Here is a 144,179-nt window from a genome sequence, read left to right as displayed (position 1 = left end):
TGCTCATGGTTTCTTAACAGTCTTGCTGAGCTGTCTATGTTCTTTTCAAGTTGAAATACTTTGTCTTCATTGTCTGATGTTCTACCTTGTAAGTGTTCTACTCTGCTGGTAGTATTCTCAATTGAGTTTTTAAGTTGGTTTATTGCTTCCTGCATTTCTAGGATTTCTGTTTGTTTGTTTTTTATAACCTCTATCTCCCTGTATAGTTGATATTTTGCTTCCTGGATTTGTTTGTGTCATTCATTGTCGAAGTGATCTTTCATTGTCTGATTTTGCCGTCTAATGTCTTCCTTGAGACTCCAGATCATCTGAAGCATGTATATCCTGAATTCTTTATCTGACATTTCATCTGCTGCAGCTGTTTCCTCTTCTAAAGTTGAGTTGACCTGCATTGCTTGTGGTCCTTTCTTTCCTTGTCTTTTATACTGCTTGCGTTTCTTTCTGCTTGGTGAAACTGTTGTGTTTTTGAAAATTTTTCCCCCTATATATTTATATTGCTCTTGTATAGTTGAAAAGTCTCTCTTGCAGGGTCGGGCGGCGGTCTGCCTACCTTGCAGGCGCGGGCGGCGGCTCTGCTCTGCCCCTCCTCCAATTGGTGTGACGTGTCTACCACGCCCGTGGACCCCTGGGCCTGTTCTGCCGGTCGGTCACAGGTCTGCCTACCTTGCAGGCGCGGGCGGCAGCTCTGCTCTGCCCTTACTCCAATTGGGGTGATGTGTCTACCACGCCGGCGGGTCACTGGGCTTATTCCGGGCGCGGGAGGCGGCTCTGCTCTGCCCCTACTCCAATTGGGGTGACGTGACTACCGCGCTGGCGGGCCGCCGGGCCTGATCCGCCGGTCGGCACTTGACCACTGAGCCACATCCTCAGCCCTATTTTGTGTTTTATTTAGAGACAGGGTCTCAATGAGTTGCTTAGCACCTCACAGTTACTGAGGCTGGCTTTGAACTCATGAACCTCCTGCCTCAGCCTCCCGAGCTGCTGGGATTACAGGCATGAGCCACCATGCCCAGCTTTGGCAGAACTTTTTCTTATTCATTTAATTTTTTTAATTTTTAGATATACATGAGAGTAGAATGTATTTTGACATATTATATATACATGGAGTATTGATCTCATTCTTATGGTTGTACATAATGTGGAGTTTCACTGTCGTGTATACATATATAAACATAGGAAATTTTATGTCGGTCGGTTGCAGGTCTGCCTACCTTGCAGGCGCGGGCGGCGGCTCTGCTCTGCCCCTCCTCCAATTGGTGTGACTTGTCTACCACACCCGCGGACCTCTGGGCCTGTTCCGGGCGCGGGCGAAGGCTCTGCTCTGCTCCTACTCCAATTGGGGTGACGTGCCTACCACCCCGGCCGGCCGCTGGGCCTGTTCCACCGGTCGGTCGCAGGTCTGCCTACCTTGCGGGCACGGGCGGCGGCTCTGCTCTGCCCCTACTCCAATTGGGGTGTCGTGACTACCACGCCAGCAGGTCGCTGGGCCTGTTCCAGGCGCGGGCGGCGGCTCTGCTCTGCCCCTACTCCAATTGGGGTGACGTGTGTACCACGCTGGCAGGCCGAGAAATGCAAATTAAAACTACACTGAGGTTTCATCTCACTCCAGTCAGAATGGCAATTATCAAGAGTACAAGCAACAATAAATGTTCACAGATATGGGGGAAAAGGTACACTCAAACATTGCTAGTGGGACTGGAAATTGGTATAACCACTCTGGAAAGCAGTATAGAGATTCCTCATAAAACTTGGAATGGAACCACCATTTGACCCAGTTATCCCATTCCCTGGTATATACCCAAAGGATTAAAATCAGCATACTACAAAGATGCAGTCACATTAATGTTTATAGAAGCTCAATTCACAATAGCCAAGCTATAAAACCAACCTAGGTCCCTTTCAACAACGAATGGATAGATATTGTGGCATACATACACCACAATGGAATATTATTCAGCTATAAAGAAGAATGAAATTATGGCATTTGCTGGTAAATGGATGGAACTGGAGACTATCATATTAAGTGAAATAAGCCAATCTCCCCAAACTAAAGGCCAAATGTTCTCTATGATATACAGATGCTAACACACAACAAGGCTGGGGGAGAACAGAAGTTCATTGGATTAGACAAAGGGGAATTAAGGGAAGGGATGGGGATGGGAATAGAAAGGACAGTGGAATGAATTGAACATAAATTTCCTATGTTTATATATGTATACACGACAGTGAAACTCCACATTATGTACAACCATAAGAATGAAATCAATACTCCATGTATATATAATATGTCAAAATACATTCTACTCTCATTATTAAAATTAAAAAAATTAAATGAATAAGAAAAAGTTCTGCCAAAGCTGGGCATGGTGGCTCATGCCTGTAATCCCAGCAGCTCGGGAGGCTGAGGCAGGAGGTTCATGAGTTCAAAGCCAGCCTCAGTAACTGTGAGGTGCTAAGCAACTCAATCCCCAGTAACAACAAAACAAAAAGTTTTGCTAGAAATCATACCCACCAACTCTAATCAAAAACAAGGGAAGGATGTTGAGGAAGGAAAGAAAACTCAGCAAGGAAAGTCTGACCATCAACAGTAGGGATATGAAATAGGAAGCACACAGCTAAGTTTAAAGGGCTGGGGTTGTGCTCAGTGGTAGAGCACTTGCCTAACACATGTGAGGTACTGGGTTTGATCCCTAGCAACACATTAAAAAACTAAATAAACAAAATAAAGATATTGTGTCCATCTACAACTAAAAATATTTTTTAAAACAACTAACTCAATTTCTTTTAGGCCCTGGCTCAACCCACTTTTTCCCCCCAATATTTTTTAGTTGTAGATGGACACAATATCTTTATTTATTTTTTTATGTGGTGCTGAGGATCGAACCCAGTGCCTGGTGCACATGCGAGACAAGCGCTCTACCACTGAGCTACAACCCCAGCCCCTCAACCTACTTTTAAAGTTTAGAATAGGAAGAAGAAGAACTTTCCTCACTCATTGTTCTAAACTAAAATTAAGCTTCTGGATCTATCTCAGTAAGCCAACAAGCCCAGCATAAGAGAGGAGGTACAACACATTAAACCCTGAAACAAAAGTGCTGGGGACAACTTTGGGTTGGCACTCTTCCCAGAAGAGGAAAGACTTCTTGCCTATTTTTACTATAACCAGTTGAAAGCTCTACCTTTCAGAGTATCTACTTACTGAGATGACAGGGGCCCCATGACTGCTTGTTGCAAATGACAAAACTATGTCTTTAAAAACATTTCTTTCAAAAGCAGGTCACATTACCAGTGCAGGTTTGAAAACTTATATACACACAGAAATATTTTTCTTGGGATAGGGATTGGATGAAAATGTCAAAGTTTTCAACCCCAAAAGAAAGCAGTGAGGAAGCCTGACTAGTGGTTAGGGGGCCATCCAAGGGCCTTGGCCTGGGCCCTGTATACAAGCTTGCCCCTTACTCCACAGCTGGAAGCCAGTTCTGTTTGGAGGAAAGAGTCAGAGAAGCCCTTACATCTCTGACCCAGAAGGCCTCTTCTGAGCATTGCCCAATGCTCCTGTTATACAACATGCAAAATAAATAATCAACCTTAAAAGTCAGGCAGCCAAAGCTGTACTCAAATAATAAGCCCTTTTACACACTGCTTATCATCTGCCAAAATCAGCTACAGAGGAACACCAGGAACTCTAAATTCTATTGTTCTCATTAACTACTTGGGGGAACTACACAAGCTTCAATGGCTTTATTGGTTTTCTGAGAGACAGAAGACATAAAGGTTTTCCTCTACCCACACCCTGTCCTTGAGCTCAATAATTTAAATATAGCTCTAGCTCCACCATTTCTGAGAGCCCCTATTAAAAGCATGAACTAGAAAAGGGCCCTGGACTTTTCTTGGAAAACATGCCACTCTCTACTTCCCTCCTGCCTGATTGTTGGAGTAAGGATAGGAAGAATCTAAATGTCAATGTTTTTAGAAAATTTATTGAGAGGAAGGAGTGGGCAGGATAGAGACATTTGAAATGGAGTCTTCTGCCTGTGAGGCTTCTCTGGTTAACTACAAAAGGAAATAGGAGCTTTGCCCAATGAAAACTATTTGAAACCATGTTTGCAACACTTAGGAAGGCCTGAAAGTGGGATGTTGGTTCAGAACAGCTTCTCTGGGTTTCAAAACACAGGATGAGGCCTCTTGTTAAGTGGTTTTGTTAAGGAAATCTGATGGGATAAATCTACTATAAAACTTATTGCTCATAAACCACAAAAGGGATTTTAATATTTACTCAATATTACATCCCAGAGCTGCCAACACATAGACACGAAGCTGAGAAACTCCCTCCTGTATAAAATCTTACTACTCTCTCCTATAAATTCAGTCTCTTCATATGATAAATTCTATACATACCAACTTAGTTATACTTGTTTCCTTCACTAGCTTATGAGTTTTCTCTCAGCAGAGACTATGCTCATTCATCTCTGCATGTCTATTGCTTAGCAAAGTCTTGGGAACATCGTAGGTGTTCATTAAGTCATTTAATTAATGATAGGATTGATAATAATTATTGTTAATATTCAAGAATTCAGCAACTCCATGCTGAACTTCCTAAATCTGTCCTAATTTTCCAGGTGAGGAAGCTGAGGCACTAAGAAATTAAATATCCTGCCTACTCTGATCCAACTAATAAGTGGTAAAGCCAGTATACAAAGTAGACAATTGGGCTCTAGAACTTTCATTCTTAACCATTAGAGAGTGGTATGCAATAATGAATGAATAATCTCATAAGAGGCCACACATATATGAAACCATTAAACACAGACTTAAGTTGGTTTGGTTTAGAAACCTGTTTTTTTTTTTTTTCTCAAAGAAATTGAGTAAGCACCTAGTACTCTGTGTCAAGTCTAGTGCTAAGCATTAGTGGTACAAAGATAAAAATGTGGTCTTATTCCACAAGAAGAAGATAGATAGACAAATAATAAAAGCTTATTGAGCAATTACTCTGTGCTGGGCACTTTTCTAAATATTTGACATGTATTAATTTCTATCATCTTTATACATCTCCATTACAAAACTCCTTCAATGTTATTATTATTAAACTGAGATGAGACATGAAAAACCAAGGTACAGGGAGGTTAGAAACTTGCAAGAGCCACTGTTTGAACACAGAAGCTACATTAGTCAGTTTTCTAGCACTATGACAAAATATCTGAGATAATCAACTTAAAAGGATGAAAGTTTTATTTTGGCTCACAGTTTCAGAGGTTTCAGTCCATGATCAATTGGCCCCATTGTGTTGGGCTTGTGGTAGGGCAGTACATTGTGGCAGGAAGTACAAGATGGAGGAGGCTGCTCAATTAATGAAGGTAAGCAAAGAAAGAAGGAGTCAAAGTCCCAATTTCCCCTTAGAGGGCATGTTCCTTTCTATGAGCTAACTCCCTGCAATCAAGCCCTGTCTCCTAAAGTTTCTACCTTCTTCAGCATTGGAGGGACATCTAAGATCTGAACCATAACAGCAGCCTAACTCCAGAACCCATGCTCTTACCCATTACACTGTACTGCCTCTTCAGTTCTCATCCACACACAACTCTAACACAATATGATATTTTCTAGGGAAAAAAATGATATGGAAATGCAGGGAGGAAACTGTTTATTTTGCTTGAAAGGGGACTTTAAAAGATGGTTCTGCACAGCAGGTGACAGACACATAAGCTGGACCTTCAAAGCATGGGAATAGAAAAAAAAGTCATACAAAAACGCTACATGAAAAACAGGAAAAATCATTTATTTTCAAAGCCATCACTACTAAAACATAGAGCTAAAATATCTAATCTGGAATTACACTCTCTTCTACTGCTGAGGCCACTTCTTACCAAGGAATGGAAATAATTAGCAGAACTAGGACCTAAGTTTTTATGCCAGTTTTCCCACTTGGTTCACATGCTAGCTGGGATTTAGTCATCCTCACAGTGTCTATACAATTTTTTTTCCATTTTCCATACACCGATAATGTTTCTAGAAAGAGTACCTTCTTTAATGTAATTGAGGCCAGAGGCAAAGGGGCTAGAATCTTTGTGGATGAGGATTACAGCTTCACCTCACTACTCCAATTTCTTAGCATGTGAAGATACTCTCTCTTGCTAAGTGCAGAGGTTCTGAGTTCAGTTTTATTAAAGGGTATCCATGGGTTTCCTTAGGGTCCATTCTACTCAAACCTGTTGATAATATCTCCTCCAGTTTCCAAGTTTTAGTTCTTGGTCCTCTACCCCAAAAACTGTATATGAATAAGGACAAGTGAACTCCAACTCCCCATGAGGACTCCTGGGGCAAACTTGTGATTGCCTCTCACATTCTAAAGGCCCCTCTTCATCCACATACCTGCCACTCAATTATTGACTTCTTTCTTTGCTTCTACTTACAGTAACATTCTTCAGAAGATTTGTGTAAACTAAGAAGATGTGACCAGAAGATTAAAAGAAAACCAGAAAAATGGTATCCTAAGCCAAATGAAGAAGTTGCTTGAAGGAGGAGGGAATGATCAACTGTGAAGAATACTTATGGGGGCTAGGGGTGTAGTTCCTTGGTAAGGCACTTATCTATCATGTGCGAGGCCCTGGATTCCATCCCTACCACTGCAAACTACAAAAAAGCAATCCTCCTAAATTATGATTGGCCAAGCAAAATGAGGGCTAATAATTATTGATAGAATTGGCAACATAGAGATCATCAGTTATCTTGATAAAAGCTGTTTCAATGGATAAAAGTTTGATTGGAATATTTCAAGAGGAAAAGAGAGGAGATAAATTGTGGACAGAGAATTCTTAGCCCTCATCTTGTTTGGCCAATCAGAAGTTTGGGAGGATTGTTTTTTTGTTTTGTTTTGTTTTTTTGTTTGTTTTTTTTTAGTTTGCAGTGGTGGGGACGGAATCCAGGGCCTCACACATAATAGATAAGTGCCTTACCAAGGAACTACACCCCCCAGCCCCCGGAAGCATTCCCTCCTCCTTCAAGCAACTTCTTCATTTGGCTTCTAGGATACCATTTTTTTATGGTTTTCTTTCTATCTTCTGGCCAAATCTTCTTAGTTTCTTTCATTTGTTCCTCCTTATCTTCCTACCTCTAACTGTTGGAGTGTCCCAGGATTTGGTCCTTGGTCCCCCTACTCTTCTCTAACTACAGTCATTGCCCTGATTTCATGCATATAATACTTTAAATACTGTCTAGATACCAATTACTCAGAAAGTTTTATCTCCAGCCCAGGCCACTCCTTTAAATACCAGGCTTATATATCCCATGAATTATTCAACATCTCCACTCAGATGTCTAATGGTGGAATCATCTTGGACAGAGATGCTGTGTTACACAATTTCAAGGGGCACCAGTCACATTTTCATCAATATGACTGGTGATGTACAATATAGTGGCCCTGCTTTTCTTGATTTCTCTCATGTCCCATTTCTGATTTGTTCATATATTCAGTTGACTTGTACCTTTGAAAAAAATCCCAAAATTCACTAAATTCTCCCCAATTCCACTTATACAACCTGGCCCAAGCCAGTATTTACTTTCTACAAAATAATCCTGAAATATAAGTCAGATCACATCATTCCTTTACTCAAAATTCCCCAATGCTTTCCATCTCACTCTAAGTGAAAGTTAGACGTTCTTACACTGGCCTACAAGGTTCAGTATTTTTTTTTATGTTTCACGTTTATCCCTATCTAATAAGACTACGTGTTTTGCTTATATATCTTACTTATTGACTATTATCTAAAAATGAGTATCAGTGTCATGATTTCAGGAAGCTAGCCTGTTTCATACACAGATAAAGCCTTAGCATCTACAAAAATACCTGACACTATGCACTCAATAGATAGATAGACAGGCATAAATATATAGATATATTTGTAGATGAAATGAATGGAGTAGTTTAGGAGGGGGAAAATCTTGACACACAGGCCAGAAGCACACCAAAAACAATATAAATGAAATAGCATTTGAATAAACAGCTAATGCTGAGGTCAAGTCAAGCTATAGGAGAGATGATCGGTTCCTACTTTTCTACTCTTTATTTTCCCCTTGCTTTCAACATCCTCTCTGGGGAAGTTATCCTTTCTTTTACTTTCTAAAGTGATAAATCTATATGTAGTAAGGAGCTCCCTCTAGTGGAAGAAACTCCACCAAATCAATGGAACACAAAGGAATAGGCAGTTGCTTAAAGTTACAAAGGAGATCACTGGAGACAAAGGAAGTGACCACAACATTTCATAGGAAAAGTCCCCAGTAAAAACAAGGCAAAGTAAAGATTTAATTTGAAGCACATGGGGGAGAATTTATAAACTTATTTTACTGTGGAATCTCTTTGGCATGTGATGTCAGGAAAAAAAACGTCATTTAAAATGTAACATGTATGTGTACCTACCCTCAAAGAATTTAAATCTGGTAGAAAATAAAAGTCATGAATATAAATAAGTTCAAAGCAATGAGTAGGACTGTAAATGGATTAATGTAGGCCAAATAAGAGAAATAAACTAAGAGGCATGACTTACCCAGGAAGGATGGATTACTTTAGGAAGAGTAAATCCGGGAAGGTGTCTTGGAGTGGGGTAGTTCTTGAGCTGAGCCTTAAAAGACAGAAAATATTTTAATTAGAGTGTATTCTAGGTAAATATTTAAATGTAGGAAAGGGCATATCACATGGAAAAAGAAGGAGACCAGAGGGTTTTGTGAAGTATTGGGAGCCGCTCTGAACAGGAGCTATGTATGTGGCAAACCAGCTATGGGCTGTGTGTATGAGCTGTGAGCATCTTGAGCACACAAAACAGACTGGACTGACAATGCTGCTCTGTCTGGCTGTGCACATATGTATCCCTTTTGCTTGCTTTGCCTTTGATCATCACACAGCACATGAGATAGGCGTGGCCTTCCAAGACATCTGTCAACCTGCTGACCTGCATGACATCCTGAATCTAGACTTAACCCCCTGAAACCTGACTCCTTGCCTCATTTGAATGGCTTCTCCCCAATAAAACCTGGGTTCAAGATGTGCTCTTTCTCTTTTCTTGCCTGCCTTGCCTCCTTTGTCAGAGGGTCTGTCACAGAACCTAAAGAAAAAGGTATTTCTCTGTCTGTAAGCCATTATTTCGTGTCACCCCAGTTCTCCTGGAGTGACTCTGACCAGTTTAGTTGTGTGTCACGACAAAAGATGGCCCATACAGGGACTCCAGGGTGAATTTTAGAAACTTAGTGAGTCTGAAATTTCTTTCCAAAAGTTAAGCGTGCTTAGCTTTTCAGAGTATTGTGGTGAATTGTAGAAAGTAACTGAATTAGAAGAAAAGTTTGTGACGTTCAACTTACAGCATCTGGGAATTTTTTGTCTTTAGAAAGACCAAAAAATTTCATTTTTTGATATTCTAGAGACCTTAATTAAATATAGAGAATCCTCTCCCATGGGAAAAGCGCTTTGATGGATCTTTTTTGGATTCCTTTTGTTAATTTTTGTATTTTGAAAAATTAGGTAAAGATTTTTGGGGGTTATATGCTAGGAATCCGTGCTTGGAGTGTGAGAGAGCAAAGGCAAAGATTTTTTATGGTGAAATTTGATATGGAGGATTTTTTCTACTTCTAGAGAGACATTTTTTTTCTGCTGTTCTGGGACAGATGCAAGGCTCTAACCTGCCCCAGCAGTACTTTTCACCCTTAGGCAACCTAATCTATAACGCGACTACCTTAAGATTTGGTAACAGCATGGGTGTTGACCGCTAAAGCCACTTCTGGGGTTACCAGCATGCTTTGAGAGGGCCATAAGCGCAACTGCTCAGCACCACCTGCCAGGAACACGGGGAGGCAAACCAAAGCCGCAATGGTGCCAGCCACACCCACTGGCTCCTCTCTGCCTCCTGCTGACTGGGTGGGCGGAGAACCCTGGGACACAGAAGTTGCCAAGCACAAGCCCTGCCCCAGCAGGACAGACACAGGTGGGAGAAATGGCCAAGCGCTGTGTCAGCCGGACCAGGGACTTTCACCTGGGAACCAGGTGCCCTTGCTGGGCAGGCAAAGATGCAAACAACCAAAGGGGGCCTCCTGGCTTCCCTGGTTGCTAAGGCAACTGCTCGCGGAAAAGCAAAGTGAATGATGCAAGGCTTAGGCACATGCCACCTGGTGCTGCAAGATACAACCAGGACTGCTGTGATCAGAACAAGCAATGCACGAGATAAAAATCCCAAAATGTCAGGCAAAACCTTGGACTACAGAGAACCCAAAAGGATTCTCTAGCCACATGGCCAGGACGACAAGGCAGATAAATTCCACCTCCCACATTTTTGCAGGTTTCCTATCGGTCCTTCATCTGTCACTCAAACGAGCTTCTGGGCACTCCTTCCAATTACTAACCCCTACCTTCTGCCTCACCTAGGCTGGCAACTGGAATTATGAAACCTGTGCCCAACTGTTAAAAAAAATTCTTCATGATTTTAATACATTCTCATAAAAAGACATCTTTTTCAGGCAAAATCGGGTTTTACAGGTTTCTATGTTGCTGCCCCGATCCTGCCATATTCTCAAAGCTAAGTAAATCTGATTTTTATCCCTCAACAGGTTCCCTTGGAAATTTTCTATGGCTATATTATTAAGAAAAATTGCAGAGGTAATATAACAATTATAAGAGCTACATATGCTTGCTTGTATTTTATTTTTAGAGATTATAAGAGTACATTCGATCATCATGAGATTAAAAAAAAGCCAGCAATCTGAGATAGTTTTCTCTCAACCTTTCATGACAATCAAATATCCTTATTCTTCTTGGTCTCTATGTAAATACAGAATATAGACAGATATATGCACAGAAATTTTGTGATGTCACCTAGAGAAAAGAGTGCACTGCTAGTTAAAAATAAGTTAAAATAGATTCAAATATTTTAACAACCATATGGTTTCATAAGATAATTATAAGCTATACCTTATTATTAATGCATATTTTTCCAGGTATTTAAATAATCTATAATCCATAATTCATAAAATAATTAACATATATATGTCTATTTGCTTCTAATTGTTTTTCCTCAACAGGAAGCACAAATTTATACTTTTACATATACATTTATCTAATGCTCTGCCTTTTATAGTTTTAAATATTTAAGAAAATGTAATTTACTATAAAATACCTATATAATTTTATAAACAGAGATGTCCAAAAGGCATTTCATTTAAAGTACCTCTTCTAATTAAAAAATAACAATTAGGGCTGGGGTTGTGGCTCAGCGGTAGAGCACTCACCTGGCACGTGTGAGGCCCTGGGTTTGTGGTGCTGGGGAGCACCACATAAAAATAAATAAATTAAATAAAGGTATGGTGTCCATGTACAACAAAAAAAATTTAAAAACAATTATTAAAATTCTAATATTTACAGGAATTATCCCAAATATATCCCAGGAAGAATTCTAAAAGGAGAAGAAAATACTTCAACAGAGAGGAAACACACTTTGGAAAGTCATAAGAAAAAGAAGAAATCATCTTTGGGTAAAAGAAAAGGATCATTATATGTTTAAGACTTTTACGGTAAAAAAGATTTTCCTTAATAAAGAAATCTTTATATGATTATCTAGACAATGAGGTAAAAGGCCAAAGTAATTAAAAGACAGATTTATATGTAGCTGGATTGACTATAAATATATAAATGATCAGTTTTAAAGATGTTTCATGCTTTTTCCCCTGATTTTATTATACTGATACAAACCAAGATTTTATCCATATTTTGACATGATAAAAATCTATTGAAACATTATTTTCATTAAGTAAGGTCGTTATCTTTTAATTTTTTTTTGGTTGTAGATGAACAAAATAACTTTATCTTATGTATTTGTTTATTTTGTGTGGTGCTGAGGATTGAACCCAGTACCTCACACATGCCAGGCAAGCACTCTACCACTGAACTACAATGTCATCCCATAAGGTCATTATTTGCCTAGTGATTCTTAATGTTTAAGACAAGGGCCAATTTTTAGTGAATCCAATTCACACACATCTTTGATTAAACAATAATTATCTTTGAATACTACCTTGAGTTCCAATTTTGAAACTTCTCTCTAAAAATTAAAACTGACTAATTAAAAAATTTAATGATTATAATAATTTACTAATTCTTACATATTAATTTTATGTTTACTAGATATATGGGTTTGGGGATATAAAATTTAAGAAAACTTTGTGTTAGAATCAAAGTACTCAAAACTAAAGTTATATATCAAATTCTGATCTATAAAGATTGCAAGGTTTGGGCTGGGATTGTGGCTCAGTGGTAGAGCACTCATCTAGCACGTGTGAGGCCCTGGGTTCAATCTTCAGCACCACAAAACAATAATTAACAAAATTAAGGTATTCTATCCAACTACTTCTAAAAAAACAAATTTAAAAAAAGATTGCAAGGTTTATTAAAAATTCATTTATATAATTTGGGATTCTCTGACTGAACCTATTATAAGACTTGTATGTCACTCCCTACACTGGGAAATAACCTTAATCATATTTTTTTAAAAGGACAATTAAGAGACACCTATTTAAGGGATAATATTCTAAAATACAGGGGTATTTTGAGGCCTTCTCTCAGGAAGGGATAAGTTCCTTAAATTTGTCCATTCACATATAATATCAAGATAAATCAGCTAGTCTATATACTAAAAAATTACAATGATTAATAAAAGATGTCTCAATTTTATATCTATCCTCAATTACTATCATCAAAGAAGGCCTTAAAAATTGCCCACTGGAAAGAAAGATCAAAGGGAACCTCTCAGACTTGATATAGACAAAAACAAATTCAGAGAAATTTTTTTAAAAGTCCAAATACATGTATTGTAGTGTTTAAAAATTTATGTCAAATGTCTGACCTCACCTAAAAAGATATTATGCTATTACTTAGCTAAACTTTAAGAGATCACCAAAAAAAACAATTTTTGGGAAATTTATTTTAACCATGTCCCAATAACACAGAATAAGGACAAGCCTTATAGTCTGTCTGGAGCACAAACAACTCCTCAAAACAGATATCCAACAGGTAAACAGAATGCCTAAAAATAATTTTAGTAAGCCTTTACAAAAATCCTATTGTTTTCATAGAGAGACTCAAAAAGACAGTACAACATCCTGGATTTATAGGGGGCCACCCATTTTCAAAAGATGAGTTTATCATCCAGTTAGCCCTAGACATTCCAAGGGATTTACAAAGGTTAACATAGTCCTAGCCAAGTTTGAATGTTACACCATAGTCAAATGCAGACCAAATGAAGAAAAGGAAAGACAAACATACAGGCAGAAAGAGATTAAAATGCTAATCTTACCCCAAGAAAAATAAGCTTCCTGGTTAAAAATTTTACTCCTCTTCTAAGTTATAAACAGATTTTGGAAGCTCTAAACATTGAAACAGGGCCTTACTTCGAGCCCCTGTCAACACTAAACTGTTTTCTCAGTGATAAATCACTGAGAAAAATGACTCTGGAAATAGTTATCCCTAAAATATTAGACAGACATCCATAAATAAAGCAGCTCAACAGCTGATAGCTTATTTCAATAAGAAATTTAACATGATAGACTTTTCCTCAACTTTAATAATATGAGACAATACCTACATACATTGATATTTTTTAAATTAGTAAAGTTATGGATTATGCATGGGTTTTAGAGCTAATTTTGCTACATTGAGTGAAGTTGTTAAGTTTGTTCATGCAGCTGTTTCTTTATATGCAAAGATTGTTTTGACACAGATCCCTCAAAATGTCATTACTAGCTCAATGTCATATAAAATTCTAAATTAGATCACTATCTTAAACCACACTGTTGACGTGTTTTTATTCATTAATATTTGAGATACAAACTCCCCCTACTTAGGTCAACACTAAGTTTGATAACAATAATAACAGTTTTTCATTGTTTGGTAAATAAAAAACTATTCATTTTTCTATTTCATCTTTTATTACTGGTAAAAAACAAAACATCTTCTCTAGGCTTATTTAACATATTTACTTCCTATTTTGGAAAGATGTATATATTTCTCATGCCCCTAGTAAAGGCCACAACTCCTAAATTAAAAATTCTATCTCTAGCCTCATCCCAAATTAAGATAATTATTTAATATTATTTAAAATTATTTTATATTTCAAAATATAAAATATAAACTTTCTTATTATTTAAATACTTGTACTATTATCTATAATTTTAAACTAATGATATTATGACTTATACCAGTCTTTTAATCAATTTATTAAATAAAGAAAGGGGGGAAATAGGACCCTATATGCACACAGTAGATCTTACAAATATTTCAAAAATTTTCTTAAATTGTACCATTAAGAGTCTTACTGCTGCTGAACATAATTCAGTAAGTTAAACCAGATTTCAAAGAAGAGTTTAAACCTGTAATTGTGAAAATGACTGAAAAATATGGCACAGGAAGGTAAATTTTCAGCTACAGAGTTTACAGCCATGTAGCTTCACAAGCTTGACAGGTAAGGAAAAATTATGAAGAGACTTCTGTGGACCCATCTCTCAAGTCCATCTTTAATGTGCATTGCTGTGTGGACTAGAAAGTCCACCAATGTAACTAGATTAATTGTACTGACTGTAATGGCTATCTGGGAGTATCTTTTGAGAAAAAGATAGCATATGAGAAACTTAAACCAGCCAATCATGCTGGTCCTTAGAAATTAAGACTATATATCTGGACAGTTGTCAAAATAGAAAAATTGTTGAAATAAAGTTTTCCTATACAGGACAGTTATTTACAGACTGGCTTCCTAGAGTTGAAAACAATTACATGAGGGTGCCATAACTCCTAGAAGCTTTCAACCTCAGTGAAATGGCACTCAGAAAGATGTTTGACTTCTGCCTCCAGAATTTTTACATTACTGACAGACCTAAAATACACTTAAATGTGAGAATTGAGAGAAAGAATAAATACCCTGTAACCTATAAAAAATGCAACTTGCCTAACTTCATCACTAGTTATAATAGAGAAAAAGGACACTGATCCTTCATCAGTGTTCCTTTGTCCTATTGCCAGCTAGCATGCTGAAGTTAACATTCAGGCTTTGAAACAGGTGCATGTCACTTAACAGACCTAGGCAAGCTCTCGATCTCATAATCCTTGAAGTGACTACATTAAAATTATTCGTTGTCTCTACAATTACAGCCTTTATGGCTGTCTTAAAACTTACAACATGTGAATTTTATTAATAATTTGATTTTAATTACTTCCAACTCCATAGTCAGACAAGTGCTGATGGAAGGATTGGAATGAAGTTGAACACTCTAGAAGCCACTATAATGTGTAATGCAAATGAGCCCTCTGCTCTATGGTTTTAGGAAAGGTTTGGATGTCATGCTGACTATAAATATGTCTTTGTCACTGTGGCCAAACACAATGCTTCCGAATAAAATTGGGAAAAGATTAAAAAATTTCTGTTGAGTAATAATAATAACCTGGACCTTTTGAAGTTAATTAAATGACCTTAATCCTAAAAATATGTTGAAACATTATGTATGATATTTTATTGGAATAAAACGTTTTCTACTAATTCCTTTTCTGTCTCAATAGTAAGTCATGACTACCTGTGATCAAGAATCCAGTGACTGGAAGATATAATTCCCCAATTACCTTTTTATATTAAGAAAGGGGGAATATGTCAAGAGCTGCTCTGGACAGGAGCTACGTATGTGATGAATCAGCTATGGGCTGTTTGTGTGAGCTGTGAGCATCTTGAGCTCACAAAGCAGACTAGACTAAGGATGCTGCTCTGTCTGGGCTGTGCACATATGTGTCCCTTTTGCTTGCTTTGCCTTTGATCATCACATGAATGATCAACACATGAGATGGGCATGGCCTTCCAAAACATCAGTCAACCTGATGACCTGCAAGACATCCTGAAGCTAGATTCAACTCCCTGAAACCTGACTCCTTGCCTCATTTGAATGGGTTCTCCTCAGTGTGCTCCTTCTCTTTTCTTGCCTGCCTTGCCTCCATTGTAGGAGCTGGATCAGAGGGGCCATCACAGAACCCAAAGAAAAAGGTATTTCTCTGTACGTGTGTCATTATTTCATGTCAGCCCAGTTGTGCTGGAATGACCCTGACCGGTTTAGTTGTGTGTTGAGACAGTAAAGGTCACTATTTAGATGACAACACAGAACTCAACCCCCTCCTTGAAGAGAACAGAGGTGTATTAGCAAGAGAAGGTCCAAAGCAAAAGTAAATACAAGGGCTGGGGTTGTGGCTCAGTGGCAGAGCACTTGCCTAGCATGTGTGAGGCACTAGATTCGATCCTCAGCACCACATCGAAATAAATAAATTAAATAAAGGTTCATCAACATCTAAAAAATATATTTTTTAAAAAAGTAAATATAGGAGGAAACCAAAGAAAGTCTCTTTCCTTGTCTTACCCTGGATGAGAAAACACTACTAAAACTCTGAGGGGAAAAAAATAAAGAAAAGCCCAGTTGTAAACAGTCTAGCTTATATAATAGAGGATTCTGAATCCACAAATATCTAGCCATGTAGAATCTACTCTGTTCCATGTTTTATCAGAAAATAATTCATAGAGAACCAGCTTTCAAATAATTCTATTTTCCTTTCCATTCCTTCTGATATAATACCCTTCCTGAGGAAATGTCAAAATGCATCCTGAATCTATCTAACCCTCTCCATCTCCACTACCATCATTCCTATAGGTCAAGCCACCATCATCTGTCCCCTGGTGCAGTGAAATAGTCTTCTGACTGGTCTTCCAACTTATATTCTGGCCCTTTGCAACATTTCACAGAGAAATCAGATCAACCAGGTATGCTTTGTGGGGAGGTAAATAATTCACATTTTCTTTTCAATTTTTCATTTTGAAATAATTAGAGACTCACCAAAAATTTGCAAAAGTAGTGCAAGGGATCCTCATCCATGATTCATCCAGATTCCCCAAATGCTAACATCCTCCATAAGCACAGTATGGCATTGTAAGCCAAGAAATTAATATTCAAGCTATAATGTAACCTAGTCTACAGATCACATACTATTTTCTCCAATCTCACCACCAATGTCTTTTTTCTGGCCCAGGATCATACATGCCTCTTTAGGTTATTTAAACCTAGAGCAGTTCCTCAGTCTTTTCTTCCTTCCTTCCTTCCTTCCTTCCTTCCTTCCTTCCTTCCTTCCTTCCTTCCTTCTCTCTCTCTCTCTCTCTCTCTCTCTCTCTCTCTCTCTCTCTCTCATTGCTATAACATTTTTTAAAAAATATTCACCAATTTGAATTTTGGATCTGTCTAATGGTTCTTCATAACTAAATTCAGGTTATGTGTTCTGGTAAGAATACTACAGATATGTGACAGGGTGTCTGCAATGCATCATATCAAAATGCACATGATGTCGGTTTGTTCCATTGCTAGTGATGTTTACTTTGATCACTTGATTAAGGTGGTATCGGCCAGCTTTCTCCAGAGTTACTATTTTCCCCTTTGTAATTAATATGCAGGGGCTGGGGATTTAGCTCAATTGGTAGAGTGCTTGCCTTGCATACACAAGGCCTTGGGTTCAATCCTTAGCACCACACAAAAAAAGAGGAATTAATACACATTATATGGGGAGATACTCTGAAATTATATAAATATTTGTTTCTTAATATACTTTTGTCCATTAATTTTAGCATCCATTGATTTTTTTTTTGTATCAGGAATTGAATGCAGGGGTGCTTAAGCACTGGGCCAAATCCCCACTCCTTTTTTTTTTTTTTTTTGAGACAGGTCACACTAAATTGCTTAGGGCCTCGCTAAGTTGCTGAGGCTGGCTTTGAACTTATGATCCTCCTGCCTTAGCCTCCCAAGCTGCTGGGATTACAGGCATGCACCACCATGCCTGGCCATTGATGATTTGTGCCTAAAACAATTATTACTATGGTAATTGCAAAATGATAAATTTTTATTTCCATTATTTTTCTACATTAAATGGAATTCTCCCATAAAACCCTGCTTTCCCTTCTTCCCCATTTATTTATTCAGCTATTTCTTTATATTAGTATGGACTCATGGATTCTTATTTTATTCTGTGGTTTACAATTCATTACTATTATTTATTTTGTTATTTAAATTGTTTCATATTTCACCATCAGAAATCCTTTCAAGTTGACTTCTGTGTCTTTTTGATAGGTCTCCATTATTCCTTCAGCACTTTCTTACTTTCCAGCAGAAGATATTCCAAGTTCATCTTATACTGTCCCTCCCCCAGGCCTGGGATCAGACATTTCTCCAAGGAGCCCCAGTTACATTTATTTGGAGAATGGTATTTTAAATCCAATATCGTGGGGGATGTAGCTCAGTGGTCAAGTGGTCAGTGCTCAGCACACATGAGGCCCAGGTTTCAATCCCAATAATGCAAAAAAATACAATAATAATGTATCTGGCATTTATATAGCAGACATGAGACTCTGGGTTCAATCCCCAGCACTATAAATAAAATAAAAATAATTAAATAATTAATTTTTAAAATTAAAACCCAAGATCTGAGCACTAGGTATGCTCATTGGTATTGGGATATCCTTGCTTCTAGACTTTCTCCACAAAATTAGGAAATATATGTATATACAGAAATGTATGTTTCTATTTCTGTATCTATCTCCATGAGAGTGTGGGAGAGAGTGGTATGTGTGTGCACATAAAACAATGTATTCATAGTCATACCTCTGATGACACAAGGTTTGTATCTACTCTTCTGTCTTACTTATAACTCCTTCCTCTGACAGAGTAAAACCTGGCTCTCATTATTTGTAATATATTTACTTATTAGCTAAATATTAGAATATATGTAGATTCAGATTTGCTAACCCATACCCCCATGGAGAACAACCCTGTTAGTTGTAGTATGTAATTGATCCAGAGTCTAGACATATAGAAATAAAAATATACATTTGTTTATAGACATAAGTTTACTAATTCTGTCTGCCGAGAAAGCCTAGAAGTAAGAATATCCCAATACTAATTACAGTAGGTAATTAGGCTTTAATTCTGAAGTGTGGACCCAGACCAGCAGCATTAGTATCACTTGGGAACAAGTTAGAAATGCAAGTTTTTGGACCCCAACCCAGTCCTATGAAATCAGAAATTCTGGGAGCAGGAGCTAGAAATCTGTGTTCTAACAAGCCCTCTATATGACTCTTATGCATACCTTGGTTTAAGTACCACTATCTAATAGTTTATAGTCAAAACATTGTTCACCAAAATTACTTAGTATATTAGTCAGCCAGGGCTGCCATAATAAAATATCACATATGTTGGCTTAAACAACACAAATTTGCCAGGTGTAGTGGTGCATGCCTGTAATCCCAACAGCTTGGAATGCTGAGGCAGGAGGGTCAAAAGTTCAAGGCCAGCCTCAGCATCTTAGGGAGGCCCTCACCAACTTAGCAAGACCCTGTTCAAAATAAAAAATAAAAAGTTCTGGGGATGTGGCTCAATGGATAAGCACCCCTGGGTTCAATCCCTGGTACCAAAAACAAAAACAAAAGGCAGAAATTTATTTCTCACTGTTGGGACAGGCCCCAAATGGGTGTAGTTAGGCTCCCTCATCAAGATGTCCAGTGGGTTATGTTTTATTTTATGCTATTACTATGTGGCCAAGGCCATGTATTGGCTCTCATATGGTTAGTGTGTAGTCTAAGTCAGAAACACTATGATTCTGTGTACACGCTCAAGGTCATAAACATTTGCTTATGAGCATGCATCCACTAATATAACCTGTTGGGACTGTACATTCTTTGTTGTATAAAAAGGGCCTATGGTAAAGAATCAGGGCCTAAATGGGGGTAAAAATAAAACTGGCTGGGGGCTAAAGCTGAAACGGGATTCTGGAGGCCATTGTCACCACTGAATAAATCATGTGTACTATCCTAACTGTGTCTTATATCTTCTTCCATCTGCCAACCCCTGAACTTTGTTTCCCAGGTCTGAGTCCCCAAACAACAGTTGGCATAGCCAGCAGGATCTTCCACAGGTGAAAGATGCCTCAACCCCAGTGGATGGGAGAGACCTGTGGTCACCAAGCAGCATGTAGCACTTGGTTGCCAAGGTCCTATTAACATAGACTCCTGTGTAGAGTTGGGGTGTAGTGGATGGGTTCCCTGTGAGCATACAGAAGTCTTCTGATTGTCCTATGGGGAACATGGGCCTAGTAGAGCAAACTGAATTGAGCCACAGAGCCCAGTTGCCAGCCCACAGCCAAGGACAAAGATGATAATGGCAATGCAGATGAGATTAAAAAACAAAAAACAGCCTGATTAGCTACGTGCAGAGCCACTGGGCTGTGGGATGAATATTACTTTCAGCTTTGAGAGCAAAAACTGATGCAGCTTTACCAGAGATTGCCAAGATGAGGGAGTTGCAAGATAAGTAAGAGGCCTTGAAAGCCAGAGTACCCGTCACTGGAGGAGGACCTCTGTATCTTGAAAATACAGCTTGGCCTGCCCCCATAGAGCTCGTGGCATCCCAGGAAGAGGAAGATTATCGCTTGTAAGCCCAGTCAGTGGTAATGCAAAAAAAAAAAAAAAAAAAGAAAAAAGAAAAAAAGAAACAGCAGTAGCTGATGGCTCCAATGAGTAATTGCTGGTAGGGTTAGCCCAGATGACCAAGTTCACCACAATCTACCAATAAAGCAGAGTTGGTGACTTGGGAAAATAATTTGGACAGAAGCCAAGAGAGCTCTAGCTGCTTTGTTGTTATGCCTGTGAGATTTAGGGGTTCTGGGAGCCAACAGTGGCAAAATACCCCATCTTCTACATGTTATTGATCCTGCACAACCTTGTGACTTAAGTGTGCCAGGAGCCAGCAGGAGCCAAGAGAGCCCAAGTGTGCTAGAGGCCAGCAGAGACAAGAGACTTCGGAAGGTGCTAGGGCCTGTTACCTATGTATGTGAACCAGAAACAAGCCCATACCTTGAAGGTAAATCACCTATACTGCTCAGTGTTTGATACACTGATGACTCCAGTTGTGGATAACTATCTGTTGGATGGCAATGGCTGTGGAGTCAGAAACAAACACTGGTTTGGGACCAGTTTAAGACAAAATAGCCATTGGCTGAGCTGAATGGTGATAGCAAAATGAAGCATCACCCATAGTGATATGGGTGTAGTACACCCCTAGTGTACTACAGTATACAGTAGTGCTGTGTACTGGGGACAAGTTCTGTGCAAAGAGCTCTAGGAGCTGGGCCACCAAGAACAGGTGACTATCAGACATGTTACTGGCCATGGCCCCCTGACTAGCCCAGGGAATGATGAAGTAAATGCTTTGGCTAGGGTGTGGTGGTTAGAGCGGGTGTCTTCCACTTGGTGGCTTGGCTAAATCGCTGCCTACTGCATGCAAGTGTGAAAACTATGTGAAATGTAGTCAAACAAGGGAGTCTGCCTTTAACAATAGAATGTCCTGGTAGGGACCTAAATCAGAAAGTACCATATTTGCCTTGATGGCCATGGATATAATTATAGGCTTTTTGTTTGCCTAGTCCAGTGGTCAAGCAAATCAGCATACTATGATTCACACCATGACAGTGCCCATGACCTTGTACAGCCAGCCTATCACAATAGAGAGTGACCAAGGTACTCATTTTACAGGTCAGTATGTGCAGTGATGGGCAACTCAGTTACAGATTCAATGGAAGCTACACATTCCGTACCACCCACAGGCTGCAGGCTGTGGAATGAATGGTACTTTCAGCTTTGGCCTGCTTAAGCACTGATTTAGTGTGGAAGATTTCAGATGTATAGATTATATGGCAAGGAATCCTAAAGGGGTGGATCATTTGGACAGGTCCAAAATGACTATGGTTAGGATCCCTCACCGAGACTTCCAATGGGCTATATTATGTTTAATGTTATGTTTTTAGTATGTAGCCAAGGCCATGAATTTGCTCTGTTATAGTTAGTGTGTAGTCAAAATCAGAAATACTGATTCAGTGTAAGTTCTGGAGGTTACAAACATTTGCTTGTGAGCATGTACCCACTGATGTAACCTGTTGGGAATGTACCTTCTTTGTTTGGCCTGCATATAAAAGGGACCTGGAAAAGACTCAGGGTCTAAGTGGGGGCAAAATGGAACTGGTTGGGGGATGAAGGCCACTGCCACCTCTGAATAAATTCTACTATCCTAACTGTGTCTTGCATCTTCTTCCACCTGCCAAACCCCAAACTTTGTTTCCTGGGTCTGAGCACCCCCACATGACACCATTCTAGAGGCTAGAGGTCTAAAGATCAAGATGTCAGCAAAGCTTGTTTCTGGTGAGGCCTCCCTCCTGGGCTTGCAGATGGCTACCTTCATGCTGTATCCTCACAATGTCTTTTTCTGGATGTATGCACCCCTCCTGTTTCCTCTTCTTCTTGTAAGGACCTTATGACGTCATTTAATTTTAATTACCTCCTTAGAGGTGCTATCTCCAAATACAGTCACACCGGGGATTAAGGCTTTAAGGAATTTCAAGGAAACACAATTTAGTCCATAATGCCTTGATTATTTTCTACTACTCTTTCATTGTGGTTGTTATTCATGTCCATTATAGTTAAGTGACTTTGTTTCTGTTTGTGTTCTGTTTGTTTCTGTGTTTGCCCATATTGTTAGCAGATGAAATAAACATGATTTTAAAAATCAGTACTATACACTAAAAAAAAGTCCCTTCTCACACCCTTACTATTCCCTTATCCTTTTACCCTGTTCCCATCAACCCCAGTATTACTCTCATCAGTTTTTTATTTATCTCTCTCTCCCTGTAAATACTTGTCACAAAGTTAATGGCTTAAAATATTGTAGAATTATCATATTGCAATTCTAATGGTCAGAGGTCTGAAATGGGTCTTGCAGGTCCAAAGTCAAGATGTCAGCAAGGCTTTATTCACTCCCGAGGCTCTGGGGAAGACTGTTTCTGTACCTCTCTCAGCATCTAAAGACCACCTATATTCCTTAGCTTATGTCCTCTCCCTCCCCTTCTAGCATCTTCCATCCAGCATAGCATCTGCAAATTTGTATAATCCCTGCTTCCATCATCCCATCTCCGTCCACTGACTTTGACTCTTGTGCTGTCTTCCTCTTATAAGAATCTTTGTCATTATATTGTACCCACCCAGATAATTCAGAACAATTTCCTTGTCCCAAGATCCTTAACTTAATCACATCTCCAAAATTCATTTTTTGTCATATAAGGTAACATATTAACAAATTCTGGGGGATTAGGACATGAACATCTTTGGAGGCCCCTTATTCTATCTACCAGGTTTCTTTAAAATTTTTATTTTTAGGTGAAGATGGATACAACACAATGCCTTTATTTTTATGTGGTCCTGAGAATCGAACCCAGGTCCCACTCATGCTAGGCAAGCACTATACTGCTGAGCCACAATCCCAGCCCTCTACCAGTTTTTTTTAATTGACATTTTTTTAAATTTTAAAAAACAGTGACAGATCACGTCAGATCATGTCACTCCCTTAAAACAGTTAAATGGGGGCTGGGGTGATAGCTCAGAGGTAGAGCGCTCGCCTAGCACGTGTGAGACAATGGGTTCGATCCTCAGCACTACATATAAATAAATAAATAAATAAATAAATAAATAAATAAATAAATATGTCCATCTAAAACTAAAAAAAAAAAATTAAAAGCCTGTTAAATAGCCTCCCTCTACTTCTAGAATGAGTCCAATTTGTTTACCCTTCTAGCTTCCCTGGCTGCTTCTGTTCCTGGACACACCACATCTTTTTTAACTTTGGGGCCTTTCCACTTACTATCTTTGTCTAGAATACTTTCCCCCAGATCTTTTCATGTTTGGTTCATTTTTCTACTCTCACCTTAATTCTAACCTCTTCAAAGAAGCTCACTTGTCACTAGTTATAAAACAATCTTCCTCAATTAGTCTAATTTAGCCTATTTGTTTTCTTTATCATTTATCACAATCTGTCACACATTATTATTTGCCAGTTTACTTGTTTATTAACCTGTCTTTTCCACCAGAATGAAAACACCAAGAGGGCAGAGATTGTGTATATCCTGTTGTGTCTGCCATCCCAAAGGTATTCGATAAGTGTTGACAGAAACCAGGCACAGTGGCATACACCTATAATCCCAGCAATTCTCTGGCTGAGGCAAGAAGATCACAAGTTGAAGGTCAACCTCAGCAACTTAGTAAGTTCCTAAGCAACTTTAAAAGACCATGTCTCAAAATAAAAATTAAAAAGGACTGGGTATGTAACTCAGTGGTAAAGCACCCTTGGGCTCAATCCCCAATACCAGGAAAAGAAAGAAAGAAAGAATAGTATGTGTTGACAAAACAAATGAAATAGGAGCTAGGGGTGTAGCTCAGTGGTACAGCATGTGCTTAGAATACACAAGACCCTGGGAGGAGGAGAAATAATGAATGATGCTCTAGTCTGGGTGGGAAATGAAAGAAAAGTATATTTCCAATCTAAAAAGGACAAACAAAACTACTGCACATTACTTTTGGTACTGCTGATGCAGATTTTCACAATTCCCAATACAATCCAACTTCCTATATGTAAGTCATTCACTCATTCAACAATTGTTTACTGAATAGCTAACTAATATAGTCTTATTTAATTCTCACCAAAACAGTATGAGGGCTACTACTATTATCATTCCCATTTCACACATGAGAAAACTGAGGTTCAGAGAAATGACATGGCCAAGGATATACAGCTAGTAAGCTACTGTATGTGAGGCTTAGAGAGACATACTAAGGAACAAGTGAATATGGCCCTTGCTTCTTCAGTGGAAAGAAAGAAAGAATCTGTTACCAAGCATCATATTCAGTGTTATTATGATAGAGAGTCTGCAAGGGATGCAGACAGTGAAATCAGGATAAGGAATCAGAGGAGGCTTCATGACAGGAGGTGGCACTTGAACTAAATTAGAAGGATAATCAGATCTTAGATGAATAGAACATCAGCTAACTAGCTATTGATAAGGCTCACAGGGGAGCAGTTACCTTAATGAATTTTTTCTGATGTGTCATGGTCTGGCATCACCTCAACTTTCAGAATAAGAAACGCAACCTGTATTCACCTGAAATTAAGAATACTGACACATGCTAATAAAGTGAATGAGGGTTATAAATCAGAACACCGATTTTTAAAATATAATCATTAGTGGGCATTCTCTTCCCACAGAAATGCCTACTGAGACAGTTTTCTGCTGAGCTAGAACAAGGATCTGCAAACATTTTCTTTAAAGGACCAGCGAGTAATTATTTTCAGCTTTGTGGGTTATATACAGTCTCTGACACAACTATTAAACTCTGCCATTGCAGGGAAAACACAGTAATAGAAAATACACAAACAAGTAAGTGTGGCTGGGTCCCAGTAAACTTGGTTTATAAAGTTTTGTTTGTCCTTTTTAGATTGGAAATACACTTTTCTTACATTTCCCACCCAGACTAGAGCATCATTCATTATTTCTCCTCCTCCCAGGGTCTTGTGCATTCTAAGCACATGCTGTACCACTGAGCTACACCCCTAGATTTGGTCCACAGGCTATAGTTTGCAGACCCTTGCCTACAATAAAAATAAAAGGAGTAGTTGCATGATTCAAATAATTAATTGCACCAGGTTTTGGTGGCCTGATGTGTTCATTGGCGCAACAAAGATACATTTATCTCCAGCTGAATTAGTTCAGGCCGTTCTCAGGCAGGGGCCTCTTTCCGGAACAGTGCTTAGATGGACACTTTCAAGGATTGCCTCTAAAGTCCTTCTATTTAAACTGCTGGCCATCCTATAAACTCCCACCCCATTTGAAAGTCTTGGATACAAGAAAGATTACCAGGAACAGTCCAAGGAATTGCCAGCAGTGTCAAGTTAACATTCTGCAACTGTTTCGCAGCAGATCCTTGATCATTCATTACTGGCAGTATAATTCTTGAGAAGAGAGAGAGAGAGAGAGAATTTTAATATTTATTTTTTAGTTTTCAGTGGACACAACATCTTTGTTTGTATGTGGTGCTGAGGATGGAACCCGGGCCGCACACATGCCAGGCGAGTGCGCTAACGCTTGAGCCACATCCCTAGCCCACTGGCAGTATAATTCTTATATGCATTCCCCAGAAAATTGACAGATTTAACGATATTAATACCTACAAGAGGCAAACATGTAAAACTCCTTGAACAGATATTATTTTTTAAATTGCAAATCATTTATTTTTCTTACAAAAAGCAGCATATGCTCATTGTAGAAAATTAGAAAATAAAAAAGTCAACTGAAATATTGGAGTCTCACCACACAGAAATCACCACCATTCACAGCTTGGTATATGTCCTTCCACATTTTTTCCAGTACTAGAAATTAAACCCACAGGTTCTTTACCACCAAGCTACATCCTCAGCCCCTGTTACTTTGAGACACAATCTTGCTAAATTGCTAAGGCTGCCTCCAACTTGTAAGCTGCCTGCCTTAGCCTCCTGAGTTTTGGGGATTATAGGTATTCACCACCCATGTGTGTGTGTGTGTGTGTGTGTGTGTGTGTGTCACTGGAGATTGAACCCGGGGCCTTGTGCATGCAAAGAAAGCACTCTACCAACTGAGCTATATCCCCAGCCCTGGACCAGATCTTTTTCTAAGAATATATAATACTCATGTGCATTTTCTCCCAAATGAGATAATATTTTGCAAATACTTCCAAGTTAATGACCTTTAACATCCCATTTTAGGTAAGTTTTCATCTCATCTAATAACCATCCATATTAAAATTTCCCTAGTTTTCCCAAAAATGTTCTATAAACCTAGCTTTTTCAAAGTCAGGATCCAATATTAGACCACATGTTGCATTTAAGTCTCTTTTCATTTAGACTAGTATTCCTTTTTTCAGGACAGGAATTTTGTTTCCTGCTTTATTCCCAAAGACTATAACAGTTCTGGCATATAATAGTACCTCAAGAAATATTTGTATAATTAATTATTCAAAAATTTAGGGGATTGCATCTAGTGTTTATCTCATTGGTATATCACCCTTTATCTCCACTTTATAATGAAAATAAAAACCACAGAAGTGAAGCGGCTTCCCAAGGTCACACAGTAAGAATGTGGCAATTGCTTTCTGTTCTTTTGTTCTATTAAATTAGGAGTTGGTAAACATTTCTGTGAAGGCCAGATTGTTAATATTTTAGGGGGAAAATCAAGGGCATTACATAGGCATTTATATTATAAGAAAAATATATTTCCACAATTTTTATTAATAAAATTTAAAACATAACAATATTGACAAGGTTTTTAAATACAGGCCTATTGATGAAAGGAATGTAATGCGAGAATAATACTTCACTTACTGGGGTTGAAAGCTAGTGTTACCAATCAGCAAAACTATTGTAAATGTTCATCTGCAAAAAAAAAGAAAAAGAAAGAAAAAAAAATCCATTCTTAGCCCACAGGTCATAGTTTGCCAATCGCTGGACTATATCATGCTGCTTGTTTTTCACTTTGCTTTTGTTTTAAGGGTTTGAATGAAGTCAGGTATGGTGGCACATGCCTGTAATCCTAGTGACTCAGGAGGCTGAGACAGGAGGATGGCAAGTTTGAGGCCAGTTCAGCAACTTAGTGAGACCCTGTCTTAAAAAAAAAAAAAAAAAAAAAAAAAAACTTTAAAAAGGGCTGGGAATTTTCAGTGGTAGAGCACCCCTGGGTTCAATCCCCAGTACCATCACCCCCTCCCAAAAAAGTATGAATGAAAATAAAAACCCTCTTAGTTGACAGTTGCATATGGGTGCTGGATTATTGAAACTACATGATACTAAGGTACCAAGAATGAAAACAACTCCTCAGCCACTCCTTTAAAATGTGTACATTGTCTTGCTTCAGCTAGTGCCTAATTGCCAAGCATACCTGTCTTCTTTTCACTTAGATTGACAGAAGGTAGGTTTCATTGTGAAGTGATTTTCATAATTAACCAAGCGTTAATATTTACCAATTTAAAAAATCAGTGCATGTGAGAATGGTGACTGGCTTATTTCAGGGTTGATTTTTTTTTGTCTCAAATAAAAATATAGTCTTTAAACATATAGAGGTAAATAACCAAAAAAGCTAAAAGAATAGAAAGTGTTTGCTTTTGGGGCACAGAAAATAGGGAGTAAATCAAAAGATTCCTTTAATTTAAAAAAAATCTTGTAAAAGTATTTGACTTTTTATAACTATGTGCATGTATAATATTTATAAAAAAATAAATGAAAGAGGGGCTGGGTTGTGGCTCAGGGGTAAAGCGCTTGCCTCACTCGTGTGAGGCCCTGGGTTCGATCCTCAGCACCACATAAAAAATAAATAAATAAGTGAAATAAAGGTATTGTGTCCAACTACAACTAAAAAATAAGTATTTTTTTAAAAAAATAAATGAAAGAAAAACAGGCACATTAAAACTCCGTCTAGAAAGGGCTTCTTTAATCCATTCCAGCATCTCCTGCCCAACTATATCTGAGCACTTAACACACTCCACTCTAATAATCTGTTTCTCTGTCTCTCTGAAAAAACCAAAAGCTCCAAATTTTTACAACATTAAAAAGGCATTCATTAAGGTGAAGTAAAACCAGATAAACCAAATACAACCAACACCCTCATTCTGGGCAAATTAACATCACAATGAGATGCGATTAAAAAGACAAAAAAGTATCAGTGTTGTTGGGAAGAAATTAGGACCCTTGACACAATTACCAGTGGGAATACAAGGTGGTGCCACTACTTTGGAAAATAATCTTTAAAAAGTTAAACATACTATTACCCTATGATCCAGCTATTCCACTCCTAGGTATACAACCGAGATCTCTGAAAACATATTTTTCACACAAAAACTTATACAGGAATGTTCACAAGATTATCCATAATAACTGAAAAAAATGAATACAACTCAATCTTCTGACAACTGATTAATGGAAAAACAAAATGTAGTACATCCATTATATGGAATATTATTCAGCTAGAAAAAGGAATGGAGTACAATGAACATTGGAAATATCAAGTTGAGAGAAGCCAGTCACATATTGTATTATTTCACATGAAATATCCAGAAAAAGCAACTATATAGAGACAAAAGGCAAATAAGTGGTTGCTTAGGGCTAAAGGTGAAAGAAAAGATTGCCTGCAAATAGACGTAAGGGACTTGGGGAGGGGAATTAATAGAGATCCTCTAAACCTGGATTGTGGTTATGGCTTCACAACTTCAAAGATTTACTAAAAACAAATAACTGTATCCTTTAAATGAGTGCATTTTATGGTATGTAAAACATAAGGCTGGGGAGGGGGGTTTGGAAAGCCCTCAATTTATGACATTATTCAGTTTTTTTCTAAAGTAACATTTGCACCCAGATAGGTGACCCCTACAAAGAACTGTGATGAATGAAGTTTGAAGCTTTTTTTGTTGGGTGAGGCTTATGGTTGTGTCCACAAAATCATCAAAGTCTGCATCTCTGAAATTTTAAGTTGACTTGAGCTTCCATTTGGGTTCTCTTCATACTCTCTGGCCTGCCGGTTTAGGTCTTTGTGTGCCTGAAGTCCCCTACTCCCAGCAAAAAAAAAAAAAAAAAAAAAAACTATATGGCATATCAGGGAAAGTGTTGATTGGCTTGGGGTGTGTGCCTATTGAACAAGGATGTGCCTTTTGAACAAGAATGTCCTGGCAGATCAGCCGAGATGTACAGAATACACCCGCGTCCCCCTCCACCCCGCCCAGGCTCCCACCGAGTCCTCCAGGGAAAGCTCATGTCTCCAAGGGCCGTGGGAAGGTGCAACCAGACATAGGGCAACTCTCGGAGTTAGGAGAAAGGCTGTGGCAAAGTCACTCATTCATTCATTATCTCGCGGGAAGGACAAAATGCGCCACGCGTCAGGGTGAAGTGTCTCCTCCTGTGCCTCCGGTGCCTCCGAGTGCCAGGGAAACACACATGGAGGCTCCGCTGCAGCCCCAACCTCTGGCCCCGACAGAGCTATGAGGACCGGTGGTGAAGGAAACCAGCCTGAACGGGCAGGGCCTCGCCAAGTCACTTACATCCTTACAGCGATAGGGGTCTTCCCCCGCAGGCCTCTCGGCCCCCAACCCTGTGCGTGATAACAGAGGGCGTGGCAAGAGCCCCGCCCTCGATACGCCATTGCGCGGTAGCGCCCCCTGGTGGCCGAAAGCGGGCAAAGCTGGCGCCGCGGAAGCACGCAGAGCGCGAGCGGGGAGCGCCCCTGAGTGGATGGGAGACATGACCTCTGCCTCTGTGAAAGAAATGGCCACGAGGCTGGCGGGGTGGAATTAGGGCTGGCACCACAAGGCCCAGGGAAGCAGCCCCAAGCCCGAACTGGAGGCCCAATGTGTCCATCCTTTCCCTTCTTCTTCCCAGAGGGACGAAGACCACCCACGATGACAGAACTTCCATATAAGTATCTTGAACCAGGATCTCAGCTCCCTTGTGCCAAGAAAAAAAAAATCACTACGGAAGAGATTAGGGACGTTTTGTGTTTTGTTGTTATTGTTGATGTTTCTGAAAACATGTATTTCTAGCTGAGATGACGTAAGCTGATTATTACTTCTCTGAGCCTCAATATCCAAAATATAGATAATAATAGTGCCTACTTCACAAGGTGATTATGGGGAGTAAATAAAATAACCCAAGGGTTTAACAGACTGATCAAAGGTAGATGTTTGATTTGTTTCTCAGGGCTTAGCAAACATCTAAGAATAGGTATCCTTCCTCAGGAATCAGGAAAATGAAAGTATTTTGACACCATAAAATACATACTTAAATCTATGTATATGAGAATTAAAACCATCTCTCCCCACATTCAGCCTAGACACTGAGAAACAAAACCACACCATAGTATTCACATACACAGAACTTTGCTAGTCCACTGTCCTCCTTTTCATTACTTTTTTCAGGACTTCACTGTTCAGGTAAATAGTTCCTTCATTACAGAACCCCCATCCCAAGCACATCGACTTTTCAATGAAAAAACATCAAGAATTTGCACCCGAAATTTCTTTGAATGCCTCTCCTTAAAATCTTCCTGTCTCTTTTTATCAGTAGTAGGCTGTTAGTGTCATGATCTTTGATTTAAAAGACACAAATCCCTGCTTTTAAAAGACCCACTACCTTAAACTAAACTGTCATTTCTCAATAAATTCTTTCCCTTCCTCCCCGAATCACTGTCAAGGCTTTCTGAAGTAGTGTTCTCGCTTACTGAGATTAGCAATGAACTCAGCTTTGTCATAGCAATAGGTGCATTGACAAGACTCAGAAGCCAGCAGGACAGTTCTGAAAGCCCCACAGAAATCTAGTGGAGGCATAGACTTCATTTACTACCTTGGCTCAAGACCATCAATTTGGAAATGATGTGCTTGCTTTTCTCCAGTCGCTTGAACCCCCAGCTTGAGGCTCTCTGCCACAATTGTAGGATATGTAAGTTTCACATTGGTTGGAGCTCTGATGGCTTTCCTTGAGCTCCCACTTGCTAAGGATAATAATGGGCCTGCAGCCCACATATCATCTATGAGAAGCCATTCATGATTCCCTGGATTATAGGGCTCTCCTCTGTGTTTCAACTGTTCCCTGGCTCACCCTTTCATAGTTCTCACCACACTTGATTCATTCTCAATGAATCACTGCACATAACAAGTCTAGTAGGGTAAGGGTCCCTTGTATTGAAACTGTGAGGTGGGCCAGCAGTATGGATGGTGCCCAGGTCATTCAAATCTTCAAATAGTGCAGTCAGAAGAGATTTTATTGTTTTCTTCTGTCATTCAGATTTTATATTGTCTCTCATTATTTTATTTTCAGATGTTGTCATTAGTTCTCTTGCTTTTTTTTTTAGGAAAATAATCATACAATTTATGATTGGTACTTTTCAACTTAATAACAACAGTGTTTATTTCTTGTATTTTTATTGGTATTACCCACTTAGTTCTCTTTTTGCCAAATAATCTTTGTTATTTGTTCTCAGAATTGTTATACTTATTGCTGAGTGTGATGATACATGCCTATACTCCCAGGCTGAGGCAGGAGAACAGCAAGTTCAAGGCCAGACTCAGCAACTGAGCAAGACCTTGTGTCAAAATACAAAATAAAAACAGGTGAGATGTAGCTCAGTGGTGGAGTGTCCCTGAGCTCAATCTCCAGTACTGGAAAAGAAACAAATTATTACACTTATCATTAGAAAATGAACAAAACTTTTTAAATGTTTTGCCATATGTAAAATTATATAGAGAATACAATCTCAAAAAAGTAAAGTATGCATGTACCTACACTCACGGTTAGAAAAAAGCTTTAAAAGAAATAAGCCAAAATGTTCAGTGTTCACTTGTGGTTTTCTTTTCCCTTTCTGTATACCTTTATGACTGTTTAACTATTAACCATATATAATCTTTTACAAAGTTTTATGATATTGTAAATATTCTATGGTATAACAACCCTACAATTATTTAACAAATAATTTAACAAAATATTCTAGCTGGGTGCGGTGGCACATGCCTGTAATCCCAGCACCTTGAGAGACTAAGGTAAGAGAATTGTGAGTTCAAAGCCAGCCTCAGCAACTTACAAGGCCCTAAGCAACTCAGTGAGACCTGTCTCTGAATAAAAATAAGAAAAAGGGCTGGGGATGTGGTTCAGTGCTTAAGTGCCCCTGAATTAAATCCCAGGTACAAAAAATATATATATTCATATATAAGTATGTATATATATACATATATATATATATATATATATGCGCACGCACACACACACACATATCTATATCTATATATCTATATCTATCTCTCTCTCTCTCTCTCTCTCTCTCTCTATATATATATATATATATATATATATATATATATATATATATTCTAGCATACATAGAAAAGTTATTTTGTAGGTTTTTGTGGTATTGGGTATGAAACCTCTGGGCTACATTCCCTGACTTATTTATTTATTTATTTATTTACTGGGGTACTGTGGTTTGAATGCAGGTATACTCCGCGATTGACCTATTTTCCAGCCCTTCTTATTATTATTTTGTTGTTTTTATTGTTGTTATTAGTTTTTTTGAGACAGGATCTCACTAAGTTGCAGAGGCTGGCCTCAAACTTATAATTCTGTCTCAGCCTCTGGAATTTTTGGGATCAAAGGTGTGGGCCACTGCCCCCAGCTTTTGTTTTATTTTTGAGACTGTCTCACTAAGTTGCCCAGGCTAGCCTTGAACTTCTGAACTAACTGCATCCTCAGCCCTTCTGGTAGCTAGGACTTATAGGCACACATCACACCCCCCAGCTACAAGGGAAAGGTGTATTTATCATTCCATGAGTTTCAAATATCAATGTTATATAACAGTTTATTTTCAAATATGTTTTCCTGGGCCAAAATTAGGTCTTGGTCCATCCAGAGCATTTAAAATCAACCTCCATCATGTTCCCACTAGTAAAATTTAATTTCCTTTACTCATAAGTTTTCAGATAGCTTTATTTTGTTCTTAATGAACAGGAAATTGGTCAAGTATTCGTATCTACCCATTACCCCTGCCCCAATAATGATCTTCCACTATGATTCAGTTTTTCTCAGCAACACCAATATTTTTACTTGAAATATAGGATAATTTACAGAATTTGAAGTCCAATTTATCTACGTCTTCCTGGTTATATAACCTTAGTACTGTTAATATATCTTACTAAGACTCATTTCCCTCCTTTAAAATGGGATTAAGAATTCTTAGTATATTGTTGATATGTTTAATACATACCAATAGAAAAATCATATTACTACTCTTGATTATTTCTTAATAAAAGGAAAATAATAGAGTACCCTAAATATTCATTTTTTTCAGGGCAATTATTTTTAATATTTACAAATGCATATGAGATGACTAGGAATTTCAAATAATTAAATTTCGATGATATGACATATAAACCTCTCTCCCACTTTCTGTATGGCAAGAATGAATGGCCCAACTAATAAGTAACAGGCTGGGGGAGAGAGATGCAAACAATTAATCTAGAGAATCTCCAAGGTTTCTGATCTCAACAAGTAGGTTCAGCGATGGCCACTGTTCTCTCATTGTCTTCTCCTCTCTAGCAGCACCATTTCCAGGTGGGCAGCAGTGACAAAGGCGGCCATTCAGTGAGCAACTACTGTGTGTCAGGCACTTCATTCATTCCAGCCACAAACATATGAACCAGCTATTTTCCAGGCAGTGTTTTATGAGATGAAGGTGCTCCAGCAAACTAAGCAGACTAGGATGTCTGCCTTTGTTGAGTTTATATTCTTGTGGGGAAAGACAGCAATATATAATATAATAAGTCAATAAATTATGTAGTACAGTATAGTAGAAGAGATGCATGAAATGGGAAAACAGAGAAGGGGGAAAGAGAAGGAAGGGAAATGAGAAGACCAGTGCCAGATATGCAGGGTTTTGGTTTTGGTTTATATTTTGTTTAGAGACAGGGTCTTGCTAAGTTGCTTAGCACCTCACTTTTGCTGAGGCTGGCTTTGAACTCATGATCCTCCTGCCTCAGCTTCTCAATCTGCTGGGATTATAGGCATGTGCCCCCATGCCCTGCCCCAGTCCTTTTTTAAATTTTATTTTTTAAATTTTGAGACATGGTCTCACTAAGTTGTTGAGGATCTCACTAAATTGCTTAGCTGGACTCAAACTTGGAATCCTACTGCTGCTACCTTCTGAGCCACTGGGATTACAGGTAGGCACCACCATGCTGGGCCAGATATGTAATTTTAAATGGAGCAAGCCTCACTGAGAAGATTTGAGCAAATACTGGAATATCAATGAGGAATCAAGTCACAGAGCTATATGAAGGAGCAGTGAGAACAGCTGGCACACACATGTGAGGTGGGTGCATGAAGTATGTGTCAAGATACCCCAACAATACTGTGCTGGGCATGGGTAGTATGAATCCAGTGGGGAAGGCAGACGATTATATAAGCAATTGTAACAAAATTAAAATACTACCTATAGTATAGGGAAAGAGTTTTAGCAGAGTCAGGGAAAGTTGGCCCACAGGACTGCCAGGTAAAATGACAATTGAAGTTTGATGAGGGTTTTGCCATGTGAATGGGAGTGTTCAGAATGATGGTGCAGAACACTGAGGGTCAAAGAGAGCACAAGTGGCCTGGCAGAGTAGTGGTCTTGTAAGTCCTTTCCTAGAGAAGCCACACATCATTTTTCCAGTGAGACCCAATGATCTGAAGGCACACCCAGAGTTTTTAATGTGAAGCATTCCATTGCAAGCATGGAGCCAAATCTTACTCATGTTCTTTTAAGTTGTTTCCAATTTTCCACTGTTCCAAAAAAGAAAAGGCTAGGATAAATATTTTTGTTCATAAAATCTTTTACATGTGTCCAGCTATTTTCTCAGCATCAATTTCAGGAAGTTAGACTGCTGGATCTTGGGATTTTCATAATTCAACCTTTGAAATGTTTCCCAGTTGGCCTATCCGTAAAAATGTGTCAATCCTCAGTCTTACCAGCAGTGTAGGAGAAAGACTATTTGCCTACATCTTCACCAACAGTTTGTCATTTTTATTATCATATCCCATGTATATGAGAAAAAAGATGGTTCCAGACACTGAAAAGGAACTTGACTAAACTGATTGTTTTTTCAGTCTTAATTAATAAAACAAACGTGACTGAGGCCATGCTACTGTACTGACCTGGCAATTATATAAGGTACCAGGATGTAGCCAGTAGAATGATCAAATATTTGTACCCATTACATTAGGAAAATCTTTATAGCACAACAGTAATGACTTCTGGCTCCTCTGGGAAGAAGCAGATCTGAAGTTCAAATTACAGCTTTAGCCCATAGTAGCTGTGTGATCTTAGACAAGTGCCTATACTGTGTGTGCCTTGATGTGCTTGTCTGTAAAGTGGGGATAGTGAACATGGTAGATATCTGAGGTTGCAATCCTGAGGGGCCACACTAAGTTGTCAGCTCTTTTCTGAGATGACCAGATGAACTGCTATAGCTGGGGATTCATGAATCCTGTTAGGATGAGAACACAAAAACCAGCCCTGCTAGGATAAATGTCTTTGTTCATAAAATCTTCTTTGTTCAGAAAATAGCTGATCAACACTCTACTTTTTAATATTTATTTTTTAGTTGTACACAATACTTTTATTTTTATTTATTTATTTTTATGTGGTGCTGAGGATCGAACCCAGGGCCTCGCATGTGCTAGACGAGCGCTCTACCGTTGAGCCACAACCCCCGCCCCACTCCACTTTTGATAATATAAAAGTTACAGTTTTATTTCTTTTGTATCAGTATAAAACATCACAGAAATTTTTTTATCAAAATAGGAAATAAGAACAATGACATTACTATAATTATCTTATATACTTTAACTGATAATGATTTCTTTCCTTTTTTTTTTTTTTTTTTTTTTGGACTGGGGTATAAACCCAGGGGCACTTTACAACACCGAGCTACATTCCTAGCCCTTTTCATTTTTTGTATTTTGATACAGTGTCTCCCTATGTTGCTTAAACTGGCCTCAAACTTGTGATCCTACTGCCTCGGCTTTTCAAGTCTCTGAGATTATAGATGTGTGGCACCATCCCCAGCTACAATGACATTTTAATTGGCACCATCTTTCCTAGATGGACGTTAACCCTGACTTTAGGCCTGAGTTAATGAATTCATATGCTCACATACCTTTCACAATATTTACAAAACTATTTTCTTCCTCTGTTTTATTCCTTCTTGCTTCCTTAGTTAATGCCTAAACACAGAGAGTTCTTTCTGTACCACATCAAGTCATGTGAGCCTCCAAAATATTTTGGTCACACTATGCCTAGGCTAGCTAGGACTCTGTGCCTTTTTATCCTATCCAGGACATATCTAATAATGGCAGAATTATAAGGTTACCTGCATTTTAAAGGATTCCTCAGACCTCAATCATGCCTTTTCCCATGATGCACAGAGGCCTGTTACACCGAGATCAGCTTCCCTCACCCCTGTTACTAAGAGAAATGGTTTGGCTCGTCTTGGGCTATCTGAAAGGATAGGGGTGCCTTTAACATGTAGGGGAAAGACAAATTCTCTGGGGACAAACAAACCATGCATAGGGGCTGGCATTAGGGCTAGGGTCATTTGTGCCCACAGGCTACACTGTGGCATTCAACATGTGTTCCCTTATCAGCTGAACATCATCATTAAACTTTCAGGCCTTTTAAAATCCACCCTTATGCCTGTCAGAAGCCACGCTCAGTGTAGCTCAAGGAGGCAGACTGTCACATCCTCAGATTAATGTTAAATAAGCACTGTATGCATGGTACAGACAGCATTGTTTTTTCCTTTCCTTCCTTCTGTAGCAGAACATTGCAGTCTAGCCTAGTACCTGCCATTTCTTTTTTTATTTTTATTTTTTAATTTGTTCTTTTTAGTTATACATGACAGTAGAGTATATTTTGACAGATTTATACAAACACGTAGTACATCTTATTTTAATTAGGACCCCAGTCTTGTTGAGATTCACTGTGGTGCATTCATATATGTACATAGGAAAACTACATCAGATTCATTCCACTATCTTTCCTTTTCCTATCCCCTGCCCTTCCTTACATTCACCTTTGTCTAATCACTGAACTTCTATCCTTCCCCTGCTCCCTTGTTGTGTGTTAGTATCCACATATCAGAACATTCAACCTTTGCTTTTTGAGGATTGGCTAATTTTACATAGCATGATAATCTCCAAATCCATCCATTCACCAGTGAGTGTCTTAAGTCATTCTTCTTTATGGTTTAATAATATTCCATTGTGTGTGTACAATTTCTTTATCTATTCATCTGTTGATGGCCATCTAGGTCAGTTCCATAGCTTAGCTATTGTGGATTGTGCTGCCATTTCTTGAGAGCCTGCAGTGGAATTCCCTGTGCTAATCACTCATACATAGGATACATACACCTGCAAAAGGCAGGCCTTATTCTATATTTACAAACATCAGTTTCCTTGCACGTCATATGTGAAGAGTAGCACTGCATGATAGGGTTCCATGAACACATGAGAACTAAGACATAGAAGGAGTATAAAGGCTCTGGAGTCATCCACCCACTAACTAGCTGCACAACCTTAACATGAGTCTCTTCTTTTTCAGTCCATTTCCTCATCTGAAATATATGATAATAGTAATGCCTACCTTATGGGGCTGAAATGAGGATTAAAGGTGTTAATGTGTTTAAAGGGCTTGATACAGGGTGCTTGGCACACAAGCTCTTAAGGATAACAGTCGTGATGATTTGTATTTTTATTACAATGATGCAAAGATCAGAAAGTGGGAGAAAATACAGCAACGGAGGCTGAGAAGTAAGAATCAAAAATGACATGGAGGGGGGAACCCTGAGAGAAGGGTGTCATGGAAACCAAAGGAAAAGAATCCAGAAAGGAGGAAGTAATGCAAAAGGGCACTCAGAAGCCAATTTCCTCTGACGAATGATTTTCATCCCTTAGTGACCAATGAGAATGGAGCAATAAGGAAGAAAATAAGCTCAGAGCCTGAAATGAAAGATATCAGACATAAAATTTTCTAGAAGCTGCCTTTTGGCTAATCCAATTAGTCTGATCTGTATATCTAGGTACCTGATTAGAGAAAATACATATTTCTTCAGTAAAGGAAAAGCCACTGTCATACAAAATTAAGTAAAAAAGAAATGTCAGTTCACATCAGGTTAGTGAAATAAAATTTTTGATAATTTCAAATGTACACAACAGAGAAGGAGGACGTAGAGGAAACATCACAGAACATGTTTTCCAAGTAGTAGTCAATACTGATCACCCCAGCAAACCCCAGTGAAAAGGAGGTGGTGGTATGAACAGGATTTATTTATTTTTCCATTCTCTTTTCTTATCTACCTGGTGCCAGAAAGAAATGATGGCAGCATAATCTATGTTTTTTGGGTAAAATACTCAACAAGCATTTATAGAGTGGAATCAAGAAAAGGTGAGTTTGAAATAGAATAATTTTCTAACCTGGGCTAAATATGGGGGTAGATACCCACCAAGAGTAGATTTGAGGAGGGGTAGGGAGGAATTAATGGTTAGAACCTATGCAAGCTGGGGGGAAATGTTGGTGGCTCCTGGGGCTCTGGGAGCCTGAGAAGAGCTGCCTTCTTCCTGGGGTTCTGACATGTGTCGCCATTGGCTCAAGAGTCCCAACCAGGGACTCAAAGGTGCCCTGGAGGAATGCAAGGAGTGGTCCTCTTGAGTCTTTGTGTCTGACCCAGTTCTTGGCTAAAGGGTCGGGGCACAGGAGTCTCCCAGTTTCTTTATGACCCTGAGGGTTTAGGAGACTGAGGCTTAAAGTAAACATTGAATGCTGGGGGAGGAAGGGCTAGAAGGCACAGAGTACAGGAAGCTAAATCTTCACACCTGTCACCAAAAGGTGTGGCTCCAGGGGATGGGATGGGGATGGGGAAGATTGTAAGATCAGATTGTAGGGACATGCATAGAGCAGGAGCAAGGAGCCAAGGAAGCGCTGAGGGCGTGTTCTGTAAAGAAACACTCCCAAGTTCAAGGCAGGTTCTGGGTGTGACAACCCAGGGAAGGCTTCACTTCCAGTAGCCTGTCTCCCATTCCTACCTCATGGCCTCAGTGTGTGCCCCATTTGTCCTTACTGAGCATGTCATTGGCTGCTAACATAATTAGAACCCTAATCACTTTTCTTGAGACCCCCAAACTGTGCCATACCTAATACAACACAAACCAGGGTTCTGCACAAAAACCCCACAGTCTCTTGATTCCTACCTGTCTCCTTGTCCCTGTCAATCTCCATGTAAGCCTCCCTGGTTAGAATGCCCTCACACCTCCTCCCTGACCCATGCGGCTCTATCCTTCTCCCCTGACACACCAGCCCCATGGCTGCACACTGTGTCCCTGTTCTGTGGAGCCTGTCTCCTCCATGAAAAATCCCCTCGGGGCCTCAGATGTGAGCCTGCAATTTGCTCTCTACCTTACACAGGATCATCTTCACCCCCACTACCAAGCCTGTCCAGCTTGCAAAAATGGGAACATAAGGACTCTCAGGTCTGAGATCACACATGTCCTCTTTTATCACCCTTCAATTTGAGGCCAGATGGGACAGCTCCTGAGAGGCAAGTTCCTGGAGAGCTCCCTTTTTAATCTCTCCCATGAATGTCCTCCACTCTGCTAAAATGGTGTGTAGGGCTTAGTGGCTTTCTGATTGCCACGTTCTATTGTGTGCCCTGGTGACTTGATTGCTGCTCATCCCTCTCTACAAAGGGGTGGGAGTGGAGGTGAGCAGGAGTTGGAATGGGGTTAGTTTTGGAGTCCTTGGGCTACCTGTGCTCTACAGCTGTAGCATGAGCTTACAGAATGAGGTTTGGGTGCTGAGCTCCCAAGAGTAGCTGCTCTCTCCTTTCCTTAATCAGGGAGTGGGCACAGGCACAGGGAGTTTAGGTCACAGAAGAGAGTCCTTGTTATGACCAGAATGTTGTCTGGAAGCAGCAACAGCAACTTAAGGAATCCACCCAGGAAGGAATACTGCCCCTCTCCAAAATGAACAGGGATGGAGCCCCTGGAGTCCTCATGTTGGGCTGTAACCTCAGCATACATTAGAGAAGAAAGCATTGTGATGTTGTCAAATAATACAGGCTAAAATTGGCTCAATGAGGTAGGAGACAGTTCCGTTGTGATCAAACGACCCTTTACCTTTGAGCAATATTTCAGCCCTTCTTCCCTTTTCCTCCTCTGCAAAATAAGGACGATAAAAACACAACCTCAAAATGACTCCCCCACTTTATACTTTTTCACTACATTTTATTTTTTCCCTTTACTTCTTAAAATACCACAGAGATATTAAAGTAGATGCTGATATATTTATTGACATAGAAGCTCACAACATATATTGTTTGGTGAAAAAATACAGCATATAGAACAGCACTTATATTTGGTCACTTTTATCTATACATATATCTATCTGGGTTCATAGGTACAGGAAAATATCCAGAAAGACATTCACCACAAGGGCTGACAATGGTTAAATAAGGGTGGTGAGTTCGGGGGTAACATACTTTACTTTTTGAACTTTTATCATTTAAAGATTTAGCAATGAATTATACAACTTTCACAAAGAGCATAAAGCCATCAAAGAAATGGGCACACACAGAAAATAGACTCTTAGGCAGTGGGAAAAGGAAGCAAGCCTAAAGGTCAGGACATCCCCTTCCACTATACTGGTAATATGAGATCCCTTCTCCTCCGTGACAAAAGAAAGCCGCTTTGTAGATTAACTCATGCAATTAGAACTCCCCCTCTCCTAATTTTCCCATCATCAAACTCTGAATATGGGAAAAGGTTCATTTAAGGATTGGGGGGGGGCTAGCACCTTACTGTGGCTCAGAGGAATCACTGGATTCACCACGGGCCTCTCTTGACCCCTCCTCCTCTGTATGTGTCAACTCCTGCAGGGTGATGATCAGATTCTCAAAAACCTGGGTCTTGTTGCTCTCATTATCACAGGTTTCTTTTGAGTGTCCTTCCTCCCCACAAAAGGAACAGCGAGTTGTGTGTTTTCGCTTCCTGGCTCTGCGCATATCCCTAGGACCATTAATCTTATGTCCAGAACCACTGCTGGTGGAAGGAGCCTCGGTTCCAAAATTACTGGGGGGATCAATGACCAACACTTGGTCCTGAGATCTGGCCCTGCCCCTGAAGGGAGGAGCACCTGAGGATGACAGTGGAGGGTCCCCAGACTCCACTAGGATCACATCCTCATCTGAGTCATCAAGGGTATCATCTATTTCTATCACACTGCAGTCGTCACTGCCAATTGCTACAGGCAGGGAGCCCTGAAATGCTCCGGGGCTGTCTGCCCCCTCCACCACTGACTCAGATCTCTTGGGCCGCTTCCGTTTAATAAAAGTGTCATCCCAATCCTCTTCCTCCCTTATCATCCTGATTAACTCCAGGAAATTGGGAAGCTGCTCCTGCTCATTTGCATACATCCTGAGAAGACCCTGAAGCCTGAAGCGCAGATTTCTATTCAGCTCAGCTCCTATGAGGAGCTGGTGCAGGCGAGTCTGGTTGGCATCCTTCTCAGCTAAGATGCCTGCCTGAATAGCATTCTGGAGCTGCACCTCCAAACGGATCACGTAAAGGGAGGCTTTCTCCCCTTGGGCCTGCAAGGTGTTAAAAAAATTACCATGCGCGGTCACACTGCTCTCAGATTCCCCAAACACCAGTTTCATTGCTCGCAAAAAATCTGCCACACTTAGGTTGGGGTTGGCAGCTTGGAGCAAACGCATGACCTCTCGAGCAGGGCCCCTAAGGGTTTTCATCAAGCGCTTCAGCTTTTCCTCCTCAGACATATTCCAGTCTGGCAGGACCCCATTAACTTGGGTCAGCCAGTTTTCAAAGGTTTCTTCCCCCTGTGCTGGCACCGCCCTCCCTGAGAAAAACTTCATATTTCTGTCTGCCATGCTGGCCATCAAAGGCCCAAGACTCCTGCCCAGGGACCTCAGCATGGAATGGGCCCAAGGCGGCAACGGCGCATTCTGCCGACGGCTACCCACACGTGCAATAATACTAGCCATGCCTAGCAATGATAGGGTATCTGAATATACGATGCTCAGGCTTTTTAGAAATAAAAGCCTAATCTGCAGATGTTGCGGTGCTCTTCCTTCTTCCGATTTCAGTGGAGGCTGTAAAAAAGGAAAAGGGGGGATTAAACAGAGAGCAGGCTGCAGCTATAGACTCTCCCTACCTCAGTAGCGTGCATTACAGTTTATATCTATCCACTACCCTAAAAACATCCTGCAGGAGACTGGCAATTACAGGTTCTCAGGGCTAGCTGGTGTCCCCTCGCTACCAGGGTGCTTTCTGCAGCCACACAGACCTCCTCCCGCCAAGTTCTTCGAGAGGAACTGCAACTTGCTTCGAATTCCAGGTTTTACAGCATAATGCAGCTGATGCTGGGCTCTCAACAGAGCACAGTGCTTACGGATTTGTGGAAATAAAATAAGATCTAATTAACTTCATGATCTAGCCTCAACCACCCGCCCTTCTCAAAATCCTCCCCCCTCTCTCATTTTTTTTGATTCTTACAGGGGCTCAGAAAATAATGCTCACCTTTTTTCAGGTTCAAGCTCTGCAACCGGTGCCCTCTATGAGAAAGCTCACCTCCGGGTTTGTAGAACCCTGTGCTTAGGGCGTCAAGACTGCGCCACAGCAGAGGGAAGGTAAGGGTCAGAAGCAGCCTCAGCCTCAATCTCATCCCGCCACTCCCCGCCCCCACTCCCCGCCCCCACTCCCCACACCACGCCGCTTCTCCCACCTTCTGAATACAAGCCAAAATGCACCCCTGTAACCCCCCGGGAGACCACTGACCTACCAGCTTATCAGTCAACTGCGCAGAATTAAAGTTCAGGTTTTCGTCTTTGATGAGCTGCTATGGAGAAAAAAAAAACAGGAGTTGGACACACCCACCCACGTATTCCTCCCCAGGAAGAGGTGAGGATATGCAAAGAGGGTTCGGAGCGAACACTATTCTTTATCCCTCGTCCTGCGCATACCACCCCCCACTCCCCTCTCCCCAGTCCAGGCAAATCCTACCCAGTCGGAAGCATCCAGGTTGAGCCCTACCTCCTTCCTCCGCGTGGCCGGGCCTTGGGTGCTCCTTCCCCTGCCTCGAAGTTACCAATTCTCCACACTGGGAGCCGCCCAGTACTGGGGACGATGTCCCCCACCCCTCTTCGAACGAGGGAATTGTGCCCCCATGTATTTTACCTGCAACCCGCTGCTAACGGTGTGCTCCGACGTCCACAGCTATGGATTCCGCCTTCTAATCTCCGCAGCCCTGTAAAGGAAAAAGACGAGCGCCTCTTCCGCAGCTAAGCGGCACAGAGATGCCCGATGGAACTGCCTCGCACGGCCACCCAACGAGGGGAGCCGAGACGCGGCAGCGCAGTTCCCGAGGCAGCTGCGGCTGCTTTTATCCTCTGCGGGCTGAGACAAAAGAGCGTGAGGAGCGAGCCGACGCAGCCAATCAGTGGAGCGCGGGGGCGGGTGCCGGCGCGGAGTCGGCCGGGAGAACCTGTGTCCCAGGGGCAGGTCCGTAGGGCGTCACGTGCAGCTCCGCAGGTCTCAGAGACCGGTTTGCGTTTTACCCGTGAGTCGGCTTCTTTCTCCCTCCGCTCTTTCTTTCCTCACCCCTGGCTCAATTCCACGTCTTCAGGGCAGGTGTATTATAAACCTGAGGCAGGACCAAAATCAAAACAATAGAGGCTCGTCACTTTGTGTTAGGGGAATGGGAGGAAGCATTAGTGCTTCCTTTGTGGAAAACAGTTTCCTTCAGACGTTTCCTCTTTTATTGTGAAGGAGGTGGCAGTATGTCCACTTAATGGAAGATTTGGAGCACCATAGCTCCCTAACCAACACTCAAGTATAGGTTCAAAGTGGACTGCATGAGAATCATTTTTTTAAAATATTTTAGTTGTTGATAGATCTTTTTTAATTTATTTATCGTGGTGCTGAGAATCGAACCCAGTGCCTCACACATGCCAGACAAGTGTGTCTACCACTGAGCCACAGCCACAGCCCCGTATGAGAATCATTTTGAGGAGCTTGTTGGGAATGCAGATTTCTGGACCCCAGCTCTAGGGGATTCTGGTTTACTAGAGTAGGGGTTTGCAGTATAGTTTTGTATTTTTAACCAACGATGTTAGTTGATTTTGTGGTGTAGAGAGGTTTGTGAATAGGTAAATGGGCCTGACTCCTATGTTACCTATGCATAGCATATTGGCGGTGAACTGCAACTCCAGGGCATGTTCCTGTTCCTGCCTGGGGGACATGATCTTCCTGAAACTGTATGCAAAAATCTGGGACTATGAAGAAGGCTGAGTAATGGCCACCCCAATATATCAAGCCCTAATCCCTAGAATCTGTAAATATTACCTCATGAAGTAAAATGGTCTTTTGCAGATGCGATTTAAGGATATCGACTTGGGAAGATTAGCCAGATGGGCCCTAAATCCAATTGTAAGTGTCCTTATAAGAGAGAGGCAAAGGGAAAGTTTATGCACACGAAAGAGGACAAGAAGATGAGAATACAGAGCAGAGACTGCAGCAGAGCAATGGGGCCACAAGCAGAGGAAAGCGAGTAGCTACCAGAAACTGGAAGAGGCATGAAAAATATCTGGCTTCCAGGGCTATGAGAAAATGCATTTCTTTTGTTTTAAGGCACACATTTTGAGGTAGTATGTTATGGCAACATATTAGTTTGTTCAGGCTGTTCTAAAAAATGCCACAGACTGGTTTTTAAACAATAGAAATTGATTTATCATAGACCCTGGAGGCTAGAAATTACAAGATCAAGGTGCTGGCAGATTCTGTATCTGTTGAAGACCTGTTTCCTGGTTTATAGATGGCACCTTCTTACTATGTCCTCATGTGGTGGAAGGGACAAGCTAACTGTCCAGCTTCTCTTATGTTAGTATATTAATCCTAATCATGATTGCTTTTCCCTTGTGACCAAATCAAAGGTCTCACTACCTAATGTGAGAAAGAAAAGTCTAGTTGTCCATTTTCAGAATATAGTATTCAGCTTTAATTGGATCAAATTGGATCCATTTTAATTATAGCTCTTCCCCTTGCCTGCCCCAATTTTAAAATTAGCCAATCCCATAGATCATTAGGCCAAGTTCCTCCAATCAGGGTGGTGAACCCACTTTCCCGCTAGTGTTTGATTTCTTATGGCACCTCAGTAATACCATCACTTTGGGGATTGGAATTTCAACATATGAATGGGGGTGGCGTACACAAACATTTAGACCATAGCAGACAGCCACAGAAAACTAATACAAACTGTGTATTTTTCTAAAATCCACAGCTTTGTAGATTTTTAAATGGGTCCTTGGGCCAGTAATGATTAAAAACTACTCCCCTTCAACTTTTCTTCATTAATATCTTCCCACCCTCACTGGTACTTGAGGAAGTACATGAAATGAAACTCAGTATGAACTAAACCCCTTGATGACAGCTCTCTGCCACTGATACAGACAGTACTTCCATTTCTTGGCTTGAGGACAGGTTGCTAGGTTGCTCTTCCTAGAGCTCTGGAGGGGACTTCTCTTTTGCTGGATTTGGCATCGCTGGCCCCAGAGAATAAGCTACTTGCTGGTGAAGGTTGGTGGAAGTACAGAGAAGAGACAGGTTGCTCACAGTCAGGGATGAGGCTGGCAATGGTTTATGGACTTTCTTCAGACTTTTGATTCTGCTCCCCAGTACTAGGATATCTGATCCTGACTTCTAAACATTTAAATTGACTTCATCACCAAATCCCATAATCTGCAGTGGGACCTAGTGGCATAAAAAAAAAAAAAAAAAGACAAAGACTTAATCCCAGTGACTTGGGCTGAAGCAGGAGGATGTTGCATTCAAGGCCAGCCTTAGCAACTTAGTGAGACTCCATCTCAAAAAATAAAAAGAACTGGGGATGTAACTCAGTGTTAGAGTGTTCCTGGGTTCAATCCTCAGTGGTGGGGGTGGGGGTAGAGACAAGGACTAAATCTTAGAACTCTGACAAAAAGTTCAATTATGTAAGCCCAGTGCTGGGTTGAATCATCAGAACAAAATCAAGGTCTATTTATGTAGGGCTAAGAGGCATATTTGCTAAACTGCCTCACGTTGGATAAAGTGTATATTATCTCTGGCCTCATGTTGTAGGGAAAGGATTGGGGGTGAAAGAGTATCTAATTTCAAGAATTCCAGCACTGATGGCTCTAAAGAGGCCATATTTTATTTTTCAAATGTAAAAATTAAACCTTAAAATCCTGAAGGTTAAGAGCTAAAGCTTCCAGTTGAAACATTAACTACCTTTGACTGCTTTCCTCTTCTATGTCAGTTTTCCATACCTTACCCCATTTAAGGATCCCAGCAACCCTAGTGAGGTAGGCATTGTTATCCCACCAAAGGAACTGAATATAAAGGGGCACTTCACACTAGGAGTTTCACCCATCCAAAGTGAAAGCCTGGATGGGGATGCTTATAGTAGCCCTGCTTATGTTAATTTGACATATCCAAAAAGAGAGTAAAGCCCTGTGCAGTGCCCCACACCTATAATTCCAGTGGTTTAGGAGGCTGAGGCAGGAGGATCTTAGCCCAAAGCCAGCCTCAGCAACTAAGCCAAGCCTTAAGCACTTTAGCAAGACCCTGTCTCAAAATAAAAAAATAACAAAAATATATTTTTAGCTGAACAATTATGAAAATGCTCATATCATAACTTGTGAGATACAGCTAAAGCAGTGCTTAGAAAGAAAGAACATCTATTAGCAATAATGAAAGGTCAAAAGTTAAAGAGTTAAGCCTCCATACCAAGATGTAAGAAAAAATTAAGCAAAAAAATATTTTTTTTGGTACCAGGAATTGAACCCAGGGACACTTAATCACTGAGCAACATCCCTAGCCTTTTTTTTTTTTTGAGACATGGTCTCAGTATATATGTGTAATAAGAACTGTAATGCATTCCGCTGTCATTTTTTTTAAATCAATTTTTAAAAGAGAAAGGTTCTCCTTTGGCTGTGGGACACCCAAAGGCCCACACTCTTACTGATGGGGTATTTATAGGAAAATTTGCCTTCCTTTAAATGTCTTGAATCCATGGGGCTGGGGATGTGGCTCAAGCGGTAGCGCACTTGCCTGGCATGCGCGCAGCACTGGGTTTGATCCTCAGCACCACATAAAAATAAAATAAAGATGTTGTGTCCACCCAAAACTGAAAAATAAATATTAAAAAATTCTCTCTCTCTCTCTTTCACTCTCTCTCTCTCTTTAAAAAAAAAAGTCTTTTTTGAGTCCTAACGAATAAATATTTCATCATCTGCTCATGAAAAAAAAAAAGAGAGACAGGGTCTCATTGAGTTGCCTAGGGCCTCACTAAGTTGCTGAGGCTAGCTTTGAACTTGTGAACCTCCTGCCTCAGCCTCCTGAGCCCCTAGGACTACAGGAATGTGTTAGCAAGCCCAACATTTTTTTTTTAAATGATATAAGAATAAAAATTAATGAAATACAAAAACATTAATGAACTATAAAGCAAGCAAATAATAAGTCAAGAATGCCCCCTCTTGCCACTTCTATTTAACATCATATTGAAGGTTCTAGCCAAGATAATTATGGAAGAAAAAGAAATCAATGGCATCCAGATTGGAAAGGAAGAAGTAAAAACATCTCCCATAAGTAGGTGATATGATTTTTTTTATATAGAAAATCTTAGGGATGTCATTAAAAATCTACTGTAACGGGTAAATGAATTAGCAAGAGTGTAAGATACAAGATCAATATACAAAAATCAGTTGTATTTCTATATACTAGCTATATATGATCAAAATATGAAATTAGGACATTTATTTTTACAACAGCACCAAAACCCAGACATTTATGAACAAATTTAACAAGAGAAGTACAAAGCTCATAAACTGAAAAATCACAAAACAGTGTTGAAAGGAATTGAAGATTTAAATAAATGGAAAGACATTTCATGTTCATGGGTTAAACACTAATTATTATTACTAAAAAAAATGATCTACAGGTGGATGTATAGGTTTAATGTAATTTCTACCATAATTGTAGTGGGCTTCTTTGTAGAAATTGACAACGTGATCCTAAAATTCATATGGAAATGCAGGAGACATAGAATAACCAAAACAATCTTCAAAAGGAAGAACAAAGTTGTAGGACTCATACTTCCCAACATGAAGTCCTACTCCAAAGCTATGGTAATCAAGACTCTGTGGTCCTGGCATAGGGATAGATATACATATCAATGGAAGAGAATTGAGAGTCCACAAAAAAAACCACATACGTTTATAGTCAATTGCTTTTTTTTTTTTTTTTTTTTTGCAAATGGACACAATACCTTTAATATGTTTATTTTATTTATCTATTTTTATGTGGTTCTGAGGGTCAAACCCAGTCCCTCATACCTGCCAGCAAGCACTCTATCACGGAACCATAACCCCAGCCCCTGGTCAATTGCTTTTTGAGAAGGGTAACAAGACCATTCAATAGGGAAAGAGTAATCTATTCAACAAATGGTACAGGGACAACTGAATATCCACATGCAAAATAATTGATTTGGACTGCTACCTCACACTATGAAAAATTAACTCATGATGGATCATAGACCCAAATATAAGAGCTAAAATTATAAACTTCTTAAAAGAAATAACAAATATAAATCTTTGTGTCCTCAAATTAGGGAAAACATTCTTAGGTATGACACTAAAGCATAAGTAATAAAGTAAAACATAGATAAATTGGACTTCATCAAAATTTATAGCTTTTCTGTATCAGATGACACTATCAAGAAAAACAAAAGGCAATTCATAGAGCCTGTTTTGGTGACATCCACCTGTAATCCCAGCTACTGGAGAGGCTGAGGCAGGAGGATGGCAAATTCAAGGCCAGCCTGGGCTACTTAGAGAGACCCTGTCTCAAAGTAAAATTTTATAAAGGGCTAGGGATATAGCACAGTGGTAAACACCCCTAGGTTCAATACCCAGTACCACAGGGGGAAAAGAGTCCACAAATGAGACAAAATATGTGCAAATCAGGTATCTGATATGAGACTTTTATCTAGAATACATAAAGTGTTTTTATAACTTGATGATAAAAAGAAAAAACCCAATTTAAAAAATGGCAAAGGATCTGAATAGACATGTCTCCAGGGATAGTACATGAATGGCCAGTAAACACATGAAAGGATGCTCCACATCATTAACCATTGGGAAAATGCAAATTAAAACCAAAATGAAATACCATTTTATACCTACTAGGATGGCTCTAATAAATAAAATAACAAGTTTTTTGCAAGGATATTGAAAAATTAGAATCCTCAAATATTGCTGCTGGGAATTTAAAGTTGTATAGCTTTTTTGGAAAACAGTATGGAATAGCCTCAAAAGGTTAAATATAGAATTACAATATGATTCAGCAGTTGCACTCCTAGATGGACACCCAAAAGAAATGAAAACAAGTATCTGTACAAAACTTGTACACTGAAATTCATAGCAACATATTATTAATAATAATAGCCCTCAAATAGAAACAAACTAAATGTCCATCAGTTGATGAATGGATAGAAGGAAATGAGTACTGATTGATGCTGCCACATAAATAAGCCTTGAAAGCATGAAAGAGGACAGGCACAAAAGGCCACATATTGTATTATTTTGTTTACATGGAGTGTTCAGAAGAGGCAAATCCATAGAGACAGAAAATAGATTAGTGTTTGCCAGGGACTGAGAGAGGAAAGAAAAGGAAAAGAGAACCACTGCTAATGTATAGGGTTTCTTTTTATGGAGATGAAAACATTCTAAAATTGATTGTAATGATACAACTCTGAATATATTTTTAAAACATTAAATTATAAAATTTACAAGGATGAATTTATGGATATGCACTGTATCAAGATAAAGCTTGTTTTTAAAAAAGGAAGACATTTGTATAAAGCTTACACACAGATAGAGTCTATATTGTTTAGACATGCACATAGAGATGATAAAACTAAAACAAAGCAAGATTTATTACCATAAAAATCAGGATAGGGGCTGGGGCTGCGCTTGCCTAGCACATGTGAGGTCCTAGGTTTGATCTTCAGCACTAATAACCAAATAAAATAAAGGCATGCTGTCCATCTACAACTACAATTTTTTTAAAGTCAGGATAGTTGGGAGTAGGGTTGGGAGTATAGCTCAGTGATAGATTTGATGTGTTAGCTTTTCGTCACTGGGACAAAATACCCAAGCAAAACATCACAAAGGAGAAAAGATTGATTTTGGTTCACAGTTTCAAAGGTTTCAGTCCATGATTGGCTCACTGCATTGCTGTGGATGAAGCAGAAAATTATGGCAAAGAAAGTTTGGTTGAGAGGAGCTGCTCACTTCATGGTGGCTTGGAAGCAGGGGCGTCCAGGGAGAGGAAGGGGATAAGGACAAGTTTTCCCTTCCAGAGCATGGCCTCAGTCACCTGCTTCCTCCAACTAAGCCCTACCTCCTACAGTTTTTACAACCTCCCAATAATGCCATCAAACTATTAATCCACTAATGGGTTAATCCACTGATGAGGTCAGAGCCCTCATGATCCAGTCACTTCCTAAGAGCCCCACCTCTGAACACTCTTTGCATTGGAGACAAAGATTTCAACACATGAGTCTTTGGGGGAACACATCATATCCAAACAATAACATTTGCTTAGCATGTTTGAGGCCTTGGTTTCAATGCAAAGAATTTTTACATACATATATATGTATATTCATATACATATATGTATATATAAATCATTAGCCATTTGGGAAATGCAAATTAATATATATGCAAATTAATATATGTATGTATATATGTATACGTATGTATATATATGATCAGATAAATTGGACTTTATCAAAATTTAATATACGTATATACAAATATGTTATATATACATATACAAATATATATTATATACAAATATATGTATATAAAATTTTGATAAAGTCCAATTTATACATATATATATATATATATATATATATATATAAATTTCTAAACAAATTTATAAAATTTATAAAATAAATTTATTTTTACTTTTCTGGGGCTGGGGATTGAACCCAGGGCCTCACACATGCCAGGCAAGCACTCTACCACTAAGCCATATCCCCAGTCCCTTATTCTAGATATTTAAAGGAAAGGATTGCTAAATTAAGTGTCCCTTGGATTAAAATTGGGAATTGAGGTGGGAAGGGATTTGAGTAGAGAGGAAGGAAAAAGTGACCTTCGAAAAAAAAGTACTTCTTTGGTTCCTGAACAAAATATTGTAAAGTATGCGGGTTTTGTAGCCAAACCCACCAGGTTTAAATTTTGCTTTGACCACTTAGTTTTCAGTTTTTTGATCCTTCTGTACCTCAGTTTCCACATATGTAAATGGAGATTACAATCATACCCAGCTGAAATGTTATTGTGAGGATTTAAGAAGATTATCCTTATAATCTTTGAGAATGTTATATGACACAAGTGCTCTCTATCTGGCATCTGTTATTATTTCTTCTTAAAGCTCTGTACATTTGTTAAATTAATTCTGAGTCCCTATTGGAGGACTGTTATTGTCCTATTTTCCATTTATTTTAGATAAACAAAAATATTACAATTGCATTTTTAAAACATTTATATTTCTTTCTCTTTTTTTCTTTCTTTGCTGTGGCCCTGGTGATTGAATCCAGGGCTGTGCACATGTTAAGCACTCATACCACTGAGCTAAACCACAAACCCCAAACCTCAACATTTACATTTCTGTTGATTTACTCTTCAAGTTCAGTTCTGCCTCTTCAGTTAGTCCAAAGGAGGTTAAAAAGAATAAATATCTATTGACCATTTTAATGTGGCAGGCATTATGTAAGGTGCTTTCTTTACATATGCCAAATTCCTTATTCCTCAAACTGAGCTTGTGATTTGGCAGACTTAATAGAAACCAACATGCAGAGAGGATAAGTGAGAAGCCTAAAGTTATACAGCTTGTAAGAGGTAGAGTCATATTTTGAAAACAGGTCCATCTAATTCCAAAGCTGCTGTGTTTTCCACTGCACCATGTTTTCTTGTCGTTCAACATAACTTTCATCAATGGGAAATTAAGATAATATTCTAAACAAACACAGTTTTATTATTTTGTGTTAGCTTTCCATCACTGTGACAAAAGACATGAGAGAATCAACTCAAAAGGAAGAAAGACTTATTTTAGCTCATGGTTCCAAAAGTTTCAGTCCAAGATCAATTTGCCCATCACCTTGGGTCTGTGGCAAGGCTGAACATCATGGTGGGAGCCCATGGTAGAACAAGCTATTCACCTCATGGCAGCTGGGAAGACAGAGAAGGGAAGGGGGGGTTCCCTCCAAAATCACACCTCCATAATCTAAGATCCTTCCAACTAGGCTCTATCTACTAAAGTTTCCACCACCTAGTGGCCTGGGCTGGGGACCAAATTTTCAGCACCTGGGACTTTGGGGTCCATTAAAGATCCACACTATAGCATATTTATATGAACTTAATTAAATAGAAAAATTATGCCCCAAAGCCTGAGTTTTCTATATACTGAGAAAGTCTGTACCTAAATCTCTTGTTCTCTGTACTCTTGTAAATAGGTATTCCTCGAAGTTGCTTAAGTTCTAATAATCTATCAGATTTTTAAAGTCTGGAAAAACTCCAGGAATACAGTAATAGGATTTCCAGGTCAGAGGAAGTGTATTACCAACAGGAGAGCACAGGCCACTGAGTCTGAGGGAGCTCAGTGCCAATCTCCTGATGAGAGATCTGGCATCCAAAACTGTTATTTCACCACTTCCTCTTCTTCTGGTCCAGGTTTCTGAACACAGGAGAGCACCATCCAGAGCACCACTAGAGAAGGGCTCAGACACAGGTACACCAAGATCTGCACAGTTGACATCTCAGAAAATGTAGACCAGCCCTCTCCCTGCTGGTCTGGATTGTCTGAGATGACTAAGGCCTAAGTGGCCCTTTGAGACTTATCTACTGTGAAGTCATAGAACCAGGCACTTCAAAAACTCCCCTGACAGATTGACTGGACCCCTTGACAGAGATGAGATCTAGTTGAGCCCAGAGCAGAAGGCAGGCTAGAAAACCCTGGGTGTCCACTGGCATAAGGGAGGCTGGCAAGAAGTAGATAAGACTGGTGGCCATTTTGAATTAAGTGAAACTAGAATTAACCTGGAGGTCTGGGCTCAAATACTAGCCTTGCCACTCATGTGCAGATTAATTGATCTCCTCTGGATATGTCAGTTTTATAATCTATAAAATGGAGACAACATCAGTAGCATCTATCACATTGGATTGTCCTGAGGATCAAATGAAATCTTGCAGATTAAAGTACTATGAAAACTTTCATGGTATATAGAACTATGAGGTTATGTTTACTTGTTTTGTTTGCTTGTATATCCTTAGCACCTAGGACAGTGTCTGGCACATAGCAGGCACTCAATACACATCTCTTTAATGAATCAATGAATGAACAAAAAAGATATATTCTAGATTTCTAGTAATGACTGTTTAGAATACTAGGTGATTGTGATAAGCAAAACTATGAAATAGGCAAAAGTAAGTTCTTGCAGTCTTCCATTAACAGCTCTGTCCCCTGTCCCTCGACAGTGCCCTAGAAGTATATCAAATATCCAGACTCCTCACGCTAGTACATTTTTCCTCACCCAACCCACTTGTTATTAATGAGTACAAGAACCACTGCCATTCATCGAAAGCTTATTATGTTCCAGACCCTAGGCTTCACAAGCACACCCTCAGCTTGATCTTCTAATCCATCCCACATTTAATGGCTATTTTTCTTGGGAAAAAAATATACACTGGTGGGTCTAATGCTTATGTTTTTTCACCTAAGCTGTAAAGACAAGTCCTTCATTTGAAGCTGGCATGATTCCTGTTGGATTTTCTGTTTTTAGGACTCCTCTAAGCCCAAATCCTACTCAAATTTGAAATTGTGCAGGAAGGGGTAAACTACCATATCTATGCCATTAGCATAATTGTGACTGATGGAGGATAAGCCAGGGTAGATCTGGGGTCCTGGTTTTTGAGGTAGTTCCCCAATGTCTGAGGAGTTGGCTGGACTTTTGCTTGTTGATTGGTCTTGACCTGCACCATGGCACCAAGGCTATTCTATCCTCTTTTCCGATTACATCACCAGGACACAGCACCTGCCATTCAAATCCACGTAATCTCTTTTCAACACTATGACATTTAAGAGAGCAGGACAGAGCAACTTGTCAAATGCTTGTCCAGAGCTGCTCACTTGGCCTCACAAATCCTTCCTCATGGCCAATAGATTTTTTTATAAAGGAGTGCTAATCTCTTTGCCTCACTGCCCTTTGCATCCCTACAACCTTAGATGCTGAGGTCACTTGGCAGATTCAGAACCTTCTAGTAGGTTCTCTCACATCATCTCCCTCCACCCCAATTCTTCCTTCATAGTCCTATCACAGAAAGAATGGAACTGTTTGTTGAGTAGTTTGATTTCCTTCAATCATCTACAAGTTCCCTCAAGTTCCATAAGAGCAGGTAGAGTTGACTTTCCTCTCTGGTGTATCCATACTGCCCAACTCTAGACATGCACAAAGTAGATGCTCAATCAGTATTTGTTGAAGAATGAATTAGGAGAAAACAAGTGAATGGGAGAGACTAGAATAACTGTGGTAAATTATTCTCAATCTTTGAAGATCTGTCATATGAAGAAGATTCTTTTCACACCAATTTTTGACTTTTAAATACTCTCAATTCGGGCTGGGGATGTGGCTCAAGTGGTAGCGCGCTCGCCTGGCATGCGTGCGGCCCGGGTTCGATCCTCAGCACCACATACAAACAAAGATATTGTGTCCGCTGAAAAACTAAAAAATTAATATTAAAAAATTCTCTCTCTCTCACTCTCTCTTTAAAAAAATAATCTCGACCCTACAGAAGAATTGTAAGAATAAAACAAAGAATTCCTATAAATCATCTATTTAGATCTCACCAATTTTAAATATTTTTACTTTTTATCATTCTCACTACTTAATATAATATTTTTTTCCTGAACTTTTTATAGGTAGGTTGCATACATTGTGTGACTTTACTCCTTAACATTCAGTGCGTTATTTCCCAAGGATAAGGGCATTCTTGGAGATGACCCCAGTACCTTCATGAAATTCAGGAAATTGAACAGTGGCACAACATTGTAATCTACAGTGCTTATTCCAATTTCATCAGTTATGAAGGAGAACACGTTCTGTTTTGTTCTCCACTGCAGAAGGAAGATTAATGGACAGATAGATGCGGAATACAATTTCTGACTACAGAATGTGATGTTTGATCTAAAAAATTAGAACTGTCTAAAATGAATGAAATAGCCTTTCTTTAAAAACACAGAATTCCTTGTTGTTGGAGGTATTTAGGCAGAGACTACATGACTTCTTGTTAGAAATAAAGGAAGGAAAAATCTTCTATGAACTTGAGATACCGAGTAAGTCTGAGTGTGTGTGTACTTCTGAAAACCAGGTGATTTATATGTAATGTCCCAGGCTTGAGTTTTCTTTTTACTTACTATTTCTAGTGTCAGGCTTGACCCTTGTGTAGCTGGAGTAGCTAGTCTCTTTAATGACTCAGTTGTAGTAACCTCAGTGTTTTAGCCTGAAAGCATTTTCCTCTAACATATTCTATAAAGAGGTCGGCCCTGAAATAAGACAACTAACATGCATTATGTGATTATGGACCAGGGTACTGATTTAAGTATTTTGCAAGTGTTAACTCATTAAGTCTCAAAAAAAAAAAAACACCCTCTGGATATACCTGTTGTTAGTATCTCTATTTTACTGATAAGAAATCTGAAGCTCAGGTGGGTTAAGAAGTCTTAAGCTCAGGTGGGTTTTGATATCTCAGTTTGGTCCAGGTCTGATATATTAAAAGATTTAAGAGATTATGATCAAGTTGTTCAGATACTGTCATGTTCTCTACTGTCATGTTCAATACATTTTTAATAATTGTTTCAATTCTTGAAGATGAAAACAAAAACAAATAACACATAGTTATTTCAAGACCTCAAGAACATTAGCATTTCTTTATCTATGTGTACTTATTCCTTTCCAAACAGGGCAGTCTAATTTGAAAGGGCTTTTAGTGGGGGAGGTTTCATCTATTTCTACATTTGCTAATTTTCAGATTCTTGATGTTCTAATTATTATTTTTATTTTAAACATAGACTTTTCACTTAAGTAGGTGTACCAAATCTAGATTAAAGATTCTCCTAGAATCATGCTAAGTGAAATAAGCCAATCCCCAAAAACCAAAGGCCAAATGTTCTCTGTGATATGGGGATGCTAACACACAACAAGGGAGGGAGGGAAGAATAAAAGTTCATCGAACTAGACAAAAGGGAATGAAGGGAAGGGAGGAGGCATGGAAATAAGAAAGACAGTAGAATGAATGGGACATAACTTTCCTATGTTCATATATGAGTATACAATCATCGTAATTGCCCATCATGTATGATAAGAAAAAATACTCTACTGTCATGTATATTTAAAAAAACAAATAAATAAATAAATATAAATCTCCTAGAGACTATCCTGTGTCTCTACTGTCATGTATATTTAAAATATACTGTCATGTATATTTAAAAAAACAAATAAATAAATATAAATCTCCTAGAGACTATCCTGTGTGAAGCTGTTGATTCTCCCTGCTGCATTATCATCTTAGAAGACAGAGGAACCAGGATGGCTCCTTCTTTTCCCAGCCTTGTGGGTTTCATATTTTTCAAAACAGTTTATTTTGGAACTAATTCTTGCCAATTCTTCAAATTTCAACTTAAATATCACATCCTTAGAAATGTTTTTGCCACCCTCCAAGCCATTCAGATCCCCTTACTACCTGCTCCAATTGCATCATCCACCTTTCCTTCATAGCAATTGCCTTATCTAAAAATGATTATTTTCTGTCTTTCCAGTGAGACTGCAATATAGCTTGTTGAAGGGCTCCATCTGTGTGTGTGTGTGTGTGTGTGTGTGTGTGTGTGTTTTTTAGGTACTGGAGATTGAACCCAGGGGTGTGTAACCACTGAGTGTTGCTGAATTACATAGGGCCTCACTAAGTTGCTGAGGCTGGCTTTGAACTCACGATCCTCCTGCCTCAGCCTACTGAGTCACTAAGATTACAGGTGTGCACCACCGTGCTCACCTTCCAACTGCTTTTGCTTCATAATTTATCCTCAGTACCTGGCACACCAGAGCCATTCCATAAATGTTTGTTGAATAAATGAATGAACAAATGAAGAGTTCCACTTCAGAAAATGGTGTTAGCAAAAGGAAACGTAAATGAGGCCAAAATTCAGCATTCTAGTAGCAAAGGTCAGAGCCAGGCAGTGACCCGGACAGTCAATGAGGGATTTGGTGATCCAACAGGGACTTATGGCCCAGGCCAGAACTTTGGTCAGTAGTACAGGGCAACATTAGCATCACAGAGGATCTCCATTCAGTGGTAGGATGTTGCTAACTGAAGTAGTCAGCTTTCTGGAGTTAAACCTTTTTGGAAAGTAAGAATGCTACAGAAAACGTGCCTCCACGGTTTTCTTCATTGTGGGCAGAGAAGTAAACCTAGGCTGAAAAGAGTTCAAAAAAGTACTATAAAAGCCATTTGAGGGGCTGGGTTTGTAGCTCAGTCATAGAGCATTGGTCTAGCATGCGTGAGGCACTGGGTTCGGTTCTCAGTGCCGATTATAAATAAATAAATGAATAAATGTCTATTGACAATTAAATTTTTTAAAAAAATCCATTTGAGAGGAGAGTTCTTGCTGGCTCCAAAATTATATTCCCTCTCATTAAGTGATTTCACAAAGCTGCCATTACAATTCCTACACATGGCCCCCAGGTGGCGGCAGTGTGCTACTCTTGAGCTGCAAGTGCCAAGGAAGTGCTCTGCTTTGGTAACATCTAACCTGCCATCCCATGACTGACCCCATGGGAAGCTTAGAATTGGGTTTTTTCTCGTCCTGTCCTGAAAGTGCTTGCAAAGTGTTTTCTGTGAGTGATCCCATTGGTCCTTCTCTGGTGGCAGGCTTCTATGACCCTGACTCCTGAAGCTACTCTCTTCTCATTGCTATCCCTCAGTGCCTCCAAACTCCACTGGAAATTATTACCCTCCCTCTAGCACTCCAAGGTCAACATGTCCAAAAATGGAATTCATATTCATCATTCACTTCCACCCCTTCTCACCCAAGCCCATGCTTCTCTATATCATTTTGAACATCTCTCCTATTCATCAAGTCCTGGTGAGTCCACCTCTACACTATTTCAAATGTGCCCTCCTCTCCACTTTTCCATGCACAAAGAACATTTCTTATCTAATTTCCTAGCTCTTCTGCTTATCTCCATCATCTTCACTTCACAATCTATCATACCATCATAATCTGTGCCTTTTCTCCAACTTCTTCCAAGGACAGAAATGCCCTCCTTTTATTAATCTATTCAGATTCTATCCATGTATCAAGGAGCAGCTCAACTAGTTTCTCATTTCAAGAACATTTTCTGGGACTTCCCTGGTCCAAAAAACATCCCCATTTCCACTGTCTGTCCATAGCACTTTACTTGGACCCTCTTTTATAACTTTAAATTTTAATATTCTATCTTATAGATTATTATTTATATATGTGAATGTCTCCATCAAGCCCTTAGTCCAAGATGGTGATTTGGTGGCACAAATGCTTCAGCTCAACCCACCCATCAGTACCCAATAAGAGACATCACTAATAGATCTTAGCTGTCCTCCCACTGAGTCCAAATTCAATCTCCAAATTCTTCTCAAAACAATGCTCCAGCCAAGTGCAGTGGTGCAAGCAAGCCGGTAATCCCAGTGGCTCAGGAGGCTGAAGCAGTAGGATTGCAAGTTCAAAGCCAGCCTCAGCAACAGGAGGCGCTAAGCAACTCAGTGAGACCATCTCTTGATAAAATACAAAATAGGCTGGGGATGTGGCTCAGTGGTTAAGGCCCCTGGGTTCAATCCCCAGTACCAAAGCAAAACAAAACAAAAAAACAAAGGGGGGATAGTAGAGGATAGGAAAGGCAGCAGAATACAACAGACACTAGTATGGCAATATGTAAATCAGTGGATGTGTAACCGATGTGATTCTGCAATCTGTATACAGGGTAAAAATGGGAGCTCATAACCCACTTGAATCAAAGTGTGAAATATGATATGTCAAGAACTATGTAATGTTTTGAACAACCAACAATAAAAATTAAAAAAAAAAAAACACAAAACAGTATTCCAGGCAGAATCCATCCTCAAGATTAAATAAATGTGCCATCTGTGCCCTGGAGTATAAGCAAACAACAGAAAGCATGTCCTATTCTTTTTAATCCACCATATCATCTTGCACATAATCTATACTCTTACAAAGGTTTCTTGAATGAATGAATAAAAAAGTGGAATAGAGCATCCCCTGACAATAGGATCCTGCTCCCAGACTCTATGGCTCAATTCATCAGTATTTTTCACTCCAACGTATCCATATACCTTGCTGGTGATAGTCACAAGGTTTGTACCATTTCCCAGTGGCATTCAAGGCAGCAACTTACCGAAAACTTCATGATCAAGTATAAACTCAGCAGATTTAAGAAGCACACACTTAACCACATATAGTTTTTCTCAACCTGCTTTTCCATCCTGCTTTCAAATTTTTGGTGTACTTTAAAATATCAAAAAGAAGGGTTGCATCATTTGGGTCTTAATTAGTCCATGCCAAAGTGCTCTCTTTTCATATCACATTTCCAACATGCTTATATTGGTCCTTATCCTGTGGGGGGAAATGATACAAGACAGATGTGCTTTGTACTGCTATTTGCAAAACATTCCCTAGACATTTTAGAAGTTGGCATTTATATGTGTGGGTGGGTGCTCACTGGGGTGTTGTTTTGTTTGTTTTTGGTTTTGAACCTGGGGATTGAACCTAGGCCCTCACACTACACCACTGAGCTACACCCCAGCCCAGTTTTTGTTTTTGTTTTTTTAATGAAGACTGTGTTGGTTGTGTAAAAAACGGTAACAGTTCAAGGTCACACTTGAATTTTCTCTTCTTTCACATTCACTTTCACAGATGTCTTATTGTGCTTATAAAGAATTTCTGGGATACTAAACAAATGTTTAGTCACAGCAATCTAGAAGGGGAAAGAAGGAGCCATGTTATGGTGACAGGGCCATATTCATCATTCGATGCAGATATATTATGGTATAGTAATGTCCAAACAATCGTTATTTGGGGGAGGTACCAGGGATTGAACCCAGGGTGCTTAACCACTGAGCCACATCTCCAGCCCTTTTTGTATTTTATTTAGGGACAGGGTCTCATTGAGTTGCTTAGGGCCTCACTAAATTGCTAAGACTGGCTTTGAACTCGCAGTCCTTCTGTCTCAGCCTCCCAAGCCACTGAGATTACAGGTGTGTGCCACCATGCTTGACTCCAAACAATCCTTTATCCCCAAATTCTTGCCCTTGTATATCACAAAGTGTATCATATCAGTATTTTGAAAGTCTCCATGAACCTTGTTGGATCCTCATTTAAGTGAATTCTAGAAAAAAACGTTTATGAGACAATTGGGGAAATCTGAACACTGACTGGATATTTGATAATATTAAGGAACTATTGTTCATTTTTATTTTTTTTAGTTTTAGGTAGACACAATATCTTTATTTTATTTTTATGTGATGTTGAGGATCGAATCCAGTGCCTCATGTATGCTAGGCGAGCACTATACCATTGAGCCACAACCTAGCGCTATTGTTCATCTTTAAAGGTGCGGTAATATTATTGCAGTAATGACTTTTTTAGACTGGGTCTTGCTATGTTGCTCAGGCTGGCCTCAAACTCCTGAACTCAAGAAATCTTCCTGCCTTAGCCACTGAGTAGGTAGGACTACAGGTATATACTTTCGTGAACCTGGCTTTGGCTTGTTTAATAAAAATGGTTCTTAGTACATTATGTACAACTATAATGCACCAATAAAAATGTGGGAGGCAAAAAGGATTATATTACACTCCTACCCTGAGAAAATAGTCTGGGCTCCAAACTACTTATTTTATTATCAAAGAGCAGATCCAGCCTTATTTTTCCAGTTTGCACCTACCCCAGGAGTGATGGGAAAGTGGAAAGAAATAAAAAGAAGTTGGGTGCCATGGCACAGACCTGTAATTCCAGAGGCTTGGGAGCCCAAGGCAGGAGGATTGTGAGTTCAAAGTTAAGTGGATTTATACCGTAGATTTTTTTTTCTAAAAACAGTGTAATTTGAAAATGTTCTCATTACAAATTGAGTTCAATAAAGGCAAATATTATAGCATAATATGATATTATAAGAGGATCAAATGACAAACTGGTTCCTTTTTCCTTTACATGAAAACAAATGACAATCCTGTCCTGTTTTCATCAGGATTGTCATTTGTTTTCATGTAAAGGAAAAAGGAACCAGTTCTGGCATAACAGTATGTGCAATCACATTTACCATTTATTATTATAATTATTAATGTTGTTGTTATTTGTGGTCTGGGGATCAAACCCAGGGCCTTGTGCTTACTATGCAAGCTCTTTACCACTGAGCTACATCTCTAGCCCCACAACTACCACTTATTGAACTCACTATGCTAAGCATTCTACATGTTTTGTTTCAATAGCTCACAACAACACGATGAGATCGGACTTCTATCAAATTTTACAGATAAGGACAGAGGCTCAGATCAATTTAAGGATATCTTCCCCAAAAAAAGCAGAACCAAAAGACAAAATTATTAGAACATGGGAGAAAAAGACACATAAGTTCATCAGTCTAGTCTATCCAATATCCAACTAATAGGAGTTCTAGAAATAGAGAAAATATAAGAGACTATGTGAGAAGTGATATAGTATCTCAAAAATGAAGAGTGAGTTTTAGATTGAAAGGGCTCATAAAAACCCAGCCTAGTAAATGAAAGAAGGTCTCTAATAAGGCATAAGGTTAGATTTAAAAACACTAGGTGCCAGATATGGTGGCACATACCTGTAATCCCAGCGACTCAGGAGGCTGAGGCAGGAGGATTGCAAGTTCAAAGCCAGCCTCAGCAACTTAGTGATGCCCTAAGCAATTTAGTGAGACCCTGTCTCTAAATGAAATATAAAAAGGGCTGGGATGTGTTCAGTGGTTAAGTGCCCCTGAGATAAGCCCCTGAGTTAAGTAGTTAAATGCCCCTGGGTTAAATCCCTGGTATAATAATAATAATAATAATAATAATAATAATAATAATAATAATAATGATGGCTGGGATGTGGTTCAGTGGTTAAGTGCCCCTGAGTTAAGTGGTTAAACGCCCCTGGAATAATAATAATAATAACAACAACAACAACTATGACAATAATACATGTTTAAAAATAAAACACTAGGGTCCAAAAGAAAACCATAAAGAGAAAAAAAATACATATAGAAAGCTGGAAATCATTAGAGAATCACTTTTCCAAAGCAATACTAGAAGCCAGAACATACTGAAATAATCCCTTCAACATTCTGAAATTGCTTCCAATGAGGAATTCTTCCTTCACCTAGTGAACATTTAAATTATGATTGAAGATATATTCCGACACAGAAGGATTTTATTAAAATCATCTCCAATGAACCTTTCTAAGGAAGTCAGTAAAGGGTGTGGTGCAGCAAAACTACCATGTAATCCCACAAAAGAAAATTATTTAGCATCTAAGGAACAGAAGCTAACACAGAAGGGAAGCAAAAGGAATTCCCAGATGAAAGTTGGGTGACAAGCCTAGAGAACAACCATTCCAGAATGAATCAGGAGAGCAACAAACTCCAAGGGCCACTCTCCAAGAAAAAAATAAATGAAAATAATAGATTTCCTAATATGTTTGGCCATACTAAGTGAAGTTTTATGTGTCTGCCAGAGAGTTTATGGCTGAACTCATGACAGGTACCTAGAAAAATAAATTGAAAAACAAAAAAAGAAAAGGAAATTTGGAAAAAAACAAAAAGAAAAATAATATTCTACACACATCAAATGTGAACAATATAGCACAAATACTGAATATTGTAACCAATTTTTTTATGTTTGTGGAAGAGAAGTGTGTGTGTATATGTTGGGCAGCATATAAGAAATTTAGCATGAGGCTTTGGGTTTGATCCCCAGCACTCCCTTCACAAAAAGAAAGCTAATTCCTCATCTTACATAGCAGAAATTTAGAAATGGTTCATCCCTACACCTAAATAAGACATAGCATTGGGCTGGGGCTGGGGCTGGGGCTCAGTGGTAGAGCACTTGCCTAGCATGTGTGAGGCACTTGGTTTGATTCTCAGCACCACATATAAGCAATTAAATAAATAATAAAGGTTCATCAGTAACTAATAAAATATTTTTTAAAAGACATAGCATTAAGTATTAGAGTGATATTCAGAAGTAGGTACACTCTAGACCAAAAAGAAATAGCTAAAACATCATATAAAACATTATAAAATTGCTGGATGCAGTGGCACATGCCTGTAATCCCAGTGGCTCAGGAGGCTGAGACAGGAGGATCACAAGTTCAAAGCCAGCCTCAGTAATAGTGAAGCATTAAGTAACTCAGTGAGACCCTATTTCTAAATAAAATACAAAATAGGCTGGGGATGTGGCTCAGTGGTCAAGTGCCCCCGAGTTCAATCTTTGGTACCAAAAAATAAATAAATTACAAAATCATTTAAGCCAACACAAATTTATTAGCTCACACTTTTGTAGGTCAGAAGTCCAGTGCCAAGTAGCTGAAATCACTGCTTAGGGTCCCATAAGGCCAAAAGCATAGCATTAGCTAGTCTTTACTACTATATAGAGGCTCTGGGGGGAGATTCTGTTTCCAGGCTTATTCAAATTACTGATAGTATCCAGTTCCTTCTCACACTTTGCAAAAGGCCCCTTACATCCTTAAGCCAGCAATTACACTTTGATTTGAATCTTTCTTCCTCTTCTATTTCTAGGAAAGAGATTTCTCTGTTTCTAAGGGTTCAAGTTTGGACCTAACCTGGTGAGGTGGCCACGCCTATGAATCTCAGTGCCCCTGGAGGTTGAGGCTGGAGAAACATACATTCTAGAGTAGCCTGGGCAACTTGGAGAGAACTTGTCTTAAAATTTAAAAATTCTTGGGATGTAGCTCAGTGATAGAACACCTTTTGGTTCAATTCTGAGTACCACAAAAAAGTAAAATCAGATCCAATCAGATAATTCAGGAAGAACTCCCTATTTGAAATTCTATAGCCTTAATCACATCTACAATGTCCCTATCCCTGTGTAAGATGACATATTCACAGTTTCTAGGAATTAGGGTGTGGACATCTTTTCTGAAAGCAGGAATGTGAAGTAAGAAGGGATGGGACCAGGGAGCTATTTCTTAAGCTCTCTGTGAGTCAGTTTTCCATTTCTGTAACAGATCCCTGACAGTCAACTTATAAAGAGAAAGGGCTTGTTTTGGTTCACAGTTTTAGAGGTTTCAGTCCAGGATTGGTTGGCCCCATTGCTTTGGGCTTGTGGCAGCACATCATGGTGGAAGAGCATGACTAGGAAGCAAAAGAGGGGCAGGAGTTCTAACCTCCCTTTTGAGGGCATGCCCCCAAGAACCAAAAGACCTCCTTCTAGGCCCCACTCTTTTTTTTTAAAGAAAGAGTGAGAGAGAGAGAGAATTTTTTAATATTTTATTTTTTGACGGACACAACATCTTTGTTTGTATGTGGTGCTGAGGATCGAACCTGGGCCGCACGCATGCCAGGCGAGCGCGCTACCGCTTGAGCCACATCCCCAGCCTCTAGGCCCCAATCTTAAAAAGACTCCCTCCATCTCCTAATAGTGCCATACTGGAGACTAAGCCTTTACTATGTGTACCTTTGCAGGACACTTAAGATCTATACTATAGCAAGTCCTATAATCTTTTTTTTGAAATTATGTGCATATATTCTTTTGATCAAATAAAAGTTAAATTCAAGTACCAAATTGGCACATAATGGACTCAATTTTAGGCAATATATCCAATGTAATTATTATACAAGCAATCTACCTTATACATAGTTCATTTTTGTGTTTATATGCAAAACTCCCTAGGGTCTTCCAAGTATGTTAAGAAATATTTGTTAGGGGCTGGGATTGTTGCTCAGCAGCAGAGTGCTCGCCTAGCACGTGCAAGGCCCTGGGTTCGATCCTCAGCACCACATAAAAATAAATAAAATAAAGGTATTGTGTCCAACTACAACTAAAAAATAAATATTAAAAACAGAAATATTTGTTAGTCACAACCACAGCTGGGCCCTTTTGGAAATCCTGATTTCGGAGGACTACAGGATTCATCCAATGTACCAATTCCTTTCTTATTCCCATTGTATTAAAGTCCTGTGGTTACTTTTGGCAGTTACTGCTAATAGCTAGCTACTTCCTATAGCAAGAGTAGGAAGTGACTCTTAGCCTTAGGCTTGATTGTATGTCACAATTTAGAAGCAAGTGTAGCCCAATCTCTTCATTTTACAGATAAGAACACCCAGAGAGGGAAAGAGACCTATCTGTGGTCATAGACCTAGTATTCCCATTTGCAAATGAACCCCATAGTTTAGGGCCACTGTTAAGAGATATGGATGGTATTAAAATGACTAAAATTGACATCATTTTACAAATAGGGAGACAGACCCAGACAGAGAGAGATACCTACCCAAGGTCCTTTGCAGCTCCTAGTTTTGTAAGTTTTCTTAAGCACTTTTTATTAGTGCATTATAGTATACATAATATTGAGGTTCATATTGACATATTAACAAAAGCATGAAATATAATTTTCTCCAATTCAGTCTCCAATACTTCCCCTTTCCCTTCCCTCCTTCCTCTTCCTGTTCCCCTTCCTCTACAGGTCTTCCTTCTATTTACTTATAATTTTCAAATTTAGGGCATTATAGATATACATAAAGGTGAAATTCACTGTGGTATATTCATATATGTACATAGGATAGTTTGGTCAGATTCATTCCATCATTCTTCCTTTTTTTCTGTCCCTCCTCCTTCCCCCTCAATCCTTTTCCTCTACTCCACTGATCTCTCTTCTATTTCCATGGGATCCCTTCCCTGGCTTTTTTTTTTTCTTTATTTTGATCTAGCTTCTGCATGACAGAAAACATTCAACCCTTGACTTGGGTGCGACTTATTGCGACTTATTTCACTTAGCATGATGTTCTCCAGTTCCATCCATTTACCAGCAAATGCTATAAGTAAAACTCCATTATATATATATATATATATATATATATATATATATATATATATATATATATATATATATATAATGTATGTATGTGTGTGTATATGTGTGTACCACATTTCTTTATCCATTCACCTGTTGATGGCATCTGGGCTGGTTCCATGACTTGGATATTGTATGACTGTGTTGCTTCAGCATGCTAATTTTAGTTCTCCTGAATATATGCTGGGAAGTGGGATAGCTGGGTCATAGTGGTTACATTCCTAGTTTTTTGAGGAATCACCATACTGTTTTCCAGAGTGGTTGTACTAATTTGCAGATCCAACAATGTATGAGCGCCTTTTTCCCACATTTTTGCCAGCATTTATTATTGTTTGTATTCCTTATAATTGCCATTCTGACAGCAATGAGATGAAATCTCATTGTAGCTGTTAATTTCATTTCCCTGATTGCTAGAGATGCTGAACTTTGTTTTATATATTTATTGGCCATTTGTATTTCTTCTTCTGAAAAGTGTCTCTTTAGTCCTTTGGAACTATTAGATTTGAATCCTGATTTCTTTCTCCTATACAAAAGAGCCTCTCCTTGACTAATATAATACATCTTGATACTAAGCCAAAACGTACTCACTACTAAATCCCTTTTAGCCAGCACTCTGCCTGGCACATAGATGAATGAAGACACAAATAAATCTTAAGACATTGTAAAAAGCTCACTTTACAATTAAATGATTTAAATTTTGAGTCTTCCAGTTGATAAACCATTTGACAACAATGTGATAAAAGACATTTCTTTTTTTCAATAGCTGCTGCATTGGGACAAATAAATACATGACTAAATACATTATACATGTTTTAAATTTAGGCTGACTCGTTTTCCAGTTTTGTCTCAGTCAATTACTAGGTGTGTGATTTTTGCAATATAACTTAATAATTTTATATCTGTCTGTAAAATGAAGATAATGCAATTTATTGCATGACATAGGGAATAATTGAAATAACACATGTACCTTGGTACATGGTAGCCCCATGATAACTTGATTTTCTCTTTGCATATGATACTCGACCTAATACATGTTGAAAACTGCAGTGAAATATTTTCCTGTTGCTAATGGTAAACTAAAAATGTGATCAATGGGAAAGGCATTTAAAGGCTAAAGCAGCTTCAGTAAGAAATCATCTTGGGGATTGAGGTCAAAAATATCTACCATGTCCAAATGTCAATACAACTCCTCCCTTGCTTAAAGTAAAAGCATATCAAGATTTACAGTATTTACAAAAAAAAAAAAAAAAATCATTGCTTGGCCAAATCATTAGGGTTTGAAAGACGATTGAGTTCTGAAATCAATGTTTTTGTTTCCTTGCTTCCCCCCCTCCCCCCAGTGCTGGGCATTGAACCCAGGACCTTGCTCATGCTAGGCAAGTGCTCTACCATTGAGCTACATCCCCAGATATCTTCCATCCTTTGGTTTCTTCTAAAACTATTAACATATAGCCAGGCATGGTAGTGGCACAGACCTGCTATCCCTGCTACTCAGGAGGCTGGGGCAGGAGGATTGCAAGTATGAGGCCAGTCTCAGCAATTAAGCAAGACTCTGTGTCAAAATAAAATTTAACAAGGGCTGGCAATGTAGTTCAGTAGTAGAGTATCCCTGGATTCAATCCCTAGTACTGCAAAAAGAGACAGACAGATAGATAAAACTACAGTATCCCAGTAGCATAATGTGCTATTTGTGTGAGCATAAAGTTGCATTTCTAAAGGAGCAGGAGTTCATGGTAATGACAAAATGGTAAATCACTCTGGAAAGCAAATGTGCGTAGGTTATTCTGGCCCTTCTTCCCTGAGATGAAGTGAACATGTTTGTAGCTACAGGAATTAGTTTTCCATGGATCCCATACAGATTTACAACTTCAAGTGTTCCCAGTTAAATGCTTTGTATCATAAAACTCAGTGTAGATTGTTAAGAATTAGAGGCCTTTGATTTAAGCAGATAATCATACTTACCTGGAAATGGATTTCCAGAATCTTCTGGACACTTACAGAAATAACCTTACTAGGATCAGCACCCCCACCCTTATTCTAGAATTTGGATCCTGTAGAGATTCAGGGTAATTAACAAACATGTTGTTGTAGTTATGGAAAATACAAAACTATATCACTGTCTCTTAAGAAGACAGCTATTGAAAACTAATTTTCTCAGTCTCAAATGTATCTTGCTAACTTGATTGTTAACTAGAAGTGTCCCATCACATACCATGAGTCTTGTATACTGTGTATGCCATGGATACCACAATAGTAAGCATACTGCAATCTAATCTAAGTTGAACATTAGAAAGAACTAACTTCTCACTTCCATTAATTATTATAACTAAAATTTATCAAATATGTAAGTCATTTTAGGTGTTATGTGCAAAGATTGTACTAATATTATGTTTTTTATATCTTTGTTTTATTTATTTTATAAATAAATGGTGGTGAGGATCAAACCCAGTGCCTCACACATGAGGCTAGCGCTCAACCACTGAGCCACAAACCCAGCCCCAAAGACTGTACTAATATTAAACTAAGTACATGCATGTCCTTATATTAGAAAACATTGGCACAGCAAAACAGCAAGGAAGCTTATGATAAATGATTATAAAATAGCTTCCTTGGAATTTTTTTACAATATTTATTCTTTTAACTCCAATTTTTTTCCTTCACCAACGCCTCACAATGCTTTCCCCAAAATAAAACCAAAGGAAAACATTTAATTAATATACAAAAAGACAATGAATATTTATTTTACTCAAATTTTCCTATAAGAGGTTAAACAAAAATGACTTCTAGTTGAAGATATTACCCAAAATGTTAACAATGGTTCATGTATCCGTTTAGTGCCCAGATACAGAAAAAAAAAAAAAAAAACTTATCTGAATGAAAGAAGGCAAATGACCATCTTAACAATGAGTTTACTTAGGTCTGTCTATAGGGAAAAAAATCCATAGAGGTGAGACAAAATAGTAAATGAACCTACTAGTTTCCTGCTGGTGAAATACTGATGTCTCCAAGAGCTCCTAAGATCTAGGGATCATTATTTAGCCACTGCAAAACTCTAGGTGTTCCCATAATTTAGTGTCCCCTCCTGCCTCAACTATTTTACTGTTAACAGGGAAGGATGGAAACAAAATACATTTTCCCCACTCCCAGGCTGCATGACTATCAGCACCAGTAGTTCTTTGGTTATTTCAAGGCATCCTCCTCATTGCCATCAAAATAGGCTACCAGTAAAGTAGGCTTTGGGTGAGGCATTTAAGTGTTTTGCATCCCTGAATTACAAAGACCTAGCTAGGAAGTCATCTCATTCATATATGACAACACCAAATATTCTTTCTAGTGTATAGTAGGAGAAAGTGAATGATCTACCATACCTGTGTCCCAGCATCAATCTGAATTCCAAAACAAAATCATAGGGAGGAAACACCTTCATATCTACCAGTGCTATGTACCCCAGTTTCCTGAAAGATGCCAGGGCACAGTTCTCCTCCACTACCATGGACACAGATTGCTACTTTTGCCCAAACCTGTGGAGAGAAGGGGTCTTTTATGTCCCTGCCCTAAGAGCAGGAATCCCAAAAAGCTTCGTCTTATTAACACGAAATGGCAAATGTTTGGGGAATTTGTGATATAAAGTTCATAAGTTCCTACCAATAATCTGAGTCTGTATGTTTGAGAGAAAACAGAGGAATATCTATCATTTCCCAAAATTCTTCAAATTTGGAGGAAGTAGGAAGAGTACATATGCATATGTTGTGGGAATGGGGGGAAATGGAACCCTAACATACGCAAAAAAAAAAAAAAAAAAAGTGAGTATATACATTGAAGCCTTGGATGGCTGGCTATCAATACAGCACACAAATTCTACTTTATTATTTGTGTCAGGGAAAAGAAATCCTAGGGTCCATCTTGTAAAGAAACAGAGACAGATATAACTATGTTTTTCTCAAGCCAAGTTCTAAGTGAAAATACTATCTCATCTCTGTTTAGAAAATGCATAAACATCAAATGCTGAAAATCCTCAAACTGCAAACTCACATAAAATTTACAAAATATATAAGAACTACTCATTATTTCTCAGTCAACTCACACTGCACCTGAGATTCAAATTGTTCCCTTCTCCTCTAGGTGTTTCGAGCAGATGTATATCCAAATTTCCAATGAACATCAAAAGGCTACAAGGAAGGGAATGAGGGAGAAGGAAAAAGGGAAATTGGCCTGGGAGCTGGGGAATTGAAAAGTCTCAGAAATGACTGGTGGGAGATAAAGAAAGTGGCAAAAACTAAGGATTCCCAACTAGATTGTAAACTTATTGGGGGGTACATCCCTCACAGCTAAGCTAGAGGCATAGTTAATACTCGATTTGGGCAGCAGAAGTAAAGAAAAAATACATCATAAGAGACTTCTTGGTTCAGACTAATATGCCATGGGTCATTCTGCCTCCACTGCCCTTAAAAGCCTGAATGATCTTGGTAAAGAAGTCGCGTCTACTTTTTTGTCATTGTCATCATCATGGCCAACACTCCTTTCTGGGGTTTTCAAAGTAGAGGGAAATGCTATTGAAGTGGATGATGATTCTAGACTGTTAGGAGTTTTAATAGTCACAAACATTACTCAATGGGATCTCAAAAAAAAAAAAAAAAAACAGATGCCAGATTGTAACGATTTTGTTTGTTAGCTGTTCTCTGTGAGTCAAGTTCAACATTATTAGCACTTATACCCAAAATGAGTTCCCTCACAAATAAAATTTCTCAGGGTTATCTGACACAAAAAAAAATACAAGGCAAGCTAGATCCTTAGGAAGTTGTCACAACTCTTCATAAGGTTAATTCTACTGCCATCATGACTTTTTGCTTTGTCCCCTAGTTTGAAGACTTTGCAAAGGATGTCTGCTTTTATCATTCAATGACTCCATTCTTTTCTCCAAAGGGCCTATTATTTTTAGTTTTTCGGTGCATGACACACACAAAGACCTGTGGCTCTTATGAGCTGCCTGTTTTTAAAGGATCCAGTAGTTTCAGTTTCCATTTAGCAAGTCCCCAAATAAGAAAGGGAGAATGTGATGAATCCTCACAAGGTCACATTGAAGGTAAAAATAAATTATCCCCATCACTGAGGAGCTTTCTTCAGGTTTTCAATCAGCACTACAGAGTCAGTTTCTTCTTTGGATTGCTTCTCATAGATGTCATACTTCTTCCAATGCTGCAAGGAAGGAAAAAACAAACAGGATGACTTTTCTAAACAATGTCCTTTCCCTGAGTAGTCATAGCCAATGCCTATTTTTAGGTTTGCGTGCAAGGAACCATGAGTATAATGTTTTCCTTGTTTTTGTTTGTCAACCTAAGAATATTCATCTATTTAAACAATTAGTGAAAAAAAACCAATCAACTAACATTAAAGATGGGAAAAGCATGGGATTGTTACATCATATTCAATTGCTGTCTCAAGAGACAAAGAAATGTGGATCTTTCCAAATTGGAAACAGTCTTTTGAGAATGAATAAAATGGTGCATGCTTTTCTTACTTAAACTGTTTCACTTGGACCTTTATCACCTTTTTTTTTTTTTTTAATTTTACCATTGCTCCAGAGATATGACAGGCTCAAAAAGTTAACATCTTTGGCTGGGGTTATGGCTCAGTGGTAGAATGCTCGCCTAGCACATGAGAGACATTGGGTGCGATCTTCAGCACCACATAAAAATAATATAAATAAAATAAAATAAAGGTATTGTGTCCAACTACAACTAAAAAAATATTTTTAAGTTAACATCTCAGTGAATGGCAATACATCAGGCTGTCTCAAAAGTCTTAGCTCAATTAAAACTTTAGAAAGCCTCTTTGATTAATGGCTTTATCTACATCATTATGGTGAAAGCCAATATCTTGGTGCTTGCCTCTTTATAAATCTGAGGAAAGGAAGAAATATGAGCTCAGTACTCTCGAATGTGAAATAAAGTTGTTAAGACTAAACCAGGGGTGGGAAAACTATAATCCAGGCCAATCTGGCTAGCTGCCTGTTTTTATAAGTAAAGTTTTATTTGGAAAATGCCCAATTTTTTCTGTACTGCCTGTGACTTCTTTTATGTTGTACTAGTAGAGTTGTAAGAAAGACTGAAATGGCTTAATGGCTTGCAAAGCCAAAAATATTTACTATCTGGCCCTTTACAGAAAAAGCTTGCCAAACCTTGTACTAGATTATATCTAAGCTCTTTTTCTACTTTGATATGCTATAGTTTTTAAGTTTGGGGGAAGAAATGGAATTTTAAAAAACAACAACGACAACAACAAAAAACCAGAAGTGAGCAACTATGATTATTAGGCAGCCTCAGGTTAGACAATTAGAGATGGATGGAGCAATTTAGGAGTATCCAGTCTTAGAAAGTGTATAAAAATGAGTTGGGAAACACAACTTAAAATATCCAAATTATTCTTGCAGCTTGGGAAGCTGAGGCAGGAGGATTGTTAGTTCAAAGCCAGCCTCAGCAACTTAGCGAGGCACTAAAAAACTCAGCAAGACCCTGACTCTAAATAAAATACAAAATAGGGCTGGGGTTGTGGCTCAGTGGTTGAGTGGCCCTGAGTTCAATCCCTGGTATCAAAAAATATATCTAAATTATTCTAAATAAACAATTTAATCTTGAAAACTTAGTAGAATAACTAGTTAAAATACTGACAATTCCAAGTGCTGCTGAGGATGCAGAGTAACTGGATCTTTCACATTATTGTTCGCTGAAGTGTAAAAGCATCCAGTCACTCTGGAAAACAGGCTAAAAATTTCTTTAAGAACTAAATATATACTTACCATATGACCCTGAAATCCCACTCCTAGATATTTATCCAGAAGAAATGAAAACATGCCCACACAAAGACATGAATGTTTCTATCAGCTTTATTCATAATGGCCCCAAATAACAAAACCCTGATGTCCCTGAACAATTCAATGGCTAAATAAACAATGGTATAACCATTTACTGTTTAGCAATAAAGTGGCTCAGTGGTAGAATGCTTGCCTACTATGTGTGAGGCACTGGGTTCGATCCTCAGCACCACATAAAAAAATAAATAAATAAGGTCATTTCTCACTTATCTTTTAAAAAAATGAAATATTGATGTATGCAACAATTTTGCTATATCTTAAGTATATTATGCTAAGTGAAAGACACCAGACTCAAAAAGCTATGTATTATATGGTTCTATTTATATGACATTCTGGAAATGGCAGAACTGTAGGGTCAGAAAACAGATCAACTGTTGCAAGAGTCTAAGGTCAGGAGGATTAACTGCAAAGAGGCACAAGGAAACTTGGGGGAATGAGAAATATTCCATATATGTTTGCTAAGACTCTTCTCATTGAACACTTAAAAAGAATAAATTTTATCGTTTGTAAATTACATACCAACAAACCTTATGTTTTAAAAATTTGAAATGTGCATACTTCTCATAAAAGCTATCTCAAAAATTATATAAACTTGAAATAATGACTTATTCAATAAATGGCATTAAGACAACTGGCTAAACATTTGCAAAACAAAGTTAAACCCTATCTCATAGACTACTCAAATAAATTCCTGATGGATTAAAGAACTAAAAGTAAAAAAAAAAATCAAGTAAGTACTACAAAAGTATACAGGGGAACAGTAGATAAATCTGAAGTGGAAAGGGCTTTCTACACATCAACATTGTAATCATCATCATCATCATCATCATGGAAAAGAAAGATTTTACTGCAGGGAAAAAATTCTTTTTTTTTTTTTTTTGCATTGAGGATTGAACACACGAATACTCTAACACTGAGCTACATCTCTAGCTCCTTTTATTTTTTATTTTGAGACACAGTGTTGCTAAGTTGCTAAGGCTGGCCTCCAACTTGTAATCCTCCAGCCTCAGCCTCCTGGGTCACTGGGATTACTGAGTAAAACAAAACAATCTTTTTTACATAATTAATCACCCTACATGAAATAAAGAGGCAAACGTAGATGACAAGCCAAAGGATTACTATCTAATATATTAAGAACTTTTTGAACCTTCAAGAAAAAAAATATCACACAGGGAAAAAGGACAAGGAACAATAATTTCACAAAAGAGTTGTAATTCAAGCTTATGCAAAAATATGAAGCCTATTACATAATACTAAGATAAGATGCCTTTTTCTCCTCTATCAGCTTGACAATAATTTTTTTAAATTAGATAACACAATGTTGGCAATAGTATGGTCAAACAATCATTTGGATATACTACTGATAAATATATAAATTAGCGTATCTTAGTTGTAATCTATGCTTCTTGTGAAAAAAATAATTTTGTGTATTCTAATGCTTTTGTTTCCTTAACATGAAGAAATACTACTCTACATTTGAAACCCAGGTGTTTCATTAACAGCATGTCATATATTTTTATATATCAGTAAAATAGATCAACCTCCTTTTCTTTAACCTGTGTATAATATTTCATTGCATAAATTGCACCATAACTTATCTAACTGGTATCCTTACTGGATATTTAACTTGTATACCTCTCGGGATGATAATCTGTCAATACCAATCAAAGAATTTAAAGTAGGGCTGGTGGGATACATGTATAACTCATTGTTAAAGTACTTTTGCCTAGTATGTGTGAGGTCCTGGATTTGATCTCCAACATGACACATACACATAAAAAGATGAAACACTACCAAAAACCATGTTAGGTCAAAAACTGTACGAAAACAGGTAGCAGGTGACAGGTTTCGGCCAATGATCTGTAGTTTGCAGAGAAATTCTTAGGGGAAGGTAGTGGTGACAGCCTAGTTTTTTAATGTCTCAAAATGCTGCCATAAAAAACACAAACAGAGCTGGGCATGGTGGCATACACCTGTAATCCCAGAAGCTCAAGAGGCCAAGGCAGGGACTGCAAGTTTGAAGGCAGACTCAGCAACTCAGTGAGGCTCTAAGCAACTTAGTGAGACCCTGTCTCAAAATAAAAAATAAAAAGGGCTGAGGATGTGGCTCAGTGGTTAAGCATCCCTGGGTTCAATCCCCGGTACCAAAAACACAAATAGGAAAGATAAGTAGGGTAAATAGGAAAGCAAAACCAAAATTCACTGACACAATCTACAGCTAAACTACATGAAAACAACTTCTCCTTGTACTCCAAATAAGAGAGGGTGGGGGCATACCAGACCAAATGGTATCAGCTATGGAAGAGTACACAGAGGGAATCAACATAGCCTCTGAGAGATCCGAGAACTCTGAAATAATTCAGAGACATCAGTGAACTAATTTATGAACAAGAGCTGAAAATGAAAGGAAGGGGTCTGCCCCTTCAAATAGTGGTTGAGCGGAAGTCCATGGTGTAGAATGGGAACAGCCTGAGCCCCCATGAACTCTTTTTTTTTAAAATATTTTAATATTTATTTTTTTTTGACAGACACAACATCTTTGTTTGTATGTGGTGCTGAGGATCGAACCCGGGCCGCACACATGCCAGGCGAGCGCGCTACCGCTTGAGCCACATCCCCAGCCCCCCCCCCATGAACTCTTAAAACTAATCATCCAATGTTCCCTTGCAAGGCAAAGCTGCACTCTGACAAGAAAAGAGTGGAAACAGACTCCAAACTGGACAGGACTGGGACAAGAGGAATGGAAACTATGATAATTGTGGATAAGACACAAAAGGCAGCAGGCTTAGGGAGGGAGGAAGGAAAAATGGATGAGGAAGAGAAGAAATGATGAAAAGTTTAAAAAGATTTTAGAGAGAAAGAAAAAAGTACAGGAGTCAAGAAGCAGAGCAAGGAGATTTCAGAAGGCATTCACATTTCAGAAGTAACTGTTTGCCACAACAATTCTCAAAAGCAATAATATATGGAGTTTGATAGTCATGAAATTAAAAACAATTCCTGAAACTGAGCCTCCATACAAAAGTTCAGAAGCTAATTTCATGTAAAATTGAGCATAAGAATAATATTTTTACATAATTAAAACATACCAGAAAGATATGCCCACAAAAATTAATGAAAACTACAATATAACATTTCAAAACTAGCTGAACTTGCTAAGAAAAAGTTACATGATATGAAAAACAATGTAGGGGCTGGAGCTGTAGCTCAGTGGTAGAGTACTTGCTTTGCAGGTGTGAGACCCTGGGTTCGATCCTCAGTACCACATAAAAATAAATAAATAAAGATACTGTGTCCATCTACAACTAAAAAATAAAAATAAAACAATTTAATGACATGGAATCATATATGAAATGTCAGAATAAGAACAACTCTGAACCTGGGTGTGGTGGTGCACACCTATAACTCCAGTGGCTCAGGAGGCTGAAGTAGGAGGACTGCAAGTTCAAAGCCAGCAAATTAGTGAGGCTCTGCCTCAAAATAAAATATATAAACAAAACAGGACTGAGGATGTGACCCAGTGGTTAAGTGCCCCTGGGTTCAATCTCTGGCACCACACCAAACAAACAAACAAAAACTCAGAAATGAGATGACAAGATTCACGAAAGAACTAAAAGTAAAAAGAAATAATCATTTCATTTCAGAAATGGAGACTAACCAAGAGGGAACATGAGGTGAATAAACACAACAGATATTAGACAAAACTGAAAGAAAAAGAGAAAATGAAAGGTGATTTTTTTAATAAAAAGGATATGAAAATTATTCAACAGGATGTGACAAATATAAAAGGCAAAGGGAATAGAAATAGAATAGGTTGAATACCCCTTATTGAAATGTTTGGAACAAGAAAGAAAGTAGGATGAATTGGACAGAACTTTCCTATGTTCATACATGAATACACAACCAGTGTAACTCCACCTCATGTTCAACCACAAGAATGGGATCCTAATTAGAATAAGTTATACTCCATGTTTGTATAATAGGTCAAAATACACTCTACTGTCATGTATATCTAAAAAGAAAAATTTAAAAATTTAATTTTTAAAAAAAATCAGGAAAAAAATGCTCAGAATCAGAAGTGTTTTGAATTTGGGAGGTTTTTGCATATTTGCATATATATAATGAGATATCTCGGGGATGAGACCCAAGCCTAAACATAAATTCACTTATGTTGCTTATGCACAGAGCCCGAATGGTAAAAATTACCCTTCATATACAAAATATATAGTGTTTTTAGTAATTGTGTGAATAAAATAAAGTTTCATGATGCAGAATTTTGTGCTAGGTGGCAGCATGTTAGTGCTCCAAACACTTCAGATGTTGGAGCATTCCGAATTTTGTTCCTCAACCTGTACTTCAGAGAGTCAACCCAGAATAATCAACAACACTAAGGTATCTTCTGGCAAAATTATTGGATTTTGAAGGAAAAACATCTTGACAACTAGGCAAAAAGGCCAAGTGTTTTCATGTGGAAAGGAAAACAATATTGTCAGTTGTCTTTGACAACATTTTAGGTCAGAAGAAAATGGATGATACATTTAAGATACCAAAGGCAGGACATATGACAATATATTGCCAAAATGACTTGCAATTATAAGTGCAGTGAACTCTATCAACATTTAAATAATTCAGGACAAGCCAGTCCCATGAAACCTTCCTAAGAAAATGTTAAGAGCTTCAAATATCCAAAATGACAGGAGAGATATTAATACAAAACCCTGTAGTGAGCATCAAATATATATTCATACACAGAAGTAACACTAAACGAGGGCTCTATATGAGGCCACTTATATAAGTTTGGATCCCAGTTCTGTTGGATAACAGCAGTGTAACCTTGAGCAGTTCACATTATTCTGGTATGTCATTTTCTTCATCTGTATAATGAAGATAATACATATCTACCTCAGGATAGGGACGGATTAATGGGGGACATGTTTAGAAAAGTATATGACAGGTAGTAAAGGTTCAGTGAGTATAAACTATTGCTGTTGTTGCTATTATTCTATTCATCATTAGGTGTATTTCTATATTTTTGTGCAGTCAGTCAAGTAAGTCATGTCTAGGTGATAGGATTAAGAGTGATTTTATTTTTCTCTTTTTTTTCGGGGGGGGGGGGAGGTACTGGGGATTGAACTCAGGGGCACTCGACCACTGAGCCACATCCCCAGACCTATTTTGTATTTTTTTTTTTTTTTTTAGAGACAGGGGCTCACTTAGTTGCTTAGCACCTCGCCATTGCTGAGGCTGGTTTTGAACTCAGGAACTTCCTGTCTCAGCCTCCGGAGCTGCTGGGATTACAGATGTGAGCCACCGAGTCCGGCCTTTATTTTTCTTTTGATTATCTGCAGTTCTCATTTTCTACAATAAGTAAGTAATTCTTTTAAAAGAAAGTATTTTAATTACAAATATTCCCTGAAAATGACAGTTTCTTTGGTTTCTGGTAGGTAGACCCAATGCTTGACTGTGCTGGACAAGAAAAAAAGTGATATGTTTCAATAAGGTGAACACTAAAGCAGACTGGCCTCTAAGAATACATTAATCTTTTCAACTGCCTTTCTTCACTCCTAGAACTTAGATTACTCTCATTTTTACCCTTTATCAGTACTGTGGTCTTTGCCTGGGCACTACATGGAATATGTTATGTGAGGGAATACAAATAAATATAAAAATATAATCTAGCATTCAATTTTATAAATTCTATGCCAGTCTAATTTTAAAGTCACTTGTAGAAAAAAAAATAAAGCCATCTACAAAATTACCAGTCTATAATTCAATCCTTATGCTGCCATTTATTTATTTATTCATCTGGTAATAAGGATTGAACTCAGAGGTGCTTAACCACTGAGCCACATCCACAGCCCTTTTTATATTTTATTTTGAGACAGGGTCACACTGTTACTTAGGGTCTTGCTAAGTTGCTGAGGCTGGCCCCAAACTTGTGACCCTCCTGCCTCAACCTCCTAAGTTTTTAGGATTATAGGCATACAAGAACACGCCCAGTAATTAAAAAAAAAAAAAAGGTCTTAAACAATAAAATAATGACCAAATAGGTAAAATATCATATGTGAAAAAATCAATGTTTATGAGAATAATATAACTGGTGTTTAGTTGCTAGTCATCCAAGCCTAGAAAAATAACGCATGTGTTTATATATTAAAAAGAAATAAATTCAGTAGTATAATGGGATATCATGTTTGAATTTAACATTATTTTCAAGATTTGGTTAAGATATTTTTCACAGTGAATTTTCTATAGAAGTCAAGTGGGTTTTTATACCCAAGTACCACACAAAATCACTGGTATTCTGTATAGGAATCAACCTATTTCATGCCCCAGTCCTCTTCAGATCAACAGTCAAAATAGAAAGTTGTACAATAAAAATTGTACATCCCCACATGTTAAGAGTACTACTGCTTGAAAGAGGATGAGTTGAATATGGTAGATGGGTCTCATTTGGTACCACTTGAAATGGTTATTAATTCAACTCCTCACTTTAAAATTTTGTAAATAAGGGAAAGAATTAAACTTGCATCCTGGCTTTTTAGCAGAGACTGAATTTCTGACCTATCAATCAGTCAGCTGATGATTGAAAGCAGTGCTTCACAGGAAAGTGCCAGCTTATAAATGTAGCTGAAATGATAGAATGAGAAACTCATCATTTTATGGCACCTACAGAAATTACTGATTCAAGCGAGACAGTCACTGGCTTAAAAGCATTCGCTGAAGGGTTGACAGGATGCTAGCATAATACCACCCTGAATACTCCAGGTGGCAAGGGAGGGTAAGAAGTGCAGATAGCAGGAAGGAGCATGCTGTTATCACTACTGTTAGTAGTGGGACAACTGGAAGATATTTGCCCAAAGACAATTGGGAGAGTTGGACAAATTTGAATATGAACTGAGTATTAGATGACATGAAGGAATTAATAATTTTAAAACTGTGACAATGCTATTTTGGCTATGGAAGGAAGCATTCTTAGTTTTTAAGGATAACCATTAGAGGAAAAAAATATTTGGGAGTTAAAAAGCTGTTTTCAGATCAGGAATGTAAAATTGGCACAGTATTGAAATTTTAATTGGTTTCCAAGAAGTAGGGGAAGAACAGATATTTTTTATAGATGAAAGAAATGAAGATACAGAGGAGAAGCAATTCCCTCTGCAGTCCCCCTCTCCCACCCCCAATATGGCTAGCAGCCCAATTAGTCATAAGGAAAAGGCAAATAGCAAAGCAAGAGGAAGAAATGCTGTTGGCCAAAACGTTACTACAGTGATGAACAAAAACATCATCAAAACACTAGAAATCTTAAGAAAAACTATAGTGCTGATTTAATTTGTAGCCACATCCAAATAAATTTCTTTAAAGAAGTATTATTGAGCCATGCTCAGTGACACATGCCTGTAATCCCAGCACCTCTGGAGGCTGAAGCAGGAGGATCACAAGTTCAAAGCCAGCCTCAACAACTAAGTGAAGCTCTAAGCAACTTAGTGAGACTCTGACTGAAAAATAAAAAGAGCTGGGGATATGGCTCAGTGGTTAAGCACCCCTGGGTTAAATCCCTGGTACCTACCCGCCCCAAAAAAGAAGCATTATTCATGGTGTGGTATAGAATTAAAGAATGTTTTTAAAGGATATGGATTATTTCTTTGGATTAGGAGTTGGTAACTTTAGGCTACCTGGTAATAATCCAAGTTCTACAATTGCATCTCTATATGATAGTTCTTGAGAAACTTCTCTATGGCCCCAAAAGTCCTAAAGTGAGGAAGTTGAATGAGAATCTAGAGTTTTGAAAACTGCAATTAAAGGGAAATAACAAAACATGTAAACATCTATTTCATTAGATGATCTCTAGGGTCTTGTTCATTCTGTAACTTGATTATAGAAATAAAAGGTTAGTCCTTGTGCTCTATGTGCAGATCAATTTGAGAGAATTGCTTCCATGTGAAGAAAGCAGATTATTCATTTGGTTAAAAGCAGACAGAAAAATCTGTTCCTTTGCCCTTTCCCATGTCTGGCATTTTTATTATACTTTTAGTTTTAAAGAACTGATTTTGTTTAATGGTCTGCAACCACCATGAACAAAAACATCTCATGCTTTTAGTGGTCCATCTTGTTGGTATATCTGCTTCACTAAATTACAGAATTATCTGACTCATCGGGACAAAAACAACATATTATCCTCTAGACAGAAAATTGAAAAAAAGCAATTTTCCCATCTCTGAGAAAGATAATTGATCTGATTTTGCTGTCAATGTTACCATCGTTCACTCTATTGCCCAGACTTGAAAACTTGAAATTATTTTTTACTCTCCACACCTTTTATCATCCACACAGAGTCACCAAGCCACAATGAGTTTGCTTTAATAATGTCTCTTACATCAATCTCCTCTGTTACCATCTAAGTTCAAGTCCCTATTATCTCTCAGACTGGATGACTACAATATTCTTTCTCTTTATTAATGACTTATACAGGGGTTCTTTTATTATAAAACTAATACATGCTCATTATAGGCAATTTGGAAATTTCATAAAGGTAGACAGAATATTATTAGTTACCCACAATCCCTCTGCCTGGAGATGATCATTCATTCTGACCCATTTCCTTCCACTCATTGTTTGTTCTACATATATATTAATACTTGTCTAATAAAAATTAGGATTGTAATATACTCAGGTTTCTAATCTTTCTTACTCTTGTATTTTTGAGACATTAAATGCATAGAAAAACTAAATTTTAAAACTAATTCTAGATTTTTTATTTCTCATTGGTTTCTAATTTTTCATGTTAGATGAAAAATGATGCCCCAGGCTTGGAGACACATACTTATAATCCCAACTTCGGCCTCTGGCAGAAGGATCATAAATTTGAGGCTAGCCTCAGCAATTAGTAAGACCCTGCTCAAAATAAACTAAAAAAGGCTGGGGTAAAAAGGGCTCAGTGGTAAAGCACTTGTGTAGCATGTGTGAGGCCTTGGGTTCAATCCCCAATGCAGAAAAAAAAGAGGAGGAAAAAAAGAAATCAAATGATACATTGATCATCCTTATGCCATTGATTGATTTTTTTTTCCCTTAAAATCTATTCCTAGGGATGGGGATGCTGTTCAGTTGGTAGAGCATTTGCATGGCATGCATGAGGACCCAGGTTCAATCCCCAGCACCACAAAAAAAATCTATTCCTAAAAATATAATTATAGGACCAAAGATTTTTGTTATAGTTTGCCAAGTTGTCCTCCAGAAAAGATATATATGGATATATATAGGGTGAGTATCTCTAATTCAAATTCAAATTTAAAATCTAAAATGCTCTGAAATCTGAAAATTTTTGAGTGCTAACATGATACTTACTAAGTTTTAAATTTTGGAGCATTTTGTATTTCATATTTTTGGATTGGGGGTGCTTGACCAATGAAGTCTAAGAAAATATTCCAAAATCTGAAATCTGGAAATACTTCTGGTCCCAAGCATTGGTGATAAGGGATATTCAACCTGGATACCTTCTTTTATAGGACCACCAGTAACACATGAAAACTGCCACTTTCCCACTACTTATTAAAAACTAGATATTAAGCTGAAAATATATGTCTCATCAATGCTTTGGTTGGAATGTCTTAGATATATTATATTAGGAGACCATAAGGTCCTTGAGGACCTTGTTATACCTGACAAGAGGCAATAGCACATTAGTAGAAAAATCAAGAGAACTGTAGAATCAGACAGTTTTGGGTCAAATCTTACCTTACCGCCAACTAGTTGTGTAATCACAACTAAGTTATTTAACCTCATGGATGTTCTACTTCCTTATCTGTAAAATGATACTAAAAACACATACTCTATAGGTTGGTTGAGGATTCAATAAAATAATATAAGCAAAGCATATATTATACTCTCTGGCACATAGCAGACTTTCAATAACTGCTTACAGTTCTTACAGTACTTGCACAATTTCCAACTTCTAGTATCTATCACAGTAGCTATTGAAATGAAAAAAGAGAGAGTGGTAATTCTAAGGAAAATATCTATAACTAATTTTTTAAAAACAATTTTTTTAGTAGTCAATGGACCTGTACTTTATTTATTTATTTTATATTTATTTATATCTTATTTATTTATTTTTTGTGGTGCTGGGGATTGAACTCAGGGCCTTGTGCATGCGAGATAAGCACTCTACCAACTGAACTATATCCCCAGTCCTATTTTATTTATTTATATATGGTACTGAGAATCGAACTCAGTGCCTCACACATGCTAGGCAAGCACTCTACCGCCAAGTTACAATTCTAGCCCTATAACTGTGATTTTTGAAGTGTGGTTTACAGACCATCTTATCAGGAGCAGAATCATCTGTAAGCTCCTGTTTAATATGCATATTCCTGAGACTCACCCTTAACCTGCCAATTCAGAATTTCTGGAGGCAGGACCCAGGAATCCATATTTCTTACAAGTATTCCAGTTGACTTTAACTCAACTAAAGTTAAAGAACCAGTGGTTGCCATAGACAACCCCACTTATGGTTTACAATCAATCTCCTAATCAGGTATCAGATTTTTGGACCTGATTGCTTATTGGCACCCTATCCTCCAGGGTCTGGCAGTCACCCACCATTTGTGAAGTTGACTTGGTGAAAAAGTGATCCAGAGAGATCCTCATCTGATGGCTTGCCTGTAATGGCTTGTCTTCCTTCCCTAGTCAAATGTCATTCAAATTGCCCTTGTGAATTATTTGGGTATTAAAGATAATTGGAAATTATTACCAATAGTAAAACTCATCACTAACACTTATTAAGCACTTACAATGTTCCAGACATGCTAACCAGTTGCTATAGAATTAACTATTTGTATTAAGTTAATTGAATCCACATAACAGCACTGTAAGGCAGGTGCTGTTGTTACTTCCAACTTGACAAATGGGAAGACCAAGTCACAGAGAGGCTAAGGAAGTTACCTAAGGTCAAAAAGACAGTAAATGACATAGCAGAAATTTGAATCCAGACAATTTGACTCCAGAGCCCAGGCTATTATCTAGTATGATATGCTACTTCTAAAAATTAATTGCCCTATGCCTCTTATTACTAATTTAAGATATATACAGTGATGATATTTATTTCATTTAGTGTCTCTATTATTTCATTAGAGTGAATGTATTTATCACAGAACCTCAACATCTTTTGTCCCCATGATGTCTTAGGTTTCTAGCCACAAATTCTATCATGAGAGTCTCCTAGAAATCAACTGCTAGAAATCTCCTAGCAGTTGGGGTGGGTCTCTTCTATTTCCCTGTGTTTGCAGTTCAGTTTTCCATGCAATAGCATGAACAAAGTGCATTTCCATTGATTACTCCATCTTTATATTTCCCTGCACCAAATTTTAAAAATTACCCAAGATTCAGGCAGCCTATTAGGCCAGCTTCATAATGCAGCCTCCTCCTTGAACATGTGTCAATAAAATATATCCCCTATCTCAGAAAGAATATGAAGCCCAGTGATGGGCAAAGTGGTCTGAGGCCTTTTTAGTTGGTATGCTTGACCTTAAACCCAATATATGCAATCTGTTCTTCTTTAATCTTTTAGATAAACTGTAATTTAAAATGACCAATTTCAAAATGAAATTCTGACACATGAAAACTTTGAAAATATGATGCTAAGTGAGGTGAGTCAGACACAAAAAGGCCAATATTGTATGATACACATATATTAGGTACCTAGAAAAGGAAAATTCCCAGAGACAGAAAGTAGACTAGTGGTTACTAGAGGTAGGGAGATGGGGAAATGGGAAGTTATTATTTAATGAACACAGTTTCTGTTTGGGAGATGAACAAGTTTGGGGTATAAACAGTGGTGATTGTTGCATAACCTTGTAAATGTACTTAATGACTCTGAACTGTATGGTTAAAATTATTGAAATGGTAACTTTGATGTTATGCCTGTTTTACCACAATTATTAAAAAATCTCACAGCTAGCCTCAAAAAAATTTTCAAACCCCCATGGATTCAGTGCTTACCAGGGTATCATCATTCTGGTCTCCAAACATTTCTTTAAAAATCTTTCCAGGATCAGGAATTGGAGGGAATATAATGATCTTTAGCCTTTAAGAAAACAGAAACATTTCGGATCAAATCTTCCATTGTATAGGAGCATTCCACTTAAATACAGACATATTAAAAGAAAGTGTGGGTAAAAGTCATAGTACACAATTCATTTTTTGAAGAAACAATTGTGAAAAAATCCCTTAAAAAGGTTATGGGAGGGACTGGGGTTGTGGCTCAGCAGCAGAGCACCCGCCTAGTGTGTGTGAGGCACTGGGTTTGATCCTCAGCACCACATATGAATTAAAAATAAAGGTATGTCCACCTACAACTAAAAAAAATATTTAAAAAAAAAGGTTATGGGAAATCAATGTCCTAAGAGCCATCAAGTTTGGGTGAAGCACATGGACTGATAGAATAAGCAATTTACTTATATTCTATCATTTAAATAATATGGTACTGTACTTTGAATAGATCATATGGGAGCTTGATTTTTATACTTTTGAAAACAAAATCCTGCTAACAGTGTGTGTGTGTCCCCAACTAGAACGTAAAAACAGACTTTGTGCTGTTCCCTGCTATAATCCCAACATTTAGTATAGTGCCTGGCAAATAAGTAGGCATTCAATAACAATAATATGCATATTGAAATATTGGTTCTGAGCTGGGTACAGTGGTACATGGATATAATCCTAGCAACTCAGAAAGCTAAGGCAGAGGATTGCAAGTTCAAGGCCAGCCTCAGCAATTTAGCAAAACCATGTCTCAAAATAAACAATAAAAAGGGCTGGGGTGGGCCAGGCATGGTGGCACATGCCTGTAATCCCAGCTGCTTGGGAGGCTGAGTCAGGAGGATCATGAGTTCAAAGCCAGCTTCAGCAAAAGCAAGGTGCTGAGTAACTCAGTGAGACCCTGTCTCTAAATAAAATACAAAATAGGGATGGGGATGTGGCTCAGTAGTGGAGTGTCCCTGAGTGCAATCCTTGATCTCCTCCCCCCCAAAAACCGCTGAGGTGGGGATGTAACTCAGTGGTAGAGCACCCCTAGCTTCAATCCCTGATATTGCAAAGAAAAAAAAAAAAAAACTGGTTCTGGACCCACCTTAACAGCCGTATTCCAATCTTAAGTATTTATTGCAAGAGCAAATAACAGTCCATATAGTGAGATAGAGAAAATAAAACATTCTTGGGTATTTTTTTCAGCACTGGCAATTGAACCATGGCCTCATGGACACTATACAAGTGCTCTAACACTAATCTATATCCCCAGCCCAAGAAAATGAAATATTCTGAAGAAGTGAATGGCAGATATGAGTGACAACCTGGTGAAGTCTCATTCCTATAGCATTAGCAACAGCCTGCTTCATATTAAAACTATTCAAGTCATTTCTGTAGCAATGGTCTTCACTTCGTTTTTTTTTTTTTTTGTTTTTTTCTTTTTTGGCACTGGGAATGAATCTAAGGTCTCACACTTGCTAAACACATGCTCTACCACTGAGCTATATCCCTAGCCTCTTCTTTAAAATTCCATTCCAAAAGCTAACAACTAACTATTGATACATTAGGCATTTGGAAGAAAAATTACTAGAAGACCCATTCAATGATGCTAAACACATGCAAAAGGATCAGTGCTTGAACAGGCCCAAAGAAACTAAGCCAATGCTTTCCTTATCAGAAAACGGGCACAATCGTATTTATTTGCAATGTCATATCACCAAAAAATGCCTATAGGCCAAATTCTTCTAATATGTGGACAAATATAAAACACCAGCACAAACAGTAGTAACCATAGCAACCGGAATAGCAGAAACTAAAACCTGCCTGGTGGGCCTAGGGTTGTGGCTCAGTGGCAGAGCTCTTGCCTAGCATGTGTGAGGCAATGGGTTCAATCCTCAGCACCACATAAAAATAAATAAACAAACAACAACAAAAAAACCCTGCCTGGGCAGGTATCTCACCTTTTCAGGTAAAGCAGAAGTATTATGATGGCGCCTGCAACGATTACTGGAATGAGGAGTAACATTGTTATATAGAATGTGGAATTGGGCTGCTTACCTAGAGATAAGAAAGCAAACAAAGATGTGAGAATGAAAATCCTTTTAGTAAGAGATAAGACAACAATTCTATTAGTTTGTGAGACCACAGATATTTCTGTCCCCTACCCCAACCTATTGTCCCAAACTGTTGACTTATCTTGTCTTCTGTTACCTTAATAGTTACAAAAGGCAGGCACAGTGGTGCATGCCTGTAATCCCAGCGGCTCAGGAGGCTGAGGCAGGAGGATTTCAAATTCAAAACCAGCCTCAGCAACTTAGCTGAGGCCCTAAGGAACTTAATGAGACCCTATCTCTAAGTAAAATATAAAAAGGGCTGGGGATGTGTCTCAGTGGTTAAGCACCCCTAAGGTCACTCTCTGGCACCCGAAACAAAAAAGTTACAAAAATGTCTGGTTCTGGTGCCAGAAATTTCCTGGAGAAGTAAACACCCTAAAGATTATCTGCAATCAGGATATCTTAACTAGTTCCAGACACTATTAACAAAGATGTCATATCTATTAAACGTATCATTTCATTACCGGTGATATCTTTTCTTACTGCTTACTTGCAGTACTAGAAAACTTAAAACAGTCCTAACAACTACTACTACTCTTCTTAAATGAGCAACCTACTATACATCTGGTACCACATAAGGTGCTTTGACATGCTTAATCTCCTATCTCCACTATATAGTATTATCTCTAATTTATATAGTCAAGAAGAATAAGGTTCAGAGAAGTTTAGTAACTCATCAGAAGGGTTTAGTAAATGATGGCACCAGGTCTCAAATCTAACACTACAATTCCAAAGCCTGTCTTGCTACAACTAACACGTGGAATTCCATTTGCCTATTTATATGTTCATTTTTTTCCCACAAGGGCATAGACATCTAGAAAGCATCATTAGGGCCTAGCAGAATCACTTTAGGCAGCCTTTAGAGGACTGGGCTCCACATAATTCCTGCCTGTTGCTAATTACACTCTTGTGTAATCCCCTGCCCTTGAGCATGAGCTGCACTACTTGACTTGCTTCTAAACAGAAGAGCAGTGGTAATGGGATGTCACTTCCAATATTAGATGATAAAAGACCATGGTTTCCACACTGGGTGTCCTCTCATATGTCCATTCTTGCTTGGCTCACTCATTTGGGGAAGCCAGCTTCCATATCAAAAGGTAATCCTGAGGGGTGGTCCAAGTAGCAAGGAACTAAGGGAAGCTTCTGAATCAGTCTATTAAAGTTGTTGCAACAAATTACTACAAACTAGGGGGCTTAAAACAACAGAAATTCATTCTCTCATAGTTTTGGAGGCTAGAAGTTCAAAATCAAGGTATTGGCAAAGGCATTCTCCCTCTGAAGGCCCTAAGAAGAATCACTCCTTGACTCTTAAATGTGGCTCCTGGAATTCCTTGATGTTCCATCACTCCACTTGCCGCCTCCTTCTTCAATGACCTTTGTCCCTGTTTGTCTATCTATATCTCTAAATGCCCTCTCTTCTTTTTTAAAAAAAAATTTGTAGTTTTAGATGTTCAAAATGCCTTTATTTTATTTGTTTATTTTTATATGGTGCTAAGGATCAAACCCAGTGCTTCACACATGCTAGACAAGCACTCTATCACTGAGCCCCAGCCCCAGTCCCCTGTCATCTTCTTATAACTAGTCATTAGATTTAGGGCCCACTCTGATCCAGTATGATCTCATCTTAAGTTGATTATATCTGCCAAAACCCAATTTCCAAATAAGGTCATGTTCATAGGTACAGGGGCTGAGAATTAAACATACCTTTTTTTGCGGGGGGTGTAAATGATTCACCATGCCACAGTTTCTATCCAGCAACCAGCTAGTTACTAAGACTTTCCAACAATCACACGAGTAAGACTGTAGTCCTTATTACAGTCTGACTGCCACTTCATGAGGCTTCTAGCTAACCCATGCCTAGATTTCTGAACCACAGAAACTATAAGATGGTAAATGTGTGTTGTTTTGAGCCACTAACCTTTAGGGGTCGTATCATGCCTGGCACACAGCTTGTTCAGTATCTCAATAAATAGGGAACTGACTTCTTCCACAGCAACCCATCTCTCTGACTCTTAGCTGTTTCAAAGTTCTTAAATTGGTTCTATATTGCCCCATAGAGCTGCAAAAAGGAAAGCCTATTTCTTCTGATGATGATACCTCAAATATTAGAATTCAGCAATTATGATTTCTCGAGGCTACTTTATCAGTTGTTTTTCATTGAGTTTCAAGGTCCTTCAACATCCTGATTACCCAGAGTGTCCAGTCTGACAAAGGATCTCCTACAATGTATGGCTTCAAATAGGATACTGCACACTCCTGAAGTAGTGGACCACCATGTCCCACCCTGCAGCATTCCCGTGTTCTGGGGACTTCACTGATACTGCTGCCCAAGACCACACATGCGTGTTAGGACTATTTAAGGTTCCATTGTTGAGTTCCTTTGAGCTTACTGTCAAATAAAACCCTGTATAACACTCTACAACATACAGACATAAAGCCTAGGTCTTTCCAATCGTATATTTGAGCCTGGCTTACTCAGAATCTCCACTAATAAATGATTTTTTCAAGTTTAGATATAAGTTTATTTCTATTAAATTCCATTAGGTCATGTCACCTTTCCTAATTCTGTCAACCAGTATATAGCACAGTCCTCTAACATGGTAAATCCTGAAGATTTGATCATCTCTGCCTTCTATGCCTTTGTTCAGATTATTAATAAAAACTGGAAATGGGACAGAGATAAGGACAACACCACTTGGGTTGTGGTTTTACAAAGAGGTTTTTATTGTCAATTAACCCTGGGTGATTTGACAGTAATTACAGAGAAGATAAATTTCATTTTTAAGTACACTTTGGCTTACATCAAGAAAACATGACAACCGGGTGTGGTGGCACATGCCTGTAATCCCAGTGGCTTGGGAGGCTGAGGCAGGAGGATTGTGAGTTCAAAGTTAGCCTCAGAAACTTAGCAAGACCCTGTCTCAAAATAAAAATGAAAAGGGCTGGGAATGGGGCTCCGTAATTAAGCACCTCTGAATTCAATCCCTAATATCCCCCAAAATTAAAGCATGATATTCCCTTTCCCCAATATTCTTCCTGCTTCACCTTAGTTCCCACACATCAATGTTTTAAATTATAATTAAATTCTGTTCTCTTACCTATACTCATTGCTTGACTCCAATTACTCCAAAGTTTATCATCTTCATAGCATAACTTATTTGTTTTGACTCTTATTCTGACTGTGTAAAAAGTATCAGGAAGAACACCAGGAACCATGAAACAAATTGTATCCTTAAATATAAAATAAAAATACACAAAAAATTTATTTTTTAATAAATTTACCAGTTTATTCTGCCTCTGCTATTGAATCATAATATAATTATCTGCCAAATTCTGTATATGATTAAGACTTGGATTGCAACTCAAATTATCTGATTTGTGTCCTGAAAAAAAAAAAACTGGCAATAACCCACAGAACAAAGTAGTTTGTTTTTCCCAAATCAGTTCAAAGTTCTGTTGTGCTAGGCCTGCCCCACCCCCGATAATATGGGAGTCTAAGCCCAAATAACTCAAGTTGAATCTACTGACCTCCATGTTTCTCTGAAATTCTAAATTCTGACATTTGTCCTCTTCAACCTTGAAAAATAAAAAAGTGAATTTCCAATGTTTAATAACACACTTTATATCTTTTAGTCATTTCTTACAAGCTTCTCTTATCTTCCATTAAAAGAGGATCAGATACACTGAAAAAAGTTTGGCCTTTTAAAAATGTAGTGTTGGGCCAATTACATATCTATGTAGGAAACAAAGAATCTTGATCCCTACCTCACACTATTTGCAAGATTAATTGCAAATATTTTTCAGAAAATATTACAAATATTTTCTAGCCACAGTGGCATGTGCCTGTAATCCCAATGTCTCAGAAGACTGAGATCGCAAGTTCAAGGCCAGCCTCAGTAACTTACAGAGGAGCAACTTAGCAAGACCCTTTCTTAAAATAAAATCAATTCATACAACTATAAAACACCAATAAAAAATGAAAAAAAAGGGCTGGGGATGTAGCTCATTGGTAAAGTACCCTTGGTTTAATGCCCATATACCCTGCAAAAAAAGCTAAACAACAAATAAATTGCGGATCTAATATGCAAAGTAAAATAAGTGAACACATAAATATAATAAGCTTTTAGATGAGCAATAGAATATTTTCATAACCTTGAAAAAGTGAAAGATTTCTTAACATCACCAAAACCCCCACATTAATCATAAGTATGAAATTTTTATAAAGTGACCTATATTAAAATTAAAAACTTTCATTTATCAAATGATACCCTATTTGGGAAATAAACAGGCAATGCATAGAAGGGGAAAACATACTTGCAGTTTCCAAAGGACTTGCATAAAGTTTTTTCTCAACAAATTAGTAAGAAAAAAAATGCAACTCAATAGAAAAACTGGCAAAAGACTTGAACAAGCACTGCACAAGAGGATATGCAAACTACCAATAAACATGAAAAACTGCTCAACTGAATTGGTGATCAGGGAAATGCAAACTGAATCCATGGTTAACAAAACACGCACCTACTACATTATACCAAGTAGAAGTTACCTAAGCATCTAGGATTCTCAATTTCTGCTTAATAAAGTAAATTGGCACAATGATTTGGGAAAACTATTATTATCTACTACAGACAATCAGATGTAACCTTAGGACCCATATATGCCTATACACAACAGAAATGTATGCACATGTGCACCAAGAGACAAGTAGGCAAATGCTCATGGGAAACTATCCAAATCAATGAGAGAACAGATAAATAAAAGTGGTATATTCATAAAATGGAATGCGCGGAATGGGAATGACTCATTCACAATTATGGGAAACAATGCTGGAGAAGCTAATAAACATAATGAATGCTGAGTGAAAGAAGTCAGACACACAAAAAAGTACATTCGGTATGATTCCATTTATAGAAAGTATTTAAAGTAGCAATAAATCAAATCTATGGAATTAGCAGTCAGGATAGTAGTTGCTCTTTGGGAGAGTAGCAATGAGAGGGGTCATGAGGAGGTTTTGTGGGGCTGATTACATGGGTGAAAAATCATTTTGTGAAAATCATTTATGAAAAATCATTGAGCTGTATGTTATAGTTTGTGTAATTTTTCTATAGTGTATTATACATCAATTTAAAAGTTGGGTTTTTTTGTGTTTGTTGGGTGCTGGGGATGGAACTCAGGGCCTTGCACATGCTAGGCAAGTGTTCTACCACTGAGCTATACCCTCAGCCAAATAAAAAACTTTGAGAGACATTAGTTTCCCTTGTTGAGAATATAAGATACAAAAAAAAAAAACTAGGTAGAAGAAAAGAAAGTTTGATGTACAATTCTCTTCCACATAAGTAAGTCACTTACTAGCTGATATAAAGAAAATAGTTCATTCAATGTAAGTTTTTTAAAAGTGGACTGAAAACTCAATGCATGAAATTCTTTTTTATTTATTTATTTATTTATTTTTTATTTATTTTTTTTTTTTAGTTTTCGGCGGACACAACATCTTTGTTTGTATGTGGTGCTGAGGATCGAACCCGGGCGGCCCGCATGCCAGGCGAGCACGCTACCGCTTGAGCCACATCCCCAGCCCCAATGCATGAAATTCTGTTGCTTAGTTTAGCCAACTTCTATCAAAGAGATTTTTATTTTTTTATTTTTTTTTTAAGACATGAGATTTTTTTCCTAATTCTTTTTTAGTTGTAGATGGACAAAATATTTTTATTTTTATGTGGTGCTGAGGATTGAACTCAGTGCCTCACCCTTGTGAAGTGGGCGCTTTACAAAACACTGAGCTACAGCCACAGCCCTCAAAGAGATTTTTAAACATGGAACAAAGACCAGAACACATAGTCATTAATTTGAGCCATTCAGTGTCATTCACTAAGTGCTTCATGTCAACATGTATGAAGAGCTGAAAGTCCAATGGAATGATGAAGGACAATCTTTTCAAAATTTCATACAAGTGAGTAAAGGAAAAGCTCAGGGGCTACTGTGTCCCATTACTGGCCATTTAAAACCACAGGCCTGCTGGGGAATCACAAGTGTCCACTTGAGGGATCAGGTTGTAGACTGATGTCCCTCTGCCCCTAACCATCTCACAAATATGTAAATTCTAAAGTCAGCAAATCATTCTGGGCATAAGAGTCTTTAGCTCTTATCCAAATGTAAACTCCCTTGCATTGTTTATCAGCTAATTAGATACCTCTCAGAGGAGAAAATCGAGGGCACAGAGTACCAAGTAGATGGTTTGCAGGGATGCAGGGAGGGGGTGGTTTAAAAAAAAAGTTGTTCTTTATTTCATGATTGTGTCATGAGCTACCTCTAACTACAGAATATTCTTGTGATGGTACCAGTTCATGTTCCAGCTCACTTCCCCTCTTAATGTAACACCAGGCAAAATAATAATAATAATAATAATAATAATAATCCCTTAGAGTCTTATAAAAAGAAAAAAAATCTAACCGCGAAGCTCAAAATCAGTAAGCACACAAAGAACTGATGACATTCTAGAGAGGAAGCAGCTGGTGAACATCTGCTAGGAGAGAGACTATCAAGCTCAAGTATATAAACAGAACTAATTCTAAAGAGACTATAGTTCTAACTTAGGTAGATAGCTTCCATAGTGTATGTGTTTTCTTTAATTTGGAAGTTAGTGTTAAAAAAAGTAATTTAACTCAGTAAGATTTCATTAAATAATGATTATGCGCATGGTGGTACACTAAGTATTCTTGGTCAAAGTTTAATACATGGAGACCAACCAACCTTTGAGTAATTACTGACTTATTAGCTGTGTGGACGGCAGCAAGTTACCAAGCCTCTCTGAGCCTTACTTTCTCAAAACTACATAGATTACAACAGTACCTATTTAATGGATTGTTATAAACTACTATAGAAAAAGCACATAGAGGGTTGGGGATGTGGCTCAGTGGTAGAGCACTTGCCTAGCATGCATGAGGCCCTGAATTCAATCCCCAGTACTGCCAAAAGGAAAAAAAAAAAAAAAAAAGCACACAGGAGATTTTTTCTTCGTGGCACATTATTAATACCTAATAAGTGATATCTATTACTATTACAAGAAGTACTGACATGGTTTCCAGTGGTTAAGAATACAAGCTTGGGAGTTACATCTTTGCTTAAATCTTGATTCTACCATTTACTAGAAAAAAATGATCTTAGGAATAATTAAGTTTTCTCACTTATAAAATAAAGACTAAATAATGGGACCTAGATCCTTAGAGTTATTGTGAGCTCTAAACTAGATGATTCAGATACAGTACTTACTAATATACCTAGTACACAGTGATCGGTTCAGTACATGTTAGCTACTATTAGAAGCGAGAACAGCACAAAGCAGACACCATCTGACTTCTTCCTACAGTAGTTGATATTTTCAGTGAAAAGGAATACATGTGATCAGGTTTTAAATATCAGGAATTAATTGGGGACAAAATGAGTTAATACAAGTAGCATGTGTCTCAGGATTTCACACAGTAAAAGGTTGGAGTAATCAAGAATATTTCATCCTTCTGATAAATCGCTTTGCTATAAATCTGTGTATCACACTCCTCCCCACGTGCAAGCCCTCTGCTTTTGCCTTTTGTGGTATTTCATGAGATCATCATGGGTTCTGGTAGTAATAATGATTATATTTCAGCAGGCAGATTTCATTTGCAAATGCCCAGAATTCTGTTCTGCTGCAGACCTGGTCACTCCCTGTGGAGTTACAGCCTGTCAACACTGGCTTATTTTAGCAAGCATTTTGAAAGATCCATGATGAGCTAAAACAATTGCACCAAGGAATTTACCCATGTGAAATATACTGGGCTCCTTTAAAAACCAGTATGAAACATTTTGCATCTAATTTCTAAAACCCAAATGCACAAAGGGCCTAGGCAGGTAGCAAACAAATGAGTGGTAATAGTTAGTCCCTGTGGTCTTGAGTGCCACCTTATGGAAATACATCCATAGGGTAGCATGATTTTAAATCTGGGCCAAAAGTTACAATTTAATAAACAAAGAAACAAACCAGCCCCCACTTTGTTTGTGGTTCAAACACAAATGTATAAGAACCTATTTTGTGAACTCTACATAAATATAATAGTGGGGCTAATGCCCTGAGGTTATACTACATTCTGGTCAAGGTTCCAAAGAAATCTTGAATTAGTATGTACTGCATTTGATTCTGAACAACACAACTATATATAATCCAACAAATATTGACTACTCAAATCTGACTACTTTCTCTGCACAAACTCCAAGAAATGGAATGGCCTTATCAGAGCTTCCAAATATGCAGGCCACCTAATTTCTACCTACTGCTCTGACATCTTTTCCTACTATATTTTGGCCACACCAGTCTCCTTTTTGTTTTCTCACACATTGAGCTCATTCTTGCTTCTGATTTGTATTTGGTACCCTCTCTAACCCTAGATCTTCATATAGCTAGTTCCTGCTCAGCATTCTGGTTTCACTTCCAAGGTCATTATTTTGGATAATTTCCCTATTTAATATACCCTCAGATATAACCAGTCACTACATTATATCACCCCACTTTATCATTTTCTTCGTAGCGCTCATGGTCTGAAATTAGCTTGCTCATTTACATACTTATTTTCTAAAATGTAACGTTCATGAAGAAAAAAAAACCTGTTTTTCAGTTTTGTTGCCTTATCACTAGTACATAAAAGTGCCTGGCACATGGTAAACACTTAATATAAATTTGTCAAACAAATAAATCAATGAATAGCTTGAAACTGTCAGCCAATACTACCATAAACCCTCCAACTTTCCACAATGCCCTATTTCAGACAAGAAATTTCACTATTCTCATCCTCCTCATCATCATCTAGTAACAAATGTAAGACCTACATTTCATTGATATTTCAACATTAAGACATTCAAATGAAAGCCACGTATCCAAAGAAAAAGAATCATCTAAAAAAAAAAAAAAAACTTACGTAGAAAATATCATGTGTCTCGGTTTGGCTGTTATTGACTTCTACTTCATAAGATAAGCATGAGCTAAAAAAATTCTGTGGATTCTTCCACTGCACATATAAGGCACCATTTTGGAAGGAGAGATTTTTAATATGTGGAGGATCAGGTTTCACTGAAAGTGAAAAGAAAGTAAATTAGCTTCCAAAGTTGATTTGATTATATACATATATTTATGGACACATCTGGATAATGAAGGTTCACAAAGTTAAATCAAAATAGGGGTGATGCTTTTAATGACTTTATATGATCAAATCTGTAGTTTCACAATTTATGATTAGCCACAATTAATGGAGGAAGTTTATTTAAAACTGCCTAGTAAAATAGAATTAAGGAAAATTTGGGGGGGGTGCCTGGTAGATATCACAAATTCCGACATACATCTGGTTTGAAAATGGTCAGGTTATAATTAGGGAAAATTTATGGTTACAACATATAGAATAAAGAAAAATGCTTAGATCCAAATAGGCTTCTACCTCATAGGCAACAAAGTTCCAGGTACAAGGGTCTTCCCTAGCTGTCACTCGCTCATGCAATTAAGGACCACAGTTAAAATATTAGCCTAATCTCCATCACAAACCAAAATATGGATGAATCTTGAGGACATTATGCTAAGTGAAATAAATTAAACACAAAAGATATATACTGTATAATTCCATTCATGAGGTATCTAAAGTAGTCAATTCACAGAATAGAAGAAAAGTGGTTGCTCAGGGCTTGGGGGAAGGAAATCAATGTTTAATAGACATAGTTTCAGTTTTGCAGGATGAAAAAGTTCTAGAAAGCTGTTGCACAACAATGTGAATATACTTAACACTACTGAACTAAACACTTAAAATGATTATGATAGTAAATTTAATGTTATCTGTTTTCAATAAAAAATAAAGTTGTTTTTTTTTTTTTTAAAGCATTAGTCAGGGCTGGGCACCATGGAGCATGCCTGTAATCCCAGCAGCTCAGGAGTCTGATACAGGAGGATCATGAGTCAAAGCCAGCCTCAGTAACTTAGCCAGACCCTAAGCATTATCATCTAGTGACAAATGTAAGGCCTATATTTCATTGATATTTCAATGTTAAGACATTCAAATGAAAGATAAGTATCCAAAGAAAAAGAACAAGACCCTGTCTCTAAGTAAAATATAAAATATAAAAATAGGCTGAGGATGTGGCTCAATGGTTAATTGCTCCTAGGTTCAATCACTGGTAGCAAAAATTTTAAAAAATAAATCATTAACCAGGTCAATTTACTTTGGCAGAAGTCAGGAATTCATTAATACCAAGTCACAGAAGATAATGGATAATTAACAGAAAACAACTTGTAGATGTCATCTTCTGGCTGAAAAGTATTTTCTTTATGTCACCATTAATTCCAGGAAGAACAACAGTAAAATAAGCCTTAAAAAGTCCATTTAGGATGTAATCCACCAAATGAGGGGAAAGAAAAAGGAGGGCTTTACTTTAGCCTACTCTATTTGTCAAACTACTCCAGCCTCACTCCCATAGCCTGCAGCCTAGGTTGCCTTGTCCCCTGCTATAATTACTCTCATGACTACCTGAAGGAGTGGGAAGTAGTGCTCTGCTCACAGGCTTGGGACCCTTTGTCAAATGATGGCTCCTTACCTATGAATCATCCATATACCATTTAGCCAACTTAGAGCTCCCTGCTAGGGTGTCAGAAACAAATTAATCAGTATGTGGATGCTATTTTGCTGTAGAGATTCACAAAACACATTTTATATACCTTATATCATCAGAACCTTATGACAATTCTTTGTGGTCAAAAGGGACTACATACACCATGTCATAGATAAGAAAATACTTATAAAGGGTGTATATGTCTATCCAAGGTACAGGAGTTAGGAATTCAACGAGATATTTTGTTTTCAAGTCTTTCTAATAGGCAAACACTCAACTGGTACACCCAGGCACAGCTATCCTGGTTGTTCTGATTAATCAGTGCCTGTGCCACACAAAGTGTCAAATATTTTTGCAACTTCAAGACCAGTCTTGGACTGGGAATATAGTTCAGTGGTAGAACATTTGCCTAGCATGCTGAAGTCCTGGGTTTAACCCCCAGCATCAAAAAAAATTAAATATTAATCTTAATATTACCACCCTCAATCTAAGCTTTTTCTAAACAAGAAAGATAATTCCGAAATTATATGATCATATGAGCACCATCTTCTCAAGTTTCATAAGTGAAGAGAAAAGATCCTAGATTCAGACAACGTGGGTTCCAATATTGGTTCTACAACCAATTGCTCTAAGTTTCAGTGTACGCCTAAGTAAACAAGAATAATGCATTTGGCACATGAGCTCTTGATTAATAGAATTTCCAAACTTGCTTCATCAAAAAGAATCTATCAAAGAAAGGTCTACATAAATGTAGTCTCTTGTTTCAAGAAGATCTTAAGACCAAAATTATCATTATTTTTATTATTTGAGTTGATTGTTCAAAAGATATACCCATAGTCATAGTGGATTTCTAAAACTTACCACGGGAAGCTAAAGGCACTATATTGAAGGATGGCCTAATTTTTCCTGCATTATCTTTGACCATTATTTGAACACTGTGTTGTTCAGAACTGGAATCCTTCACTTTAGTCAGATCAAAGGAACAACCAATGTGTTGACCTTCTCTATAGATGTTTTCACATTGAAGAATTTTCCCCAGGCTGCTGTGCCTACAAAATAAGAGAAAACCTTCTGTATTATTTTGAACAAAGTATTCAAGAAACAAGAGTAGAATTTTTAAACATTGAAGGAGAAGTCCATGAAAAGCAATATTTGCAATAAGGCAAGATAGTTTTTTTTAAACTCTATTTTATAATATGGCTCATTTCATGCCCTAAGAAAAAATGCTATTCTTTGATAGACATTAGTATAGTCAATAGCTATGAAAGCTGTAGGAGTCATCTTCTGTATGAATGAAGATATTCTGAAGCCAGGAAGAGAAGTAGTTTTATACTTCTTAAAAAGCTGATATGCTGAGGCTGGGGTTGTGGCTCTGCAGTGGAGTGATTGCCTGGCATGTGCAAGGCCCTGGGTTGGATCTTTGGCACCACATAATAAATAAATAAATAAATAAATAAATAAATAAATAAATAAATGTATTGTGTCTATCTACAACTAGAAAATAAATATTTTAAAAAAATTTTAAAAAGCTGATATGCTGAAACCCATGGTTCCTCTGGGGTCCCCTCTGCCTGCTCCTTCTTCTCTATTTCTGACTCCCTCATCCACTCAACCTCACTTTGTCACTCCCATCCTTCCACTAGAATTTCTATTATATAGATTCCTATTCCTGACCTCTCACCACAGAGGTAGTCCCAGATTCTAACTGCCCCATCTGAGTGTTCTACTCTTACTTCACAGTGAGTGTTCAACACAGCATGTACTCTCTTCCCCACCAAACTGCCTTTTCCTATCTTCCCATTTCCATCACTCCAAGCTCATTCTCTCTAGGCTCTTTATATACTTTGAAATCATCTTTTTTTTCTCATTTCCCTATATTCTATCACCAAATTTTGCTTGCAAAGCATCTTGGATTCTTGTCTTCTGTGATACTCTCATTGCCTACACCCTGATTCATGACCTCACTGCCTCAGATTTCATGAACTTCTCCAGATTGACCTCCATGACCTTCATTATTAGTGTCCTTCCATTGCTGCCAGAACAACATTCCAGAACACAATGGCTTTTTAAGTGCCCTACTCCACAAGGAGGCTTCAAGTGCCTTCAATAAATTATGCTGCTGATATCTTATTTCCCACTTCACCTCTATGCATGACTTCCTCAATGATCATTAGCACCTAGCATAGTGCAGGTAGACAAAATGCACTCCTTACATGTTTTACTGTAGGAATTGTTTGTTTTTTTTTTAAGAGAGAGAATTTTTTAATATTTATTTTTTAGTTTTCAGTGCACACAACATCTTTATTTTTATTTTATGTGGTGCTGAGGATTGAACCCAGCGCCCTGCGCATGCCAGGCGAGCGCATCACTGCTTGAGCCACATCCCCAGCCCGGGAACTGTTTTTTTAATAATGAGCAGAAGACACAGACTCAGGCTTTCTATCATTAGCCATAATAGCAGCTGTGCCAACATTCTGCAGAAAAGAAAGACAATTTTTAAAAAACAAATGAAGAGTAAAGAGTCCCAAACTCATAGTCTGCTATCTCAAAACCATCTGTAGTTTTTTTAGTTAGTTAGTTTTGGTCCTGGGGATAGAACCCTGGGCCTCCAGCATGCTAGACAAGCTAAACAAGCTCTCTACTACTGAGCTATATCCTCAGCTCATGTAGTAATTTAAAATGCTGATTCCTTCAATAAATGGGATGAATTCAAACTAAAAAGCTTTTTCTCAGCAAAGGAAACAATAACATGATGAGAGAGCCTACAGAATGGGAAAAAAATCTTTACCACATGCACCTCAGATAGACCACTAATCTACAGAATATATAAAGAACTCAAAAAACTTAACACCAAAAAAACAAATAACCCAATGGGATAAGGAACTGAACAGACACTTCACAGAAGAAAAAAATACAATCAATCAACAAACAGGGCTGGGATTGTGGCTCAGTGGTAGAGTGCTCGACTAGCATGCACGAGGCACTGGGTTCAATCCTCAGAATCACATACATGTGAAATAAAGATACTGTGTCCACCTAAAACTAAGAAATAAAATAAATATTTTTAAAAATCAATAAACATATGAAAAAATGTTCAACATCTCTAGCAATTAGAGAAATGCAAATCAAAACTACTCTAAGATTTCATCTCACTCCAATCAGAATGGCAATTATCAAGAATACAAGCAATAATAAGTGTTGGCGAGGATGTGGGGGAAAAGGTACACTCATACATTGGCTGGTGAGACTGCAAATTGATGCAACCGCTATGGAAAGCAGTATGGAGATTCCTCAGAAAAATTGGAATGGAACCACCATTTGATCCAACTATCCCACTCCTTGGTCTATACCCAAAGGACTTAAAATCAGCATACTATAGTGATGAAGCCACATCAATGTTTATAGCAGCACAATTCACAATAGCTTAACCATAGAACCAACCTAGGTGCCCTTCAACAGATGAATGGATAAAGAAACTGTGGTACATATACACAATAAAATATTACTCAGCATTAAAAGAGAATAAAATTATGACATTTGCAGGTAAATGGATAGAAATAGAGAATATCATGCTAAATGAAATAAGCCAATCCCCCCCCCCAAAAAAAAGCTGAATGTTTTCTCTGATAAGCAGATGCTGATTCATAGTGGAGTGGGGGGGTAGGTTAGAATGAAGGAACTTTGGTTTGTGTAGAGGGGAGGGAAAGAAGGGGTGGGTCTGTGAGGATGGGAATGATGGTAGAATAAGACAGAGATTATTACCTTATATACATGTATGAACACATTACTAGAGTGACTCTGCATCATGTACAGCCAGAGGAAAGAGAAGTTGTGCTCCATTTGTGTACAATATGTCAAGATATATTTTACTGTCATGTATAACTAATTAGAACAAATAAAAAATAAATAAATAAAATGCTGATTCCTCAAATCCTCTCTCAGACTTAGAAGGGGATCACCTGGGCCTAGGAATCATGCATTCCAACAGAAATTCTCCAGGAGGTTCTGTTGCAAATCCTTTTTAAAAATTCAGATCTAACATATTTACTCCTACAAAGACTGTGTAAAGAATGCTTCAACATACAGAATATTCTTATTCTTCAAGAGATAGTACAAGACTCTTTCTCCAAGTTGTAGGTCCCTGTAGTTTATGAAATAAAACAATGTTTTAAAAATTAAGTTATTATCATGGCTAGTTCTTGGATCAGACCATCCTAGAATGTTTTCCACCCACAACTAGAAACAGAAACCAAAGATATTTTTCTTACATAACTAGAGAAAACTACATACAAAATTATTTTTAATAATGAAAGGAACTCCTCTAATAAGCAATCTTTTAGATCTCTTTTTCATTTTTGTACCTTGAGTATTTCACATATATGCAGGACCCCAGATGTGAAATTTTAAAATAATTTTGTTGTAACTCAGAAAAATAATAATAAAAGAGAAAATACTGGTTTTAAATATACAACCCTTTTGGACTTTTCATGAAAGACTAGATAATAAATAGCAAGTGCTTTCTGTAGAAATACACAGAATTCCTCTGCAGAATTACATTGCAGACATAAGGGATGATGGACAAATTAGAGATTATTTTCCAACTTTAAAGATGATTAATGTAGTAAGAAATTCCCTAAAATTCATTGTTCTGGTTAGTCTGTAGGCTATTTAGGTCCTTTGAATGCCAGACTATCTCTGTAAGGACATAAGTCATTACCCTAGAGTTTCAAAGATCTATTTTAAATTAAAAAATGACTCCACATTTTCTGATTGGAGATTAGGGAAAAACAGTCTTTGGCAGTGTATGTGATGTGATTTACATGGGTAGCTAAATCATTTCTGGGTACTTGCTAATGAGCACTATCTTGACTCCCTTGCTTTTTTGATTTTGTTTGGGAAAGAATCAATCTAGGGAAATAAGAGGTAGGAGATTGGTGCCAAATCTCCAAGGCAGGGGGGAGGAGGCCAGCACTGTGCAATGACTCTACCTGCAAGGGACTGGAGATGAATAACACACACCAATAATGACAGCTATCAGGGATTCAGTGCTTACTCTATACTTGCCAGCAGTTAGTCATGGCTCCAAACACTTTTCATACAATAACATCCCTCAACAACCTTAAAAAGTAAGTGCTATTATCACTACCCCCCATTTTACTGATTATAAAACTCAGGCTCAGAAAGAAGAGGCTTGCCCCAAATCATCTTGCTAGTAAGGAAGAGAGCCAGGATTTGAATCCAAGCAGTTTGACTCTAGAAAGAATAAGTTATGGGGTACTGAGGGTGGAGGATATAGAATCTTTACCAACAATGTTCTAAAGAACTTTCCAAGATCATGGAAATGTTACATATCTGTGCTGCCCAATACAAGAACCACTGTGAAACTGGCTAGTGAGATTGGGCAACTCAAGAAAGTAGGATCTTTGATACCTACTCCACTTGAGTGCCAATAAACTACCACTCTCTTGAGCCACCTTCGATCATTGTATAGATTGTGTCCTGCAAAAAAGCATCAACTAAGAGCTGAAAGCCAGCTCAAGCACCATCTTCTATCAGCTTTGGCAAGAGCCCACATAAGCACAGAGGAAGGAGAATGCTTTTTCAAAATTGGTCAGTCCAGTTTTTTCTAATTCATTCATTCAGAGAAGACACTCAGCGTGATTTGAACTGAAACTTACTTTGTGCTAATATATTCTCAAGACACTTCCTAATTTTTATCTTATCAGAAACCCTAGGATTAAGCCATCCACCTGCAGTACCACCCAATTCTATTAGCTATGTTATTTTTCCACACAGTCTGACACAGAATGAGACATGATTTTTAAGACTTCTTTCCTTCCCCTTATAGATACAGACTCTTTAAAGGTTTCCCTGTGGTTTTATCCATAATTCCTCCAGGAAGAGCAAGAGAGATGAAATAGCATAATAAACTCAGGATGCTACCAACTCCTAGGGCATTGTTAAAAGTCTGTAGTAGGGCTGGGGTTGTAGCTCAGTGGTAGAGCACTTGCCTGGCATGTGGGAGGCACTGGGTTTGATTCTCAGCACCACATATAAATAAATAAATAATAAAGGTCCTTTGATAACTAAAATAAATAAATAATACATAATTTTTTTAAAAAAGTCTTTGGTAACAGCTCTCCCTAGACTTCACCGCAACATCAACAGAGCCAGGCCAGTGCTTCTATTCTTTATTTGTTCTTTTTAGATTTACATGACAGTAGAGTTTATTTTGACACATTATACATACATGGAATATAATTTATTCTAATTAGGATCCCATTCTTGTGGTTGTGCCTGATGTGGAGTTTCACTGGTCGTGTATTCATACATGAACATAGGGAAGTTATGTCCAAATCATTCTACTGTCTTTCCTATTCCCATTCCTCTCCCTTCCCTCCATTCTCCTTTCTCCAATCCAATGAACTTCTATCCTTTCTTCCCACCCTTTTGGTGTGTTAGCATTCAGGTATCAGAGAGAATATTCACAGGCCAGTGATTCTTAGGCTTAGTTCTTTGGCCTCTTTACTAGCAAGTCTTCAGAAAGCCAGATGTACTTCATCCTTTTCTCTTTTGATTCCCATACTATAATGCTTCTGAGTCACTTACACTTCGTAAGTTCTCACCCCAACACTGAATGTTCTTTAGCTTTGGATCCTACCAAACATTCACAAGTGATTTGTAGAATACCTACCATGGTGAGGCACTGGGGAAAACAAGACACAGCCCCTGCTTTCAAAGGAGATTGTAGCCTGGGGCAGGCTACCACCAAGTAAACAGGAAATAATAACACAATGTGCTGAGTGCTTTGGCATGCAAAAGTACAAGGTGCCAGGGGACGTGAGGAAAGCACATGTATCTAGACTTGAGAGGTCAAGGAAAGCTTTCTGGAGAGGAGATGGTGTCTGAGCTGAGATGAAGACAAATGAGAGGCATTAGGCAAAAGGGCAAAATTCGAGGGGCAAAAGAACAGAATGTTTCTACTATTCTATATGAATATTTTGTTTGAATTCCAGTCTTCTGAGTGCTTGAAAAGTCAGTCTGAGGATATGAAAGAAGCTTAGTGTAAACCAAATGACAGGCTGCAAGAGGGCAGGGCTGGAGGGAAGGAGATGAGACCAGGGCTAGGGAAGTTGATGGGGGCCAGGTCATGGAAGGTCTTTGTCATGTTCAAGAGTTTGTATTTTAACTCCAAAACACCAAGGAGCCACAAAGCATTTTAAGAAAAGGAGAAACAAGCCAGGCATGGTGGCACATGCCTATAATCCCAGCAGCTTGGGAGGCTAAGGCAAAAGGATCACAAGTTCAAAGCCAGCCTCAGCAACTTGGTGAGACTTGTCTCAGAATAAAAAATAAAAGGGCCAGGAAGAGACTCAGTGGCAAAGCACCCCGGGTTAAACCTCCAGAAAGAAATGTACAATATTAGTGCCATCTGGTTTCACCTGCAATGCTGCTCAATTTTGCCAGGAGGAGCCTTCTACATGACATGTGAGTGAATTTGACTTTAGAGGTTTTCATTCTAAAAGTCATGCGGTTTGAGGAGGTAGAAATATTTAACATGATTTAAACATTATACACTATATAATGTATTGAAATATATAGTTCAATTGTATACACTATATATGTATTGAAATGTCACACGAATGATACATAAATATGCATGATTTTTTATGTATCAGTTAAAAATAAATTTAAACCAAAAAATTGTGGGGTTTTTTTTTGCATTCTATAGCCATGAGTGTTTTTTTTTTTTCATGAGTGTTTTTATATACCAAAAATACTTTTTTGTGAGGTCATCAAGCAAAATAGGCACACCAGGATTTTTTTTCTTTTTCTTTCTTTCTTTTTTATTTTCTTCTTTTTTGTGATGCTGGGGATCAAACTCAGGACTTCATGCAAGTGCTCTGTCACTGAACTCTACCCTCAGCTCAACACTCCAGGATGAAAGTGCTTATTTGGTAGCTTTAGAACTCCTGGACACAGCCCTTTACACCCCATTCTCTCAGATCCACTTTAACAAATAATAGTGAGGGAACAAGTCCATGTACAAGATAGAGTGTCAAGGCTGGATTCTCCCTTCTCCATCTGCTATTAAACTAACTCAATATCCCCATTTCTGAAGGAAAAAGGGATAATGGGAGTTTGGATAATGTACCAATACACAGTTGGGGAACAGGGAAGCAGTTCTAATATTCTAGAGCACAATAAGGCAACAGTAGTCCATAATTAATTGTACATTTCAAAATAAGTAGAGAAGAGTTTGAAGGTCCCAAAACAGAAACAATAATATTTGAGGAGATGAAAATGTTAATTACCTTGATTTGCTCATTACCCATTGTATACATGTATCAAATTATAATATTCTATTTCATAAATATGCATAAATATTATATGTTGATTTAAAAAAGAGTCAATGCATTCATGATATTTTCAGGGCCTTGGAAAGAGTAAATAAACCTACTTTTAAAAAATTCTCCATTCTTCAGAACACTCTTCCCCAGAGGCCAACCTGTAAGAAATTCTCCCACCTGTTCAGTCTGTCCCCTATTTGAAGCCTTCAGCTTCCCCCTCCCACCAGTTCCCATTCCACCCTAGCTTCCTACAAGAATCCTTCCGTGCCTCAGCAACAGCCTATGGCATATACTGCCTTATAGTGACAAAGACAACTGTGTTGGACTCTATCTCCCCTTGTCTATTTTAGGCTTTAGAAGCCAAGGGACAAGTTTCTTGTCTGCTGCCCATTCAGTGCTTTACCTACAATGTGTGCTAAATAAAGGCTTATTGAATTGAATTGGATTGCTGGCAGCAATGTAATATGGTCCAACTGCCCTAGGTAAGTAATACTTTAGCAATTTTTTTAAAAATATTAACAAGTAATTGTGACTCAGTAATTTGCACTCCTGTGTACTTATTCAAGAGAAGTAAAAAGTCATGCTCACATAAAAATCTATACATAAATATTTATAGAAGTTTTATTTGTAATAGCAACAAACAGGAAACAACCGAAATGCCTTTCAATGAATGAATGGTTAAACATACAGATGCATCCAGTCAGGCATGGTGGCACACAACTGTTTTCCTAGCAACTCGGGAGGCTGAGGTAATAGGCTCACAATTTTGAGGTCAGCCTCAGCAACTTAGCAAGACCCTCAGCAACTTAGTGAAAATGTCTCAAAATAAAAACTAAAATGAGCTGGGAATTTACCTCAGTGGTAAAGCATCCCTGGGTTCAATCCTTAGTATCAAAAAATTAAAAACAAAAATCAGGTGTACATCAATATTATGGAATACCACAATGAAAAGGAACAAACTCTTGATACATGTAACAACTTGCATGAAGTTTAAGACTATTTTGTGTGTGTAAAAAAAAAAAAGAGGCCAGTTTTAAGTGGTATACATTGTAATATTCCATTCCAGTAACATTGTTGAACAAACTCTTGATATATGTAACAACTTGCATAAGCTTTAAGGGCATTTGTGTGTAAAAAAAAATGGCCAGTTTTAAGTAGTATACACTATAGGATTCCATTCCAGTGACATTGTTGAACTGACAAAATTATAGAGATAGAGAATAGATTAGTAGATGCCAGTGGCTAGACACCTGGGAGAGAGGAATGCAGAGAAGAGCAGGTACAGAAGGAAAGTATGGCTATAAAAGGGCAACTCAAGGCATCTTTGTAGCAATAGAACCATTCTATATTTCGAATGTGATAAAATTGCATGTGAGCACACACAAGCACATGTAAAACCGGTGAGCTGTGAATAAGGTTGTGGATGATACCAATGCCAATTTTCTAGTTTTGATATTGCATTACAGTTACCCAAGAGGTTTCCAATGGGAAAAATAGGGTGAAAAGTATGTGGGGATACACACACACACACACACACACACACACACACACACACACACCAATACCCTATGCATCTATAGTTAAAAGTAGAAAGGTGTTTTTTTTTTTTGACTTGTTGATATTTTCAATAATGTCAAGAAAAATCAGCCTTCATTAAAGAATTAAACATAGTTAGCATACAGTTCGGCAATTCTACTCATGGGTACTCCTAAAGAAGTGAAAACATAGGTTCACATAAATAGTTGTGCATGAATGTTTATAGCAACATTATTCACAACAGCCAACAGCAGAAAACAACCCAATGTCCATCAACTGATGAACAAATAAAGAAAACATAGTATATCCCTACAATAGCATATTATTTAGCAATAAAATGTGATGATATTCTGATACATCCTACAACACAGATGAACCTTGAAAACACTGTGCCTAGTGAAAGAAGCCAGTCTCAAAAGTCCCCACATTACATGATTCCATTTGTATTAAATGTCCAGAATAGACAAATCTATAGAGACAGAAAATAGATGAGTAGTTCCCAGGGGTTGGGAGGGGTGAGAAGAAAGGGAGTTGAGTACTCATGGGATCAGGTTTCTTTGAAGTAATTAAAGTACTTTAAAATTGATTAAGGTGATGAATATACAGCTATGTGAACATACTAGGAAGCATTTTTTTTAAAGAAGACACACAAAGCAGATGCATTTTCCACTGAAGTAAAGTGCCCTCCTCCTTGCCTTTGTAGAGAATAATAGGCTGTTCCTTTTTTTAAAAAAACTAGGTTGAATCAAAAGGTTCCCTATGCAATCATAGTCAGTCCTCCAGTAACTCTACTGTATATACATACTCACCAATAGTAAAGAGTATAGTTAGTGTCAGGACTTGTATTCCTTCCAGGAAGCCATGAACACTTCATGTAGCTCAGGTTGTGCCAAACGCATTGGAGCTCCGTTACAGCAGACTCAGGATCACCTAGAAAAACCAGGTAAGAATTTAGGACCCTGCTTGCCAATTGTTCTGTAGCATGGTGGTTGGCGGAGGATGTTCAAGCTGCTTTACCAGAATCTCTCATCCCATTTTACCCAGAAATCACCCAGATGGCCAAAATCCAAATCTAAGGTTTGCAACCTTGTTTTTCACCTCCTGACACAAAGAAAACTCTTCTATCTCTAACTGGAGAGAGAGGTTTAAAGGCCAAATAATATTTCAATCATACGCAAAAACTATTCGTAAATTAATATAAAAATACAACAGTCCTTATTTATTTATTTACTTACTTATTTATTAATTATTTATTAATTATTTGTGTGCTCAGGATGGAACCCTGGGTCTTACGCATGCTAACCACATGCTGTACCACTGAGTTACATCCCTAGCCCCAACCCTACATTGAAAAACACTTTACTGAGGTATAGTATACCTTCCTGCTTTTTGATCAATACTATTTTTAAAAGTAAAGAATATTCCTCCTGAAATAGTTCTGAATAGATAAAGAATCTTTAACAGTTACTTATGTTGTGTTATGCCTTTAGGAGCACAAAAATCTTTCTGAACTGAAATCTCTATCTTCATTAAGTTATTTTAGTTAAAGTATAAATCTGTAGCTGAGTGTGGTGGTGCATGCCTATAATCCCAGCAACACAGGATGCTAAGGCAGGAGGATCACAGGTTTAAGGCCAGCCTCAGCAACTTAGCAAGACCCTGTCTCTAAATAAAATACAAAAAAGGGCTGGGGATATGGCTCAGTAGTTAAGCACCCCTGGGTTCAATCCCCAGTACCCCCAAAAAATAAATAAATAAACTTGTTTCCCTTAATAATCCTTGAAGGAGTACTGCACCAAGCCATCATCAACCATTTTATGTCATAATATAACTTTTTCTCAGATTATTAAACTCCTAAAGAAATGTGAACAGAGCAAGTAAGTTATCTTAAACCATGCTTCCAATCTCTTGGCAGTCCTGAATTTTATAACTTTATAAATAGCATTTCATAGGTTTTGATCAATGCAAGGCAGGTAGGATATGCAGTGCTAAGGTTTGGAGGTGGAAAATAAGGCCCTTCCCTACCCAACCAAAGGACAACATAATATTAAGAAATAACATTTGGCCAGGCATGGTGGTGCATATCTGTAATCCCAGAGGCTTGGGAGGCTCAGATAGGAGGATTACAAATTCAAGGCCAGCCTCAGCAAGCAAATTAGCAAGAGACTGTCTCAAAATAAAAAATAAAAGGGGCTGGAGATGTAGCTCATGGTTAAGTGCCCCTGGGTTCAATCCCAGGTATAAAAAAAAGAAAAGGAAGAACATATATGTATAGCATTTGCTCTTGCCAGGGATCATTCTAAGTACCTTATGTATATTGACTTAGATAATCCCCTCAATAATCTTAAGAGATAGCTACCACCATCATCCCCATTTTACAGATGAAAAAATTGAGGTGTAGAGGGGCTAAGGAATCTGCCTCAGATCATACTTTTACTGTGATAAGTGACAGCTGGGATTTAAACCTAAGACAGCTAGTATCCCGTAGCCCTGCTCTTATCAGTAAGCAACATAAGAGCTGGAAGAATATTAGGTAATGTGAGAGTGGGGGACAATGATCAACCTCATTACTTAACAGTTTTTCCTAGGGCTAGTATGTACTGAAGCTAAGCCAACATGCTTATTTTTCCTTTTTAACATTCTTCCCTTAAAACATCCTGAATTTGGATTTAATCTCTAAACACAGAGAGAGTGCTTTTTCAGTTACCTTCAGGGGGTGAAATGCACTTTTCCACCAAAATGCTGGGCTTCTCACTTTCATTGGTGCTACACTGGGACCCCACTTGCAGACAAATCCTCTCATTTAGGGGTACTTCCTTTGAACGATGTGTTTCTGGAGCAATAATCTAAGGTTAGAAAGTTAAAAAAAAAGCATTGATGAAGCAAATACACAAAAATGCGCTTAAAAAATTAAACATGAGCATGCCCAAATGTTTTTGAAATGGTAAGTTGTCAAATGGTGTCGATCAGTGATCCTCAATTGAGAATAGTTTTGTTTTCTTGCCATCCCTGGAGAAAGTCAGTAATATCTAGACATTCATAACTTGGAAGGTAGGGAACTACTAGCATCTAGAGGATAGAGGTTAAGGTTAAATATCCTGCAAGACACACGACAGCCATCCATCCCACAACAAACAATCCAGCACCAAATGTAAGTTGTGCCACCAGTGACAAAGCCTGGTGTGGATTAAAGACAATTTTCCACATTTTACAAGTGTCAACATCATGATGTTTATTCACAAACCTACCATGCTAACACATCAGCTGCCAAAAACCACTTTAAAGGAAACACAATATGATTATCAAAATTCAATTTCAAGAAGATACCATCAAGATCAGTAAAAAAGGATCACTTTAAGAATCTGGTAATTGTGGTTATCTCTAGGGGTTGAAAGCCAAAGAAATGGTTTTCATTAAACCCTTTTCTGTACTGTTTGATTATTGTGACCATCCTCCATATGCATATAAATTTCAAGAGTCACTATGTGCACTGAGTATATACACTCTTACTCTAAAAAGTAGATGAGATTTGTGGAACCACAAAAGTCAACTTATAGATATCTTAAAGACATAAGTCACAAGTTCAGTTATTATGATTAAGAATAATGAAATTAAATGACTCTGGAAAATTAACATTTCCAAAGGTGACGGAGTTGGATTAAGAATGGAGCTGCTTTTAATCAGAGCTCCAAGGAGCGAGCTTCCTGTTTTGCAAGTTTCTGACTCAAGTTTCAGATAGTATTTCCTTTTATAATGTGTTGATGACCATGAAGGGGAAAATTGGTTCCAACTAGCTCAATCTACCACCCCAAACAGCTATTCTAACATTTCACATGCTTGATGCCAGCTAAGCAAGAAAGGAACTGCAGACACCTCCAAAACCTGGACATAAGGATACCTGCTAAGAAGTAGCTGGTAAATCAACAAGAAATAAACCATAGCAAAGACATGAGAAACATCATTTTACAGAGACAGAATAGTTCTTAGGCTCAGTCAAGACAGCACTATGAACAGGGAAGTTGGTCCGCCTGGAAAAAGAAGTATCTTTGAGCAAAATTCTGGCTGGGAGGAAAGAGAGGGTGACTTTGCTACATGGACATCGAGTAGCCAGCAAAGCTCTGCTTACCCTCAGTGGGGCCTCAAGCTATTCTTAGCAAAGAACATTTTCACAACAAATTCCTGATTCCTTGCCAAGAAACCTACTTATCATTTGGCTTCCCATATAGGCTCTGCCTACCAGGATGGAACACACCAGTTATGCTGACAGAAGTCTTTCTAGAATGCTTCATCATTTTAGTTTTCAAAGCAAAGTAAGGAATTGTACCTTGAGAGATGAATGGGTGCTGAGGAAATGAGGTTTCTGGGCTTGTGAAACTGAAGACCAACTCCCAGCATCACGGTAAGGTAACAGGAAGGCTTTGCATGAAAATTTCACTAACCTCACAATTTACTGAACACAAGTCCTATCTACCCCTAAATGAATCACAGTGACTCAATGATCCTTGATAATTCTTGTTTGGAATCTGTATTTGCCCTTTGAGGATACCAGGAGAAAATGTACCATCAGATACCATAAATTAGAACTGGGGTGTAGCTCAGTGGTAGAGTGCTTGTCTAGCAGGTGTGAAGCCCTAGGTTCAAGCTCCTGCGTCACAAAAAAAAAAATTTCCAGGAATTTAAAAACACCATAAATTAGAATCATCATTAAAAAATCACCGTTCTCTTATTATATTAGATATTGTTTCAGTTAGAGGGCTGAGGAGTTTTATTACACAGAGATTTTTATTATAATGAAATTTAGATTTTTTAAAAATGCTTTAGTACCTATATCTGAATCTTATCTTTTAGGCATATGAATAATAAGATAATTTAGAAAATGGATACTAGGAGGAAACATTTTTTTAAAAAATAATAATGTTTTTAAAGCATTTGAGAGTTCAAGGTAAATAATGTTAAATTGATATGAATAATGTAGGAAATGTGGCTGGGCACTGTGGTGCACACCTGTAATCTCAGCCATTCAGGAGGCTGAGGCAGGAATATGACAAGTTCAAGGCCAGACTGGAGAACTCAGCAAGACCCTGTCTCAAAATAAAAATAAAAAGGGCTGGAAGTGTAGCTCAGTGATAAAGCACCCCTGTGATTGATCCATAGTACTACCAAAAAAAATAGGAACTCTGATTATTAATTATTGCCAAGTCAGGCATATCTCTCTTCATTACAGGACTAGATTCCTCCCATCAGATCTTAATGAGATATGTGTGAGTGCTCCCACGTGACTTTCGGCTTTGGTGAATCATTCCACTGGTAGCTGCTGTATTATTCTCCACCCCTCAGGGAATCTGGCATCCTTTGAAAATTTATCAAAAACCAAGACCAGAGTCCTGAACTCATTTGTCTGGACCAATGTTCACTTGGCTAGATTGCATCTTCTCAACTCCAAATTTCCTTTCTCAGAAAGAAATGGAGTCAGTTGCAGCTTCTGCCTCTCTAGATGCCTGGACAGAAGGGACTTTTTGATTAACTCACCCAGTGGGACTTGCCTATCTCTTAGTGATGAAAGATAACTAAAATCTGATGCCAGATGCCTCTTCTACTTTTCAGATTAGGGAATTAATAGACATTGACTGATAAGCCTACTATCTGAAGATTGAAAATGACCTCCAGAGTTTATCTCACTTAACAACTTGGGACCACTGGACACTGCATAAGCCCCCTAACCCATGTACTAACCATGCTAATGCCACTGCTTCAATGTTTCAAAGGTATATACACCCATCTCTTACCTATGATATTAATGCTGTATACAAATGACAGAAAGGAGAGAGGAAAATTACTCCTGCCATTCATTTTCAGCTTTGGCACAGTAAACTTCAATAGGTAGACAGGAAATCCCCCATTACTGATTGGAAAGAATAATCTGCATTTATCACAACTAAAGGATTGATAAATATTAAACTTTCAAATGGTTAAAATAAACAAGGACTCAGGCAGAGGTCACCCTTTATGGTCTCCATCTTGTGTCTTCAGAAGTGAAGTAGAAGGAACAAAATTAAATGATAATATTAGGCTGAATTATATAATACTGTCAACATTCAACCATTTTTGTGCTATAATAGTAGCAATTTTGCACGTTTCAACCTAACAATAGTAATAATAATAGCTAACAATTACTTGAACACAAACTGTGTCCCATACATGACAAACCTCTTTTCCTTTAATGAACATGAAATCCTCAGCCACACCTCATATTTAAAACAAAAAAAAAAAAAAAAAAAAAAAAGGAAATGAAGACTCAGGGAGGTGAAGTGACTTCCCAAGGTCACACAGCTTGAAAGGGAAAGAGACAAATTTTCAAACTCAATTCTGTTTAATTGCACTGTCTCTTAAAGCTTAGACTTTCAAGTCTAAATTTTTCTAAGTACACTTAATTTCTGGGCTAGAATATCAGCATATTTACCTAACTGATCCTTGACAAGTTAACAAAAGGGACCTGACTCTCCTCAGAGTGCCACTTAGATACTTATGTGATCATGGGTTCACACACAAAGGCAATTCTTTTCCTGAATTTCTCAAGGCTGAACTACCAAAACAAGCACTAAGATTTCAAATGTTTAAGGCTATTTCTTAAGAATAAGAAGAAGTCAATGGGAACTTGAGTTTCACTACTAGAATTATCACCAGGCTTTAAGCCTATTAGAGGACCTCTTCTAAAATGCAAATACTGCCAGGCACACACCTGTAATCCCAATGACACAGGAAGCTGAGGCAAGGATCACAAGTTCAAGCAACTTAGTGAGGCTCTAAGCAATTTAGTGAAGCTCTAAGCAACTTAGCAAGACCCTGACTCAAAAGTGGGGTAGGCAGCTAAGGATAAGGCTCAGTGGTAAAGTACCTCTGGATTCAATATCCAATATAAAAAAAAGCAGAAAGCAATATTTCTAGCCAGGTGAGATGGCTGCATGTATCTCAAAATAAAATTAAAAGGGCTGGTGAAAGTACCCCTGAGTTCATTCCACTTAATCAATCATACATAAATACTCCTGACAAGCCTCAATTAATACCTAAGCCATAATTAACACCTCAGCAGAGAAGGGAGAGGAAAGCAAATTTCCCTCTGGAAACTTCCCTGTTCCAATCACTATTCAACTTTCACATACATTATTTGTTACAAGCCAACAAGCCAGGGAAGTGAGTGGGGTCCCCTTTGACACACAGGATACTAAGGCTCAGAGAGGTTAAATCACTTACCAGCTAAGTCAGTTAAGAGTAGTGTGCCAACTAAATTTAGTTTGACTCATCCCACCACCAAAGCTGCTTCAGAATAATGATTTCATAACTCACTATATCAGCCTCCTCAAAATCCTGGACAAATATAACCCCGAATACCCTTTTCCCATTACAAACATATACATACTGAAAGAAGGTATAAAGAAGGGCTGGGATTGTAGCTCAGTGGTGGAGCATTTATTTGCCTTCCACATGTGAGGCATTGGGTTCGATCCTCAGCACCACATAAAAATAAATAAATAAAATAAAGGTATTGTGTCCATCTACAACTAAAATAGCTATAGATATAGATTGATGTAACAATTGAATAAGATTATCATAAAGACCCTGTAATTATCCAACCATGTTAATACCAATTTACTTAAATCAGTTGACTACATTTGACTAGAAAAGTGTAAAGTTTTCTTCATTTTTCCTCAAACATCAAGAAACTTTCTGCTCAAACACACTTGACATCGTAAATTTTCACTTTCTATATGGCCACCTACTGTAGACCACAAAGTTCTTGCATATCTATCTGTACTAGATGGTAAATATGAAAGTTCCTGGAAAAACTGAAAGTGTTACATAGATGCAAGTTGACAGGTAAAAACAAATTTTAATAATAACATAAATAGTTTTTAAAAGTTCAGTTTTGTCAATAGCTGGTTAAAATTCTTGAAATTTGGCTAAAACCCAAAATAAAGCTCCCAGTTTGAAGTAAGATTAGAATTTGACTTATTCTTGGCTCCCAATACATAGTGTTCACTTTACCTCAATAATGCAGTATGTTCCAGGAAACTTACCTTGTCCTGTTTGTCACCAAAATGACTGAAATACCTTAGACTACAATTTGGACTGGCTCCCTCTGGAGGATTCCATGTCCATATTACTGTGCAGAGGTTTTCAACAGAGACACTCAAATTCGTCACAGGTGGCTGAGTTTCTGTTCAAATCAAGCACATAAAAGAAATGTATCAATACCAGTATTTTTAATGGTTCATGTGGTCTGTTCTCCCACTTCCTAAAAGCCAAAAATAATAACAGCTGAGTTAACAATATCTAGCATTTACTGACTTAGGCATTGTTGGAAACACTGCACACACAGTTAATCCATTTAATCCTCATAACAACCTTTGAGATAGGGACTTCTATTAGCTTAATGTTAAAAACGACATGACTGGGGGCTGGGGCTGTAGCTCAGTGGTAGAGTACCTGCCTTGCATGTGTGAGGCACTGGGTTTGATCCTCAGCACCACATAAAAATAAATAAAGATATTGTGTCCATTTACAACTAAAAAAAATTTTAAAAAAAAGATGACATGACTGCTGGGCACGGTGGTGCACTCCTGTATTCCCAGACTCAGCAAAAGCAAGGTGCTAAGCAACTTGGTGAGACCCTGTCTCTAAATAAAATACAAAATAGGACTGGGGATGTGGCTCACTGGTCCAGTACCCCTGAGTTCACATCCCACTAACCCCTTCCCTCCCAAAAAGATGACATGACTGAGGCACAGGGAGGTTTAGTCACTTGTCCCATAGCCCATGGTTAATAAATGGCAGAGCTGGGATTGCAACCTGGAAAACGTGGTTCCATCATGTTCTTAACTACAGTCCTCCCTTAGTATCCAAGGGAATTTGGTTCCACCTGTGGAAACCAAAAATCTTTAGATGCTCAAGTCCCTTACACAAAATGGAGTAGTATTTGCCTATAACCTATGCACATCCTTACTTCTGCTTTAAATGATCTGTGGATTACTTATAATACCTAATACAATGTAACTGATACATAGATAGTTGTTATACTCTATTGTTTAGGGAATAATACAAGAAAGAGAGTCTGTAAATGTTCAGCAGAGACACAATTTTTTTCAAATATTTTCAATTTATGGTTGTTTGACCCACAAATACGGGACCCTTTGAGAAAAGAGGGCCAATTGTACTTGACATAAAGAAGTGTATATTCTTTTTTTTATTGTTATTGGGGACTGAACTCAGGAGCACTCAACCACTGAGCCACATCCCCAGCCCTATTTTGTATTTTATTTAGAGACAGGGTCTCACTGAGTTGCTTAGAACCTTGCTTTTGCTGAGGCTGGCTTTGAACTCATGAACTTCCTGCCTCAGCCTCCTGAGCTGCTGGGATTACAGGTGTGCACCACTGTGCCTGGCTGAGCATATTCTTAAATACTAGCATTTCTGAATTGTTCTCATGCAGAGATTTGGGGTTCCCTGAACTTGGGATTTATATCTCACTTAGTAATAGTTCAGTCTCAGCATTTCTGCCAGTGGATTTAAGAAGTTTGTCTTCAATTATGCTCTCTGACATGATCTGTTTATTGTTTTTGTTGTTTTTATAGCTTTTCCAAAGAAGTACTGAGAAAAAGATTTAGCAGCCCTACTTGTTCCCCTGAGGTCTGACACTAAGCAGCTGGAACTAGAGCTTTGACTAATCTGAAGAGGGAAAGAGAAGAAGCCATGAAACACATTTTCAAACATTCCTGAGAACTCCTAAAACCAGGGCTATCAATGTCATTCCCCCAAAACTGGGTGGAATGTTCTGTCCAATCTTTCCAACTCTTGTGTAAATCAAAAATTATTCCAAAATATGGTTGGAGTGCAGGTCAATGGTGGAGCACTTGCCCAGCATGAGCAAGAGTCTGGGTTCCACCTCCAGAACTACCAAAAAAGGATCCAAAATAAAATTTGTTAGACTCATTAAAAAAAATCCTCCCAAATTTTCTAAAGTGGTAAATTGAATTATAATTAATTAAGGACTATAGTTACAATACTTTATCAAACTGAATCCAGACTTATGAAGAGGAAGAAAATGATGAAGATTACAGCAGACACAAATGAAAGAAGGAATAGAAAAATAAGAAAAAGCCAGGCACGGTGGCACATGCCTATAATCCAGTGGGTCAGGAGGCTGAGACAGGAGGATTGTGAGTTCAAAGCCAGCCTCAGCAATTTAGCGAGCCCATAAGCAACTTAGTGAGACCCTGTCTCTAAATAAAAAATAAAAACTCCTGGATAGATGGCTCAGCTGTTGAGCACCCGTGGATTCAATACCCAGTACCTCCCCCAAAAAACTTTCATTATAAAAATACTCAACAAGCTACGAATACAAAGAAAGTACTTCACAATAATAAAGCTACATATGAAAAAACTGAAGCAAATATTACATTCGCTGGTGAAAGACTGAAAGCTTTTTCTAAGACCAGGAAGAAGACAAAGATGCCACTTTTATTCAACATATTCCTGGAATTTCTAACCAGAGCAATTAGAAACAAAATAAATAAATAAATAATTTCCTGTTGTGAAAAGGCAAAATATGCCTTTGAAGATGGCATGATCTTACATGTGGAAAACCTTAGAGATATCAAAAAAACTGTTAGAACTGATAAATTAATTCCACTATGTATCAGGATACAAAGTCACCACACAAAAATCAGTCATATTTCTATAAACTAACAATAAACCTCAGGAAAAGGAAATTTCAAAAACAGTTCCATGTACAATAGCATCAGAATGAATAAAATACTTAGGAATTAACTTAATAAACTAGGTCAAAGGTTTGTATAATAAAAACTATAAAACATTTATGAAAGAAATTGAAGAAGATGCAAATTAATAGAAACATATCTCATGTCCATGTATTACAAAACTTAATATTATTAAGATGTCAATTCTATCTAAAGTGACCTCAAGATTCAATGCAATATTTCTCAAAATTCCATATGGCATGGGCTGGGTAGGTGACTCAGTGGTAGAGCTCTGCCCAGTGCTATTTTCTGCAAAAATAGAAAAACCCATCCTAGAATTCATACAGTTTTAATTTGCATTTCTCTGACTGCTAGAGATGGTGAGCATTTTTTCATGTACTTGTTGATTGATTGTATATCCTCTTCTGAGAAGTTTCTGTTTAGGTCCTTGGCCCATTTGTTGATTGGGTTATTTGCTTTTTTGTTGTTTAACTTTTTGAGTTCTTTGTATACTCTGGAGATTAGAGCTCTATCTGAAGTGTGAGGGGTAAATATTTGTTCCCAGGATGTAGGCTCCCTATTTACCTCTCTTATTGTTTCTCTTGCTGAGAAAAAAACTTTTTAGTTTGAATTCGTCCCATTTGTTGATTCTTGATTTTAACTCTTGTGCTTTAGGTGTCTTATTAAGGAATTTGGGGCCTGCCCCCATGTGATGGAGATTAGGGCCAACTTTTTCTTCTATTAGACGCAGAGTCTCTGGTTTGATTCCTAGCTCCTTGATCCATTTTGAGTTAACTTTTGTGCAAGGTGAGAGAAAGGGATTCAATTTCATTTTGTTGCATATGGATTTCCAGTTTTCCCAGCACCATTTGTTGAAGATGCTATCCTTTCTCCATTGCATGTTTTTAGCACCTTTGTCTAATATAAGGTAGTTGTCATTTCGTGGGTTGGTCTCTGTGTCCTCTATTCTGTACCATTGGTCTACCCGCCTGTTTTGGTGTCAGTACCATGCTGTTTTTGTTACTATTGCTCTGTAGTATAGTTTAAAATCTGGTATAGTGATACCACCTGTTTCACTCTTCCTGCTTAGAATTGCTTTAGCTATTCTGGGTCTCTTATTTTTCCAGATGAATTTCATAATTGCTTTTTTCTATTTCTGGGAGGAACGTCATTGAGATTTTGATTGGAATCGCATTGAATTTGTAAAGTGCTTTTGGTAATATGGCCAAGATACCATCTCACTCCAGTAAGAATGGCAGCCATTATGAAGTCAAACAACAACAAGTGCTGGCGAGGATGCAGGGAAAAAGGTACACTCATACATTGCTGGTGGGACTGCAAAATGGTGCGGCCAATTTGGAAAGCAATATGGAGATTCCTTGGAAATCTGGGAATGGAACCACCATTTGACCCAGCTATTCCTCTTCTCAGACTATACCCAAAAGACCTAAAAACAGCATACTACAGGGACATAGCCACATCAATGTTTATAGCAGCACAATTCACAATAGCTAGACTGTGGAACCAACCTAGATGCTGATCAATGGATAAATGGATTAAAAAAATGTGTCATATATACTCAATGGAATATTACTCAACACTAAAAAATAACAAGATCATGGCATTTGCAGGGAAACGGATAGCATTAGAGCAGATTATGCTAAGTGAAGTTTGCCAATCCCTAAAAAGCAAATGCCAAATGTCTTCCTGATATAAGGGGGGGGGGGTGTGACTCAAAATGGGGTAGGGAGGAAGAGCATGAGAAGAAGATTATCACTAAATAGGGAAGAGAGGTGGGAGGGAAAGGGTGGGAGAAGGGGAATTGCACGGAAGATGGAAGGAGACCCTCATCATTATACAGAATACATGTTTGACGATGTGAAGAAAAAGAAAAAAAAAAAGAAGTGTGTCACATTAGATTGGGTAGAGAGAAGTGATGGGAGGGGAGGGGAGGGGAAGGGGCGATAGGAAAGACAGTAGAATGAAATAGACATTATTATTGCTGTGTGTATATATGTGACTGCATGACCAATGTGATTCTGCAACCTGTACACTCAGAAAAAATGAGAAATTATATCTCATCTGATTCAAATGTATGATATGTCAAGGTCATTGTACTGTCATGTGTAACTAATTAAAACAAATTTGAAAAAAAGAATTCATACAGGACCTCAAGAGAACCTGAATAGCCAGAATGATTTTGAAAAGGAAGAACAAAGCTGGAAGACTCATACTTCTGATTTCAAAACTTATTAAAAAGCTATAATAATCAATAATCAGCATGGTCCTTTCAAAAAGACATACAGAACAATCGAATAAAATAGAAAACATGAAAATAAACTATCACATATATGTCCAAATGATTTTTAACAAGGGTGCCAAATGAACACTCCTCGGAAAGGGCAGTCTTAACAAATGATGCTGGGAATACTGGATATCCACATGTGAAAGAAAGAAGGTAGATCTTACGTACAAAATGAACTCACAATGGATCAAAGACCTAAATATGATATCTAAAACTCTCAGAAGAAAATGTGAGACAAAAGCTTCATGTCACTGGATCTGGCACTGATTTCTTTGATAGGACACTAAGGACACAGATAACAAAAATAATTAACAAGCTGAAATTTGTGAAAATTTTTTAAAAATTGTGTATAGAATGGCAATATCAACATAGTCTAAAAGCAACACAAAGAATGGGGGAAAATAGTTATCAATCTTATATGATAAGGGGTTCATATCCAGAATATAGAGAGAATTCTAAAAACTCAACAACAAAGAAAAAAAAAAAAAAACCTCAAAAAAAGAGGCAAAGACTGGGTGTGGTGGTGCAAGCCTGGAATCCCAGAAGCTCAGGAGGCTGAGGCAGGAGGATCGCAAGTTCAAAGCCAGCCTCAGCAAAAGAGAGGTGTTAAGTAAGTAACTTATTGAGACCTTGTCTTTAAATAAAATACAAAATAGGGCTGGGTATGTGGCTAAGTGATCAAGTGCCCCTGAGTTCAATCCTCGGTACCCGCCCCTCCCCCCCAAAAAAAGAGGCAGAGGACCTGAATAGACATTTCACCAAACAGGATATAGAAATGGTCAAAAGCACATGAAAATGCTCACAATATCTAACATTTAGGGAAATGCCATTCAAAACTATAATGAGATACCACTTTGTACCCATTAGGATGACTAGTGTAAAAATAATAATAATAAAAACAGAAAACAAGCTGGGCACTTGCATTGGTAGTCCTAGTCACTTGGAAGGCTGAGGCAGGAGCATTACTTGAACCCAAAAGATCAAGACCAGTCTGGGCAAAATAGCAAAAACATGACTCTTATTTTTTTAAAAAAAGGAAAGAAAATGTGTTTAAATACACCTAACCTGCCAAATATCATAGTTTAGATTAGTTTACCTTAAAAGTGCTCAGCAATCTTACATTAGTCTATAGTTAGGACAAAATCAGCTGACACAAAATCTATTTTATAATAAAATATTAAATATCTCATGTAATTTATTAAAAAGATCAAAATTCAAAACTTGAAATACAGTTTCTTTTTAATATGTATTGATTTCACACCATTGTAAAGTTGAAAATTTCAGGCAAGATCATCATTAAGTAGGGGACCACTTCTATTTTACCCAATAAAAAAATTGAGCTGGGTTCAATGGTGCACACCTGCAATCCCAGCAACTTTGGAGGCTGAGGCAAAAGGATCACAAGTTCAAGGCCAGCCATAGCAACTTAGTGAGGCCCTAAAGCAACTGAGTATAACTCTACTTCAAAATAAAAAATAAAAAAAGGCTTGGGAGATTGGGATTGTATCTTTGTGGTAGAGCACTTGCCTAGCACATGTGAGGCACTGTGTTCAATCGTCAGCACCACATAAATAAATAAATGTATTGTGTCCCTCTCTACAGCTAAAAAAATTAACTAAATAAAAATAAAAAAGGGCTGGGATGTCACTCAGTGGTAAAGCATCCCTGGGTTAAACCCCAGTATAAAAAAAAAAATCTTAAAATACAATCACCAAATATTTAAACGTATATGAATCCATGTGAACTGTGTGTATATGTGTATGTGTGTATAACACACTCAGACATATACATAAATAAGTGGTAATGATACTGAAGCCAGATTTAAAGATAGGTAGTTAGTGTAGTTAGGTAAATCGGGTCTAATATCCAGTAAGAAATAAAGCAGAGGCTATTATAGAGACTGGAGTCCCAGAAACCAGAGCAGCACTTGGGAAAATTGAAATGTTAATGTCCCCAAAGCCCAGAGCCCATCCTAAGGAACTGTTAATGAAACAACTCCCAGCAAACAGGGAACTGCTAATCAAAAAGCTGCCCCAGGCCCTTCCTGCCCAGATTACTCCTTCAGTCCACCTAACTCCTACATTTTGGGCCTTTCCACCTGCATTCTATCACTGCAAGATAAAGGAAAACAAAGGACAGGAGTATGGGAAAGCTGAAAGAAGACCTTAGCTCTAAAAAAGGGAAGCCCTCCCCCTTCCATGGATCCCGCCTTTTGGGTCCCCTTCTTCCTCCTGGAGAAGTCTTTCTGCTGTCCTTTAATAAAGCCTTCCACTTTCCACTCTACACTTGCCCCAGCGTGCTTCTCTGGTGTTATACTTCAGCATTGGGGAAGCAAGGAATTGGTACCAGTAACAATACTCTTTGTAAAGATCTCTAATTGTTCTTTCACTATAGTGCAGTAATTAGAAGGAAAGACTTGAAAGAGCTAGACTGCCCAAGTTCATATCCCCGCTCTGCAACTTAGTAAATGGCAAGTTACTTAACCTCTCTATTCCTCAGTTTTCTTATCTATTTGATAATGATAATAGTAACATATTGCAAAAGGGCTTCTGAAGGATTAAATGAGTTAATATAGGTAAAATGCTGAGAACAATTCTTGCACAGAGCAAGTACTATGTGTTAGCTACTTGATTGCTTGCTTTTTGTACCACAAACTGAATCCAGGGGCACTTAACTATGGAGCCACATCCCCAGCATTTTTTTTTTTTTTTTTAGGTACTGGGGATTGAACTCAGGGGCACTCAACCACTGAGCCACATCCCCAGCCCCATTTTGTGTTTTATTTAGAGACAGGGTCTCACTAAGTTGCTTAGCACCTTACCATTGCTGAGGCTGGCTTTGAACTCATGATCCTCCTGCCTTAGCCTCCTGAGCTGCTGGGATTACAGGCATGCGCCAATGCACATGGCTGTCTGCCTTTTTTAAATATTTTACTTAGAGAAAGGGTCTTGCTAAGTTGCTCAGGGCCTCACTAAGTTGCTGAGGCTGGCCTTGAACTCACAATTCTCCTGCCTCAGCCTCCAGAGCCACTGGGATTACAGGCATGCACCACATGCCCAGCCCTGCTTTCTTTTTGACTAGACATAATGGTTCTAAATAGTTGCTTCAGTTTTCTGTGAAATTGTTATGTACCCATGGCCTTTGAGACATAAGAAGTATCCCTTGTACCTTCCTTAGGCATCTACTCTCAATTATTTCTTGAAGATTGATCACTGAAATCAGAAACGGAAGAGGGAAGGAAGAAGGGACCCTTGTATCTCCTCCTGGTAAATTGAAAACCCCAAGTGAGTCTACAGTCATCTAGCACCACATCCTATGTGAAGTAAGAGTTAACAGAATCAATACTTTTTTAAGCTTTAATGCATTTTGCTTAGCTGGTAGCTTTGACTTTCTCCTGTCCAGACACAGGAGCTGGCACATTTTGGGAAAAGTTAAGGACATCACAAGAATCATATATGAGTCATTCATCTCCTTTCCTCACATACACTCAGTCATCAATTCCTGTCCATTTTTTTTTTCTTGAACATCTTTCTTAATCACCCCAACCACAATAACATGCTCTGTTGAGCCCCACCAGGTAGGGGAAGACACCAGGAAATCATGTTCTGCACTGAACATGTACAGAGCACATCTTTCCAATGGAGACCTGCAAACCCCAATTGCCACAGAGCTTACATTCCAGTGGCTCCCCTAACTAGTCAAGTCTTCCAGCTTGATTTTCCTCCAGGGTCATTTCCCTTGGGCTGTGTCCAGTTCAGGGCCTTTAGGAGCAAACAAAGCAGGGCACAGTGGCACGCACTTGTAATCCCAGTGGTTCAGGATGCTGAGGCAGGAGGATTGTGAATTTAAAACCAGCAACTTAGCGAGACCCTGACTCAAAATGAAAAGGGCTGGGGGTGTGGTTCAGTGGTTAAGTGCCCCTGGGTTCAATCTCCAGTACCCCCCCCAAAAAAAAAGGCAAATAAAGCTCTTCTGTCTGGACTGACCTTGCCAATACCCTCTCCTGCCAACTTAGGCTCCTTACTGACCACAAAGGAACACTCTTACCTTCACCTCTGGGTCTGCTCCTGCTAACCACCTCCTACTGGGAATCACTTCTCACATACTCAAATTCCACCAATCTTTGAGGTCTAGCTTAAATATTACCTCTTCCATAAAACTATCAACCCTCACAGTTTCCTCTGTTCTGAATGCCTATAGTATTTATTGTTTGGATTACACAGTTCAGCCTTAATAAAAAGCAGTCTCATATATATCATTTGCTTCTTAATGAATAGTCTGCATATACTTCCACGGGTCCCAACTGGTTCTGCCCTGCTGCCCTGTAAAGCAACCAGCTCCTCTGCCAACTAAGGATTACCCTCGCTTCTATTGAAAAGGACACTAAGTACAAGGGTTAAGGGCATGGCCTCTGGAATCAGGCTGCTTGGGTTAGAGGCCTCACTTCTCCACTTTTTTTGGGCAAGGGTCTTAGCCTCACTGTGCCTCAGCTTCCTCACATACAAAATGGAACTAGTAACAACACCTACGGTTTAGGCAGTAAAGATGAAATGGAATAGAAAGCACTTAGAAAATTGCTGGGCATAGAGTAAATATTATATAAATGCTGCCTCTTATTAGGACTTGCCACAAAGTGGGCTATTGAGCTAACCAGACTAAAACTAAGCTGGTAACCTAATCATGTTTAAACACTCAAAGGCTCAGAGATGCAAGAACTGTTCGAACTTATGGACTTCAACCTTGGCATTTCACTGATGAGAAAACTATGATGCAAGGGAAGGGGAAATGACTAACTCAGAGTCTCACAGCTGGTAAATGTCATAACTATCAAAATCCAAGTCTCATGACTGGAGATATTTAATGTTTTTGCCACCATACCTCAATGCAAATTCTACTGATATTTCTAATGGAGAGAAAAAGTTTCTGTATTCTAAGTAAACAAGTTACCAACAAATCACCGTGACAAAATTAATTTGGGGGTTGCCAGTATTGTCTAGAAGGCCAGGTGTTGTTTCAGGTGTGTGTGGGAAGGGCTCTGTAGGAGGGAGGGTGCTGCAGTGGCAAGGTTGAATATCAGGAAACTAATAATATGGGTGACCTTAGACAAGTCCCTTCCCTTCTCTGACCTGCAATTTCCTCACCTGTTTGTGGAAACCTGTTCCCAGTTGAACTAGAAACACTCTGGAGGAAAAGATTATGCTTGTTCCTCTAAGGTTCTAAGTCAATTTTCAGAGCCTGGCTCATCACTAAATAAGGCAGAAAGTTCAATAATTATTAAAGGTTGAGGATGTAGCTCAGTGGTAGAGCACTTGCTTGGCATCCATGAGGCCCTGGGTTCTACCCCTAGCATCACAAGAAAAACACACACACTGTCATACTTCAAGCCTCCCTCAGGTCTCTACTCAAATGCTGCTTTTTCAATAAAGTCTGAAAAATTTACAATGGCAAACCTGTGACCTGTCTTGTTTTTCCCCCACAGTATTTAGTGTCATCTGACTACCATATATTTTACTTCCCCCCCCCCCTTCTCAGAGCAAAAATTAGCTCTGCAGGGCAAAAATTCGATCTATTTCGCTCACTGTGGCATCTTTAGCCCCTTAGAACATTGCCTGGCACAAAGCAGACTCATTTTTACTTGAGTTTCAAAGCATAGCACATTTGTAAAAATGCAATAAGCAAATTCTTGATATTTGTGTCAATATAATAATAAAATCCATAAAATTTGGAGCTACCATTGCTACCCAAAATGTCCCAAAGGCCACTCATACCAGGAATAGTCCGTGAATACATCATTAATCTTTAATTTTCATAGCGACTCTGCAGTGTTGATTATTCTAAAGTTTCTGCAAAGGGTTGAGAAGGATAGGGGAACTTTCTGAACAATCTTTGCAACTTTTCCATATATCTAGATCATCCGAAAACATAAATTTATTAAAGGGAGAAGGATCTGCCCAGATAGGGCTCCAGGTTTCCCCTACGGATATTTCAGATGCCAGAGAAGGCTGACTCTCACGTCCTTTTCTACAGGGATCAGAATCTTGAGAGCTTCCCGTCAACTTCCACCCCCCAAAAGCCACGTTCCCATAGTAAGGATCTGCGCCGCCCTGGGCAGATCCTGGGAAGTTCCGGGCTCGCCCGGACTTGGATCGCAGTCCCTGCCATCTCCGGCTTCCTCAACCCCTCCTGGGCTCACTTGGAAAGCCACAGGCATGTTTCGGTACCGCCCCCGGGAGCTAGCCTCCTGGGCTCTTCTCGAAGGCTCAAGGGAAGTGAGACTGCCTGCCGTCGTCCCCCTGCTCCGCCGCTGCCGCTGCCACAGCAACCGCGCCCAGGAAAACCCCGACACTTCTGGGTCTCCCACCTCGAACTGAGTGTGAGCGACGGACCCCAGACGGCCGTCGCGGGGAGTTGCGGTCGCCGAACGCGGGGCGACGCGAGGGCAGCTCCCAGCGCCTGCCTCGACGCACCCCTCGGCCCCGCGGTGCCCTCGCGGAACTTTCGGCCGCGACCCCTACGACCCCCAGCCCTCCAGCCTCCATCCCGGGCCAGGGGCCCCACTCACCTGTGGGCGCGGCGCCCCTGCCGCCACCGGCGCAGAGCAGCAGCGCCCACAGCCCGTAGAGCCGCGCCGGCCGCTCCATGCAGCCCCTTGCTTCGGAGCCCGGCCGGGCTGGAGCCTCGGCAGTCTCCGCCTACTTAGCTCCCTCTCCCACTTCCCGGCTCCGCCGCCCTGGAGGCTGAGGGCCGGCGCAGACGGGAAGGGCCGCCCCGCCCACGGCCGCAGGTAACCCGAGCCGGCGAGCGCAGGCGGAGGGGGCGGGGCGCCGGCGGCTCCAGAGGCTCCCACTGCGCTCCAGACACCTGGCCTTGTTGCAGGCCACAGCCCGCCGTCTCCGAGGTCCTATCTCTGACCAAACACAACTTCTTCGACCACGTCGCGGTCCAGCTCAAGAGCCTGCGAGCCCCCGCCCTCCGCGCCGTGGATTCAGTGCCCGCTGGCGTAGCCGCTGGGTGCGCACTTGCGGGGCCTCAGAAGTGCCAAGGGCTGTGCCCTGCTGGACACTAGGGCACTGTCATCTGTGGAAAGAACCTTGGCCTGGGAGTAGGGAAACCTGCCTGCCAGCCCTTGACCTCTGAGCCCTTGTTTCTTAAACTCTGACTCCAGGGTTACTAACACCAGCCCTACTTCACTGGGTGGACTTGAAAGTCCAAATAGGAGATTTGGTAGCACCTGTGCTTTATGAGAAGGATAAACTGTATATCTGAAAGCTGGTGATGTAGTATATTGAGTTGCATTTTTATAAAAAAGCAACATTCCAAATATGAAGGACAGTACCATACAATGTACTTGTATTTTTGAAAGCACACAACCTATATATATATATTCAAGGACATACAATTGAGAGCATGGGATGAGTTGGAAGGCTACCATTGAATACATTGAAATTAGGTGCCTGTGAGAGGTTGAGGAAGAAGGAGAAAGAGAACCCTTATGAGTTTCCCACTGCTGCTACAACAAATCACAAATTTGGTCTCTTCTGGAGGTCTGAAGTCTCACTAACCTAAAATCAAAGTGCATTTCTTTTCAAGATTGTAGAAGAGAATCTGTTTCCTGACTTTTCCACTTTCTAGGCTGCCCACATTCCTTGGTTTGTTGCTGTACCACTCAGACCTCTGTTTGCTTCCCTTTCTGTTCCTGCCTCCATTTTTTCCCTTATAAAGACCCTTGGATTAGACAGGGCTTTCCAGATAATCCACAATAATCTTTCCAGCATAAAATCCTTGATTTAATCACATTTGCAGTCATTTTTACAATGTAAGACAATACATCCTCAGGTGCTAGGGATCAGAGTATGTTGTAGGAAGCATTATTTTATCATCATCCCCTCTAGGAAAGAGTCATGTCTGGATGGATTATGAGACTCATTAAGTTAGGTGCATTGGGGGCAAATTAAGTCAACGTATATACCTGAAAAGCAGTTGCAAAAAATATAGCAATAAAACAGCTGATAGTGTACCTAGTATCAACCTCACCCAAAGGGCATTGGGATGTTTAACCCAGTCAAAACAAATGATCCACTCTTGGAATGAAGGCCTTCAGGTTCAATAAATATTTATGAAGTGTTCTTCCAGGAACTGTGGAAGACAATCTTTATAACCAGACCTTGGCTGGGGGTGTCAGTGATAGAGTTTATGCTTAACATGCACAAGTCCCTGGGTTCCATCTTCAGCACCACGCGCGCGCACACACACACACACACACACACACAAACAGCAGATGGTGCCAACAAAGAGCTGCAGCCAGTTTAAGAGTCTATTATAAGGGCAAGAACATGGAATTATGGGACACAAAGAAGGGTGTATTATGAGAGCGAAGGCTTCTAGGAGGAGGGCCTGCCTGCATTGTCTCTTAGGGTGTTGATTCTTCTTGCAATTAAAGGTTCAGTATAAATCCTTGATATATATTTGAGTAAAGTCATATTTATGAAAACACTCCATAAATTATCAAAGCATATAGAACTGACAGATATTACTATTATTTTTAAATCCCTCTGCAAATAGGTTGGCCATTCTCTAACTCAAGGCCTCCCCTCCCCTATCACCACAGACATACACACTTGTTAACATTTGCTATAAACATTAATATAATGCGTTTATAATAACATTTCCAAAATGATATGTCATCTGCCTTTTAAGGAGTCTCCAGTTGGAAGAGGAGGCCCTGGGGACTGGCTGAGTGCCATTATGGGTACTACCTGGCATAGATCAAGCGGTGTTTTTAAAATAAAATAAACCATAATGCCAGCAAATGATTAGAAAAATAAGGTTTGTGACTTGTCATTAACCTCCATAAAAGGCCCTGAGAATTTGAGCATTGTGAGGAAAAAGAGAAACCGTGGCACGGGGATGGAAGGAACCTGATTTCCTTCCACCAAGATAATTCAGGCCTATTGTCCATGACTAAGAACCTGGAGTAGGTTCCCTTTCTTTCTGATCCTTACACATCCAGTAATAATTTTTAAAAAAATTCTTTTTGAAGGTGGTAGAGAGGGTTAGGAACGCTGTTTCTTCAACATAAAACCTTTCTTTGTAAATTCTGTTTAATTTATTCAAAGGGTATCTTGGATTGAATTAGGCCACTGTCCTGGTCTGCAGAAGAATGCAGATAAATGGAAAGCTTTCCAGGAACTGTATAAACAAGAAACTCTCATCAGTTTGGCTTTGAGTAATCAAAATCATGATGAGGAAACATGAAGTTTAGCTTTAACCCTTAGAGCCCTGATGACTTGGGCATGAGACTACCAGTCACCTGTCCTGCCTTACCTTGGGATGGCTTAGAGTCCTGGGCTGACCTGTGCCCCTCAGCTGCTCCAGTGAGCTGTTTTGATCTTTTTGATTTTGACCCTTCTCACTGAGGATCTCCCTTTATCTGTAAGTGGAAGTGGAAGAGGATAGAGACAAGAAAACATCTGACAGGAAAGAATGATGTCCTTTTTTGCAAAAGTGTGTGTCTCTCTAGCCAGTGAGAAATATCCTCATGAGTTCAAAAAGGACATAGGCACTAACATACACAACGGTTTAGCAGAAAATGCTGGTCTCTTAAGTAAAAATCTCACAAAGGATCTTCTACCATTTATCAAACAAAATCCAGACAGATCCTCACACCACTGCAATGCAATGAGAAAGGGGAAGTCACAGAAAGGGAATTTCCCTACTTCTGACTTTAGAGCAATGGTCCCAAGAAGAGGTGAAATTTTGCCCCCCCCCCCAGGGGACATCTGGCAATGTCTGGGGATATTTTAGGTTGTCATGACTGGGGGAGGGGCCTGCTTTTGAAATCCAGTGGGTAGAGGACAGGTATACTATTCGTATTCTAAAATGTATAGGATACCCTCCACAACAAAGGCTTATCCTGCTCAAAATGGCAATAGTGCCAAAGTTGAGAAATCTTGAACTAGAATACTTTTTGTTGTCTTTTGTTCATTGGTCTCTACCCATTGATTGTCCACTTGCTTGACAAAAATCAGTGGAAGATAAATGCTAAAATTACTTAGTCTTGAGGGGCTAGAGTTGTGGCTCAGTGGTAGAGCGCTCGCCTAGCATGTGTGAGACCCTGGGTTTGATCCTCAGCACCACATATAAATAAAGGTATTGTGTGAAACTGCAACTAAAAAAAATAAATGTTTAAAAAATAAAATTTAAAAAACTACTTAGTCTTGAGGCTTTCCTTTCTTGTAACTAGCACTCCCAGTGCCTCCATCCTGCTATCTAGCCATGTAGATGTAGTCACTTCCTAGACTGTAAACCATCCCATGGGTCTGTTCTCCCCACTCCTCACCTCCATGATCCTATTTCCGGTCTTTATCTCCAGTCCTGTAGACCGTTTATAGCAAAGGTCTTCAAACTGGTCCTGAAGATTCACCCTCTCCACAAGACAGATGTTCCCCATGTGAAAATCTGATAACTTCATTCCCCAGCTTATGCTTTTTAAATGACACCCCTCTCCTGAAATGCCACAAAAGGAAGTCCCAACTCCTTTACCCATAGGATTGCCTCTTCATGACTGATTGGATTCCTCAGACTTTTCCCAGCTTTATTTCCAGCTGGGCTCCCAGGCCACTCAGAACTCTAGCACTACTAGCTGACTGGCCACCTTCAGGCTGAATGTCCCTTGTGGACAATTTTGCTTATTTGTATATGTGTGTGTGTATTGGGGCAGGGGAGGGGACTGGGGATTGAACCCAAGGCCTCCAGCATGTTAAGCAAGTACTTTGAAACTGAACTACACCCCCAACCTTCTTGTGAGCACTTTTCTTTGGCCCATAACTGTTTAAATTCACTTGACTTTAGATGCCAAAATGAAAAAAAAAAAAATCACATTTTGCCTAAGGCCCCAGATCTCTAGGTTCTTTAAAGAAACCAAAAGTTCTGTAATTGTATTCGACCTTAGTTCCAGTGTGCAACAGTCATAAGAGGCCAAGAAGTAGCTGCCACTGTGTCTACAGAGCACGTGTTCCCTGTCTGCACTGGCTCTATGGCCTCCTACAGCTCCTAGGCCTGGCTTGTTAGGACTTCCCTTTGTGGCATTTCAGGAGAGGGGTGTCATTTAAAAAGCATAAGCTGGGGAATGAAGTGATCAGATTTTCACATGGAGAATATCTGTCTTGTGGAGGGTGAATCTTCAGGACCAGTTTGAAGACCTTTGCTATAAATAGTCTACAGGACCAGTGATGAGGACCGGAAATAGGACCAGCTCATTTACTACTTTCCTTGATCCTGTTTGACACTTCTGATATTTTTGTCACTACAAACCTTTTGCTTCAAAAGCTTTTCCATCACATATCACATTTTTGGTAGTTCTCTTAACCCCCAAATGCAAAATTCTGTTTCCTCCTGTGTGTAGGCTCACGACACTCAACAAGTTCCACTGTCATAGCAAATAATAGAGATTTGTGTGCATTCTATTTTTGCTACTGGAGCCAACTCCTTGGAGGTCAAGGACTCTGTCTGTCAAGAGTAACTCCAGAATTTTCACCCATAAGAAGCTTAGGGGCAGGATTGGAAAGGACATACATCCTTATCTTGAGGCCATGTATACACAGAAACACGCTGCTCTTAGATTCTAACTTTATTCAAAGTGGCTTGGGGACAACAGAGAATAAAATGATGACTGTAACTTGGTTAGGGACACATGTCCTTCCCTTAGTGTTGAGGATTAATTGAATTGAAGGTCCCTAGTCTTCAGCAAGTGGTTTTCTTCTATAGGTTTATTCGAATTCACTCAAGGAAGTGCTTTTGTATAAGAAACCTCTGGCCTCTGGTAGAAAGCTTTGGGTTTAGTTTGAGACAGAGTAGGCATGCCGCTGAGGTGGCTGCTCAAGATCTGAAGTCCATAGACCTGTAGGCTTCCTACAGTGTTCATTAGATGAAATTTGCTATTGTTTTTTGTAGTACTGGGAATCCATGCCAGGGCCTCACACATGCTAGGCAAAAATTCTACCAGTGGGCTACACCCCCAGTACTAAACTATTTATTTTTTGGCAGTACTGGAGATTGAGCCTAGGGTGCCTTACCACTGAGTTACATCCTCAGCCCTTCTTCTTTTTTTTATTTTTTAATTTTGAAACAGTGTCTTACTAAATTGCTGAGACTAGCCTCAATCCTCCTGTCTTAGCCTCCTGAGTCACTGGGATTACAGGCATGCACCACCATGCCCTAACTTTTTAATTCAATAAGATGTTCCTCTGCTCAGAATTCTCCAATATCAAAGTCATCACAGTGACCTCCAAGGCCCTATCCTACCTGACCCCATTACCTCTCTAACATCTCCTACCCAACTCCCTTACTCTCTTCCAGCCACACTGACCTCCTGGCTGTTCCTCACACATGCCAAGCACAATGCTGCCTCAGCTCCTTTTCTGTGCCTATTTGCTCTGCTATTTGCTTCCTCTCCCCAAAATATCCATGTCTCACTCCCTCACCTCATTCAGATTTCCCATTGAGGCCTGTCTTGGCCACCCCATCAAAAATGGCAAGCTCCACAAACACCGTCCTCCTCCCCATTCCTGGATCAATATCTCTCCAAGCTAGAATGTAAGCTGAATGAGGGCAGAATTGTTTTTCCTGTTTGTTCCCAGCTGTATCTCCAGCAACCAGAATTGTGCCTGCCATGTAGTACATGCTCAAAAAATATAATTAATGAATAAATAAATTATGCTTTGTTAAGTACTATGAGGGATAGCAACCAACAAACAAAAGGCAAGTTTCTGACCTTGGGAAACTCCCAGTCTAAACTGTGGAAAAGTATACACAACAATGAGAGAAAATGCAACAAACAAACAAAAGTGGCAAAAAGTTCATCTGTGGTATAGGTTCAGAGAAAGGCAACACAAACAATTGTGACTGGAATTGCTTTAGAAGGCTTCTTGTTGAAGACAGAGTTAAACCAGACCTCAAAGGATAACCAGGGTATGAGAGACACAAGAAAAAAGGAGGAGGAAGGGGGAAGAGGAGGTCAGTTTGTAGCTTGCTCATAAACAACAAGGAGACAAGTAAGGCTTTCACAAACAAGGTGGTAACATAATAAAAATGGCATTTGGGACAGCTGACTTTCTAATATGAATTACCATGTCTTCATTCTTTTTTTTTTTCCTGTCCTGGGGATGAAACCTAGGGCCCCATGTATTCTAGGCAAATGCCCTACCTCAGAGCTACATCCCCAGTCCTTTTTATTTTTGGACAGGGCCTCACTTAGTTGCTGAGGCTGGCCTTAAACTTGCCATCTTCCTGCCTCAGCTTCCAGAGTCGTTGGGATTACAGGTGTGCAAAACTGCACTCCACAAGACTTCTTAATTCTTGCATGGAGGCAAGAAGACCAAGAAGAGACCATTCGAGGTATTGGCAGTCAGGACTAGGGACAGCCTTTATGCAAACTTTCTGCAGTCGGGGCTGAGGATCTGTGAGGCTGATTCTTCCAGGATAAAACTACCTGGGGTACTTCTGTATGCAAGAGTGTGCCTGGGGGCATGGAAACACTGCTGTCTCTTGTTCCCCATGAGAACTTACAATATTCCCCCCAGATGCTCTGTAGCTTCACTCTTCAGGCTGTAAACCCTCTCTGAAATGGGTCCTGCTCTGCTTTCCAACGCTTCAGGAAGTGCCTCTGTATGTTAGCATCCAAGGACCCTCCTTTGGCTTCTGGTTCAGGTGCTGTCCTCATTGCTGCTACCCCATTATCTCAGCCAGGATCATCCCCCTACAACCTTCCTTCCTTCCTTCCTTCCTTTTTTTTTTTTTGCAGTGCTGTGGATGGAACCTAGGACTGCACATGCTAGATGACGAATTTACCACTGGACTACATCCCCCAGCTCTCCTCGACCTTGTCACTGCACCCTCTCCACTGCTCATCTAAAACCCTGCCCCTCTTTACTAGCCCAGGCAAGACTGGTCCAATTCGTGCCCTGTCAAGAGCAGCTTTTAACAGCCACGTTAGTGCATCACCACTTTTGCTCCTTAGCATAAGTATCTTAGTCTCTGGGGTCCTCAGATTAAAGATTCAAATGTGCCATTTGCATGTTAAGTCACCTGCACCTTCTTGTGCTGAAAGGTCTTCATTGTTTGCCTTGAAAGAGAGGATAATTAATATTTACATTTACCCAAAGAAACCTCTAGTCCCTTTTGCCTCAGTCCACAATGCCTCTCTGAGAAGAAAGTGGTTTGCATACCAGCGCCTCTGCTCCAGGAATCAACACTCTGATTTGCATCCCCAGAGTTCACTTTGCACACCTGGATTTTGAATAGATCCCTATGCAAACACAGAATTGAAGCCTCATGTGTTTTTTGTTTGTTTGGTTGATTGGTTGGTTGGTTGGTTGGTTGTTTTTTGTTGTTGTTGTTTGGGTACCAGGTGTTGAACCCAGGGGTGCTTAACCCCTGAGCCACATCCCTAGCCCTTTTTATTTTGAGACAAGGTCAAGCTGAGTCTCTAAGTAGCTGAGGCTGTGTTGGTTTGAATTTGCAATCCTCCTGCCTCAGCCTCCTCAGTTGCTAGGATTACAGGCCTGTGCGTGCCTCTGAGCCCTGTAAGGCCTCACTTTTAACTTGAAAAACAACAGGTATCAGGAGGAGCAGCAAAACTCATCCCAATGTAGTTCCCACATTATCCCTATCTTTCCCACACCCTTTCACCTTGACTGCCTTTTCTGACCCTTGGTCATAGAGAAAATTGCTTCTGATTTTGTCAATTGCATACCTAGTACTGTGCTATGGGGGCCTGCGCTCTGGACTAAGAGATGGAGACCAGACTTGCTACTTCTCAGCTCAGAAGCAAGGGCCAGTCATTTCACTCTGCAGCTCCAGTTTACAGGACAGTATTCCTATAAACTGGAGTTTTAGGATGACACTAGATCCCCTGCTTTGCCAATTTCCTTCTGGATTCTTTTATTTATTTATTTTATTGATTTATTTTTTTGGGGGGGCGCTAGACATTGAACCCAGGGGCACTTAACCAGTGAGCATTATCTCCAATCTTATTTTATTGAGAGATAGGATCTTTTTTTTTTTTTTAAAGAAAGAGAGAGAGAATTTCTTAATATTTATTTCTTAGTTTTTTTTTTTTGGCGGACACAACATCTTTGTTTGTATGTGGTGCTGAGGATCGAACTCGGGCCGCACGCATGCCAGGAGAGCGCGCTTACCGCTTGAGCCACATCCCCAGCCCAGGATCTTGCTAGGTTGCCTAGGGTCTTGCTAGATTGATGAGGCTGGCTTTCAATTCACAATCCTTCTGCCTCAGCCTCCCGAGTTGCTGGGATTACAGGTGTGCATCATCACATCCAGCCAAATTTGTGTTTTCTATCCCATAGGAAATCATGGCCCTTTAACTGTAGCATTTAGTTCATTTACATTTGCCTTTTTTCTCCCTTGTGCTGGGGATCAAACCCAGGGCCTTGTCCATGCTAAGCAAACACTCAACCACTGAACTACATCCCTGGTTCCCATTTCCTTCTAATTATACTTATTTCTACCATCTGATTTTGTGCTATTTGCCTCATTTTCTTTTCTTCTTCTTCTTCTTCTTCTTTTTTTTTTTTGGCACCTGGGGATTGAACCCAGTGGCACTTAACCACTGGTCCACTTCCCTGGTCCTTTTCATTTTTTATTTTGAGGCAGTGTCTCACTAAGTTGTTTAGGGGCCTTGCTAAGTTGCTGAGGCTGGTTTTGAACTTGGGAATCCTCCTGCCTCCACCTCCTTAGTTGTGGGATTATAGGCATGCGCTACTGCTCCTGGCTCATTTTTCTGTTTCTTGTCCTCTCTTCTCTTGACTTTTTTTTTTTAATGTTTTGAGGGGTTTTTTCTTTTTTTTTTTTTCACTTCACAGTATCTTTGATCCTTTGTAATATAGGCATAACAGTGTCTACCAGAAGGTTTATTATAAGGAAATGTGAGATACGAGATGAAGAAACTCACATGAAATATTTATGTCGTACATAGCCCATAATGAGTACTAAGAAATGGGAACTTTTATTAGCATTTCTAGTATTCTTTCATCTTCATAGTTCCCTCATAGCTCATGGTTCCGCTTCTGTTGTTCTCCTTTCTACTGGCATTGTCCTATTTGTTCTCAGTCTTTTTTCTTTCATTTCTCCTTTGCTCAATTTCCTGTTTGTTCTTGCCCTTTTATCCTCAGGCCAGGTACATGTGTAAGCTGCAACAATAAAGCCACTTGTGGGAGAGAGTCAGCGTGGAGGGGCACAGTAGGGGCAGAATGAGAGTGTACAGTCCCTTGTCTACTGATACCTGCTCTACTAGGTGGCAAAGGTATTACCCAATACACAGCCAACTCTGTGTGACGGTCTAGGCTGGCCATGTTGAAACTGGATCAGCTGGGACCCTGAATGGCTATAAAGACAACAGATCTCACCAACAAGGATATAGGTTAAGTCTTTGCATCTTCCCCTTCAAGGGACAGCTGGATCATTACTCTGGACTCTCAAGGAGTACTGTTGTAGAACAGTGGGTGTCAGCTCACTAGGAATTTGTATATGCACGAACCAGAGCCTAGAAAGAGGAACCATTTGTACTCAAGCACAATGTGGTCAGGAAAATTTTGTCATCATTGTTGTGACAGAGCTGCAACTAAATTTAGCAGACTGTATATATTCTTTTCATGATAATTGGAGAAAGCAACCTATTTTCTTTCCAAAAAGCAAAAAGTCCCCAAACCCAAAAAAGAAGGCCTCTTCTAATTTGGTATTTGATGGCTGTGGAGATTCCTCACTCCAGTTACTTCAGATCTTTGCTTTTTCTGTGTCCTTTGTAGCATGACATTCTCTCAAGATATATTGTGTGAATGGAAGAACACTGGCACTTGGTGGAATTTTGGGTGCTTTTCTGTTCTCTGGTGGTTTCCACACTTGGATTGAAATAAACAGAGGTGCTGAACTTCCATATTTCAAGTGGTTGATTTTTAGAATCTAATCTAATCTTTTGATTTTGAGAATCTAATTTTTTAATTTTATTTATTTATTTTTATGTAGTGCTGAGGATTGAAGCCAGGGCCTCACACATGTTAGGCAAGCGCTCTACCACTGAGCCACAACCCCAGCCCTGAGAATCTAATGTTTTGATGGCAATTTATACACTTTTATTCTTCAAGATAAATTTTAAATAGACTCTGTTGGAATTTTTTTTTGAAATTTCCTTATTACAAAACTGCAATTTCACTTTAAGGTGTAGGTGAAATACAATCTATTCCCAGGGACTCAAAATGACTATTAGCAGAGACAATAACAAGATGCCTTTCTATGATTCAGAAGTTCTGAAAAACAAACTATATATAATCTATCTTATCTTTCTTCATCAAGGAGTATGATGCTGCCAGCATATTATAGCAATTGCAGGAGCAATTTTATTTATCTATTTATTTATTTATTTATTTATTTATTTTTTAGCTGGGCCCAATATCTTTATTTTATTTATTTTTATGTGGTGCTGAGGATCTAACCCAGGGCCTCACATGTGCTAGGCAAGCACTCTACCACTGAGCCACAACCCCAGCGCAATTTGATTTCTTACAAAATATTGGAGGAGTGGGATGTGAACTAAACATATACTGGAAAACAGGTACACAGGGGCAAAGAAGGAAACGCATTTAAGAGGGGAGAGAGTTTTAGGAAAGAATGAGAAAATGGAAGGAGAAAAGAGAGAGAGAAATAATATAAATGGGGTAGATGGGGGAGAGAAAAAAGGGTCTTTCAATTTTAGTATCCAGATAAAGTATTATTATTTTTATTTTGTGGTAGTAGGGGAGAAACCCAGGGCCTCATATGAGGCAGGTGCTCTACCATTAGGCTACATCCTCAACCCCAGACTGATTGGAAATGACTAATGGGAGTTCTACTTCCCCTGGTATGTGCTGATCTCAGGAATCTTTAAACTCTTAAAAATTGTGGAAGACCTCAATGCTGCCTCCCCCCCCCCCCTATCTTGCATAAGAATTCATCACAGGGCACTCCCTCCTTAATAACCTGTCCAAAAGTTTACTTCCTAGGGAACCTAACTTGTGACAAGTGTCTAGCACAGTGCCTGCCATATTAATGCTTTAACTATTGAAACAATGAGTTTCTTCACACACAGGTATACTTGAATTTAAACAAAAGAAATTTAGCAACTGGTAGACATGTGAGGATTACTTGCTGGTAAATAAATACTTGAATTCTCTTAAGGCATTTAACAGGGACTATGATTTATTTAAAATAAGATAAAATAGACAAAATATAAGGCATAAACCTTAGGGAGATGCACATTAAAACCATAATGAGATACTGCTTCACATCTATTAGGAATATATATATATATGCTGTAGATGGACACAACACCTTTATTTTATTTTTATGTGGTGCTGAGGATTGAACCCAGTGCCTCACGTGTGCCAGATGAGCGCTCTACCACTGAGCAACAGCCCCAGCCCATAGGATGGTTATTATTAAAACACACACACACACACACACACACACACACACACACACACACTAAAGTCTGAGTATGGTTACACATGCCGGTAATCCCAGCAGCTTGGGAGACTGAGACAGGAGAATCAAAGCCAGCCTCAGCAACTTGGCAAGGTCCTAAGCAAATTAATGAGACCCTGTCTCTAAATAAAAATTTAAAAAGGCCAGGCGCAGTGGTGCACACCTGTAATCCCAGTGTCTCAGGAGTCTGAGGCAAGAGGATTATGAGTTCAAAGCCAGCCTTAGCAAAGAGATGTGCTAAGCAACTCTATGAGACCCTGTCTCTAAATAAAATACAAAATAGGTTTGGGGATATAGCTCGGTGGTTAAGCACCACTAGGTTCAATCCACAGTACTTCCCTGTCCCAAATAAAAATAAACAATAAAAAAACAGAAAGCAACCAGTGTTGGTGAGCCTGTGTAGATATTGAAATATTTGTGCACTGCTGGTGAAATGTATGACACAGGTGCTATGGAAAATAGCATGGAGGTTATTTAACAAATTATGTAGGACAATAGGTGTGACTCAGTGGAGGAGCAACTGCTTAGCCTGTGCGAGGCTCTGGGTTCAATCCCCAGCACTGAAAATAAAAAAGAAAGAATAAAACAAATTAGACATACTGCCAAATAGTGGGAACAATCCAAATGTTCATCAACGTAATACTGAAAGCTCAATCCTTGTACCCAATGCCAATTCAATAATGAAGACAAGGTTTTGAGAAAAAGGAAAAATAATTTTTGTTGCTTTGCTAGCAAAGGAGAAATGTTGAGAGCCACAGTTTAGTCGGAATGTGCCCAGCCAGACTGTGGCAGAGAAAGGCAAGGACTTATGTTACAGAAGCTGCCATTCTCACTGCTAGAAGGGATAGAGTACTTTAAAAAGGGCTGTTTTCCAGATATTATCAGTAGATGTAATTAATCCTCAACTTTATTTTTAAGAAAGCTGTTTTTCCATTTTCAGATCCAGTTTCTTTGTTCAATGGGCAGCAAATGGAAGGACAGATAACTTGGCTTAGGACAGGAAGAAGGTCAATCTTGTTTTCCCACATTTAGGCAGGGTAAGAGGGAGAAGAGGAGAGAAGAAAACACATCAGTTTTTAAATAAGCCACCAGAGGCCAATAGCATGGTTTATATTCAAAACATAAAGTGGACCCCAGTTACAAGAAAGGGGCTCTTGTTACAAATTGATTAAATGGATAAAGAAAATGTGGAATACACATAGTATAGAATATTATTCATTCTTTTAAAAATAATTTTTTAGTTGTAGATGGACATGATGCCCTTTATTTTATTTATTTATTTTTATGTAGGGCCTTGCACGTGCTAGGCAAGCACTCTACCACTAAGCCACAACCCCAGCCCATATTATTCATTCTTTTTAAAGAAGAAAATTCTGACACATGCTGCAACATGAATGGACATTGCAGGCATCATGCTAGGTGAAATAGTCCAGTTACAAAATAAGAAATACTGCATCAATATTCCCCTGCTATGTGATACTTGGTATAGTCAAATTCAAAGAGTCAGAAAGTAGAATAATGGTTATAAGGGTCTGGGGACAGCCAAACGAGGGATTTACTGGTAATGTGAGCAGTTTTCTTTTGGGGATGACAAAATATTGCTGGAGATGGATAGCCGTGATGGTTGCAGAACAGTATGAATTGTACATTAAAAATTACTGCTGGGCATGATGGTGCATGCCTATAATCCCAGTGACTTGGGAGGCTGAGGCAGGAGGCTCCCAAGATGGAGATCAGCCTTAGCAATTTAGCAAGGCTCAAAACAAGACACTGTGTCAAAATAAAAAATAAAAAGTGTTGGGGATGTAGCTCAGTGATAAAGCACCTCTGGATTCAATCCCCAGTACCAAAAATAAAAAATTGCTAACATGGTGCATTTTGCATCATGTATAGTTTATCACAATAAAAATAGAAAGGATAGCAGGGCATGGTGGTGCACTCCTATAATCCCACCAGCTTGGGAGGCTGAGGCAGGAGGATCTGGAGTTCAAAGCCAGCATCAGCAACTTAGTGAGGACCTCAGCAACTCAGGGAGACCCTGTCTCAAAGTAAATCATATAAAGGACTGGGGACATGGCTCAGTGGTTAAGTGTCCCTGGGCTCAATCCCTAACACCAAAAATTTTTAAAAAGTTACTATTAACAAAATGATTGACGAGAACCAAAATAGTACAAGAGGCTTTCTTAAGAATTATCTTTTCTGATTGACCTAGGAAATTAAACTTTTTAATGCCTCAGTGTGGAAATATTGGTGTGTTTTCTTTTAACCATTTAGTAAATACTGACAACCTTCTGTGGGCAGAAAACACTTTCAAGGTACATGGTGACCTAAAAAATATTGTCTGTTTTTCAGAAGTTTGCTCTCTGATTAAGAACATAAGCCATACACACTTCATGGGATGATGCTAATTAAAGCTGTACCATGTTGGAGTTCAAATATCAACTCATGCTAATGATTTCACCCACTGCACAGCAACAACCCAAAATATCATAACTGCAAAATTAGTGATCCTAAAATAAGATTTCATAGTCGTTAAGAGCAAGGGCTCCAGAGCCAGACTGCTTGGTAGGAATCCTGACTCCACCACTTCCTATTTCTGAGACTATGTGCAAGTTACTTAACTTATTAGGGCCTCAGCTTCCTTCTTTTGAAAATGGAGATATGATAATAATGACACCTATTTCAGAGGGTAGTTGTGAGGATTCAATGTGTTCATACATTGAAAGTTCTCAGAATAGGCCCTTGCACATAGCAAATGCTCAATAAAAGGAGTAGTTACTGTTATTTCCAGGAAACTGTGTGTAATACCTTTGACAAACACTGAATATTAGTCTAAAAAATTTATTTTCTTATTTTTTATTTTTTTTGGGGGGAGATGAAATATTTTATTTTCAGGTTTATACAATTGAATCCTGTACACTATACATAGCATATTTCATAGCATTCACAACACTGTTTACTTTTTTAAAAATTTACTTTTTCTTTCTAATTTTTTACAACATTTCCTGAAAACGCAAAGAATGTCAGATAGAATACATGTTCTACTTTTGTGGTATCCTCTATGTAAAAAGTGAAGCAATTTTCTCCATAAAATATTTGCTCAATAATTATCTTGACATTTATTTTGGCAGGCATCATTATACAAAATACATGTATGAAGATGTGAATTTGGTGTCAACATACCTTATATACAGAGATATGATAAATTGTGGTATAAAGGTGTATTAAGAATTGTAATGCAAAAAAATAAAGTGAAGAAAGGAACAAAATTACCATAAGACATGGAAATTAGGTAATTATTTCAATTCTGTTATAAAGAATTTAAGCCATAGTAAATCATCAACATTTGAAAATATTGTATCTTTTAATAAATTACAACAACTACCATCATTCAAATGCATAAACTTATTGAACTTCAAACCACTGGGTTATATTCTTGGAAAATTAGAATTATACACAGGCCTCAATATATCACAACAAACACACAAAAAAAAAGAAATGGTCCTTGCAGCTAAAAAAACCTTAAATAGACACTTTAAAAATACTTCTTAACAGAGCTGAGACTTTTGACAGTAGTAGTACATATTCAAGAATGTTACAGTATTTTGGGGGGAAATGAATGGGTTCATTATATTGATTTTGGGGATGGCTTCACAAGTGTATACATATATCAAAACATACAATTTTAGACTTTAAATGTATATTCTTTGTTGCATGTCAAACATCAAATTGTCAAATGTGCATTGAACTTATAAATATATATTTGTATCTTTTTAAACTTTATTTTATTTATTTAATTTTTCATGTGGTGCTAAGGATCAAACCTAATGCCTCACATGTGCTAGATAAGTGTTCTACCACTAAGCCACAACCCCAGTCCTGTATTTGTATCTTATAAATCAACATAAATCTACTAAAGAAGAAAAAAGTTCTGAAAAAAGAATGTTATGGTGTTATTGGCTCAAAGTATCCTCAATGTCCAGTATCCTGTTTGGGCACAGAATAGGGGTTCAAAAAATACCAGAAATCAATGAAAAATTTAGATCAAAATGTTAACATTTGTGGCTGGGTATGGTGGAGCATGACTATAATCCCAGTGACTCAGTAGGCTGAGACAAGAGGATTTCAAGTTCAAGGCCAGCCTCAGCAATTTAATGATTCCCTAAGCAACTCAGTGAGACTCTGTCTCAAAATAAAAAATAAAAATAAAAAAGGACTCAGAGTATAGCTCAGTGGTAAAGTATCCCAGGGTTCAATCCCCAATACCTTAATGGTAATAAATAATAA

General features: G+C 38.7%; 2 protein-coding genes across 2 annotated transcripts; both read right to left on the bottom strand.

The window, feature by feature from the left end:
• Positions 1–40,815: 40,815 nt before the first annotated feature.
• On the bottom strand, positions 40,816–43,948 carry Zcchc12 (zinc finger CCHC-type containing 12). Its single transcript, XM_071606022.1, has 4 exons — positions 43,744–43,948; positions 43,349–43,405; positions 43,087–43,175; positions 40,816–42,659 (listed from the first exon to the last, which is right to left on the bottom strand). Exon 4 carries the CDS (start codon positions 42,549–42,551, stop codon positions 41,346–41,348), a length of 1,206 nt encoding a protein of 401 aa, XP_071462123.1. The 5' UTR covers positions 42,552–42,659; positions 43,087–43,175; positions 43,349–43,405; positions 43,744–43,948; the 3' UTR covers positions 40,816–41,345.
• A 25,235-nt stretch (positions 43,949–69,183) lies between these two features.
• Positions 69,184–128,040, bottom strand: Il13ra1 (interleukin 13 receptor subunit alpha 1). Its single transcript, XM_027930850.3, has 11 exons — positions 127,921–128,040; positions 116,375–116,514; positions 111,007–111,145; positions 109,109–109,229; positions 99,274–99,461; positions 96,741–96,892; positions 91,324–91,371; positions 90,894–91,026; positions 87,643–87,739; positions 85,661–85,745; positions 69,184–71,994 (listed from the first exon to the last, which is right to left on the bottom strand). The coding sequence occupies exons 1-11, from the start codon at positions 127,997–127,999 to the stop codon at positions 71,902–71,904; spliced, it is 1,275 nt and encodes a 424-aa protein (XP_027786651.1). The 5' UTR covers positions 128,000–128,040; the 3' UTR covers positions 69,184–71,901.
• Between the last annotated feature and the right edge of the window lie 16,139 nt (positions 128,041–144,179).

Source organism: Marmota flaviventris, chromosome X, assembly GCF_047511675.1.
Source record: "Marmota flaviventris isolate mMarFla1 chromosome X, mMarFla1.hap1, whole genome shotgun sequence".
Lineage (NCBI taxonomy): Eukaryota > Metazoa > Chordata > Mammalia > Rodentia > Sciuridae > Marmota > Marmota flaviventris.
Note: the sequence above shows the minus strand (reverse complement) of the source record. Positions and strands in the feature narration are given on the sequence as shown.

What these genes read in the sequence shown, in the direction of transcription:
- Il13ra1 (XM_027930850.3), bottom strand. Translation starts at nt 127,999, where the DNA reads ATGGAGCGGCCGGCGCGGCTCTACGGGCTGTGGGCGCTGCTGCTCTGC. An exon ending in TTGGTGACAAACAGGACAAG is followed by an intron (nt 111,146 to 116,374) that starts GTAAGTTTCCTG and finishes TTCTAACCTTAG; the next exon opens with ATTATTGCTCCAGAAACACA. An exon ending in CTTCTGCTTTACCTGAAAAG is followed by an intron (nt 85,746 to 87,642) that starts GTGAGATACCTG and finishes GTTTTCTTAAAG; the next exon opens with GCTAAAGATCATTATATTCC.
- Zcchc12 (XM_071606022.1), bottom strand. Translation starts at nt 42,551, where the DNA reads ATGGCTAGTATTATTGCACGTGTGGGTAGCCGTCGGCAGAATGCGCCG.